Genomic DNA, 127,500 nt, shown 5'->3' with positions numbered 1-127,500 from the left:
TATGGATGTCAAATATAAGGATGGTTAGATGGGTGGATGGATATTAGATGGACTAATGATGGATGGGTGGATGGATGGATGGATGGATGGATGGATGGATGGATGGATGGAAGGATGGATATTAGATAGACTAAGAATGGATGGATGGATGGATGGATGTCAAATGGATAATGATGGTTAGATGAATGGATATTAGGTGGACTAATGATGGATAGATGGATGGATGGATGGATATTAGGTGGACTAATGATGGATGTATGGATGATACATAGACTTATGGTAGATAGATGGATGGATGGATTTTAGGTGGACTAATGTGGATGGATGGATGGATGGATGGATGATAAATTGACTAATGGTGGATAGATGGATGGATGGATTTTCAATGGCCTAATGATGGATGGATGGATGGATGGATGATAAATAGACTAATGGTAGATGGATGGATGGATATTAGATGGACTAATGATGATTAGATGAATGGATGGATGTTAATACACATAAATCAAATAAGTGTTGTTTAAATTCCTGAGTTCATGAAGCCACACAAACATAAAACATTTCACTTCAGTCTGTTAAAATTCCGTTTTCATGTTAGTGAAAGAGCAAAAGTGTCAGCGTGTGACATCATCGAGACATAAAGACCCAAACACAGGCTGGAGGCAGGTGGATAAGAAAGGAGCAATTATAAGTTTAGAAACAAACTCGGAGTGCTGTTGCTTGCAGGGAATCCAGAACTCCGACAGGAACAAGGAGGAGAACTGGTGACAGTTTGGAAGATGAAACACGGAAAAGATCTTGGATCGTAGGTGAGGACATGCCATAAGTGAACAAACTATAAACAAAACTAAAATATATTGAAAATGGGAATTTAAGGACAAGGAAAAACTGAAAACATGGAATAAAACAAATTCCACAGAACTTTTTATAATTAAAGAATAAAAATTGAAAAAAAAGGCAAATCCTAAAATCCTAAAAAAAGAGAAAAATATGGCACCATTTTGAAATAAGGCTCCCCCTGTGAAAGACTAATAAATAATTGATTCATTATCTGTCACTTTATAAATAATCAACAAGTGTTTATTATACATTAAAGGGATATTTTGCAACTTTTTCATATTTTAAAAATCCTTTTCTTGAGCCAGTATGTGCTAAAATTACAGGGTTAATGAAATGCCACCCAGCTCCTATCGCTCCCTGTAGCCAGAATATTCCACTTGCAACTTCAGACTGGCGGGCCGCTTTGCTGAGACTTTGAACTTATATACCTGGAACTAGAGTCTGGTTCTAGCAGGTTTCCTGCATGTTTTAGATCACGAACACTGCTGATTTGTTACATTTAGTGATGAATCATTCCTGTAATGGATGGATGAATATTAGGTGGACTAATGATGGATGGATGGATGGATGGATGGATGAAAGGGATGTCTGATGTGCTCGTTATTTTACTGGATGTTGGGTTCTCAGGGACTTTTGACCCTAATGGCCATCCGTTGGTAAGGTCTTAGCTTAGTGGCCTGGCGGCATGAGTGTCTGCCCAGAGGGCGTAGCACTGCCATTGCCTTCCCATCTCTGGGCTTCTCTGGAATGTAGATGGAATGCAAATGTGGGCAAAGAACTGGTGTAAAGAAACGCGTGATGTCATAAAACAGTGCCAAATGTTGCAGTGTTGATGGTCCGTTGTTACGAGCGAGATATAATGGTGAAAACAATGGAGAACCTCGTGATATTATTTTTGGTATGTGGATAGTGTTGGGGAGCCAACTCCGTGTATGTCAAGCCAGACGGCGTCGACGAGCTCCATGGGATGTACATGGGCTATCAGGAAGCCAAGGATGATTTTTTTTCCCCGTGTCCTGTCTGGCTGTGAAGCAAACAAAACTGATGTCTGAATGCTGTTGACAAGCCTCACAGATTTACTCTCAGGTGGAGCATCAAAGCTTCTGCTTTTAATGTCATGCCTGATACTTAAATCTTCTTCTTCCGGCCCTTGGAGGGTGCAGACGCTTTTTTTCCTCCTCTCCTCCATATCTTAATAATAATAATAATAATACATTTTATTTATAATACGCTTTACATTACAGAAGTAATCACAAAGTGCTACGGAGTATAGGGGACAGGTATAAAGTACACAGCTAGTTAAAAACACAGTTAAAATTTCAGGATACTATCAAGTATGGAAAATAAAAACAGTCCCCAGAAGTAGATAAAACCCATCTGAAAAGTCATTACAGTAGATACAAACAATAAGTAAAAACAACACAATAAAGTAAAACACTCAATAGGTCATTGTGCACTAGAAAGCCTTATTAAACAAAAAGGTCTTGAGGCCTTTTTTGAATAACTCCACAGATTGTGTGGCCCTTAGAAACTCTGGGAGAGAATTCTAAAATTGAGGGGCCACTGCCTTGAAGGACCTGTCTCCCATAGTGGAGAGTTTAGTCAGTGGTTGGTGCAGGCGGTGTGAAGAGCTGGTAGATCGGAGGTTTCTTGTGGCATATCTTATCCTCAAGGTGTCACAATCTGCCCCTGCCCGCCTGTCTGTGTTCCTCTCCTGCCATGATTACCCTTATTGTTCTCACCTGTCCCTCGTTTACCTGCCCATGTTTCCCTAATTAGCCCTCTGTATTTAAACCACCTGTTTTGCCCTGTCCTTTGTCAGTTTGTTGTTGCTGTTTGTTGGTGTCCTGTTCATCCCATCCTGCCATTAAACCATTTTTACTTTTATTGAAGCCTGCATTTTTCCTCCTGCTCAGCTCAACCACACATGGTCCGCCGTCTCCACCTCCTACACCGTGACACAAGGCCTTTGTCTGTCTCTATATGCTGGGTGCACGGCTGCTTCTGCATTTTTTCTGGAAACTGGAAACTGGAATTCACTAAAAGGGATCTCGTCAGTTGGTCTCTCAACAAGACTGGTAAAATTTTTTCAGTGATGAGAACAGGAGAAGGGGCTCCCGGATGCCCCGTCGGGACAGACCCAGTTGGACACATCATGGACTCCTGGAAACAGTGGAATTTGATTTGTCTATCTCAGCTGTCTGTGGAGGACTCTGAAGACGTGTGGATATTCGTGGTGTTGGTGTCAGGTTTCTAGCTCATTGGCCTTGGAGGCTACCTGGCTTACCGGAAAATTAACGAGCTGTCGAGGAATATTGGCCTGATCCCGGAACTCAGAGATGGTTTGCACCGCACTGTGAATTCACAGACTCACATAATTGTCGAGATGAATCGTAAGCTTGGGACTTTGTCCGAGATTCATTCACTGGCACAAAAGATGGATGCCATCAAGGAGAGAGTGGATGAATCAGCATGGATTGGGATAGATTAATGTTCATTATTGGGATTTTGAGAGGTTGAGGACCAACAAACTGTAAGTCAGAGAGGGAATTATCTCTGTCTGGCCCCAAAACAATTTCTAATCGGAATCTGGCGTCCTTGAGCCTGCAAGGCTCCAACGAAAACTCCTCCCTCAGGAGATATGTGGAATGTGCCGTCGCTATGGCAACTCAACTCTGTCTCCTTTCCCAGCCTGGGCGGGACAGTGGGAAGGCCACCGAAGCGTCCAGGGTCACTGCAACCCTCCAACCCTCAGTGCTCTCCCCAGAGCCGGATTAAATAAATGGACTACACTAGGCAGGCTGCATTTTTAGGCCCCCCCCCCCTCCATCGATGTTATGTAATGAATTGAAATCTGAAACTTACAAAATTTACTTATAAAAGTTCATTCACATTTTACATAGCCTAGTTTTTGGTTACAAATTGGTTGTTTGTATGCCAAAATAAGTCATGTGTTGTAGGCTGTTGCTTCTGCTGAATCAGAAATTTTGTGTCAATTTTCTGAGTGTGAACTTATTGTTTTGCTATTTGAACATTAATAAAATTATTTGACAAATAATTAATAAAACCAGCAACACTTACCAAGGAAACCATTTAGCATTATCTACTCCGGGATAATCTTCAGCCTTCCAGCATCACAGGGCCTCAGTCACAGCAGAAACACACCTAAAGAAATGTTCCTTGGTTAAGCTTCAGTCTATGTCTCCAGATTTCCTCTGTGATGCAGAAGAATATCCAATATTTTGAGAGGGATAGTTTAGTGCAAAGTGCTCATCAGTTTGGTACCACTTTGCAGGATCAGATGGGTAGCTAGTTGTTAATACCCTGTCTGGGTCTAGAGGCTCCTATAAGACTATATTGGGCTCACTTCTGGCTGGCTGCTGTTCTTCCAGTTTGTCCTTCTGTGAAGGCGCTGATGTTGACGGCGTTGGCGCTACATCGTCTTCCGCCGCATCTTCCACTGCGTCTTCGGGTTGTGTCTCCTCCGGGTCTTGCTCGGGCCCGGCCTCTGGCTCTGCTGACTCGAGCATGTTCACAGCTGTCGGACGGCTGCCCGAGCAGCCCGACAGAAACTTCTGTAAGGCCCCCCGCTGTCTCTTCTTTAGTTCCTCTTCATTTTTTTTTTGCGTTTTGCCACACCCGAAAGCATCGTGAAAGTTAGCCTACTCAAAAACACCTGCTAGCTTTGTTGTGTCCCGCTCTGACTCTGACCGCTTCTCTGACGTCCTTCATTGGGTGGCGCCTTAACCCTCTGGGGTCCAGGGTGTAATTTGCCGTCAGTTTTCCTTTGTATTTCCAAAATAAAAACCATAACCACTACCTTATGTGGTATCAATCTTTTCAGCACAACCTGGACTTTATGAATCTATGCTTATTTTTTATATTTGGACATAAAGGGGTTGCATATTAGACCTTAAATCACTCAAAAACATAAAATCTGAATAGGAAAAAAAGTTGTTTATTTTACTGTGAAACCAACAAACATTTATGACGAATGTTTTTTTTATCATTTAGACTGGTAATCTAGACTGTACATTTATAAAAAATATGACTAAATATAGCAAATAACTAATTTAAAAAAATTATTAGCTCTCTGGGATCCAGAGTGTAAATCACCGTTTTTGACTCATTTTGGTTTGTCTTTTGTATTTTCTAATAAAAACAATAAATATTGCCTTATGGGGTATCATTAATTTCAGGACAGCCTGGACTATCTGAATTTATACTTATTTATTAATTTGGCAATAATATACATGGATTTTGGAGAGAGAAGAGTGGCTCCGTCTCACGCCGAGATCTGACAGCTGAGCGGCGCCGCCCACTCCTCTTGTTGGATCTCTGAGGAGCTGGATCTCTTCCTTCATCCTCTACCTCATCATGACCCAACTCTTCTATGAGGAAGGATGGATTTGCCACATCGTCATCAACATCCTCGCTATTTGCCTCAGACTCCGGCTGCGAGTCTCCGTCCACTTCCTCTGCTTCCAGTTCTAAAAACAGCCGTACTATCTGAACTGCCTGGTGGACATTTATCCTTCTCATCATCCTTTATATAAGCCTAGTAAAAGCCTACTAAACTGCAGCGACAATATATCTGTCCGGATCGCTCCAAAATACAAAGTTTACCGTCAATATCTGTCTAATTGTTTGTTGTTACTCCGTTCGCGCCACTACTTTCCCTGCGAAGCGGCTCCTTTTTGCGCACATCTCGTTACTCGTGCAGCCTTCCTTTCTCTCTCTCAGCTACATAATGATACTTTTTGTCAGCTGAATATGTGAGACTTCCACCAACAGCAAAAGGATCTCGTGTTTTTGTGGGTTTTTAATGTTCACAAGCACATTCCCGCTCACAGATTACTAAACCGCTGTTTTGACAAGTTATCAGATTGTCTAAAAATAGGTCATTTTTTAGTTTAGTATAACTCCGCTTTTACGTTGCCTATTAACAAAATTTAAAAACTGGGGTGTAGTTTATAATCTCCTTTTTAAAGCCGAATTGAAACCGAAACTCAGGGAGGCGGAGTCTTGCTGCTACAGCGTCCCAAATCAGACCTGTTCAAAAGACGCGTATACTTGTCCGTGGACCCCAGAGGTGTGACGTAGCCAATGAAACGGTCTATGGTTAAGATAAACATTGTCACTATTTTTAGTTAATTGATAAATTATTTAAACAAATTGTAGATTGGAGTCCTAGCTACAAATTCTATCATAGGACATTTGTACATTTAATTTTTAATTTATTTATTTATAATTTTGTTCCTCTGTCTGGGCCCCATCCAGCCAATCAGGCCCTAGGCACGTGCCTACTTTGCCTTTGCGTTAATCCGGCTCTGGCTCTCCCCCCATCCACACTGAGGTGACATGCGCTGCTTCATCGTGGCTGCAGGAACTGAAGTGGGGATAGTCCCAACCCACCACCCCACCTAGTGGACACTTATGTTGTGTGATGTCTGAAGTCTGTTGCATATCTGTCTGAGGAGTTTTTTTGCAGAGCAAAGCTGCCCTCCTGGTGGAGGTGGCCCTGAAGTGCCTTTTTCCCCTCCACCTGAACCAATCCTCATGTAACCCCTCTTATCTCTATTAAGGTAGCGCGACTCAGGGTTGCGAATGACCACAGTCACCAATTCTTGTTATGTGTCTTGCCCATGTATGTCTGATCTCTGAATTGTGTGTACTGGAACTCTAATTTCCCTCTGGGATTAATAAAGTATCTTTGATTTGATTAAAAATTTTATTATTGTTTTTTTGAATTTTGTAATTCCGACCAGACACGGAGACAGAGGTGAAAGAGAAAGGGAGAGACGGGGGGCGGGGGGGTGTCCACAAAAATAAATACTCAATGATGAACAAGAGTCTGCTTCTAGACCTGCAGAAGGAGAAAAAAAAAGAAAAGGGACACACAACAATACAACAGGTTCAAACTATCACTGCATCAACCTACGAGGCAATATAAAATCAACATTGTTCTACTGAACAATCACTATAATAAATCACAGTGCATTTAGTGCCAACCACAGCCTTGAGACATGTGTTGAATGTGCCCAAGCCCATACTTATGAGAGCACCATGTGAGCACCTGCGTGTGTACACGCGCTTGTTTATGTAAGGTTTCTCTAAAGGAGCATCCAATAGAGAGTGTGAGGGGCTACAGATGTGCCCCCCAAAGATGTGTAGGAGATGGAAGGAGCTCCAAGTCCCAGAGATCCAGAAGCTGCCCCAGTGCGCAGGGACCCCAGGGAGACTGCGACCAGAAAAGCCCCCTGCCCCCCTCGAGAGGCACAGAGGATTGCCGCAGGGGGCCACAACCAGCAGCCGGCACCGGCAGAGTCCGGGGGGATATCAGCGGCAAGCCCACAGGCACGCCCGCAGCCTCCCACCCCCAAGCCGGCCGAGCCCGGAACCCAGCGACCTGGGACCCAGGGGCGACCACCCCCGCCGGGGACTCAACAGAGCCCAGGGACTTAGATCCCACCAGGCAGCCACCGGGACTGATCAGGCAGACGCTAAAAATCTTAAACCCCCTGACCCGGGAGCCACGAACATTCAGGCTGATCAAGGCACCACACTCCACACCAAGTGTGATGGGGGAGGGGGGACGAAGATGTGTAGCAGCAAAAGAAGTCCCAGGAGAGGGGAGGAGTCAAAGGCCCCACCTGACATATACAGTCATACACAAACACAGTCACACATTCCCTCCCTCATGCTCACACATACACACCCTATTCACTCTGGTACCGGTACTGCTGCACAAGGGTACAAACATGACCAGTTCCCAGAGTTCGACCCTTTCTGCTGGGGTGCTGATGAGCAGGCCGCCCACGTATATAGAGCTCTGACGCTTCGTGTTTTCGTAATCAATATATTTTTGTTTTAGACCCTTTGCGGGCCATCATGGCATTACATCTCTCCATCTCCTAGCTGATGGATAAACCGGGTTTTATGCTTTTGGGCGTGTGCTTGTGGTTCTGGCGTGTCCTACATTCTTTAGATCAATCGTGTCAACGGCTCAGAAGCGTTTATCAGCTCTTAGAACCCAAATTGGTGACACTCCGGTTTTCCTAACATTAAAACTAAAAATCTAATCTAGTGAATGCAAAGAACACAAATCCTATAATAACCAGAAAGGCCTCTTAAAGGTGTGAAATGCACTGAAAATGGACATAAATTCATGTTTAACCTGAAAGACAAAACAAAGACAGATCCATTCAAAAAGACAGAAGTGGAAAACTTTTATTGAGATTTTCAAACTTCACTTAATTAGAATGATCAATCAAATCAAACCTCTCCATCATTTACTCTCTCATCCCTCTTCTAGCCAGGATACACGCAGCAGGAAACTGGGGACACAATAGACTGGACCAGAGTTTATTTCTGGCAACAATCAAAGTCGGCCAGCTGGTGCCCTACGAAGGGATGTTGATGCTCTCTCTGTCCCACTCATAAAAACACCAATTAGGGTGAAAGCTCTGTGGAGCCTCCCTCTTTCACCTTGCGAATGAACTACTCAGAGCCAGATATGAAGGTGCTGAAAAGGAGCCAGTCGGAATCAATCACCTGTCTGGAGGAGTAGATTAATACACCAAAGGCTGAACCTTCTCAAGTATGGTCGGCAAACCAATGCAAGAGGGTGAGATAAACAATCATGTACTCAGAAAGCAACATGGCATCCCTTGTTTACGTTTAACATTTAAAGGAAAACACACTTTTACACATATTAATACACCTTTTATAAGTCCTTTTTCACAATCCTCATCCTCTTTTCAGTCATTTATTTCTTCAGAATAACCTTCAATGACAAATGGCCACTTGTACTCCAAGCCACACATCACAGAGGAAGGAAGATTTTCCCACCTTGAAAGGACACTTGAGCTCTCGGAGAGGAGATCTATGTTAAAGTTCCGAGCTGTTAAAATTTCCGGTTATCAAACTACTTTTAAATATTCCCAACTTGAAGAAATTTAGGTTAAATCCGAATACAATGTCAAGCAAAAAATAAATGAAATCATGATGTTTCAAACAGCGGTAGTCTGCTTTAATCTTTGTCCTGCTTAGACTAGCCGTTAGCTCATCAGTCATCAAGAAATTAAACTCTATTTCACCAAATTGAGGCCATTCACACAGCTTACTACAACTAGATGATTAAATTTGCTATCCCTTTTAAGGAATTATGATTTTTTAGAAATCCATAAAAGTGATTGTCTTATGGCCGCTGACTGTGATATAACATACGCAACACATCATTTTTAATTGCTAAGCCCGTCCCTGTCCTGTAGAGCTCCATGCAACATGAACTGAGCACCGGTCAGCGCTAACTAATAGCGTTACACTACCGCTTGCGCATAGACGTTAATCACAGAGCGTGCTCAAGCGTTTAAGGACGCACCTCAGTTGATGTAGAGTTGGTGACCTATCTCGTGGAAAAGTAAGTCTTAAAAATATAAATATATAAAAGCAAAACCCATGAGCATAATAATATTAAAACATTGTGCTTTAGCTCTGTTTTGTTGGCTCGAAGAGCACGTTCATGAACGAGAGGCGTTGCTTCTGGCCGTAATAATGGAAATGAAACGTCTTGGTGTGATACGCTTGTCAGCCATCATCAGATAAAATAAATAATCCGAATAGCTTCTGTATTTGCAAAATTTTTCACAGAGTCTCACTTTAAAATATCTGATTTTTTTGACACAAAGCTTTTAGACTATATATATTTTTTATTCCTTGTATTGTTAAAACATTGTGAAAAGTAACATGATTTGGTACATCTGAGAAAGAAAAGACTAGTAACATGTTGAGTTATGCTTCACCAAAGTTTAGAATGAAAACAAATTCATTCTGCATTAAAACATTATTTGTAGCTTTTATTATTAATATTTCTACTTTTGTTTCTTTTTTTCTTTTGAATCAAACGTGTGTGTGCATGTGTGTGTGTGTGTTTGTGTGTGTGTGTGTGTGTGTGTGTGTGTGTGTGTGTGGGCGTGTATGTGTGTGTGTATGCGTTGTCCATGTATTGCCATACAGGTTTCCTATCAGGATGCTGTAACATAAAACATGGAGTCCGTGGCGGTCGTTGCTGCTCAGTTGTGAAGCTTAGCAGGAACAAAACTGTGACGTTTACTGTAAAATAACATAAGATGAACTTTCATGCGGTTGAAAAAAAAACACACACACTGAAAAAATGAATAGAGTGTTTTAACCTGAGAAATTTAAACCTGCATTTTATTTAAATCACACACCCCATTGTTAAATAAATACCTAATTTTATTTATTTTCTAGTCAAAAGACACTCAAAAGACCCGATTTCTATTGCTGGGAAATAAATGCTTTAAAAAGTCAAAAATGTATTATTTCGTAAGAGAGGCTGTCAGTGGTCTGAAATATCAAGTTCCCTTCATTCTTCTGGACCTTTCCGAGCCAAAATCCAACCTGAAATGTAATGATTAGACACAGAATAAATTATAATAATGTAAAACAACCAATATTTAGATTTAAAAACTGTATTAGGTTTGATTTAGCTGTGCAGTAAATGCATCAACAACTACAATTATATCATTTAATTCCTGCAATTCCAGACTTTAATCTAACGAAGTGTTAAATCTGAATAAAACGGACCCAAACATGCAGGTTAGGCAAAAAAATGAGCGCACAGAATCTTTAATTAAGACAAAAATGCTAATGATAAAAAGAGACCTTAATCTAAAAAAGGCATAATGTCACCCTTAAAGGGAAACTAGGCAGTTTTGGCTTGCTATTAGCACCCCCTAGTATCCGTTTGTAGAACTGAAAGCAAAACATATCTCCTTGCTGTGCATTTGTCTTTTTAACACCTTAATCTAACAGGTGAAATGTCTCCCAGCCTTCATTAGTGTCTACAGGAGTTATTTATTACTAAATATTAATAAAATCAGCTGTATTCATGATCTAAAGCATGTAGGAAACGTGCTGGAACCAGACTGCAGCGCCAGGTATGTCAGCTCAATTTTCCCAACAGAGCGGCTTGTCAGTTTGACGTTGCAAGTGGGAATATTCTGGCTACTGGGGGCGATGGGGCTAGGAGGCCTTTCATTAACCCTGTGAAGGGTCATTTTAGTTCATACTGGCTCAAGAAAATGATTTATGGAAAAGTTGCAAAGTATTCCTTTTAAACGAAACCAGTCCTTCGAAGAAAGGAACAAGCAAACAGAATCAGCTCCTGACAGACAGCGTGTGGAATGACAAGCTGTTGCCTGAAGGGAAAATTCAACATGGAAATCTTCTACGTCCAACAAAAGTAGATTTTAGTAATTTTCTTTTAATTTAAAATACCACCCGTGCTTGTATGTTCAGAAGTTCCTAAAACAGAAAGTTAAAAGTCTGAACGTAAATCACCAGTTTGCCAAGAGAAGAGGTGGACAACACATAGTGATCCAGAAATGCTTGCTCTAAATTCAGTGAGTTCAAATCTGCTTGTGTGACCACAATCGAAATGACAGGTAGCTCAGGCAATCATCCTCGGGGGTGAGGGTGCGCGGGAAAGGGGATGAGATGGGCTGATGGTGATGGAGGAAGAGTGGCAGGTGTGTGCTAATTTTAGCATCGAGGTCCATAACGGAATGAAAAATGTTTGTACCTCATGTTTTTTTATCTGAGCATGTCTGCCGGAATCCTTCTGGACAAACTGAATCCTAAAGGCAACATTTTGAGGGCCGATTATGGAGAGATTTTTGACAAAGTTGTGCAACAAATTTCAAGAGTTCTGGTGTTGCTGATAAGGAATATTATCAGACATTTGGTGAGTTTTCATTCTGCTCTTCTCTGGGAAAAACTGACTTAATTTTAGGATTTTCATGCCAAACCGTGCATGGTTTAATTTGTTTGCATGCAGGAAGGTTTTGGATTGACTCGTTCCTTTCTCATTATAATAATAAACAATGCTGTTTATTTAGATAATCATTCTGACAGAAAACTAAAATAGACTCATCCACTCAGGTGCAAAAGCAGGTTCACGCCACCTCAGAGCTGCTGTGCTCCTCTATCTGCTTTCCACCAATCAAAGGAGGCTGTGCTAAAGGAGCGCTGAAAGGTAATTCCATTTTATTTAGTTTAAACCTCACAGGTTTGAACTAGTCTCAAGCAAAGTTCACTGTCAGTTCAGAGAATATAAGATTAAATGTGTTCACTGAGTCAGTGACCTGCACCAGCTGTCTGTGGTCAACATCCCTGCAGCCAAATCTGTTTGTTTCTACACATTCTACACACAAACAGCCTATAATGGTCTCTTTACCCCATAAACACAGTGTTTCCTTTCAGTTTGCATCAGAAAAAAGAACTCTGGACTTAAATTATGCAACAACACCCACTTATTCTGCACATGGTCCAGCAGGAGCTCATCTGGTTGGACGAAGAGGAGTCTTGTGTTTCCCATTCATACTCCATGACAGCTTTATTAGAATATGTAGCATGTCTCTCTATTGATCTGATGTGCTGAATCCACATTTTTTTGGAAATTGATGTGTTTTTAAATTGAATTTTAGTCTTTCCCATACATTCACCCCCAGAGACCGGAGACCACACCCTCTTCTCTAATCAGCTCACCTGAGCCTCGAGTCTCCCTGTCTCCCCTGTGCGTGAGCAAGTCACCCTCAGATCAACTTTTTATTTTTTTGCTGATAAACTGTAAGAACGAGTGTCTAATAGTGCTGCAGATACATGTAATTATTTTAGCATTTAAGTGCATCTTATTTAAAATAAAGAAATAAGCCTAAAATTATCATTGTTACTTATTATTACTCTTTTGGTTAAAACTCTGCACTACATTGAATTTTAAGCAGCCATGGTTAATGTTTTGTGGCACACAATGAAGTTTCCATTACCATATTGCTCATAGATGCCCCATAGGGTCCTGGAGAGTGATCCAGCATCGCTGCCATATTGGGTGGGTTTCCTCAATCTCCAAACCCGACCGAAGTGAACGCAGGCTGAGCAGCCATTGCAACAACTGGTGCATTATTGAAAGCAGATCATTGGGACTTACTATTGACTGCACTGATTAAGATAATTAAACAATATTAGTCTAAATACAGATTTAGGCAAAACATCTGTCCTGATGATGCCAGGGGCTCCTACAGGAAATGTTGATAGGGGTGGACAGATGGGGCCAAATACAGTTTTGGAGTGGTACACCAAATTGGTCCTTGTGGTAACTCTGGGAGAGTTTAGCCTGTGGCGATGTACTGCATTGCTCCTTTATTCATTTTTATTACAAAAAAAAAAAAACAGTACGTATCCAAAACATTTAACTTAAATTTTATGAACACAAACATTTCAGAAAAATACATTTCAGTTATTTAAAATGTTATCCCAAATTTAATTTAAAATTGTATTTTTTAGGTTAATTCACCTGTTGCTGTGCTCACAAAAAACTATGGAGATAAAAGCAGTTTTTAAATGGTGAGCAGCAGAAACATGTTTTTTTTTTTCAAAAATTCTGATTATTTCTTTACTCATTAATTGTATTATTTTATTTTGTTTTACAATTATGTGTTAAATAAACAAGATCAATACATGGTTTGACTGAACATTAATATGATTTATTAACACTGGCTTTTCCTGGGGGGCCAGCAATTTTCCCTTGGGGGCGCCCTTGGATGATGCTCGATCTCAGCGCAGCTTTAGACACTGTGGACCACAACATCCTTCTTGATTGGCTCATAAACTGGGTGGGACTCTCAGGCACAGTCCATAGTTGCTTCCAGTTGTATTTCAATGACATATCTCTACAGTATTTTTGGTATCTGGACTCCGCCCCCTTCCTGGATTCCTTACAACAGATTCTTGCCGCAACCTTCAAATGAACATTTAAACTTCTGCGTTGCTGTACAGCACCCTTGCTTGTGGACTGATCATTATAATATGGATTTTCTGCTTCTTGATCACGTGACGTGTGACGTACGCCGATGAAGATCGGCTTTAGAGCTGGGATGTTTGTTCTCACGGTGCGGGGGCTCGTTCCGACGCCCACACAGTAAAACCATGCAAATGATGACAGTTAATGAGATAAGTGTTCTGATTCTCTTCAGCATAAACATTTGAGCCATTTCTCAAGTTATCATCATTCTTTACCACCTGTCAAATCCTTATGGCTCAAACTATTTTACTCTCCAAAAATATTATTTCTGTGGGATCAAAGGTCACGCCTTGATGTGAAATATAATGTTCTCCTGAACTCGGTTCTTCTCTGCGACACAGATCCGGAACCTGAAGGTTCTGATGATGAGTTTTGAGTAAAAGAAGCTAACGTGACACTGCGTTTCGGTAAAGTCACATCACTCCTCTGTGTGGGCATCATTTAGAAGCCCTTCAAACAGTGACAGATGCTGTCATCTTCTCAGAATGAAGCATTTAGAACATCTTGTTCTGCTCCTAGCTCAGATTTATGCTGTTGTTTTATTGTTGCACCCAATGGAGTCGCGGAGATCAAGCTTTAAGTGTTTTTGCCCCAAAGTTTTGGAATGGCCTTCCACTGGAATTAAGACTCACAACCACACTTGGGGCTTTTAAAGCAAAATTAAAATGCACTACATACTCACAGCACCCTGTTATGCCTCTGATCTGATTGTGTTAACTGATTGTGTCAGGCTTTTAGTCTTTGTTTGCATGTAGTTTTCAGCTAAATGAAGATTTTATCTATGATTTTGTTGGTTTGGTACTTAACATGAATTAATGTATAGTACTTTTTACTTGTTATGATGTATCCTTTATTATTTTAATGCTTGTTAATTTTACACTGCTGTGTTCAGCACTTTGGGCTGCCTTGGTTGGCAGCAGGAAGGCACTCTATAAATAAATAAATGAATGAATGAAATTGATTAATGAATGAAAGAAAAATGGGTTTCTCCACAGAAAGAACCACCTGCTTTATGGTATGATTTGTTTATTGCTTCATGTAAAATCATGGTTTCTCATCACACGTTCAAAAAGTGAACAAGCAGCTCTGTGGTTGTCCTTCAGCTGGACTCAGACCTCCTCAGCGTTAGATTGCTCATCAAGCTGATTGTGTTTTGGCACTTTGTCAGTCACATAAAGCATTTTTGTTTACAGCTGATGAGACTTTTATTAAAATAAGATATGAATGTTTTTTCAACCTTTTTTTGGCATTTTATTTCTTTTATTAAGAGCTTGAGTTTACAATGACATAATCCATGTCTAGTGTTTGATTCTCTGCCTCATTTGCTCTAAGGGCAAATTTTCTTTAATGATTAAACTGTGATTAATCAAGATTAATTAGTTAGAATGTCTCTTATTAGTTAAATTAATTTATGATTTGAGTCACACCCCTAGAATAATTAATAGATCTCCAGATATTAAACAGTTGTCTGGAAGCTAAATTGAAGCAGTATTACAAACTAGTTAACTTTATACATTTTTGGTACTTTTTGGGTTTTATTGTTATTTTCCTGGCTATTTTATTGGAATGTTTTTATTTATTGTAATTGTTTTTAGGCATTACGCACATTTGAATTTGATAGTTTTTAGTGTGTTTTTCTGTCTTTTGACATCTATTTTTAGTATGGTCTTATTGTTGTCTCTAATTTTAATATATATGATCTATGGTTTGATCATGTACTGCACTTTGGGGAGCCTTGGCTGGTGGCATTAAGGTGCTTTATGAATAAATAAATGAAAATGAACTCTGTAAATTTGCAGATCCTCACAGTCTGATCAACTGAAATATAGTTTCAGCTCTTTGTTTTGGTGAATTTTTGGCACAGATTCATGCAAATCAACGGCGAGTTCCATTTCTACAAAAGACGAGGGGTAGCTTTTTAAAAACGCCATGTGGGGCCTTTAAGATGTTGGTGCTTTAAGCGCAATGGAATTCTAATTAGATACACTAGAGATGTGTGTGTCATGCTCTAACGGGCCGTTTCCAAGCACTTACCCCAATACAAATACTTAGTTGGTCCCTGGAATAAATTAAGTGGCCTGGAAAGCGATCCTTCTGGGCCGGCATCATGAAGTGAATACACACGAATGTCATTAAGGTTGGTTAAAATTACTCTGAAGTTCCGACACTGAAAACGGGCCTATTGATTATCTTTAGTGGTCATCCTGATTGGAGTTGACTCCAAAAGCCGACCAGTTGCAGATGAATGACATGTCAGTACGAACTGAGAGTTTCGTTAAAACCTGTTCATGAGATGTTTTGCAAACAGACGGGCTTGATTCAACAGTTTGTGCAGATATCTTGTGCAAAGTGGAAAAAGTGTTGGGCTGATTGGCAAAAAAAGACACGCTCCCTACATTACATCACAGTTCAGGGTAAAAAAATCACTTTCACACATTTCCTTAAGAATCATACATAATTCCTGAAAAGGGGAAAACTGGATTCCAACTTTAATTTGTACTAAACATGCATCCAATAAAGATTTTCTGATTACAGCTTGGCTTTAGCACAATCAATGCTGAACTTTGTACCATCTGTTTCCTAATTTTTAATTTTGAGGAGCTAAACAAACAATTAGACAACCGTTACTAATAAAAACAGAGCCAATCTGGACACACACTGGCTTATTATGAGCAAGCTTCACTAATGTTGGCATCGGTTTCTTGGCTGCAGCCCGATTGTGCTCTGCAGCATCCCTGTGCACATTATCACCTACAGCCATGTCACACAATACTTAAGCCACAAACAAAAACCTCTTTGTTATTAGAAAAATGTGCTGTTAATAGCACAAATTCTCCAAATGGTGTTTAATATTTACATTTATGCACAATTTAACAGTATACTAATGACATAAAAGTACATTTTGTCTGATTTATCATGAGTAATTAGGATTAAGAATGATAATTGCTTGCCTGACATATTTTAATGCTGTAGTTAATGAAGATGGAGGGTTTTAAAGCGGTTTAACAAATTGCATCAGAGGGAGAGACGTGGACAGACAGACAAAGCTGGCTGCAGAGTTTGAAAGATGACAGCGGAGTATTTGCGTGACAGCAGGGCACGCTGTACCTCCAGACCTCAAAGACAGAAAACCGGGCTGGCTGTCAATATGATTGCTGTCACAGCGATGTACCTCCATCATGATGCTCCATGGGGATCATGTTCTACCTTTTCACTTCTGCCAGCAGCCTGCAGCATCGTTTATCGCGCCTCTGCTGCTCACTGAATTCTAAGTACCCTTTAGGACACGTTTAAAGGCGTTTATCGAAAAGAATAAAACTGCCCGTGGAATGCTGGAAACTGAGATTTGGAAATCAAATGTCAACAAATAAGATGAGTTGAGAAACACATTAGAAGAGCTCAAGAATGCAAATCAGCGTGCGGTTAAAACAAAGCTAGTAACATTTTTTTGTTTTTTGTTCTGTAGTATTTGGGGCAGCCTGCCCACACTGGACCATAATTACACTAATCGTCACTACTGTCTCCCTCTGTGAGAAGCAGTATTTGGAAAATTGCTTTAATTGTATAAAGTGCAGGAGGAGACCCTTTAGTTGCATCACTGACTGCAGCAGAAAATGTACCAGAAATGTGTGAAATGTATCCCCGTTCTTTCAGGGTAAAAGTGCTAAAGAGACCACAGAACTACTTTTTTTTAACAGTTCCTTGAGCCCCCAGCATATGAAACTTTGTTGAAGCTCAAAGTAACCCAGGAGCTCTGATGAATGGCTGAATTAGACTGATTTTCCCCTCCCACTAAGTCAGGCCATGATTATGAAATGAGATGCATGCTGATTGGCTGATTTACTTTGATTGTTCTACAATGTTGCCTGACGCAAAAAACTTCTGGAACGCGAGTGCAGAAACAAAATATTTTTTTGTTTTTTTTCCTCGTCCAACAAAGACGTTAGCAGTAATTTAGGCTAGCAGTAGCAGTAGCTCAGGCTAGCATTATTCTGTGGTTAGCATCACTAACATTTACATATTGCCGACCCACCTACCCTTCCATCATGTGAGGTGTGGGACAGGACACCGACTCGTGTAACGAGATTCTGTTAATGTAATTATTTTACAACTTAAAGCTAGGGTTAGGGCTAACGTTCTTAGGTTCTAAGGGTTAGGTCCCATGGGAAGAAATAAAGCCTTTTTAATGTGAGATGAAAAATCTTAAATTACCTTTTTCCACCAGTATCAACTCAGCACAGCTCGAGGAGGTTCCAAGGCTTTTCTATTAGTAACAGGCACCAGGTTGCTGCTCCTATTGCAGTACCTGATTCCTAGTGGTTCCAAGTGTACCGAGCCGGGCCAAAAATGCAACATCAGAAGACCGCACTGAACTGATTGGCTAGGCAGCGAAGTCACTGTTTCTCCGGAGTTTTCCAACGTACTGCTGGCAGCGTCTTCTGGTTTTCTCCTTTTCACAGCCTCACAAAACGCCACCGACTAAGCAGAATGTATGTCGCTACCATGTCCTCCATTGTTGCATTTGTGTCACGTACACATCACCTCGCATTACTTTCTGACGGCCACCCACAACTCCACCCAAACTGTGTAGAGTCTGTCATGGTGAAGAGAGAGCTGAGCCAGGAGGCAAAGTTCTCACTTTACTGGTCGATCTACATCCCTACCCTCACCTATGGCCACGAGCTTTGAGTAGTGACTGAAAGAACGATATTGCAGATGTAAGCAGCCAAAATGAGTTTTCTCTACACAGTGTCTGGGCTTTCCCTTAGCGACAGGGTAAGATCGGTCATTCGAGAGGGACTCACAGAAGACCCTCTGCTCCTCCACATCAAGAGGAGCCAGTTGAGGTGGCTCGGGCATCTGATTAGGATGCCTCCTGGATGCCTCCCTGGTCAGGTTTTCTTGGCACTTTCAACTGGGAGGAGACCAAAAGGATGTCCCAGGACACACTGGGGTGAGAGAAGTGTGGGCCTCTCTGCTTAGGCTGCTGACCCCGAAACCTGACCCTGGATATGCAAAGGAAAATGGATGGATGGATACCCGTGGGTAGGGTTAAGACTGGTACAGTGCTCATATGAATGGAAAGTAAAAAAGAATCAGATCATTAACATTGCTATTGTATTTCTTATTATATTTTATTTGAGGCCTTAGTAAATCCCTATTATTTCACATGCAGTTCCATTTGAGGTTTAGAATTTTCTAAAGAACATCCTGGACCCTAATTACAGTCATTTTAGATTGTCGCGATAAAAAACATACATCTGTGTTCTAAAATAAAATGTTTTATTTTATTTTAATTACCTTAAAAGACTCAAAGTCTCTTTTTACACTTTATATTTATTTAATCAGGATCGTTGTCAAGTCGACGCCAGAAACAATGAAACACAACTTGAATATTAGAGGAACAACAAGGCTTTATTCAACCAGCATTCATACAAGTTATCAATCATGAACAAAACATTTCTCTTACCGTTGCTTATGGGTGGAGAGCTGAACACCCCAGTTAGAAAACGTAATCCATGAACCTCGTCAAATAGAATCCTTCAAACAGCTCTAACAGCTCTGAGCTCTGCTCTGCTCCTTATACATTCCCTGATGTGCGTGCAAAGCTGCACACCTCCACCAGGATTACCTTGATTACATCCTCATGATCACATTATGTTCGGCTCTCCTTGATTACATCCTCATGATAAGTGTGATTGACAAACAGTAGTGATCAATAACTTGTATAAAGCAATTATACAACAGATGACAAGTTCATTTTTATTACATTCCACTCTTGAACTTTTCATCTAATTTATGTAACATATCCATCACCATTTCCCCATCAAAACCAACGTCATTTATAACATACCTTGTAGTTCCACTTTAATTTTCATCGTAGTCTTTGCATTATTACCCAATTTATTTCTCTTCTTAATCGAATAACATACCAACAAATAATAAGATTACACAATGTTAGAATGCTGATTATAATTAATGCTGCAATCATAGGTGGAATTAGCACTTTATTAGCGGTACTCGACATGCCTGTAAATATATCCCACCAATGATGAGCGGAAGCCTGTTCAATCAATGTAGCAACATGTTTTATTTCCCCTTGTGCCACAAGAGTAGACACCATAAGCCTGGAAAGGTTGGACCTATGAGAGTCAATCAATTTTGCCACTTCAGTGGAACCATCCAATGCGCATTTGAATCGTTCCAGTGAGAGTGTCCAAGGGGAGTGTAAAACCTCCCATTGTATCTTAGTCAGCCGACTAGATACAGTGTAATTACTCAACCAATAGGTCACGTTATTCCATTCCCACATATGTATACCCTTGAGACAACCTGAAAAGGGAACTGAAGGTACCTGTGGGGAATTGGTCATTGTAGCCACGCATAAGGTGTTAGGACCCACCTGCCAAAACTGTTCCTCTGGGGGTGTGACCGTCCAATCACAGAGTACGACCCTTGAATCAGTGAAACATGGATTGCTATGTCCTTTTACCAATGGGCAGGCTAAACCCTTATCAGTCTCATCACAGTGTTTTACTTCATATGTTCGATTTGTTTTAACATCCCACCACTCTCCACTAACATGGAGATACCAAAACCCTTTAGTGGTTATCACCGGCAGTATCTGATATCTACACACAGTCATTACTGATGTCATATTATACTGATCCCAGTATCCAGTACACATAGATTTATTACAAATCGTCATTTCTGCATGTAGCTGTAGCCATAATGAACTACTGATGTTCCATAATGTTCGCCATGCATGATAGTTATTACTCATTACCTGTATTTGAAACCTATTTCTCTGTGTCTCAGCATGAATAGTCTGCAAGGAACAGACTGTCCAATTACCTATGTGTGACAAATTATGCAATGCATCATAAGTTTCATTCCAAAGCTTTAGATTCCATTTAAATACACTTTTCCACACATCACTTCCTTCTAGCTGACTAGATACAGTCGAAGGCATCCATCTTGCAGTCTTGGTGACAGCTTGTGCGGTGTATTCTCCAGTGTTGGACAGCATAGTTCGTGTTACCTCATTGTTTGCTGTGTTAGCCAGACCATACAAAGTTCCAGTTCCTCCTAGCACGGTGTCATACCATGCTCGCCTCCTCCTGTTGCAAGGCGGAATAGGAGGGAATTTCACAGTCCATCGCACATATTCGGCTACCCTTATTTGTCCCATTTGTTGACAAGTGTGAACCAGGGGAGCTACAGCTGTCTGCGTAGCTCTAGCTGTGTCGGGCAGCACCCAGAATATGTACAAATAGGCGCGTCCTCCTGTGATTACAGTTCCATTCCTGATCCGGAAATCGCGATCAACCTTCATACTCCAATTTGTGCCATTTTGTATGCAAGTACCATTCCCCTGATGGTATGCACAGATGCACGTTGCAGAATTAAAGGTTACTGTTGATCCTTGAACCAACACCCCTGGGCTGATCACCCTTCCTCGGATTTTAAGACATCCTCTGCACCGGTACATCTTACCGGTAGATGTTAGGTTTCCCAAGTAGCAAGCGTCATTTGCTCTGCATGTGAATGTGCCTTGAGTGCGGTTGGACATACTGCTAACCAATTCCAGATGGCCCATGACCCCTTCTTCCAACACTTGTCCTTCCGTGAGCCCCCAACAGAAATGTGCCCTCAGTGCGATGACAGCGAGGACATGGAGGACGATGACCAAACATCCGACACCACCAGGTCCGCGGAGCCCATCCATCGCCTCGACAAAGGTTCAATCCTTTTGTAGGGGAAGGGGACCCAGTCAACCACCGTCACTCAGACACCCGCCGTTGCTTATGGGTGGAGAGCTGAACACCCCAGTTAGAAAATGTAATCCATGAACCTCGTCAGGTAGAATCCAACAAGCAGCTCTAACAGCTCTGAGCTCTGCTCTGCTCCTTATACATTCCCTGATGTGCGTGCAAAGCTGCACACCTCCACCAGGATTACCTTGATTACATCCTCATGATCACATTATGTTCGGCTCTCCTTGATTACATCCTCATGATAAGTGTGATTGACAAACAGTAGTGATCAATAACTTGTATAAAGCAATTATACAACAGATGACAAGTTCATTTTTATTACAATCTGCATAAAGGAAGCATTTTTTTCTGTTTCTATTCCCATAAATGCATTAGAAACACGAAGAATATCATGTTAAGGTACATTAATAGTCAGAAATGAATCACAAATGAATAACTTTATTCATTGACAAACCTAAAGAAAACATAAATCTCTTGATTTCCCACCTACATGTTTTTCCCTAAGTCAAAAGGAGAAGCATCACATTGGATACATTTGGAAAGACAACCCAGCTGAGGTGTATTGACATCGAACCTAGTTTGTAATGCACAATAATAAAAACGGTGCAAACTTCTCATTGGATTTTCATTCATTCATACCTATTAGTTTTGAAATCAGTTTTTTACTTCCTGTCTGAAACAAGGCCACAATCACATTGTTCACAAACAACAAAGAGAAGCTTTCAGTGAAAATTTATCCCAGATTTAGAAGCTTATTCCCCAATTTCCTCCTGCTTTGTTTGCTGCGACCAGCCTCTGCTGTCTGCACATATCTGAATCACAAGCTAACAGCAGCACTCGTACAGTTACGCTCCTACCTTCACCTTTAGGTGCAGCTCTTTTTTTAAATGGCGAGAGGAACAATACTCAGCTTGGTGGACGGATGAACAGCAGATGCAGCAGTGGGAGGATTAATGGAGACGCATTGTGTGGTCACATCAGGGTGGATTATAATGACGATGGTCATGTTGCATACTTCTAATTGTGGCCAGTGATAAAGGAAAATCTAACGAGGGTAAAAACATGGAATGTATTTTTTTATTTCTATTATAAAACACAACTGTGTCTTTTATTCTAGACGTCATGAATAGTTGGACATTAAAGTAAGTTTAAAGATAAAAACAGGAATTATTAACAATCACCAAAACTCAACGCAGTTGATCTGACCAAACTAACATTAGGCTTTTCAAAAGTGCTGAGTCATCCCTCATTTCTACATATATTTCTTTCAAGCATTGGTTCTTTGGGCATTGTGAAGGTTTTTACTTAGACTTCTCTTTCTTTCTTTGGTGAGGGAGTATTTTTGCTTTAAGTTTGACCAATTTCAGAGGAATGCTTTGATCTGTGAGTCACTGAAGGTGTGGAACACTGAAAAACATGCTTTAATGAGTATTTCTGAATATAATCTGGCTGAACATGATGATAGTCTCCTACACATATCTCCTGCTTTAGCTTCTGATTGAAAATAGACGTTGAAACAGAATCACCATTGAACGTCTTAGCTAGCAGAAGCTAACTGTTAGCATTTACAACTCAACCACATGACAGAAGCTCCTCCAGGCTTGTGTTACTTGTGGAGATAAAACATCCATGCCTCAGAGCAAACAAAGTTGGTGGTAAAGTCGTGTTGCTGTTAGCCAATCCGAGGCAAGATGTCCAAATATCAGCAAATAAGACCCTAAATCCTGCCATCTGCTGACACTCTCTGCTGCAGCAAACTTGTTTGTGCTGATCCAGGTGCTTCTGGGCGTTTTTACCCCTGGAGTACGACTTACAAGTCATTGATTCCTACCAGAGACCACTGCAAACGAATTTATTGATGTGTTCAACACATTTAAGGCACAAATTACAATTCCTTGGAGAGATTAGAGCCGACAGAGCATGCTAACGCTAATATTTCCTCATTTGGATTTTATTGTGATTTTCAGCCTCCTGCTCATGTGTGACACGTGTTTAACTCGTTACATGATCTAAAGGTCAGAAAATGGTTTTATATTCAAGATTGATATGTTTAAATGCTAATGTCAAAGACACAATTATAAAGCATTACATCAGCTAAACTTACAATAATACAACAATAGCAACAAAATGTAATTGGCACTTACCTCCTCCAGAACTTAGATCTTCCACAAGGAGGCAGAAGACTTGAACAGAATCGTGTTAAGAGACAGAGGTCTACATAATTTAAGAAACTGTTGCTTTGTGCAGAAATATCTCATTACTTATTTAGGTTGATAATTCAGGTTTAGAAAGCGAAAAATTTGCAATGCAGGTGCTGTAAGACAATACATTCAAACATAGTGGATTAAAACAAATTAAGATTAAGTATAACTGGTTAGTTTTAAGAGAACATGTCATGATAAGAACATATTCCCCCCCCCCCCCCAATGTTTTTTCTATTGCCTCAGATTCAGTGAAATGATTTATTTGACAGTTTATTTACTTTGACTGATTTTATTTTTTAAAGGTCATGGAATTGTTTAGATTTTAAATCTCCTATGAACTGCATGTCCTCAATCTACTGTCTGTTAAATGAAAAGGGAGTTAAAGGTCAGACTTTTTGATCAATAGAAACAAAAAAGAAATAGATGGAAGTATTTTTCCCATTTTTGCATTCACACTAAGTCAGTAGTTAACATGTGTTGTTTACATTAATAATAATTTAAATTTAATTTATATTTTAATCATGAAAAAGCTTCATTTCAGCACCATTAAAAGACATTATTTAGTAACTGTGAATCATTCTCTTTGCTGCCTTATTTTTTTATGTTTTTAATCAAGAAAATTTTGTTTGACTCTTCAGAGAAAGATAAAAAAAGGTTTTGGCTTTCAAGCTGAAGCTTAAGTTGTAACCACAAACAAAGATAACCTTTGACCCTCACAAAGAGCAGATAAAACTGGAGCACATCTCTGCTCTTTGTGAAGACTCACTTTTTTGTAGTGGCTCTCCGTCTCCCCCATCCATATTTATGAGTGAGCTCATGCAAACAGGAGTCAGGCAGAGAGTGAAGAGGAAGCTGTGAGGTCCAGTCGGCTGCGAGTGGCAGTCAATCGGCAAAGACACAGACACGATCTGCAGCTCAAGAAGACGAACGACCGATGTGACAGTCAGGATGGATGAAGGCTGCTTTTATGTGACTGTAGGGGGTTTTACAGACGACAGGTAGATTTAACGGGTGCTGCTGGAGCCTACAGACATATCAGTTTGACACATCTCTGCAGAAATCATCTTTCTATGACTTTCTTTGGGCTATAATATAAGAAAAAGGTTGGAAGTTCTTTCTTCTTTTGTCACATTTTGGGCTTTTGTTGATAAGGACAGACAGAAGATTATACAAAAAGTTTTATATGAGAGCAGAACAAGTCTGGTCCATTAACGGCTCTCAGTCGTGGGGTGGGATCTGCGATTGTCTTTCAAACTGTCCCCACATGCTATTGGATAACTCAAAAATACTTTATTAATCCCAGAGGGAAATTGAACAAACAACATAACGTACTCACCACTATAGGTGTCAGTCAACGAGGCAGTTCGCCATGCTCCGTCAAAGAAGATGCCAATACATCCTTTTCCTAAATAAACTTAAGTGCCTCTATCTGCTCTTGACTCAAAGAAAAGCCCCAATCAAACGAGAAGTCGCCATCTTTGTTTTCAGTAACATTCCACCTACTGAGTGCTATGATTGGCCCACCTGGCTGATAGAGCGCTGTGATTGGACCGCCACAGATGTCAGTCAATGGGGTAGTCTGCCATTACATCATGGAAGAACTACATAAAACATAGAAAAATGTAACACAATACATAATTTCTTAAAATAAACGTGCTGTGATTGGCCCACCTGGCTGATAGAGCGCTGTGATTGGTCGGCAGCAATCCTGACTGGGCTTTCGAAGGTTTCACTGGAGCGTTTCTAGACCGACATGCAACGCAAATTGATTTTGCTTCGGCAAACGACGGTCTAGATCCTAGGCTAGGACAAAAACACTTTACAGCAGAGAATGTGAGATTTGTTTTATTTCTTTTTTGGATTTATCTCTGCACACATTTTATTACGTTAGCAATGAACTGGTGCAATCTGGGTAATGGACTTTCTGGGAGCAGCTGTGAGGTGCATGTCTCTTTATAAATGTAGAAACCTTAAGTGACACAACAGGCTGACTCCTTCCCACATTACGGCCATGAAAAGCCAGACCTTCTCTCTGATCTGCAGTTCCAAATTCAAACCCAAACGTTGCTCTTTTGAGTTTTCAAACGCTTCATCACTGAAAACCTCAGAAGAGAGAATTCAGAGCTTTTCTCTGCTGTAGATGGCTCATGAACAACCTCAGTTTGGAAAAGTAGAGATAAATTCTGACCAGATTGATGAGCAAACGGCTAGTCTATAAAGGGCCCAGCCCGCTCTACCTCCTGAGCTGCTACTGCAGCAATACTTTTGCCTCTGGCTTTTCCTGTACACCCATCATATTTCTGTCATAATTATGTAAAATTAACAGCTTTTTCACGTACTGCTGGTCTGAGCCGATTTTACTGCAGGTAAGACACTGATTACTAAGAGCAAGTCCACAGAACACCAATTAAAATCCAAACTGTCCTTTTAAATCAGCAGCTGCATTGTTCCACCTGTGCAGGAACATGAAAGGGTGACATTAAAATAATTTTCTGCAGATTTTCCTATAAAAAGGGTGATTGTCAGGGACCGAGCAGTAAAACTCCAGGACAATGGTATAAAAAGAATATTTTCTCCATTTATTTCATAAAGAATTAAACAAAATCAAAACAAAACCGGGCCCAAAGGAAAAAATGGCCACAAAAATTAACCTTAACTAAAAGTAACAAGCAAGACTCTCCAAAAACTGAGACACACAGGGGAATTTATACACAAAGGCTAGCCTACAGACAACGAGGAGGGGAGAGACAGGGGAAACACTAAGACAAACAGTAAATAAACTTAGGAAACTAAGTCAACAAAGTATAACTACCACAAAAAAAGTTTAACTAATACATCCTACCAAAATCTGGTAAACTCAATAGAGCTTCAGAACATCTGGTTTCTGGTTTCTTCATTATCATGCTCCCTGCTTCCAGAAGCCAGATGGAATGTTCCACTTCCTGCATGGAGTTACACTGGGCGTGTCCCCTCTCTCTGCCAGTTCATCCAATCTCAGAATACAAATGAAAATAGTTAATGATCAAAAACTATGTGTAAGATAAATTACTGAATGTGTGCACCCATTAGTAATCTTACAATATTGCAACAAAATGAAATAATAAACCAGCGTGTGGAAAAAGATATTTAAATAATACTAACACTGAGAAATGGCTGGAGGAACCTCCACAGTGATGTTTTTAAACGTAAACACCAAAACTTTTGTAAAGTATTTTAATGTCAATGTGAAAATCCACATGAATGATTCCTGCAGCTTTATTCCATCTGTCAACTTATCACTAAAACCAGCATGGATGTTTATTCAAAATTAGACGCTGCTTGTTTAGACAGTTTGATTTGAGCCTTAATAGAGGAGGATTACATGAGATTTAATTACCAGCTGTCTGACTGACAGCTTGTTAGAGCTCCTCTGGGATGGGGAGGTGTGGAGCTGTGAATGGCTGAGGGGAGGAGAGAGGGACAGGCAGCTGAAGCTCTGCTGCTGGAGGAGAACACAGACCGGAGCGCAGCCCGATGGAGCAGCAGCAGCTCTTCGCCTCGCACGGCTCCTCTTTCATCATGTTCAAATACTTTTAGAAAGAATTTTCCAAATCAACGAGGAATTAAAGACTTCAAGGAGATGATGGATTCTTTACAGCTGATTTATCTTCTGCTGCTTTATGGATCTCTCCCAAAAGTAAGTCCATACCCTATGAATGCTGTTGGGGGTTGAAATCTATACACCTTCAATGCATCTGCTCCTATAAGAGAACGTTTTTCTATTTTTCTTTTGTCTGGTTCAAGGATGTTTCTGCTCATGTGTCTCCTCCAAACATCTTGACTTCTGAAGCATTTTTCATCCCTTTTGTCCGCAGATGAGTCAGAACAAGGTGACGTTCTTTTAGCAGCTGTTTTAGACAGAAATCAACTTTCACTTTAAGTTTAAGGACCTTAATCCAAGGTCATTCTGGCAAATAAGAGACTTTTATATAAACAGCCTCAGCTATGGTTTATTATCCCCCCCCCCCCCCCCCCCCCACACACACACACACACACATTCTTAAAAGGTGGGAGATGATGTTTTCCGTGCAAGCTAAATAACTTATTGGATGGATTTGAATGAAACTGATGGTTTGACTGGATTTCTGTTTTCTTTTGACATTAATTTAATTAAAGATGGCCGTAACAGCCAAAAAGACTAAGGACAACAAAAAAAATTCTGTTAGTTTTATAGATATTGAGCTGAAATGTGGGCTCTGGTGTTGCTCAGAATCATTTCAAACGGATTCTTTGAGCACCAAATCAACTTTTGAGGATTTCTTTCAAAATTATATGGCTAACCGTTTGGGTCAACCCAATTTTTTCTGTTAGCAAACTCAGAAAGCATTTCTGCAAGAGATTTATTTTTAGAGTAAATAAAATTTGGGTTGTTCCCTACAGCCAATTAACCTAGGGCAACATAAAAAGTAAAAAAACAAAAAAACAAACAAACAAGGTTTTGCAGATGTTGAGCAACAATGTGATGTGGTAGTAACTAAAAAAATGACTATAACTACAACATTCACAATAAACTCATCTTGAGTCTTGCATGCTGGAGATGGGATGATATTTATTTACTCAGTTTGTCTTTAAATAAACCTCAAGCTTTATTCTGCTAAGACAATTAAACCAAAATAAGACTTTAAAGGCTCGGAACACATAAAAAACATTGTTTATTGATTATTTCTGATTATTATCAGTCACCAGAGGTGTGGACTCGAGTCACATGACTTGGACTCGAGTCAGATTCGAGTTATTATTTTAATGACTTCTGACTTGACTTGATAAAATCTATAAAGACTTACGACTTGACTCGTACTTGAACGCCAATGACTTGCGACTTGAATCGACTTGCATCTGTTGACTTGATGATGACTTGAGCATATTTGATAGTTTAACACAAAAGTCACACGACATGGACAAAAACCGTGAATCATTCTTCGTTCTGGGTTTGATCTTGTGCTGCTACATAAAGCAACACTTTGTTTATAATTAAGTTACACTTTCTGTTTGTTTGAGCAAATAAATGAAGCTTTAAGAAGCTTTATTTCTGGAATTTATTTATTATCATTGTCATTAAATTGAAGTTGGACAGATTACTTGATTATGACTTGAAAATTCAAATTTGAGGACTTGGACTTGACTTGGACTTCCAGATCATTGACTTTGGACTTGACTTGGACTTGGTTGTCTTTGACTTGGACTTGACTCGAGACTTAACTGGAAAGACTTGTGACTTACTTGTGACTTGCAAAGCAGTGACTTGGTCACACCTCTGTCAGTCACTCTGAGCTTTTCATGCGGGCTGAACATGAAAATAGTCTCCTACACCTATTTCCTGCATTAGCTTCTGACAGAAAATAAACCGTGAAACTCTAGGATTCGAAAACCTTCACAGATCTATGCAGGGACGAAATTTTGATTTCAGAAGTGGGGGGGACACAGCAGGCTTGTGCGGATTTGGGGTGGGGGGTGTTATGTAAAGACCCCTTGACACGTCACGTGCCCATCTCAATAATTTTTCCATCCTCTATATATATATATATATCAAAGTTAAAAAATGTACAACTCTATTATTATTTTTATTTATTATCATTATTGAAGTGCAGTTTTGGCTGTTGACAATGGATAGGCCATTGTATTTATTGTTTTGGGTCTTTTTTATTGTTTTTGGTGCAACATTTTCTAACAGGGAGTGAGGTTCTTTTTTTATTCAATTTTTGTTTGTTATTTTTATTCATTTAGAAGTTCTGGTTCTGGACATTTCAATGTTAAATGAAGGTTTATTTGTTGCATTTTAAAGGGTGTACTTGCATTATTATGATATATTAACATCATATTAGTGGTTATTTTGGTCTAGATAATGTTGACAATGATATCGCTTATCATCAACAATTTGTTGGACAAAATATCGTCCAGCAAAATTTGTTACATTCCCAGGCCTAGTCAAAAGTATAAAAATTATTTATACATAAACGGTCCCTCCTGAGATCTGGCCGTTTGTTCATTTGCTGTGTTAGAGGACATGCTGAACTAATGTTTTACACATGATCATCACCCTAACATTTGAGTGTATAAAAACATATTAAATATGTTTTTCCCTTAAAAGTGTTTAAACAGTTGTTGCATTTCTACACACGAAAAATAAATGGAAAAAATAAGATAAATCTAATGAAAAGTGTACATCTTTGACATTAAGCTTAAAAAAATCTGTTGACGATGATGATACTGTTCATTTTTCAGAGCTTTTTAATGTGAAAATATACATTGCAATAGATAAGTTTACAATAAAGTTAAATGATAAAAGTTTTGAAGTTACACTTCTACTACTACTACTACTAGTAATAATAATTATGATGATAATAGTAATAATAAAAAAAATAATAATTATAATAATACGAATAAATTGTGTCTGAGGAGTCAGTTATGTGGAGGAGATGAGTTTGTAAAAGTTAGTTTTGAGTATGTTTGTGAAGGAGGAGGTGAGTCTGAGCTTAATGCAGGGGTGTCACATGTTCCAACTTACGTTTTGACTTAGAAAGAAGTCTCTTCTATCCACTTTTCGTTTTCTTGACATGCTGCCTCCTGGCTGTGCCTAACTACCAAAGACTCACAAATGAACACTTATTCAAATGTTATGTAATGGAAGCTGAGCTGAGCTCTGATATTACACAGCGTCTAGTTGACGATGTGACTCAGTACCGGTGTTCCCTAGCGGCTCCAAACTAGCAAAACAACGTGAGCACGTTCTGACTGTTTACAACTTGAGTGACAGCAGCAACAGCCAATAATACGTTAGCAAGTATCAGCAGAGCCAATAGATTAGCTTTTGGGCGGGTCTAATAGTAAAGCGGTTTCCGTTTCGGTCCTAGTGCTCAACCAAATCCATTTAATGGAGCGTAACATTGTTTTTGGACGGAAAAAAGTGCAGGGGACCAAAACTGCCTTTTGAAAAAGTGGGGGGGACATGTCCCACCCGTCCCCCCCCAAAATTACGTCCCAGGATCTATGTCACACTGTCACTTAACATTCATAGACTCACCCATTTTGATGAACAACGACAAAGACTGTTGTTGGTTTAGCGTCCAGGAAACAGCCGAGACCGTTCTGTACAGTTGAAGCTGACTGTTAGCATTAGCGACTACACCACAGAAAAACTCCTCCAGGCTTGGTTATTTGTGAAGATAAAACATCCACATTGCAAGTCGGTGGTAGAGTCATGTTACTGTTATCCAATCCAAGGCAAGATGTACAGGAAATAACACTTTCTGCTGCAGCTGACTTATCCATGCTGATCCAAGAGTTTCTGGGCATGGTTTGCCCCGGGTACGGCTTGCAAGGCATTCATTCCTACCAGAGACAACTGCAAACGCACCAACTAAACAAGTTTTCACACTTTTAACCCTCTTATTACCAACATGTCGCTGCCGACAGGATTTTAACATGCGTAATTCTCATTACCACAATTCCTGAACTGTTCAATATATCTGTAAAATTCCAAAAGTGCTGAAAAGATTACAAATGGGGCTTTTCGGGCATATACAATACATTACAGTAGCCACCGGGATTCCCTGTCTTGAGGCAACGAATCACAACACAGATTCAGAGACGTTCTGAGTTTGTCATCCAAAATGCTCCGTTTTATAACTTTTGAATGGCTGATCAGATTCACAAAATTCCAACGGTTCCTAAAAGTACATAAAAGCAGCTTTCCAACGATCTATAGCATGAAGCAATCAGAGTTATGGAAAATATCGCTACGAGGGGAAATCCTGCTGTACAGCGCCGCACCGCGGTGAAAGCGGATAAAGGAATGGGGAAGCTAATTAGCATAAAAGCCGGCATGAAATTATAGAAATGCCTCAAAGAAAATCAACAAGACCTATTAGGTGTCCCAGAAGGCTTATATCTGAAGACAGTGACCACGAAGAAGGAGATCTCCAGTGAACCAGGGTATGAATGTTTGTTCGGTCTTTATTTTTTATTTTTTTATTTGAACAACCCTCAACTATTTGCTAAAATAAAATAAAAATAAAAAACGTCTGAAAGTTTACAAAAAGAAATGGTCTTAAAAACTGCTAAAAAAGATACCAAGATTAAAACTTTTTTAAGAATAGATGCGTTACAGTTCAAAGTTTAAATTGTTCATTCCAAATTGTTTGCCCAAGTCATTTAGAAGTTCCTGTTCAGTAATAAATATGAAAAATTCTAACCCGTTTTTTGCTTTTTTCACTTTTAAGCTGATTTTTAAAGGCTTTAATAGAAATAAATTCTAAATACAAACCATACACTGAAAGCTGAGGTTGTTCTGAAAAAAGGAGAAGAGTTACACACACTTTCCACTTTTTATTACAATTTTACAGCCATAAGATTTAAAAAAAATACCATGCGGCCCTGTTATAATTATGGTCATAAGAGGGTTAAAGAGACAATGTGTAGTTTTTACCATTCATTTCTGAAAATTTCCATCAAAAATTTGATAATGCATGAAATAATGCCCAGTTGTTGAAAAATATTGGCAGCTTCTGAACATATGACCAAAAAATCAGGTCTAAAATACATGGGAGCGGGTGTAAGTCTCTGGGCGTCGCCATATTAGATCCCATGTTTCCTTCTACGGGAGCCCATGAGGACAAAATGCATTAATTGATTTGTTACAAACGGTTCCAAAACTTTCGCCATTTTTAAATGTTAAATGTCTTAAATGTTGTTTTACACATTTACCTCTTCACTTGTTGCCAGTGATGAAAGGGAGTCTAATGTGCTTGTCATTTAGATGAAGTTTGCACTCCTCAGGGCTTTTTGATCCTAATGGGCATCCGTTGGTAAGGTCTTACTCCAACACAAAAATACTGCTTGCTTGCAACCTTTTTGGTATCTACTGCCCCCGTCACCATGGAAAAGTACACACAGTCACTTTAAACAACTTGAAATAATCCAACTGTTTTTTTTTGATGATAAATATTTTTATTTCTAAATTCTAAGTGTTTTTAAACTCGTGTTTGTATGAAACCTCACTTTTGAAGATTTAGTAATCTCACAAATTACTTCAACTTATGCTCTCTGTTGGCCTGCTTCATACATTTCACTGCACTGCAGGTGGTTGCAACATCCTTCTTGTGACATTTAAAACGTTCCTCGCTCAGCTTCCACATGATTCCAGTGATGCCTCTTATCCTGTTTTTGTAAAAGCCATGGGAGAAAATGAAAAATAATTCTGGGGCAAAGAGAAAATCATCCTTGTGTATTAAAGCAGTGATTTTTACGTTGCCTGTTGTTCAGCACATCCACGAAGTGGTGTGAGAAAATTCCCCCTCTTCACCTCTGAACATTCTCACGTGTCCGGCCCACCCCGACGCCTTAGATTAACACAATCGTCATCCGTTGACATACTTTAGTGGCTCCCTTAATGTGCCGTCGCCGAGCTGCCTTACAATAACACAGCCTGACAGGTTTCATCAATATGTCAAGTGAGGAAACGTGAGGGTGAGAACTGCACAAAAAAATCCCACAAGTGGTTAAAAAGTGTGTGTTAGTGGCTGAATGTCACTGTTATCAACTTAACACTAAGCAGCGGTGGAGGGAAAGGACAGCAAGGGTGGGCGATGATATCTCCTCCTCTCTGCTGCTTCTGAGAAACAAACTGGGCTGATTGACACCAGAAAGGAACTATCTGAATAAATAAACCTCGCCTTTATCTAAACAGCTTGTGTTCAAGCACTGCTGTGTGATTTCCTGTTGTGGCTGTACAGTAAAGGATAAGGTCAAACCGAAGCATAAACATGAGCTGCAGCTCATAATAACTCCAAATAACATGTTAGTCCAAAACAAACTACAAAAAGGTTTCCTATCAGTTCATGTAGCAATGGATTCATAAAAGTCCTGCATTAATTCAGACTTTATGTTGTTGCGTCTGTCTTCCAGTGCACCTAAGGCATTTATCACAGCAGCAATAACATCTCTGCTATAAGAGATGGCTGTTAATTTCAAAGGAGACGGTGGAGACATGCAACATGCTCACCGATCTGAAACTATGTTTAACAAAAGGCTGCACAGCTATTTCTTAATCAGCGTGTAAATATATTTCTATGTCGATGGTAAATCCTCATGTTGCACATTTGATCCGCTTAGTGTCACAGTAAATATCCTCCAGTAGGTTTACAGAAAGGTGATTTTAGTGACAGAAAACATCTGTTATAACTACATTTTTGGCTGTGCAGAGACTTGAACATCTGTTTTCTGTCAGCTTTTAGATCAAAATCAGTTAATTTATACCCACGGCAACTTGTTTTTATGTTGATGGACTGTGCATGTATGGGTTGCAGAATGCGTTTACATTTATAAATTCAAGGTGCAGTTCAGAAAAACACATTCTTATGCACAAATATTTAATCTAATCTGTTTTCATGTCATTTTAGGCTAAATAAATAGACTTGTTATCCTTGATGCCAGTACAAATGTGCACTTTATGTTTTATATATGTATTTTGTTGTGCCTGAAATGAACAAATAAAAAAAAATAATAAAAAATTATGATTCTCAGTCCATTTCTTCTATTATGTATCTACTTTTTGTAGCAGGATAGACTTACAGAATATAGCCCAAAAACTCAACAGTTATTTAAATGTGAGTATCTGTAAATGATCACAGTGTGGGGAGACAGTTTATCAACACAGATCACATAGTTTGTCTCATTCCTCCTGACTGTTCTCCTAAAGTAACACAGAACATTTTCCTGCCCCTCTGCCCTACTGGTTGAAAGTGGAATTACAACTTTCATAAATAACCCTGCTGCAGCCTTGTGTAGCTAGCGCTAACAACAAGCTAACTCTAACATGAGCCAACAAATACTGAAATAAACCACAAAGTAAAAAGGTCCACACTGTAGGACAAAAAATTTATAACTTACAAGTTCAGTAGCAACAAAGCTAGGTCACCACTGGTCCGAGATTTATAGCCTCCTTTAGCTCCATCAAATTAGTGTAGGCTGCATCGATGTTCATCTGGTTTTAGCTCTTTGCTTCACCTTCAGAGATTTTACTCTCTTACTTTTACTTCCAGCCTCCACCATGATGCCAACAGAAAAAATCTAATTTCTTCTTTTTCTTGTGCTTCTTATTGTCGATCGGAGAACAGAAAATGCTAACTGCTGGCATTACAGCTGACAACTTTTAAGCAGGTAAAGAGCCCTTCCTAGAACACCTTCCTGCTCCACAAAACTATTAAGTGTAGTTTTTGCAGCAGAGGGCTGCAGAATGGTGTCAAATATGAAACTGATTACGTTTCTAACTCAAAAATCACTGATATTAATGTTAAAGCTCTAGCTGAAAGTTTGACAAACTATCCAGTGTTACTTTAATATCACCACTGATACTGTCAGTGTTCGTGAATGCTCATTACTGATAACTGGTTGTTACTTGATACAACACCATTACTAACAGGGGTTATACTGGAAGGTTGACTACGATCTATAAACAGCAGTTTTTTAAAGAGGGGACAATGTTTAGAAACAGTGTTTCAAGCAATGTTTATGAATTCCTCTGAAAGCTGCTTTATGAAAAACTCAAACCTGCTCGACATGTGTGACTGGTGACTAAGTTTATGTGAATTTAAAAACTGCTGTGAATGTTGCATCAGCTAGCTAACTTGGGATTTTTGTCTGATAAAACAACAGAATTGTTCCAGATGCTAATCCTAATTATGTTAAATCCTCCCAAATTTAACCAAACATCACGTCTTCATCATAAATGCTGTAATCAACTTTATTAATTCAGAGGTTTGTCAAAAACTGGATCATTTGTGTTTAACTTTGTTTGTTGCATTTTGTCCATTAGCATGTTAGCATAACAAAGTTGACATTATTTTTTCAGTTCTTAACAGCTTTCAACCCAGGTGCGTAAGCAGTGCATGACGTAATTGAAGCGTTTTACCTGTGCGTACCTTTCTACAATGAGCAAAAGCCTCCCATACAGCTGGTATCAACACCTCACAAAATCATCGGAGAATTGCAAGATCATGCGTGATTATGCCAGTTCACATGATATAAAGCAAGGAGAAAGACAGCAGCATGGACGCATAAGGTCTTTGGTTTATTTTCTGTTCGGTTTATCTCGACCACCAAGGCGCCACAGGTAATGACGTACTTTTTAACTAGTTAAGCAACGGGAAATCTTCATGTGCATTTTGAAAGTTACCAGATGTTTTACACTGCTTTTGTGTTTGACTGTCTGGCTCAATCTGAACTGCTAAGACTGATCCAATCTAACATAGCACATAAGAAGACTCAAAGCGTAAATTAAGCGAAGCTACGTGTCACTACGCAAAAATGCAACACCTCACAACAGGTGGAAACACACCAACTGACTAATAATTTGCAGCTAATGGCTGCGCACTACGCTTTGCAGGTCTTACTCCAGCTTTCCATCAGACATGAAAGCATTGCAAAACGGTCACAAAACGGCAAATAGTGAACGGGTTCCTGTCTGATAGCAAAGTGTAATGTTCTGGATGCGTCCCAGAAGAGAAGATTACATTTCGAGTCTATTTTTTACGCTCTATGCTTCGAAAACACGTCAAACTCCACAGTTCAGACCAGGCCAGACAGGAAATCAAACAGGAAAGCAATATAAAATATCTGGAAACTTTCAAAATAAAAGTCATGTGCAGATTAACGTACTTCGTTTCCTGTGAAACCACCGTACCGGATGTAAACAGAACACAAAATAAACCACAGACCTTTTTGGATACATGCAACTGTCCTTGCTTGTTATTGTGTGGACGTCTGAAATCACGCATGGCGTTGCAATTCTCCCGTGATTTAGTGAATTTGCGGGACAGGAGTAAGTGGTGTTGGTAGCACTGTTGCCTTTTTGAGTGTAGTTAGCATGCTCTCCTCATGCATGTGTGGGTTTTCTCCAGGTTTCTTTTCTTCCAACAGACTGAAAACACACACGTTAGGTGAGTCGACTGCATTTTTCTACTACAAGTTTCTGTGAATAAAAGCATCCACAAAACAAATAAGCACAATAGTTCATTGTAAACAAGCTCAAGCTGGACACTGGACATTCTTGTTTTTAGCCTGTAATCAATAACAATGAAGCTCATTTTCCCTTGACAGTTTATTCCATCATGTTCTGACACATTTACATTATAGAACCACTCTTTATGTTTTAATGTGACATTATTATAGAAGCCTTGCATTGACTTTGTGCCGCATGCAGAAATAAATAACCAGTTGACCTTAGAGTTATGGCCTGTCACCCTCCGAGTTTATATCAAACTTCCTGGATTAGTACTTCATTTGCATAAATAAACAATGCATTGATTTTCCGAGTCTCTTTCTTCACGGCATTTGGAAAAAGAACTCGTATACAGCTCTTTGTAATATTCAGCATCTTAGATGAGCTGTCAGTGTTAGGAAGCAGCAAATATTTATTGTGTTTATGTTGTTTGTCTGGTGAAGATTAGTTTGAGTCTCCCGCTAACAATTCCTCTACTGGCCGATAAATCCCACGTTTAACAGCTGATGTAGATTTTGCCCCACAGTGAGATATGGGATAGATGTAAACGCCTTGAAATGATTGTCCACACACTGACACAAGCCTCTCCTGTCATTTACCTCTCAGCTCTTCCCATTTGTTTTATTTGATTGTTTTCTCATCCTCAAACAAGACAAAGATGGCAGCTATTTTAAATGATAGTTAAACGTGGGGCGCTCTGCACTAACAAACCATCACAGCTGACAGGTATTTATGGCTTGTTTTGCCATCTGGGAAGCTGTGTGTGTAAATGTGTGAGTCTCCAAGGTTTTTGCAGAAGTCCACTCATCAGCTGCACAGTTTGGAGGTGGCAGCTTGATGCATCACCCTCTTTACAATGCTCTATGGATGATCTGTTATATTGGAGGTTTTATATGTTTGCAGTGCCGAGGGGGCAGGAACGATCTCGTTGTCTTCTGCATTTTAAAACTGGTGGCTTGGATCTTTTTGGGTTAGGACGCTCAGCCGCTGGCGTGAATGCAATCCTCTGAACTCTGGTGTGATTTTTCCTCTAATTCACAGACTTGTATGAAAAATAAACCAACATGCTGCACCAAAGGAGGCTTGATCCCTGCAGGCTGCAGGCTAAAGCCATGCACACATTCCACTATCTGCTTGTCTGCCTGATGAAAGCAAAACTTTCTGGTTGTTTCTGTCTTCTTGGAAAATCTAAAAGTTGGGTTGAATTTCTAAAATAAAATACATACAACAAAGGGGACATATCCTGCAAAACTCACCTTTTTCATCCTTTAGTGATGCTATATGTGGATGTCTAAAGCCTCCTCTCTATCAGACATGATAGCATCGCAAAACGGCTGTGAAACGTGCTTTGCTGCAATTAGCAGCCGTTATGTTCTTTTTGTAGATTTTACTCTGCAAACATAAAACGGGATTCCCATTATAAGCTTTATAAATAATCTAACTAGTCTGGTCAAATTACCCACAGCTTCATGTCAGGTGTAACTCTAAACAGTGCGTGATCTTTTCTTGTTTGTTAAATAACTTGTTTCATGTAATTGTGATTCTAGAATTTCATTTAATCTGCTGAAATTTTTTGTTGCCAGAAAATGAAACGTCTACAAATGATTGATCAGAAGTTATCCTGCCTTAAAAAAACCTAAAAATATCAGTTTTGAAAACCTTTACATCGGTGGACTTGATGTTTTTATTTGTGAGTCAGTTTTCTTGGCTGAGAAAGTAAAAAATGGTCTGTATTTAGCACATTCTTAGGGTTCTCCAACCCCCCAAGGCACTTCACAACACAATCAGTCATCCGTCCATTAACACACACACTTTCACACGCTGGTGGGGATGAGCTACAATGTAGCCACAGCTGCCCTGGGGCGCGCTGACAGAGGCGAGGCCTGCTGAACGCTGGTCCATCTGACCACCACCAGCAGGCAAGGTAGGTTAAGTGTCTTGCCCAAGGACACAACAGCAGCATTCTCTGGTGGGAGCCGGGATCAAACCTGCAACCTTCCTTTTACTGGACAACCCACTCTACCTCCTGAGCTACTGCTGCCCCTTGAAAGTAATCCAAACTGTCCCTTTAATATCAAGCGTTTATTTTCAGTACTTCGTGTCCTTTTTTTTGTTTTCGTGGCATGTATTTTCACCACAGCAGGGACCGTTACGAGCTTGTGTGCCACGGAGCAACAGCTCTGACCGGACATGTCTCCATCTCTGAGAGACAACGGATTCTTTAAATAAAATGTTTCATCTGTACAACAACAAAAAAAATAAAAATCACATTCTGTGATTTGATTTGGTTTCATGACTCATAATGATGCTGATCCTTTAATAAGAGCTCTATTGTTACTGACCCGTGGTCTATTTCCAGATAATCAAAAGTAAGGTTACCACAGAGTCTGATCAAAAGGGGATTTCCTCCAGCGTGCATGTTGCTTTGCTCAGACGTAGTTTGCAGATTAAACTGCTGCCTCCCAGCTGATCCGCTGCTATTGCTTCAGGTAAGTTGGCTTTTCTGCTGTAATAAGTTGCAGACGAGGACTTCTGTGTACAAGGCTGTGTGTCAGGGTGACCTCATGCACGTGAGGAGAGAGTGAGCGAAGCACAGGGCAGCAGAGACCGGGGACGCAAATCCTCACATAGATCAGGGTTTGTGCACTGGGTTTGGGAAGCTGTCGTAACTCAGAGCTGAATCAATTTGGGAGTTTTAATGGTCAACATTCCCATTTTTTACTATTTGTCCTGTAGGGTTAGGTTGGTTTTTTTTAGTTTATTATTGAAATACTTTCAAGTGCGCTTCATTTTGAAACATTATTCATCTTAAAACTACAAAAAAAAAACTACACAGGCCATGGGTGATGATGTCATCGCGGCAGAGACATCAGTCAAAGCACACAGATAGTTAAAGACATTTTTTCGAGTACTTCACTGTCAATTTACTTGTGTCGCAAGAGGAATCCGAGTTCTGGTATCAGACATCCCCAGACCTCCTTCTCCTCAACTGACTTCTTCATATAATCTGGAATTACTCTACGGGATTTCTCGGATATAATCTCACCAGCAAACCCATGTTTTCTCCTCCCGAGATGACATATCGAAAATGCCTCCCTTAAAGTGAGCAGTTTCCTGCTCCTCCGCCCTACTGGTTGAAAGTGGAATTACAAATGTTGTAAACAACCCTGCTGCAGCCTGCTGTAGCTAGTGCTAACAATGAGCTAGCTCTAACATGAAGTAAAAAGATTCACACTGTTGGACAAAAAATATTATTTCTTACAAGTCCAGTAGCAACAAAGCTAGGCCACCATCAGTCTGTGATTTTGTAGCCTCCTTCAGCTCCCCCAAACTAGTGTGTGCCAATGTTTACTCTGGTGTTAGCTCTTTGCTTCACCTCCAAAGATGTTACTCTCTTACTTTTACTTCCAGACTCCACCATGATAACAAAAGAAAAAGCAAACTTGTTCATTTTCTTCTTCTTGTGCTTTTTATTGACAAACATATACATGCTAACTGCTAGTATGACAGCTAACAGCTGTAAAGCAAGTAAAGAGTGCCTTCAAGGACACCTACCTGAAAGCAGGTTTTGGTCAGTAGAGGACAAACTATCTATTGTTACTGTAAACCACCTCATCTGGCTCCTGTCGATGAGAAGCAGCAGAGACCCCAATCTTCCCATGACTAAGAAGGTTTTAAAGCCAGCTGGCCAATCAGTCAGGGTGATTTTACACACATATGAACACAAATTGTCCTCTTTTTATCCTATAAGGACTAAATAGAGGTTTTAATGGTGTGATTCCTGCTGCAGAGCTCCTTTACTTTAACCTTTTGCTTCTCTGAGTAGTTTAAGTATTTTCGTTAGGTTTTCAGGGTGAAACTCTTCTCGGGGAGTTCATGAATACGCCCCGCTTCATCTCACTCATCTCCCCTGACCTTCTCAAGCTTCTGCTGCTCATCTTACACGTTTTCCTTGGCCCGCCGTCTCTCGACCTGTGGCTGTCAGCCCGCATTTTTCAGCCTCTGTTGACACAGATGAACAGTCGCGGCGGGCTACTCTGTGGCTCCCCTCTCCACTTCCTAATCCATTTGCATGATAGCATCTATTTTCCTTTTGCTAGAAAGAGCTTTGTTATGATTTCAGACATAGAGAACATTTCTGCATATTTACTAAATTAGGAGCCAGAGGTCCCTCCTCACTGAAAAAGCAAAGCATAAAAGGCCGGGGTTATAAGAATATGATAAATATGCGACCAGATTTTTCCCCATAACCTAATCATAGAGATGTAATAGAGCCATATTGCATTCTTGACAGTAAATTGTGCTTTCTTTCTCCTTTACAGGTGCTTTCAGTGCAGATGTGTGATGTGGTGAATGAAATAGAGCAGGAGAAGGAGCGCTGTGAAAATAGCACCTCTGGGAACGTCACTTCAGGTCCTTTTTTAAAATTATATTCTAATTTTTCTGCTTGTTTGGAGGCAGCAGGAGGCTATTTAGTGGAAGTAAAAGGCAATAAAAGTAAGTAAATAAATAAATAGGGAGGATCCTTTTTAGCAGGTGGTACTTTGGCGATAAAACACTACAAGCCATAACAGGGCGCATATTTGCTTAGAGGAGGAATTTACTCAGGACCAGGTCTTATTATAACATTTCAGTTCAATTTAAAACAGAAATTAAGCCACACACTCAAACATAATTAGCAAGTCCTAAATATTTAGCATAGGCTTTGTTTTCTTGGAGGGGACACAAATGTAGCAGCATAGAAGTTTTATAATAGAACAATGTTAAAGAGTAAATTCAAAGATTACAATCTTTTTTATTGGTTTCATTTCTGTTGTTGACATATGCAACACATCCTTTCACCGAGAAAACTGTATTTTTTCACTAGGTTTTCACCATTAAACTAGAGTGCTAAGCAATCCTATATATGTAAATACTATATAGGCTGGCCACGGCCCTTTGATAGGGGCTGGTTCCAGAAAGGTGCACGTTCTCACTGACTGAAGAAATAAGCATGCTTACAGCCTGGTTACGATGAAATATATATGTTTTAGGTTTAATAGAACTAGTTCACTGTCATGACGAGTCTGAGGGGGTGAATTTTTTATAACTCATCCGTTTAGATGTAATGAAAGCTTGAAATGATGATTATTTAGCGGCGTGTCCTTTTGATTGACAGGTAGCGGATGAGCCGCCAGCGCTAGTGCCAGCGACTTGCCCACTGCTTGTTCCAGGAAATGTGTCAGCCTCACGTTAAAAGTCTTACAGCTTAGAAGGCAGAAGGTAGCAGAGTTGCTCAACTGGTATTTTATGGCTAAAAGCGCCAGCCGACCTCCGTTAGCTTGTGTTAGCGGAGTTAGCTCGTAGTTACATCATCTCAGAGTTTGTTGGGTGTCAATCATCTGCCCCACCCTCACAGCCCGGCTTGCAGCTCCGTTTTTGTATTTTCTGGGATGAAGAGAACTTCCCACAGGACTTCAGTTCCCTTCAGAAACCCACGTGTGATGGTGCCATTATTTCTACAGTCACTTAGTAGTGGGGCACAATCAACAGTTGTCTCTAAACGCAACTGGACAGCGCTAGGACCAGTCAGAGCAACGGACAATGTAAGGCTTTTGCTAAATAAAGGACTTAAGTACCTCTATCTGCTCATGTCTCCAGGAAAAGTCCAAATAGTCCAAGGTTGATGCCAAAGCCATTTCAAATGAGCATCATTCCTGAGCTACTGCCATCTTTGTAGTTTTTCTTTGTTGTATCTCGCCCAACAACATCACTCTACAAACATAAAGCGATGTGATTGGCCAGAGCTCAAATTGTTTGGTCCAATGGTAGACTTGCCGAGGCTACAATGGAGCATGGCTAGACCGACCTGCAAACCAAAGTCTTCCGTTACTGCTATGGTTGGTCTAGATTTCTAGGCTAGCATTAAACAGTTTTTGCACAAATTTAAAATTATGGTTTTGAGATTTTTGAAGCAGGATTTCTGTTGGGTTTCCAGTTTATGCAGGTGAACATGCCTCTGACTGACCTCTGACCTTTCAGATTCCAGTCTAACTGACACCTGCTCATAGATTATCTAAACTGAGATTGCCCTGGCTGCGTTCTACTGAAGGTACCTACAAGTGAGAACACTGTTCCTCAAAATTAAAACTATTTCTTTAAATAAGCAGTCAAAGAGATTTTTATTCAGGAGTAAGTTCTCCCACTGGACTAATGTTCGAGTGTTCTCTTTTTGCAACGCTGCCTTGCAAACTAGTATGATGTGTAGGAACAGCACATTGTTTTCTCTCAATCCCATAATTAAAGAAAAAAACATGAATGGCCTTTTGATCGGTGCTGTGTCCATTTACTCTCATTCTAATAGAGTTCCTGCACATCCAGAACACGCAGTGCATTTTGCATCAAATGAATACATGAACGGATTGCATGAAAACACTTCGCTTATCTCTGCAACGGCCCTCATTTTTCTCCCGTCCTATCTGCTTCCTCAACAGGAAGGTTAGCTGAAGTTGCGATCTGAAGCCACATCCTGAACAAGTGAATTAGCTGAAAGCGCATCTATGATGAAACGCACGTTCACAACGTATGGTTTTGCAACATGTTTCAGCCGGCCTTTGGGTTGAGACAGAACAGGCAGTCAGTGTGAAGTGTTTATGTATGCTGACTTTAAATAAATCTGTCTCTCACACACACACACACACACACACACACACACACACACACACACACACACACACACACACACACACACACACACACACACACACACACACACACACACACACACACACACACACACAAACACCATTTGAAGTTATTGCACCGACTCAAAAACATCCTGAAGATTTTTCTTGTGCTCGGCTGAAAACTGTTAAATCTCCTGCCTTGGGCTTTTCAGAGATAGCTTAGTCACAGAGATCCTTTTATTTTTATTCCACACTTCTTTATCTTTACTGGGGTGTAAACAGTTGATATGCACTACTGTTTGCTGTCACAAGATTGTGACTTTCGTTTCATAATCGGATGAGATTTTAAAAAAATTACATTTCAGAAAGGTTTCAATGGAAAAACAATTTAATTTCTCTAAACCGAATCTCTCTTCAGTCACCTTAAAAAGCAACGGTTCAGGCGCACACGAGAACGTTTTTATACCTGAATATAAAAAATAATAACATTTCAAAAACTGGAACTTCTCAGAAATAATTTGCGACATGAAAAATGTCTGACCAAATGTTAAAGCTGCTGCAAGTGGCACATTATGGTCACCATGGTAACCACAGATCTGTAAAGCAAAGGCACAGCTAATTAAATACAGAGTTAGGAAACAGCTGTCATGCAAAATCGTAAAGAGAGTGTTTTACATAGGAGGAAAAACTATTTCAAAGACACTATTTTGCAGTTTTGAAGAGAGAAAATTCAAAAAATGCAGAAATTTAAGGCTTCCCACTCGAGTGCAGAGGGACTTAACAAGAAATAATAATATTGTTAGTACAAGGAGAAATATGTTTAGTCTTATGAATTAATTTGCTTTTATAAAGTTAATATAAAGACTTGTTTGTAAAGCTGTGAAAGCAACATATCCAGGACACTGTGGTGCAGTGAGTCATGTTAAACTCATCTTCATCATGTCATGGTCCTTAGTGTGTGTGTGTGTGTGTGTGTGTGTACGTCACAATGCAAGTGATGCCTCGTTTGTGTTGTTGACCTCTTTTTGGCAGGTTGCCAGGGGATGTGGGACATCATCGCCTGTTGGCCGTCAGCCAGAGTTGGAGAAGTGGTGACGATAACCTGCCCCACATATTTCAGTTACTTCAGCGACCAGCAGAGAGGTGAATATATAAATATGAGCATCTCATATCTGTGGATTGAGCTCATGGAGCACGGGGGCCTCATTTATGAAGTTTGGTTACACACAAAACATGGATCTGAAGTATATTTTGTCTTTTGTAAAATGTGTAAATAGAAGAAAAAGATCATTAAATGTGATTTTGAGGAAAGAAAAGATGATATAAAAGGCCGTACTAAAAAGTCACAGGTCATCCTGAAGATCATTTAACTCTTCAACCTCTATAATTAAAAAAAAAACGTATCTTTTTGCATTTTTCACCAATAATAATCCACTTGGGCTATTTATGTCTTTTAATCGAATGTAAATAATAATATTAATTTATCAAGAGTGTTCAGCATTTGAATGAACCGTCTCCACATTTTTTAGATTTTGTGTTGTAGTTGTTTCCTTTTTGCTATTTCAGGGACCAATCGAGTACTTGAGCTGGGGTGAGTACATTGAAATGGCCCTGTAGAGTTGATGGGCGGGACTTGTGGTTAACTCATGCTCACTGGTTGTAACTCAGTGGGAAATGGTTTCGGCAGACGTTGGATGCTGGTGAAGCTGAACAGAAAGCAGCGTTGCTTCTGCTTTAATATAGCAGCTTCCAAATTCCCAACGCTGAAACACACACACACACACACACACACACACACACACACACACAATGTATTTAGGCTATATTGTTGTCTCCTGTAAAAAGCATAATTTCTTCTTATCATTAATCGCCACTTTTACATCACACAGCCACTTTCTCGTCCACCAGCTGGATACGATAACGGCGTACTTTGACAGAATAAAAATGCCTTTTGGCGTTTTTCTGTGACCTCACTCACTGCCAAGATGGTGGCGTTATGCTGACTTCTTAGCAAAGTCCTTAAAGGGCCAACTTTATATGGAGACATAACAGCTGAGAGGACTAAGCCATCTTATTTTCCCTTTCACCTTCCCCCGTCCAGAAATTTCCCCACACTACTGTAGTGGAAATGCGGCTATAGGGGTTAAATCGTACTGACCTGCCAATTACGGCCTAAAACATTTGTAAAGGAGCATTACCTATTAAAAGGGCGTCACATGTTTTTGTAGGTAAATGTAACTTAGTCTTCATATAAATAAATCTAATTAAACCTCCTCAGAGTGTAAATGATAATACCGTGTTTTGACCTTTGACATGGAATAAAGTTAGGCCAAGTGACCGATTCTTCGCCATCTAAAGGCGTTTTTAGACTTGATGGCGTTTCTTGTGATCCTCACAGTGAGAAATGTGATGAAACGTAGCTATCAATGGCACAAAGGATACAAGATAGTGCATTTGCTGTTGGGTTTACGTTAAAAGAACAAAATCATAGAAATTAAATAAACAACTTTCAACAAGAGGACATTTTAAACTAATTCTTTTTAACAGAAAAAGTTATTTTGCGTTTACTAAACATGGCGTCTTTGGCTTTTCCAACATTATTCTGCACATTTCTGACTTATCATCTAAAAGTTAACTTTAGTATATAAATATTTAATCTCTTAATGTCGATTCTCATTAACCTTTATCCAAAAATTTTCCCTTTTTTGGTGCATTTTCCTTGTATTTGAATTGAAGAGCCTTGACTAGGCGTGGGTGTGCTCTTTCACCTTTGGTCGGTGTGAAAAGCCTCTTGAACAGCCTGTAAAATCTCCCTGGAGCTATTTGCTCATTGTGCATTAGCACCTCCAAGGGTCAAACTGTGAATTAGAAAACCATGAAACGTGACACTGTGAAAAAGCAGGGTGCCCTTATATGGGCGTCAACAGGGGTTGTCTGGTGGTTTCCAACGATGGTCCAACATGGGTTTGCCCAGATGTGGAGTTGTTTGTCAGGACCCAAATGCAGGGGAGAGCTTTATTTGAAAAATGTATCTAAATAACGGCAGGTAAGGTGACACGAAGGGAAGCCAAGACAAGGATCTGACACAGACTGGGGTTTAAATACATGAGGGTAATCAGGGAAACAGGTGGGTGAGGTAGCGATGGCCAGGTGAGTTCGATCAACTCTAACGAGGGACACGAGACACCAGGAGCAGATCCTGACAAGTAGATGTTTGCCCACATAGATTTAAACTGGCCCTACATGGGTTATCAGAGGAACCCATGGTATGACTCATACATGGGCCTGTTAAAGTCTATGTGGAAAACCCTGTTGGCACCCATACGGTTTGCCCATATATATCCATAGGAGGACCACCTGCATGCTGGCTGTGGTGTATTCGATGACAGGGAAGAAAAGGGTGACTTTACAGCTAAAGGAACGTAAACTACGTCCCGTTTCAGCCATGGGGTCAAAATGTGAGCGTTAAATCTATAAACCTCACATCTGTTCAGAAATTCAACTTTCATTTATTTTTTTATTTTTTGTAATGTTTTTATAGTTTATCTCTTACGTTTTTCTACTAGACTTTTTCTTTGTTAAGTGTTAGCTATGGATGGTATGGTAAGTATGGTAATATTTCAGACTTAGAGTAAAGGTAATATAAAAGAAGAGATCTGATCAACAAAGTCAAATAGGTTAACTTTTTAAAAAATTACGTTAGAGCTGTGTAGCTTCAATTAATGAATCCTAATTAAAGACTTAATTTATAATCATCTATCAAATACATAATTTCCGGATATTTCAAATAAAAAAGTCATTCTAATATCAATTGCTCAGATCTTACTGAAATGTAAAGCTACTTTTGCTGGACATTTGAATTCAATCTCAATTTTCCTCTAGTTCAAAGAGACTCTCTGCAATTTTTTCATATTTTTAAATAGTTTTCTTGAGCCAGTATGTGCTAAAATGACCCTTACAGGATTGATGAAAGGCCTCCCAACCCCTATCGCCCCCTGTGCCCAAAATATTCCACTTGCAGCTTCAGAGTTGCCAGTCTGGTCTGTTGGATTGAAGAAAAAATGGAGCTGGCATACCTGGCGCTGCAGTCTGCTTCCAGCACATTTCATGAACACAACTGATTTGTTTAATTTAGTGATGAATCACTCCCGTAGACACTAATGAAGGCTGGGGAGACATTTCAGCTGTTAGACAAAGATGTTAAAAAGACAAACCCACAACGAGGAGATATGTTTTGCTTTCTGTTCTACAAATGGGCACTAGGGGGTGCTAAAAGCAAGCCAAAACTGCCTAGTTCCCTTTAAACTAATATTTTTTATGAACATTTCCTACTCAGGAATATATTTACCATTTTACCACTGACTAATTGAGAAATCAAATATCAGTCAGAATGTTTGTAATAAACTGTTGATCTTATTAAGCAATAATCATCATTTATGTGACGTGTTTTATTCCTAAAAAATGTAAAACCTGCAGTGTTTTTATGAAGCATAACATTTCCCAAGACTATGAAAGTACATTTGTGACGTGATTCTTGTTTCAACTCTATTGTAATAATAACTGTAATGACAATAATTGGATGAGAGGCCCTTAAAAAGTATTGGATTAGTCATTTTTAAGTGCTTAAAACTGTCATTATTAGACTAACCTTACTAAAAGCTTTGCTGTATAACTTTAGAGCTTTCTCAACCTCAATGAAGCTATTTTTTTTTTTTGCCATGAGTGTGTCAGATCAGACAACGACTCATGTTATTGTAGATAACTACTTTACTTAAGGAAATTAGATGAATTATACCTCATAATGAGTAAGAACAGGGATAGTGCGGATGAGAGGTTACCGAGCCACTTGGAAGTAGGAGAAATGTTTTTGATTAAATGTTTTTTTTAACCATTAAACTAGTTTTATTCTTAAAGTAAAATACTATCAAAAGTAGGCAAAAACTCAGTTAACTTGGTTTTTTGTAAAATTCCATTTTTTATTGTTTAGTTCATGAGATATCAGTAAAAAATGGGCATTTTTTATAACAATATCAAACTATTGACATAAGCTATCTCTCAATTTCCAATCAGTGACTGTAGAAATAGAAGAGATGCTGATATGAACCAATACCAATATATGCAGGGCTACCCCCACCCATTAAAAATTGAACAAATAAATCAACTTGGGTAACTAACATCACATATCTCCTATTGTGCATAATAAAACTTTAGATGTGCTAACTATATACTGCTCCTCCCTGAATGAGATGATGAAGTGGACTTTTCCTGACATGCTTGACCTCTAAAACATGCAGCTAGCGTGCTTGAAGCAGACTGCAGCTAGCCTGGCCTGCCAAACTCGCCCTCTCTCTATTCTACACAGAGAATGAGTCTGGATACTCAGAGGCAGAGAACTCCAGGAAGGATGGGACTAGCCAGCTCAAAAATAACCAATCAGAAAGAGGCGGAAATGATGACTGTATCGTGCGACGTTGTAGATTTTTAGCTGTAGTCAAAGATGGCATCTATTGACGGCGCAAACTAGCGCTTCTTCTTGTTGAAGTTTTAAAAACATGTCCAAGTAATTTAGAACAGAGGAAAGAACCGCAGCTAAAGCTTGGTTTATGCTTCTCCGTCAGCTCTGCAAGGGACAGACACGCACGGATTGACGGAAGTGTTTTGCTCTCATACTTCTCCGTCTCCTGGAGAGTGTTGCAAAGCAATTGCCCGGCAGGACAACAGAGGGCGTAGCGCTGTTCTGTGGTATCCTGCCATGTATCGGTCCAAGATCGTGTGTTTATATTTTGTTTTTTGTGTATATAAGAGACTTTTAACACGGACATATTTGTCTCTCATTCTCCCACCGCTTCATGCTCTCCCCACCTATAAACCCACGTTTCCTGTAATTTCAGTCCACAAATAAAACGCTTGCTGCACATTTTTTCACTCCTCCAGTCACGGGAGGATGAAACGTTCATATTTTTAGAGTTTTTTCGCGAGGTATTCTTCAAGCTTCTCCGTGTCTGCCGCTAGTTATCCTCGGCTCTCTTTGCAATGGCGGCGCTGTAAACAACAGCGGCATCCTGTCCAATCACAAGCTTGCGTAATCCGTCTTGTTCGACGGATGTTTAAAAAATTGGGCTCGACTCCGTACGTACTTGCGTGCCCTACGCAAGGACGGATAATGGCGTTGCGTGTCTCCGCACTGACGCAGACGGAGAAGCATAAATCAGGCTTAACTCTGCTTCAGACGCCATTGTTGTTGTTCATTAGAAACTGAGCGGCGTGATGTGTGATGCACACTGCTCAGCGCTGATTGGCTCGGTTAGAGTTCTCAGGGGGTGGGGTTATTTGAATGGGAGGCCCTTTGCTTCCCATAAGGAAGCATTGGCATGGCTGGCCAGGCTAGACCGCAGCTCCACCATGACAGCTTCACTCCACTACACAGCTCCCTCCACCAGCAGGGAGCGGCCCGGCAACCTTGAAGTTGCAAATGCGGTATTCTGCCCACAGAGGGCGGTTTGGGCTGAGTGACATTTCATTAACACGTACTGGCTTAAAAAATTATTTAAATAATACAAATTTGGATTATATCCCTTTAAGCTATGAACATTCCATAAATGTCACAAAAGTAATTTGCACATAAAACAGATGTGCAATCTCTTTGTGGATTCAAGTTTTCCTAAACATCTGTTTGAAAAAATAAATCAGACTTCCAATTAGCTCCATAAATTCTGACATTTACTCTTACTGCAATATTAATTAAATTAGTTTAAATGTCACTACTCAAATTTATCAATGTCTTGTAATATTAATAATTCAATTTTTTCCTCCTTAAATGTCTCATTAATTAATCTCAACGAACTTTGTCTGTTCAGATGTCCCGCCATCTTGTTTTTTAGTGTTACTGCATGCTTCCCATCTTTTTGTCTATTTAGGGAAAGCGTCTGTTTCTTTGTGTGATTGTCTTCGAGGTCCTCGAATTCAAGAACATTTAGTTCAATATCACTTCCATTCAGGGGAATTGTGCACAAAAATAGTCAGTTTGTCAAGAGCCGTCCTGCAGACATGAGCAGAAACAGAATTAGATTGCTTTCATGAACTAAATGTTGCAGAAATGTAATATTCTTTTTCCTTGAACCCACAACAGGAAGGATCGTGTTTTTGATGTGATGTGGAAGGTTATAATCTCGCAGCTCTGTGGGATTTGAAGGCAGCACAACCTGAAACCCTTCAGTAGGTAGATTCAAAGCAAACCAGGTGAACGTGGTGCTGCTTTTATGCACTCAAAACAACTCGGGAAGGAAGTGGATCAAAGCGTAGGACTGTGACAGAAGCACTAGGTTTAGCATCTTTTTGATGCAATTCAGAATACCATTAAAGTCTACTGTCCTGTAAAATCCTCTCCTAAACCTTCCCATGGGCATTTACTGCTCTGCAAAAAAAACATTCTGCTGTACTTGTAGTTGTGATGTTAAACTACCGACTGATTGTTATTTTGAAATTTGCACTTATTTTCTTCCACATTGAGTGTTATTTTTTTCTTTTGGTTGCATGTAGTCAATGCATGCAACAAACATATAAAGTGCTCTTTGCCTCTAATTTACAAAGTATTCATGAGTTGGGCTCTGATTAGATCACTGCATGGTGGCGCAGTGGTTAGCACTGTTGCCTCGCAGCACGAAGGTCGCAGGTTCAAAACTCGCCTTTCTGCGTGGAGTTGCGTGTTCTCCCCATGCATGCGTGGGTTTCCTCCGGGTACTCCGGTTTCCCCCACAGATCACAACATGCCCTATAGGTTATAAAAATTGTACGTCGCTTTGGATAAAAGCGTCTGCGAAATGAATAAACATAAACATAACATAATTATTGAAAAACAATATTTATATTCTTCATTGAGGCTTAATTGACAGGTAGCTGAAAACCTATTAAAACTAACACAGTTCTGCCATTTCTCTTTATTCCCTTGGGCTAAAACAGCTCAGTCAGTGCTTGATACAGATTTTAGAGAGCAGAGCATGACTTGGTGTTCAGAGAAGAAGAAATCCACTCGTCGTGTTTATCTCCTCACAACTCCAACTTTAAATCCGGCTGCATTAGCTGTTCCTTGAAGGTGAAAACTTTTTGCTTCTGGCAACACATTCTGATCAGAAGTCCCTGTGTTCTCTGCAAGAGAAGAGACTGGTTTTATGAAAAAGTTACCCTTTTCTTTGATTTTTCTTAGAATTTTGTCATTATTCATTAACTTAAGAGGAATTAAATTTGATTTAAAAACAGTGATTGTGTCTTGTTTCGACCCTGGTTACCTATCTGACTGATGAAAGCAGTGAGGCTTCCTATTTTTATTGAAATCCTTTTCAATTAAATAAAAAGTGAAACTAACAGAGAGATTTTAAAGAGCAAGTCACCCCCAACCAGAGTATTACTCCACTCCCACTTCCTGTTCGAAAAATGCAATAACTGTTGTTGCCCAGCAGATCGAGAGGGCAGAGCTGCTAACAAATACACACACACACACACACAGGCTCACAACGACATTGTGACATCATATGGTACCAGCTAACGTTCTAGGGTACCACTTAGCTAATAGCGATGGCAGATTTAAATTCAAATGCAGTGCAGAGTTTTTACCTGACAACGGCACATCACTGACAGTTTTAGGCAGAAAATTAAAATTTTAACTAAAATGCACTAGAGTGCTAAACTATTGACTACACGTGCCTGCAGCACAATTAGACATGCATTTATATAGTTTATCAGAAAAAAACTGTTGATTTGGGGGTGACTTGCTCTTTAAATGACATCACATCAGTTCTCGGTAGCCTGCAAATATTTTTTTCTTATTTTCTCAAAAGAAAGTGCTGTATTAGCCTGGCAAGCTATCCAATATGTGTAAATATATTACCAGACTCAGTGGTAGGGGCAAAATCTATAAACTGTCCTTGCACGCATGGGGACAGCACTAGGAGTAAGACCAATCAAAGCAATGAACAAGAAGAAGAAGAAGAAAATATCATTTCTATAGCGCTTTTCAAGATAAAAATCACGAGGCGCTTCACAAAAACAAAAATTGTAAAAATTTAAAAAAGCATTTAGAAAATGTTTAAAAATATATTAAAATGAGCAAAAATAGGCAATTGTGATTAAAACATGCTAAGAAAGAGAGAGAGTGAACAGGAAAGAGGGACATTCATATTGGAATGCCTCACTGACTGATGGAAATCAGTCAAAGAGGAAGTCCGCCAAACAAAGTCAAAGAAGTACAAGAAGTACCTCAGTGCTCATGTTTTTTTTAAAGCCTCATTATTCCGTCACGTCTCTGTCGGTGTTTTGTCTAACCACCATTTATTGTCAAATGGGCGTTTTACGGCGTATGTCTATCTGACAGCACACATATACTGTCAGATCATCATGTATTTTTTAAGCTGTATGACACTTTAATAGGCCAACATGCCCGTCAGATCATCATACACATTTTTTAACAACCGTATGACGCGCTGACTTGTCAGTTTGACATTTTTTAAAGCTTTATTTTGCCAAAATATTTTTAGAATTAGAAGGTGGTAAAATAAAAATCAGTTAATTTTTTTGGATGGTAAAATTAACTGTGAATAAATTGTAAAACATATCAATGAATGTGTAGCCACTCAGTAAGGCATGTAAAAATACAAATACATTTTCCTTTCTCATACTTTGCTGTCTGTATGCGGAACTACGGCTCCTCTGAACATAGAGGTTCAGATGAATGTGCATGTGTGTGCATGCACATAAACTGCATGTATGCTGCTCTGATATGTATGTTGTATGGTCAGAACACCGATGCTAAGCCCCGTGATTGGATTGGCATAAACTTAGCCAAGCCAATGGTAGACCTGCTGAGGCTACAATGCAGGGCAAAACCTTTTTCTGCTGCTTCAGTTTGTCTAGATATCTAGGCTAGTATTACAGCATAGATGACGCAAAACCATAGAAAGTAGGTCAACAATAGAGATCAGGAGCGAAGTGCAAAGCTGCAAGTGGTAGTAACATAAAGTTCCTTGTTTGGGGCTGTAATCAAATAACTGAAATCAGATCAGGATATCTTTGGTAAAATACTAATGGGTTACTTCACCGATTATGATTTAACATTCTTCCTCACATTATTTTACATTTCTTATCCATTTTTCCTCTACTGATATCACTCAAGTGATTCTTAGACTTACAAATCAATAGTGACGAGTCAAACTGTGAGTTTGATATTTTCCTGAGCTTCGCTGTGATCACACAGATGGTGCCGAAGTGATTTTGAACTTGTGCTATTAAAAGAAAAATCTGTTGAATGGGAGTCTTTGACCTTTCCATTTCTACTCGCTCTCCAGGTAACCTCTCTAAAACCTGCACAGCAGACGGCTGGACTGAGATGCATCCTATTGACATCGCTGTGAACTGTGGATACAATCTGAACAGCACCAGCGATGATGTGAGTGTAAACTGTGACTAAAACTTAAGTAGCTGCACTCCAGGTCCTGTGGTGAATCAAAGCAGCAGGAGAGCATGTCGAAAACCAGTGAGCAGGAAGAGCTTAATGGGAGTATCTGCTTTTTTTCCTTTCTGGGTTGGTGTTTTGTGGAAGATGACTATTGATTTGCTGTATTTTAATCCTTATTGTGGTGTTGCTAGAAGTAAACGATTTACATTCTAAGTTAGTTTCACTTGGCTGCACATTGGTGATGAATTGAGAACAGCTTTCATGTGAGGGAGTTTCTAAGTTGTCATGAAATGTTTGAAAAGGTTTCTCAGTGTTTTTGTGTGAGCATATTCAAAACGTGCATGCACAATTTTGTCTCACAGTGGTCACAGTCTTTGCATAACACAAGAAAGAATTGTGCACAACTGTAGCACAAATCTTCCTAGTTAGTTTGCAATTTCTTACTGAGCAGCGAATGACCAAGCCAGCAAAAACTATTCACAGAAGCATCATAAATACCAGTTGCAAATCTAATTGAGAATTTTCACATTTTCTCACCACTATTATGTGTGTCTCATGAGTCACGAATACAGAGAGACACCGATTGCAATGAGGCATACAAGGATTTGTTTAAGTTTTACTATAGATTTTTTTAAAACATGCTTATGAAGTTCTTTGCACTAAATCCCTCTCACATAAAGCAATCTTAATGGCTTTATTCTTGACATTTTCAGTACCTTCCAGATTGAGCTGTTTCATGAGTCTCTGCCACTTTAAGAAAACAAGCTAGAGCTGGCCACACCCACCCAACCAATGATAGACTAAAGCACATGTGTCAGACACAAGGCCCGCGGAGCATTTTTATGTGGCCCGCGAGATAAATATCAAAAATATATTACAACTGACTCGCTGGCCAATTTTACCACAAAGACTACAACTCCCATGATGCTTTGCGGCATTAGCGCGGAGCCAAACCGCCCCCTCCTTTGTGTTTTTTTCAATTACCTACAGTCGCCATTTTGCTGCAGCCAAGTACCTCTCGTTTTTTCCAGAATCTGCTGCCGGTGTGCAGCTCACTGTCTCGGACAAACTAAACACTCCTCTCACTCAGTGCCGAGTGAAAGAGAATTTTTTCCAACTAACTTCCAAACAGAGCTGATATAACTCCAGCAAGCAGTGACACGCTCAAATCAGCATGACTCTGTGGCTGCTGTCGTGTTTCCTCCCCGACACACAACAACGTGGTCAAGCTGCTCAGACATGTTCAGCAGCACAAACCTATGTGAGCACCTGTTGTCATCCAATGTTGTCATTATTATGATGAAGATGAACAAAACAACAGGAGTCTCCTCCTCAGCTCAGATCAACTCCATGATGCAGGTATTTGGCTGGAACAGGTGAGCATCACAGTAAATCAGTGGAGCAAACTGAGCTTTAAATATTTTGGTTTTATGCTCTTTTTCTGCTCCAAAACATGAACGTTAACAGGTGAGATGCTGCATTTTCATTTAAGATAAAATTATATTTTTATTTTGTTGTTGGTCCGTGAGAAAATATTTAACCTACAGTAAAACAGGAAGTGGAAAGGCTGCAGATAGATGAATAGAATAGAAAATCCCTTTATTGTTCCTCAGTGGGGAAATCTAGATGTCACAGCAGCGATGACACTTATTACAGGAGAAAAAAGGAGAATAAAAAAAGAGAAAAATGAATAAACAACAAGAAAACAGAAATCCTGAATAGATTTTAAAAATGTTGAATATACCACAAGTAATGAATACCACTGATGCGTTGTATTTAAAATTAACTTGCTCGTGTGTAATTTGGTTATTCCACATTCAGTGTTAATGCAAAAAAAAGTTTGTTTCCAAATTAAAAGGTTCAAAACTGCATTTATGTTGATAAAGAAAATGTGTAAATTTGCCGTCACTTTTTCAAAAAATATTAAGTTTGGCCCGCGACTTCGTCCCAGATTTAAATTTCGGCCCAGTGTGAATTTGAGTTTGACACCCCTGGGCTAAATGCTGATTTATACTTCTCCATCAGCTCTAGTGTGGGATATCTGGGGTATCCTGCCATCGTTACAGTCGTGCATCCGGTCCAAGATAGTGTATTTACTATTATGTTTATATTGTGTTTACATATTTCAGAGACTTTTTAAAATAGGCAAATTTGTCCCTCATTCTCCTTTAATTCTTCATGCAGTCGCCACCTCTAAACCCACATTTCCCGGCTTTTCCGTTCATGAATAAAATGCTTGCTGCATATCTTTGTACGCATTCAATCATGGGTGAATACATTTTCGAGCTATTTTCGTGAGACGTTCTTCAATCTGTTCCGTGTCTGCCACTAAATATCTTTTGCTATCAACTTTTTGAGAGTTGACAGTACTGACGATGAATTTAAAGGAAGCGGCGTCCTGACCAATCACAAGCTTACGGTCTCCGTCACTTTTGGCGAATAGTTAAAAAATGAGGCATGTCTCACCCTCTGCGAGCCCTTTCGTCGATGCATTATATCACTGAGTGTCTCCGTACCGACGCAGGTGGAGAAGTATAAATTAGGCTTAAGAAGGACAGATATCCAGGAGAGGCTCAGAGTAGAGCCACGCCTCCTCCAGCCTGCAGAGTTGAGAGGTGGTTCTATGCTAACTTCCCAGTTTGTGACATCACAAAAAGGGTCTTTTTGAAACGGCTCATTTTAGGCTCATAACCAAACACTGACAGAAAGCAGATGGGCAGGTTTTTTCACATTTGGACTGTATGTAGAGGCTTATAAAGGCATCATAGGACATTTTATTGTTGGAGAAACCTGCTACCGGAATATTTGTAAGTTTGTTGCTCTTATCACTAAGGCTTCTGGCTCCATATTTTTTTTAATATGAAAAAGATTTCTTAATGGATAAACCAGATGCCGTTGTTGGATTTAGTAAATCATTCCCATGATTCCACTGCAGCAAATCAGATCGTTTTTGGGAATTGGATTTAAAAAAACAATGATGCATCAAAATCCCCCTTTTTTTTGTAACATTTCAACTAGTTTTTCCAGTCAGTATAAAATCTACTACAGATATAATGGTACCGTGTTTTTAGAAAACCTTTTAATCTAATTGTAAAAATTAAAGTTATGCACCTTCTTTTCGGCATTTGTGGCAAAATATGAAAAAAAAAAAAAAGAATTTAAAAAGCATGAAATGCCTTTCCTTATTGGACAGTCCACTGAGTTTGCACTTATTTCCCTATTTTTATTAATTGCAACATGCAGAATTTATTTATTATCTCTCAAATGAAAAAAAATTAGATTTTTTTTAACTTTCATTTAAAATTATTTTACAAAAAAAATCATGGTAAAACCAACAAATAGATTAAATAAGTGTACACAAACCTTCTTTATCAATAAAAAAAATCTGTTCAATTAAACTGATCCAGTCACATCTAAATCTGAGCATTTTACTTATTTTGCCCAGAGGTTGTTTACTCATTTCTTTTGTAATTCTGAAGATATTTATTATTTTGAACAAATGAAAATACCCATAAGTCAACATTCATCATGATTTGCTGAAACAACCTTGAAGCGCAACACTCCTGCTTTATGAGAGGCTATTTATGATGCCTCCAGGAGCATAGGCGTCATTTTAACCGGGGACGCCGGGGACATGTCCCCGGCAAAATTTGTGATTGGCAGCTGTGTCCCCCCCACTTTCAAAAAAGCCTGTCTTTATTGTCCCCAGCAAATTTTAAACCCCACTCAAGTGTATGGTTATTGTCCCCAGCAATTCTGAAAACAAACTGACGCCCTTGTCCAGGAGTGGGAATGAAATAAATACATAAAATGTTGCCTAACTTATGCCGGTTTTACTGCAGAGAGCTAATCTTGTCTCTGTTGATGAAGGTGGAGCAGGGTGAAGAGTGGATGAGCACTACACAGCAGTAAAAGCTTTCTTCGTGGGCAGTTGGCACTCTGAGTCACAGAGGCAGCCTCATTAGTATGCCACATAGGAATTCAATAAGACATCGAGAGAGTCAGGGACTCTAAAAGGAATTTGATGTCCCCTCCCTTGCATATGAGATGTCTTTGTGTACAACAAGATGTAGAACTTCGACTCTCATTTTCATCTAAAAAGTACAGAACCATGACATTGAGGCAGGAGCTGAATCCAGCCTTTTCTACAATCCACTGATGTCGTAGCTGGATCCATTTGGAAGTAATTGCAGCAATTCAGGAATCCCCAAAATTCCCCATAAGGTTAAAGTGGTAGTTCTTAGCTTTTGAATCATGGTTCTGTAGCTAAATTATTCTGCATGTTCTCACGACCTCGGACTGGGGAAAGAGAGTTTAGTTCTGACCAGATTGATGAGCTAACAGCTAGTCGGGGGAGATTCCATTCAAAAACAGACAGTTCCCATCTCAAAAATCTATTTCTAGCTGTTTTTACACCTTCACTTTGCGTTGATTAGATGTTTATTCTGGCAGAAATGTTATTTTAGATGGGGAATGCTAAAGCTAGCTGTTGCCCTATCTCTAAAGGGGAGCCCAGGCACCCTGCGGAGAAAACTCATTTCGGTCGCTTGTATCCACAATCTCGTTCTTTCAATCAAAAGCTCATGACAACAGGTGAGGGTAGGAACGTAGATCGACCGGTAAATTGAGAGCTTAGCCTTCTGACTCGGCACCATGACAGATCAGTACAACGCCCGCATCACTGCAGATGCAGCACCAATCCACCCATCAATCTCACGCTCCAATTTTCCCTCACTCGTGAACAAGACCCCGAGATACTTAAACACCTCCACTTGGGGCAGGACCTCACCCCTGACCTGCAGGGCATTGCTTTTCCAATTTAAGACCATCGTCTCAGATTTAGAGGAGCTGATTCTCATCCCAGCTGCAGATCATTGTCTGATGAAGCTAACAGGACCACATCATCTGCAAAAAGCAGAGACCTGATCGTTAGGCCACCAAAACAGTTCCTTTCAACAACTTGGCTGCGCCTAAAAGTCCTGTCCATAAAAGTTATGAGCAGAATCGGTGACAAAGAGCAGCCTTGGCGAAGTCCAACTCTCACCGGAAACGTGCTTGACTTACTACCGGCAATGCGAACCAAGCTCTGACACCGGTCATACAGGGACCTAACAGCCCATATCAAAGGGCCTGGTACCCCATACTCCCGGAGTACCCCCAGAGGGCCCCCCGGGGGACGCAGTCGAACGCTTTCTCCAAATCCACAAAACACATCTAGATTGGTTGGTTGAACTCCCACGCACCCTCCAAGATCCCCCTATGGGTACAGAGCTGGTCCAGTGTTCCACGGCCAGGATGAAAAACCACATTGCTCCTTCTGAATCTGAGGTTTGACAATCCGACGGACCCTCCTCTCCGAACCCCTGAATAGGTCTTTCAAGGGAAGCTCAGGAGTGTGATCCCCCGTAGTTGGAACAAACTCTGCAGTCCCCGTTTTTAAATAAGTAGACCACCACCCCAGTCCGCCAGTCCACTGGAACTGCCCCAGATGTCAACCAACACAACCCAACAACATCCAGAGCCTTAAGGAACTCCAAGCGGATCTCATCCACCCCCACTGAGGAGTTTTTTGACCACCTCACTTACTAAACTACTTATACCTTTATGGTTAATTTCAGCACAGCAGTGTTAAAATTCAACAAATTCAATGTTTTGTGGTTTCTTTTTTTCTTTTTTAGGGAAAGTTTTTCTGGCAGGTGAAGATTGGCTACACCATCGGTCACAGTGTTTCACTCATCTCTCTCATCTCTGCTATTGTGATTCTTTGCATCTTCAGGTAAGAAAAAAACTATTTTCCCATCAAACACGTGCAATTCTCAACAATTTCTCTCTTGCGGAAAACAATCATGAATCAGTCTAGCCGGGACTTTAAAGACCAACGTATAAAAAGATGTTGATCCTATGCAGCTAAACTGGTCTCCATGCATCCCAATGCACGGAAATCTCTGCCAAACGATTGGTATGAAACAATTTAAAGATTTTTTTTACTTTTGAATTAATTATATTTTTCATTCAAATTGTCCTACACATAGACAGGGATTATGATTTTCTTACAGATCAGACTTTAAATGTTCTCTCCATGATGCCAATTGTTGAGGAAAAGGATTGAAGAACAGACTGAAATAAATCCTTTAGCACCGCAGAGCCTCAGAGAATAAGTTTGATATTAATCCTGCTGGGTGTGATGTGCCATGGGTGACGAGACAAATTATACACATCAAGATTGAACACTTTTCAGAGTATCTAAGATCAGTTTACACTTGGACACAAAAAGCAGGCTAAAAGACGAGATGAGAGATAGAAACTCTTAAAGCTGTTGCTCAAGCTGGGCAAATACGGTTCTGGTGGACATGTGCATTTCAGGGTTTTGGTAGAATCAAGTTAGATGTTTGGGACGAGCAGGAAATTGTTTTTAAATCACAAATGTGTGTGTTTCTTCAGTCTGTTTCCTTTAAGGTTTATTTTACTAGTTACTTTCCATGTAAGCAAGCACAACTGGCCTTAGGATGAAAAACCTAACGGAAGTTCCAAAAATATTAAGTAAGTCTGAGAGCAGAAAATCGAAACAAGTCACAAATCTGAGCCATGAAAGAGTGATGGGGCACCCTTGGTGGTAAGGAAAAATAAAAGTCAGGAATGTGATGACTTGTTTAAAAAACACATTAATGGTCCTTAGAATATGTTAATTCTAAAAGGGATTTATGGGAATCAAAAGTTAAGCTTTGAAGGCCACAAATCTGACCTTTTGGCATGGTTATGCACAACTAATATCTGACCTGTTGTTAAAAGCTCTTTCAACACCCTTTGTTCGGAGAAACAGGCTTTAGCTCTCGCCAGATTGATGAGCTAATGGCTAGGCTGGCATTGGATTAATACTCTCTTAAAAGTAGCCCAGCCTAAAAAAAAATTTAGTGATTCATGAGAACATTTTTCAGATGGTTACTTACATTTATTTCTAAAGTTTTTTGCAAGCACACGGGAAAGTAGCATTAGCTAGCTGTAGCGTTTCCTGTAGTCTTGGGCATTTCTGCAGGAATACAAAAATGTTCCTGCAGAATTTAAATTTCATCCAGAATTTGAAAGATCATTCTAAGACTTGGGTTTGGTTTAAAATGAGAGAAGTCTACTTTGAGCTTAGCCTCTTTGGACTAGCTGTTAACTTGTCAATCATGTCAGATACTGACATTCAAAGACCTTATGTGAAACATTGATTCTTCATTATATATATATATATATATATATATATATATATATATATATATATATATATATATATATATATATATATGCATGTTATATATATTTATATGAAATATGTATACGCGTGTGTAAGCGTGCGTGTGTGTGTGTGTGTGTGTGTGTGTGTGTGTGTTTGTGTGTGAGTGTGTGTGTGTGCGCGTGTGTGTGTGTGTGTGTGTGTGTGTTGGGGGAAATTAAAAGTTAAATTAAAGTCATCGATTCAAGCATCTGATGTATATCTTGTGAAAAAGCAGCAGCTTTTATTAATCGGGAACAAACATTCCTGGAATAACCTCTGAACATCAATCACACACCTTCTGAATTATACATTTAATGCAAAACTCAATAAAAGCCTGTAAGAGGACAGGTCTTTTTAAGCAGCTACAACAGGATGGGAACAATCTGTCCTGGGTTTGATGCAGCCATGTCTCCAGTGGATGCTTTAAATTACTTCAAATTCATTTTATTTTCCAAAATGAATGGTTTTCTACTTTGAAAATGTCCTTGGGAAAAAGGGGGAATAAAATCGAATGAGTCTGAGTCATTGTAAGGCTTCACACCTCCTCTACTAATCAGTTAATCTCTGAGAAAGATAATCACGAGGTGAAGAAGTGTTCAGTAATGGATAATGGAGAGTTTCATAAATGTTTACTCAGTTGGAAATTTACCTCACTTGTCAGATTTGTTGAGATGTGTAAAGGACCATAAAAAGCATTTAATGTTCTCTGAAGTGGATCCACCCACTTAGCAGCCAAATGGATTGAGAGGCTTGGTTAGGAGTACATTAGGTCTATAATTTCCTGTTATTTTAGACTATTAACTCCAAAGATTTCAGATAATTAGCACATGGACATTGTTTATAGAACGGCTTGTATGTTTCCTTGCCTTGATCTGGATTTTTGAAGAGTTATTATTAGTTACTTAATTATTTTTTTCAGAAAACTCCACTGCACAAGGAACTACATCCACATGCACCTGTTTGTGTCGTTCATCCTGAAGGCAATCGCGGTGTTCATCAAGGATGTGGTTCTGTATGAGGTCGGGGAGGTAGACAACTGCTCTCCAGGATCTGTGAGTTCAGTGTTTGAGATGCTGCAGTTAGATTTGGGAAATTTTGTCTCAAATGGCTCCAGAGCATTTGACTTTGTTGAACTTGGAGTAAACTGATCAAAGCTCAGCAGAAATTACGGTTTTATTGTTTAGAATATTTCTTAATAGTGGTTTTGGATAAGGCTTCAGTGTCTTTTGGTTTCCGGAAAAAAAAAAATTAAGCCAAACTATATTCAACAATTGAGATGAGTTTATTTATTCAGAGGGGCGGTGCTTCAAACTCATACTGCATCCAGCCACTAGAGGGTGCTCCAGCTTCTACTTTAGCATAAAATATCCTACTATTAACTTTAATACATGTTGATATTTAAAATCAAGTAAGTGGTTTCCTGTTTAAGGAATTTGGGTGTTATTTTTGACCAATCAATTTCTCTTGAAGGTCACTCAAAAACAATGGTCCGAAACTGTTTTAATCATTTAAGAAATATATCCAAACTACGAAGGTTGGTGTCAAAACATGAACTTGAAATGGTTATCCATGCCTTTATCTCCTCCCGTCTAGATTACTGTCACACACTTTTCACATGTTTTAACAAAAAAGCCCTTGACCGCCTTCAGTTGGTCCAAACCTCGGCTGTGAGGCTCCTAACTGGAGAAAACAGAGGAGCACACATCACTCCTATTCTAATGTCTCTGCACTGGTTACCCATTAACTTCAGAGTTAATTTTAGAATCCTGATTATAACTTTCAATGCTCTACATGGTCAGGCTCCTCCCTATATTACTGAACTGTTAAAGCCTTATGCTCCAACCCCAGCCCTCAGGTCCACACACCAGAACCTTCTAGAAGTTCCAAACACCAGATACAAAAGTCGAGGGATCGCTCCTTCCAGACTGTTGCACCCTGACTTTGGAACATTCCGGAACTGTGCTGCTCTGGGTGGTTGAATGTTGGAGTAGCTCTGTTGACAATATGTAAGTTTTGCCTTTTTTTTTTTTTTTTTTTTTTTACAGTTTTTCTTCTAGTTTCTCAAGAAAAACTGTATTTTTTGGGACATTTTACTTTTCTGTTTCTGGTGCTGTGAAGCTTAGAGGATTTTTACTGCTATTTTTTCACTTTTTTCATTTTTTGAGCATTTGTTACGATGCATAACCATGGCAACTAGCTGGTTTACAATCGGGAGCAGCGGATTAACATTGAAAAGGCTGAAATAATACCTCAACTGAAGCCACAAATCCCAAATGAGCTAAAACGCAAGAAGCGTGGGTGCAGAGTGGGAGCAAAATGGAGACAGAGAAAGAGGAAATTCAAACCATCTCTTCCATCGATCATAATGGGCAATTTGAGATCACTGGCCAACAAGATGGATGAACTCCAAGCCCTTTCAAGGACTCAGCCAGGGTATCGGCAGTGCAGTGTTATGTGTTTCACTGAGACGTGGCTGCAAGACCATATCCCCAATTACAGCATCTCTCTGCCAGTGTTCCTGACTGTACAAGCTGACAGAGATCTGAAGATGAGCAGGAAAAGAAAAGGAGGTGGAGTGGCAGTGCTTGTCAACAACAGATGGTGCCATCCAGGTCATGTTTCAGTGAAATGTCGTCCCTGCAGCCCAGATGTTGAACTCTTGGCAGTAAGTTGTCGCCCATATTACTTGCCAAGCGAGTTCACCAGTGTTGTCTTGGCAACCATTTATATTCCACCTTCAGCCATTGCTGAAAGTGCTGTGATGCCATCAGTTCCATTGTCGCTAAGCTACAAACCCAGCACCCCAATGCATTTGTGGCTATTTCTGGTGATTTTAATCATGCCTCGCTCTCTGCTACACTTCCAACATTTCAACGGTTTGTCAGTTGCTCCACCAGAGAAAACAAAACATTGGATTTGTGTTATGCAAATGTAAAGAATGCATACATGTCCAAAACAAGATCTCCTCTAGAACAATCAGATCACAATCTTGTTTTTCTCTGCTCAGAATACAAACCACTTGTTCAGAGGCAACCTGTGACAAGAAGAACTGTGAGAAAATGGTCACAGGATGCTGGAGAAGCCCTGCAGGGTTGTTTTGAGACCACAGATTGGATGGATATGAAGAGGACATCAATGCCATGACTGGATGTGTCACTGATTATATAAACTTCTGTATGGACAACATCATACCCACCACAACAGTGAGATGCTTCGCTAATAACAAACCCTGGATCACCAGTGAACTGAAGAATCTGCTAAATGAGAAAAAAGAGCCTTCAAGGAGGGAGACAGGGAATTATTGAGGAGTATACAGAAGCAACTGAAGATCAAGATCAGAGACAACAAGGAGGCATACAGGAAGAAGCTGGAGAACAAACTACAGACGGACAATATCAGAGATGTCTGTTCAGGGATGAAGAAGATCACAGGCTTCAAGCAGAGGAGGGATTTCACAGATGGCAGCCTGGACACAGCCAATGAACTGAACAAGTTCTTCAATAGGTTTAGTTCAGGAACAAACCCAGCATCTTCCTCGCCTGTCCCCAGCCAATCAGACATCCCATCCTCCTCTGATCCAACATTTTCCTGTCACACGCCAGCTCTTTTGTCCTCTAACACTGTCATGGACTCTTCTGGTTCTATAAATCTGTCTTCAACCAAGCCAGGAGATGCTGCTGCCCCGTTTACCTCCCCCTCCCACCTATCTGTCTCTATAAGTCAGGTGAAGAGGCAGCTGGAGAGACTGAACAGGAACAAGGCTGCAGGTCCAGATGGTGTCAGCCCCAGAGTACTGAAGGCCTGTGCAGAGCAGCTCTGTGGGATTCTGCAACACCTCTTCAACCTCAGCCTGGCCCAGGAGAAGGTTCCAGACCTGCCTTGTTCCAGTTCCAAAGAAAACTTGCCCATCAGTCAGTGACGACTACAGACCGGTTGCCCTGACATCCCACATCATGAAGGTCCTGGAGAGACTCCTGTTGGTCCACCTGAATAAGCAAACTAGGACATATCAGGACCCATGGATGTAATTTTCATTTTAGAAGTGGGGGGGACATGGGGGGGGGGTGTCTTTACAGTATGCTCTAATGGGAAACAGGCTTCAACACAAACGTTTGGTTTCCGCATGGTCCTTGAGCTCAACCAGCGTCAATTTAATATAGCGTAATATTGTTTTTGGATGGTAAAACATGCAGGGGTCAAAATTTTACTTTGGAAAATGTGTGTGTGTGTGTGTGTGGGGGGGGGGGGGACATGTCCCCCCCTGTACCCCCCCCCCCCCCCCCCCCCAAAAAAAAATTACGTCCATGTCAGGACCCACTGCAGTTTGCTTATTGCCATGGAGTTGGAGTTGAAGATGCCATCATCCAGCTGCTTCAACTAATCCACTGTCATCTGGACAAAGCAGGCAGCACTGTCAGGGTCATGTTCTTTGATTTCTCCAGTGCATTTAACACAATTCAGCCTGATGTACTTTGCCAGAAACTCCAGAAGACACAGGTGGGGGCCTCAACTATCGCCTGGATTAAAGACTACCTAACAAACAGACCACAGTTTGTGAGGCTGAAGATCTGCACATCAAACCAGGCGATCAGTAACACTGGAGCACCACAGGGGACTGTACTCTCACCATTCCTTTTCATCATGTACACAGACTTTCAGTACAAATCAGAGACCTGTCATCTACAGGAATACTCAGATGACTCTGCAGTTGTCGGGTGTATCAGAGATGGACAGGAAGGTGAGTACAGAGAGCTGGTGGAGCGCTTTGTGGCATGGTGTGGAAACAATCATCTGAACTTGAACGTGAACAAAACAAAGGAGATGATTTTAGACTTCAGAAGAAACAGGGTGGAGTCAAACACTGTTTCCTTCATGGGAGAAGAAGTGGAGGTGGTTGAGGAATACAAATACCTTGGAGTTCACTTGAACAACAGACTGGACTGGAGAAAGAACAGTGAAGCCGTTTACAAGAAGGGACACGGCAGACTGCACTTCTTGAGGACGCTTAGGTCCTTCAATGTCTGTAGCAAGATGCTGCACATCTTCTACAAGTCTGTTGTTGAGAGTGTAATCTTCAGCCATCGTCTGATGGGGTAGTAGCATCAGAAGCAGGGACCTGAAAAGGCTCAACAGCCTAATAAAAAAGGCTGGTTCTGTTCTGGGGACGACTGTGGAACCACTGGAGGAGATAATGCAAAGAAGGATTCTCCAGAGAATCAAGAAAATTATGGACAACCCTGAGTATTCTCTTCACAAGACTGTCCGACAACGGAAGAGTGTCTTCAGTCAGAGGCCTCTTCAGTTTCACTGCAAAACTGACCGCTACTGGAGATCCTTCCTGCCAACAGCCATTGTAATATACAATAACTCTTTGATGACTTGATTATTATTATTATTCTGAGCTACTACAGCAATCAAGTTCCCTCTGGGATTAATAAAGTATTTTTAAATTTAATTGAATTGAATGATCTTCCTCCTTACGCAGCATTTACAGTCTGGACACTTTTAAAAAACAGCTAAAGACCCTTTTATTTAAAGCTGCTTTTACCTAAATTATTTATTTTTTTATTTTTAACTCAAAATTTTAATCTTTCATCTGTTTATGAAATGTTATAATTTTATGACTTTTTTTCTGATGTTAATCTGATTCTGTTTTGAGAGCATTTTGAATTCATGACTTTGTTTTATTTTGTTTTGATCTAAGTGCTATATAAATAAAATTTACTTACTTACTTATTTGTCAGCTGCTCCCAGTGTTCAAGATGTAAACAGCAAAATGGGAATTTTAATGCCATCATTGTTAATTATCATATCTTTATTTTAACACCTCAAAACAAAAATATTTGAACAAAAAGTCACTGGATACAAAAATTTGAGCTTCCTGCAACAAAGTATCTGATCCTCTATGGTTGCATTTTGAATGAATTCATCAATTTTGATTAAAGTTTTCTTCCATTATGTCGTCAGCCAGCCGGAAGATTGGGTTATCCTGCTTGGCTGTGTCAGTCTCAGACTTTTATTTTACCCCGCTGGAACATTTCTGCACTCTGACTTTTCGTTCTTTCGTTACGGGGAGAGACGGAGCTCTTAGTGTAAAGTCCTGCTTCACAGTCGACTAAAATTACTTTCACTTATGTGTAAATTATTAAGTCAGTCTACTTTTACTGTCAACATTTATAAAAGTCACTGCATTATTGGTGCATTATTCTAAGTTGCAAATTACCTATTTACAGTGGAAACAAGCCATTTTGCAGAAGTAGTCATAAACATCAGATTATTTAGTTTGAAATGTGATAAATGTGCAATTTCTTGTGTTGCAGGTTGGCTGCAAAGCAGTGATTGTGTTCTTTCAGTACTGTATTATGGCCAATTTCTTCTGGCTGCTGGTGGAAGGTCTTTATCTTCACGCACTGCTGGCCGTCTCTTTCTTCTCCGAGAGGAGATACTTCTGGGCTTACATTCTCATCGGCTGGGGTGAGAACAGTTCTTTTTTTTTTTTTTTTTTACATTTATGGAGCAACAAAAAATAAATGTAAGAATCTTTCCCACAGGAATTCAGTGGTAGGTTTGATTTTGGTTTAATATCCCAGAATATAGATTTGTATTTTTGATGTCTTGTCCTTAGGTGGTCCAGCAGTTTTCATCACAGCGTGGAGCATTGCTAAAGCCTACTATAATGATGTGGGGTGAGGGAAACAGCAGGGAACTGCTAAATCTTTTTCCTTTGATTTTCCACACTTTGCACATTTGTTCTTGTTTCATGTCTCACCAGGTGCTGGGACATAATCGAAAATACTGACATGTTCTGGTGGATCATTAAAACCCCCATTTTAGCTTCTATCATGGTGAGTGCATGAAAGTTAAATACATTATTTTAGAATTGAGAATATATGGAAGAGGATTAGGGCCACTGGAAAAATAATAATAAAGAAGAAGAAAAGAAAGAGAATTCTGACTAATAATTCTGAGAAGAAGTCAGAATTCTGACATAAAAGTCAGAATTTTGAGATTAATTCAGAATTTTGAGATTAAAGTTAGAATTTTGAGGGAGAAGTCAGAATTCTAACATTAAAATCAGAATCTTGAGATTAATGCAGAATTTTGAGATTAAAGTCGGAATTTTGAGATTAAAGTTAGAATTTTGAGGGAAAAGTCAAAATTCTAAAATTAAAATCAGAATCTTGACATTAAAGTCAGAATTTTGAGGGAAAAGTCAAAATTCTAACATTAAAATCAGAATCTTGAGATTAAAGTCGGAATTTTGAGATTAATTCAGAATTTTGAGATTAAAATCAGAATTTTGAGATTAATTCAGAATTTTGAGATTAAAGTCAGAATTTTGAGAAAAAAGTCAGAATTCTGAGATCAAACCCACTTTGCAAAGATCTAGTTTGTACGTCTTAAAGACGTAGTCTGGACCAACAGACTCAATATAGACATGATCCGCACGTCCATGCGACGTTTACTGTTTGCAGGGAAGTTTGACTTTTGAGGAAGAAAAGACAGAATTCTGAGATTAAAGTCATAATTCTCTTTCTTTTTTTCTTTTCAATTGCCCTAATCCTCTTCCGTAAGATTAAAAGCATCCCGTGAATATGCTTGACAAGTCTTAATCAGGAATAATCTCTGTTTCTCTAATCTAAAGTAATCCAAAGATCTTTTAGGAACAAATAACATATTAATTGTTTAAAACTCATCCTTTAAAACATCTTCAATAACTTACCTTCATCTTTGTCTCCTGTTATTTACGTTCCCCCAGATGAACTTTGTTCTTTTCATCTGCATCATCCGAATCCTTCGCCAGAAGATCAACTGCCCGGACATTGGACGAAATGAGTCCAACCAATATTTGTGTGTATAATATTGTCCTCTCATATTTATCTATTCATAATGTTTATATAAAGTGGCTGCAGCCTTTGAGGAGCAAAATGTCCCACATAGGGGCTCCCTTTAAAAAGGATAAACAAAAAATCATCTGGAATAAATTTCCTGTGCAACGCTCAGATCAGACACACTTTTGTGTGTAGCAGCCTCTTTTAATGTACGCTGATAACTAATCACTTTAAACTTTGGGAGTGAAGCTTCCCTTTTTGTGTGACGCCCACATCACCGTGGCCTCCCACTGGCAGCTAAAGAGATGTCGCGCTTGGTGTGTTTGAGTGAATTTCCTGTGATGGAGAGCATCGCAAACAGAAGCCATAATGCATGAGCTACTGTCCCACTGACATTGTTAATGGTGTTTTCTTCCATCTCTGGTCCACTCAGATGAAATGTAAAATGAAAAGTACTCGAGTCGCATTTCATTGTCGATGTATACTGACGCAAAATTGGTTTTAGTGCAGAGAGAGAGAGAGAGAGAGAGAGAGAGAGAGAGAGAGAGAGAGAGAGAGAGAGAGAGAGAGAGAGAGAGAGAGAGAGAGAGAGAGAGAGAGAGAGAGAGAGAGAGAGAGAGAGAGAGAGAGAGAGAGAGAGAGAGAGAGAGAGAGAGAGAGAGAGAGAGAGAGAGAGAGAGATGTGTGAATTTGTGTTGTTTTTTTTTCCTTTCAGGAGACTCGCAAAATCAACGCTACTCCTGATTCCTCTGTTTGGCGTCAATTTTATCGTGTTTGCTTTCATCCCAGAGCAAGTGAAGACTGAGCTACGACTGATTTTTGACTTGATCCTGGGATCATTTCAGGTGTGGAAACCTTTATGGAAAGTTTTGTTGTACACATAAAACTATGTTGTAGCAATTATTCCATTGTTGACTTGCTATAAAGTTCTTGCTGCTGTAAGTGGGTCATCTTCCAGTCTTGTCATTGGTTAGAAAGGAAACGTGCTACATCATGTAGTATATTGTTTATATTTTGTACATATTTGCAGTTTTCCGATATTTTAAAGGGACATAAAAACTCACCTTTAGGAACAATTTGTGCTGCTATGGGAGTCTATATAAATAATTCAAACATAAATAAAATGTCCATCCATTTTTTTGTCAGTGTGGTTTTAGGAAATATGTGCCTAAAACAAGCTGTTTCAAAAAGACCCTGTTTGTGACATCACAAACAGGGAAATCAAAATAGGAACACCTCTCAGGTGCAACAAAAAGGTGTTGCTGCAGCAGAAGTCACCTCTCAGGTATCAGGGTGTGTCCGAATCCACTGGCAGGATGCTTACGAGTACGGGTCCTCGCCGGTCTAACAAGGCCGGGTCCTTGCTAGACCGCTAAGACGGGAACCCAGCGGCTCTGAATTCAGACAGTCTAGACTTCATTTCTACGGTGGCCCGTAGGTCCCGTCACAGCCGTGGCGGCAGCTACATGCAAAGGAAAAATGCTAAAGCTAGCGAAAATCGAGCAGGAATATTTAGGAGCTACAGCAGCTTTACCTCCTTCAGCAGCGTTTGTTCACAACCGTTTTCAGGTAAAGTAACTTTGTTTATTCTAGAAGCTTTCAGGACTTACATGTTAACTTTAGATCGTTTTATGTATGTTTTAAGCTACAGAATGAACTTGTTAAACATACACAACACATTTCTACAGAGTATTATCATGTAGTTAATTAATATAAACCAAATGCATTATAAATGTTGAATGCAGTAGGATGTTTTCTAATGTAAATTGGACCTTAGAACTTCTTATTTTGCATCAAATGGGGGTAAAATGCTTTAAAAAACAGGCTTTTTAATAAAATAGCATTGAAGTGTTTTCAATGTGCATTTGTTTATTCAACTTAAGCCTAATAATGATTAGATCTGTCTTAAAAATGTAAATTCTCTGTAGTTTTTATTTAACTATTCCCTGCTGCTTTTCTTTAAACTGAACAGAACCAGTGTACTGCAGGTTATAGGTTTGTTTTACATTTTTCAATTTAAAAAATCCTCTTTTTTAATCTATTACAGGTCAGCATGCACTGTGCTGCACATCTGCCTCTGTGCTGGTGAAGTTGTGGTTCTGGAGGATGAGCCTGAGGAAGATGTGTGTGGAGGAGGTCAGTGGTGCTCTGTCCTGGAGGAGGTACCAGCAAACCACCACTACTGTTAACAGGCAAGTCATTTATGTAGGAACCTCTATTAAAAACAACACTGTGGTTTTATTTGCTGAAGAGTCACAATTGTTATACCAGTGGATCCATAAACCATCTCCTCATTTCATATTTCTGAATACATCTTAGAGATGTAACAGCCGTCATCTGAGCCAGCCCAGCAGTCCCTGTAGATGGACGATGGAGTGGACAGTGAGAGGAAGCATCCCAAAGCTCTCTGCAGACCGTCCTGTATGATGTTCCTCTGACCAGAAACGTCCAGCCACAGGTCTGCTCCAGCCCTCCATCCACGTCTGGATCCTCCTGCAGCAGATCCAGCTGCACTGTTAAAGACTTCCTGCTCACTCAGTTTAAATAAATTATCCAGGAAGAGTCACTCAGGTTAATCCTGCTTTAACCGTACATAACTGGTCCATACTGGTTTTGATCTGTAAATAAGTTTAACCTATTATAAATAATCTTGTCTCCTTACCATCTTTTCATTTTCTGTTCATGTAACATGTTCAAAAACATCTGTAATAATAAAACTGGTGATAAAATCAATGACCAGAAACAGTTATCAGTTAGTATTTGTTTTAATAAATGTGTTCAAATATCAAACAGCTAAATAACATTAACATGATGACAGTAGAAGGCCTCTCTCCCAGGAGGACCACCAGGTAAAGCCTCTCCTGACCCTGGGCTGGACACTTGCAGTCCTACAGAGAAAATCAGAGACCACAGGTGACAAAAAGGCAATAAACACATTTTTACATTTATCCACATGAGAAGATAAAAATTATATTCTTCACACAAACAATTTTTACTTCATTAAAACGTGTCAGCTGTGTAAATCCCTGAATGTAAAACTACTTTTCACAGCAGAACACAGGATGAACTACTGTACTCATGTGTAAACAGCTTCACTCTTCACCTCTAAGCTTAATAAAAACGCTCTGTTGTCCCTAAAACAAATGACAAGTTTAATTTGCTTACACACACACACACACACACACACACACAAACACACACACACACACACCACACACAAACGGGAATAACTACGGTGTTGGGGTTATTAGGAGCAAACAATTAGTAAGCTTCAACTTACTTTTGGATTCTTCAATAAATTCTGTAAATATGGGAATATTTACTGATTTATTAATTAATTAAGATATTCTTAGATATACGGGGCACCATTCCCCTTCAACCGGGGAAAAATTGAATCCAAAACTCTTATCAGTCTTTCTTGAAGTTCGTAGAATCCTTGGAGCAGAGACTTCTCTTCGACACAACAAAGCTACTGGAGACGAAAATCTGAATTTTATAACGTTTAATTAACAATTTGTCAAATGAATAAACAGTGGCATAAATGAATAATAACCATGTGATATGATTGAAGATGGATGTGTTTGCATGTGATGGAGGATGTATGAATGGGGTCCTTTGTTCTCACAAAGGAGTAGTGTGTGTGTGTGTGTGTGTGTGTGTGTGTATGGATTCAAAATGGAGTCTTGAATACAAGATGGCTGACCCCTTTGTCTGGCTAAAGTGTGGGTGGCAACTTGCACTTTAACTTCCAAAGCACTTAGAATCAGTAGTAACTTAACCTTAAATCACTCAAAACATTTCAAAAGATCATGAAACAACACAAAAGATTAATCACGAATAATATCTTTTAGTTTAACCACGTGGCCAAGCAGAAAACATTTAAAGATACCAAACAATGATCAATAAGCAGTTTATTCTTTCAAAATGACCCGACTGACGTGTTTGGGACGAAAGAGGAAAGCACGAAGCTACTTTTTAAGCAATAGACGCGGTTTATTGCTTATTCGAGACTATAGAGGAAACGGGAGAAGAAAAGGAGAGAAAAAAATGAGTTTTCTGATCACCAAAGCAGCAAGGCGTCCCCCGCTGTTATGACTTGACGGTTCTCCGTTTTTCTCCGCAGTTTCCAGCGTCATCCGTCGGTTTGATGCTTTCTCCGTTGTTTGGCGTTCACGAGTGTTTCTCCACGGGAGCGTCTCAGAGAGCTGGATGGAGTTGTTGCTTTCCTCCGCCGTTCTGTGTCCTCAACTTGGGCACTTAGAGCTTCCGCGTGCTCAAGGGAATCGGAGCGTTCGATAAGCGTGTCCTTACCGCCAGGTATCCTGGGCAAAAGAACGAGGTTTCTTTGTCTCTGCTGAAGATTTATGGTCTTAGTTCGCGGGAAAAGCTCCACGGCTTCCCGCACATGCGCAGAACGTGTTTCTGGTACTAGGCGGTAACATCACCCAATGCTTCCGTGTGCAAAGCATCATGGGAAATGAAGTTTCTTGGCGCTGATGTGATTATTTGCTTTTCAGAGCAATTTAAGCACAGTCATTTTGGAGAAAATCACTGCATAGTAATTTCCTCATGAGGTCAGACCCTCAACATTCCCCCTTTTGGTTTCGGGGATCGCGCCCAAAGCTCGATCGTCGGAAGCACATATGGGTTTGTTCCTCATGAACGTAGGTCGACTTGATTGTCGGAAGCACAGGTGGGTTTGTCCCTTAGGACGTTGGTCTCCTTGGACGCCTTTGTCTTTGGTCTTTGTCTTGGATCCTGGCGCCTTTGGTCTTTGTCTTTGTCAGGCACAAAGAGGATAGGAAACGGGATAGTCCCCAACGCGCATAACGAGAAGAAGCCACTCACGCAGGTGGTACGCAATGATGATGTCGTCCATGCGAGAGGTAGTAGTGTAGAAGGAGGAAGGTCGGTGGGCGGTTAACTCCACGAGTGGACACAAAGGCATCTCACCGCCGGCCATACAGTTCAGTTTATGGAGCACGCGGTGATGTACGAGGTCCATAGTTCGCAAACGCGCATTGACCTATGTGGTCCCAAGATTCCCCCCTTTTTGGTCCAAAGGGTGGATCAGGACAGTCTTTGGGCTAAAACAAGGACCATAAAACTAAGAGGTACTACAATGTGCTGGTGCGTCAGACAGAGTCATTGACAGACTGAGCTGGGCCGGCACATAACCACTAGTTAATATGTGACCAAGTAAGAAACAAAAATACAGAAAACCCCAAAAAAAAAAACATGTAACATATAACATCCAAGAAAATTCATAGCAACCTTGAGGTCTCATAAAATACATTCTTAGGTCATACATTCAGTGTGTAGCTTATAAAGAATGTGACATAATGCAACACTCAGATAAAAATGTGAGGTAGACTAAATTGAGAACTACTCTTAGGTTTACAGAATAACAAAGAAAATGTTGCTCACCCCCTTTAGACAGGTGTGGTACATTCACGCTTGGAGTCTCCCCGAACGCGGTTACGAGGCACACCGTAGGTGAGCAAGTGCATCTTATCTTGGAGTTTATTAACACGCCTGTAGGCGGAATAAGCTATCACGGCCGTGATGAGCCATTCCATCCCCAGGGCGACCAATGTGCAGATTAAAGTCGTATAATCTGTGTCAATGTAGCGTCTTGGGCGTCAAAGTAAGTTCACGCGGGTTTTGTGTGAACTTAGCAAATTTGGTTCCTTCAATCAGTAATTGTTGGTCAATTTCTAAATCGAAGGCAAAGTTACAACCCCGGAAAGCGTCCATGATCTCAATCTCTGAGTCATGCTGTTCGAGGTTGAGGTGATGGAGTGTCAGGTTTCTAGTTCAAAGTGGAAATGCCTACCGTCCTTTCAAATACCAATGTTCAGCATCGACTTAAACCTATAGATGTGAGGTGTCACAATTATGGGAACATGTAACAGGAAACCGAGTTCTAATTTTCTGCATCAACGTGAATGGGAATTGCACTACCTAGGCTGTACGCTAGGTGGATTTGTGAAAGGTGCACAGTAGAGGGGTAGCAGCTGTCAAGCTAACTTTGAGCAGGTCCAGTGGTACCAAGTACGGGGAAATACGACTTTCAACCAAGCTGTCCAGCGTGGAACTTACTTCCCTGAGCAGGTCCTGCATCAAATCTCTCACCACTCGTGTGTACACAATATCCTGATGTATGGTTTCAGACAAAGTCTTGATTGCACGTAGAGATTCATTAATCAGAGCCTAGTATAAGTACCAGAGTACTCTGTAAGGTTTTAGTAGGTACATCCTGTTAGCGGTCTAGGAAGGAGTTTCTCTTGGTTAGTGAAAGTGACGGCGGGGGGGGGCCTGGTTCTTTGTCGGTTAGTACATGTTAGTGGGTTAAACGTGCACTTTCCCCCCCTTTCCATTTCCATGCATAGAACTATGTCGAGACTACGTCTACCTCCTGCGGGGAGTCTGGTCTCTGTACCCGCGGGGATGGTTTGACGTAGGGTTTGATTTGGTTTGCATGCACCCATTTGTAGACAGGCTCCTGTCTCGCTTTGGTGATGCGTAACCTGTATGCAACTGGAGAGAGTTTTGCCACGATCTCAAATGGTCCTGACCAGCAGGGCAGGAACTTCTTAGCTTTGCGTGCCGGTTGGGCGAACCGAAAGTAGAATACTTTGTCACCCACCTCGTATTCGCGGCTGGTTGTCTTTTGGTCGTAGTAGGCCTTAGCGCCTTCTACGTTGGTCTCCAGTTTCTTCTGAGCGTGCGCGAACGTAGCTCTGAGGTGTGTTTTCAAGTCTGCCACATACTGATGAGCGGTATAGGCAGTGGCAACACTGACATCCTCTGGGTGATACAGGAGGTGCAGTGGTAGAGTCATCAGTCTGCCGGTCATCATCTCAAAGGGCGTAACCCCTGTGGATCGCTGGGGAGTGGACCGTATGGCCATCAGGACCAGAGGGAGCTTGACGTCCCAGTCCTTCCCCGTGGAGCAGACGCACTTTTTGAGCATGGAGACGACCGTGCGGTTCATCCGTTCGACCTGTCCGGATGACTGTGGGTGATAGGGGAGGTGGAATCTCACTTCCACTCCCAGAAGTTCAAACAGGGACGTCATTACACTGGATGTGAAATGAGTTCCCCGGTCAGAGTCAATGCAGAGTGGAAGTCCCCATCGACTGAAAACGTGGTTAATCAGCAGTACAGCGGTTGTGACGGCTGTATCGTTTGGCGCTGGAAGGCATTCCACCCACTTTGTGAAACTGCAAGTTACAGTTAGCATATATTTGTTTCCTCTTGCCGATTTGGGAACCGGTCCAACCCAGTCGATCTGCAGGTGGGACCAAGGGAAGGTTATTCCCCTGCGTTGCAGTGGTGCTCTAGCAAGCGGCTGGGAGGGTTGAAACTGGGCACAGACGAGGCAGCCTTGGACATAGCTGTGTACGTCCTTGGACATCGACGGCCAATATGCTACTTCTGTCAGTGACGCGAGGGTAGCTTTTGCTCCGCGGTGACCTCCAACCGGAGTGTCGTGGGCGTAGGCAAGCATGACTCCTCTGTGGTCAAGTGGAACAACCCAGCGCGGCGGGCTGTGATCGTCACGCATGTAAACTAACAAATCGTTTTGTAGTTTCAGGTGCGCGAGTTGACGATGCAGGGTTACCAAATCTCGGCTTGCGCCAGTAGATGGTGACGGTTGTTCAGGCATCGGGCCCTTTTGGAGAAGCTCGCGGATGAGCTTCAGGTCAGGATCTTGTTCCTGCATGGTGACTAGGTCCGCGTCCTGTGGTTTTCTGCCTAGAAACACGGGTACCTCAACGGTCCGAGGTTCGTCTGCCTGGCTAGCATGGCGACGAGTAATCGCGCAGACCTCGTGAACGGCCTTGGGTGGAAGCCACTCGTCTTTGAATTCCCAACAGGTTCCCTGGTCAGCACCGAGCTTAGCAAGGCGGTCAGCTTCGTCATTACCATCTTTCTCCGGACCTAGGGTCCTGGAGTGACCTTTGACCTTTTTCCAGTAGACCATTATGCCTTTCTCAGTGGTGAGCAGATCACACGCTAGGAATAACTCCGAGTGTTTCACGTCTCTGTTCCTGGCGTTTTTCATGTTGTTCTCCTTCCACATGGGGAAGTGAGAGATGAAGCTGTGTCTAGCGTAGTTTGAATCAGAGCAAAGGACGATTTGAGTGATGTCCAAGGCTGCCGCCTGCTGGAGGGTTATCAACACTGCAGCAATTTCGGCGTACTGACTAGACTTTTGGCCCAACCGGTAGTGATTTGGTTGCTTGGTGTCACAGTCAACCCAAACGACTCCAACCCCAGCACGGAGCTGGCCTTCGTGAAGGTAGGAGCATCCATCAGTGTAAACTTTCGGAAGCCCTTGGCAAACATTCTCATCAAAGTAGCGATGATTGGATGCGGTTGGGTAGACTGCGGCAGGTGTGTCCAGGGGGCCCATGACGGAGTCAGAGTCACAGTGCTGGCAGCCAGCTAGCCCTTGTCCTAGCGCTAGCTTGGTGTTCTGACCATACTTGACCTCAATGTTGTATCCTTGGAGCACCATCATCCACGTCGCAATGCGGCTGTTTGACACTCTTCCTTCGCGCAGACGCTGGCTGTTTAGGAAGGTGACAGGCTGATGACACGTTTCAATGATCACTTTCTGTCCACCGATGTAACTACGAAAGTGTTCGACAGCCCAGACTGTAGAGAGGAGGGCTCTCTCACATTCTGAGAACTGGAGTTCCACCTTGCTCAGAGGCTTGCTGGCGTATGCCACAACTCTCATGTCCTGGTCGTGTTTCTGCTTCAAAGCAGCGCTCAGGCAGTGAGAGGAGAAAGTCGCCTCTATGTAGAACTCTTTATCCTTGTCTGGGTAAGCCAGACAGGGTGCGGACGCCAACTTCTGTTTTAGGAACTGGAAGGAGAGTTCTTGGGGTCTGTCCCACACGAAAGGTGTGTCGTTCCGAAGTAGCTCGGTGAGGGGCCTCGCTATTTCAGCGTACTCCTCAATGAACTGCCTGGAGTAGTTGCAGACTCCGAGGAAGCTCCTGAGTTCAGTCAGATTAGGTGGGGCTTTGATGTCCTGAATGGCTCTAATGCGTCCCGCTTGGGGCTCGACTCCATTAGGGCCAACCAGCAGTCCAACATACTCCACTTTGGTTCGACACCACTGTCCCTTGAGAATCGCCAATTTAGCTCCGGCATCAGCGAGCTGTTGCAGCACGTGACGGAGTTCGGCCAGGTGCTCCTCGAAGGTTCGACTCCTCATCAAGATGTCATCGACATATATGAGGTTCCCTCTGGAAGCAGCATCTGACATGGCTTTGTGGAGGAAGATGTTGAACTCTGCAGGTGAGTTAGAGTAGCCAAAGGGGCAGCAGTTCCAAGTATATTGGCGATTTCCAAAGGAGAAAGCTAGTTTATACTGGTCCGCCGGCTCAACCTTCATGGTCCAGAAGCCGTTGGCTACGTCAACCGTAGAGAAGAAACGAGCATCTCTGACTCTGGCTAGCTCTTGATCTAAATGGATCATAGGCCATCTGGAGAGAGGTACTTGTTTGTTCAGTGCACGATAGTCTATGGTGAGACGCCATTTCCCAGTCGGTTTCAGAACCGGCCAGATGGGAGAGTTGTAAGTGGAGTTACACTCTCTGATGATGTTTTTCTCCTTCAGCTGATCGAGGATCTCCTGGATCGACTCATAAGCAGCGAGGGGAATCTTGTACTGACGTACAAAAGTAGGAGGGGCATTCGGGTTCGTTGGAATGCGAACCGTGTGCAGGTTTGTGAGTCCACAGTCCAGGGAGTCCCTGGATAAGATGGACTGAAACTCATAGAACAGGCTTCTAAGCGCTGCTCTCTGCTCCTCTGACTCCAGCGCATCCGCTTTGTCAAGCTGCTGGCTGACTTCGGCCTCGAAGCCGTCATAAGGTTCAGAGGAGGAGGGTCTCTGATGTTCCGGGCTTTCAACCGGTGACTCAGAGGGTTGAGTATTTATTGCAAAAACCGTTAGACACTGACCGCAGTCAGTATCTAAGGTTGCACTGCAAATAGGTTCCTCAGGAAGGGCTTCATGCCGCTTGATGGTAATCATTTGTGAAGGGAAAGTACTGAATGTGTCTACACCAACCTGTCTGTCGTTCAAGAACAACGGAAGTTGTCCGATCACGGGGACTGAAAGTTCGAAGTCATGGAATGAGCTATCTATCAGCATGCCCAAGGGCTTTCCTGCCGGCATGTGGATAGGACTCCGGGTCGGATTTTCGACCAACAAGTAGGCAGAACGATTGTTCAGCTCCAAGAGTGGCGTGCCACAGACGGCTAAGTTGAGCTCCAAGAAGTGTGGTGATGGCTGGAAGAAGGCCTGTGTGCCTGGCAGCTTCTGATGCTTCATCAGAGTCAGACGAACAGGCACTCCTTTGACCAGTGGGGGCAGAACCGTGCTGGCCTCAACCACTGCACGGCAGGCCTGTGGAATGGTCTGTCCGGACAGCAAGTGTTCACGGCCTTCTGAGCGAGGCTCAGAGGAAGGTGTGGCCCGGGCCCAAAGGACTTGATTGCAAGTGTCCAGCTGGGCACCTAGTCGAACCAGCAGATCTGCTCCAATGAGTGCAGGTGGATCAAGCTGTGGTATGATGCTGAATGTATGTGTGAGCTGTCTTGCTCCAAGTTGGATAGTCAGAGAGCAGACCTCTGGCGCTTTCAGGAGCCTCTGCGGCCAAGTAGGTGACAAGAGCCGATGGCTACGTGTCACACTGACCAGAAGGGGGTCCTTCTGACACAGGTGTTCAAACGTCTGCTGGCTGATGGCTGACTTTTCAGACCAAAGAGCAAGGCGAGCATCTGAGATGTGGGTGCAGTTGATGGTAAGACCACCAACTATGTGTGGTGCATATGGCTGCAGGCTGACGTTCTTCAGCGAGCAGAGAAAAGATGAATGTGTGCGGAACGGAGTTCCAGGAGCGGTTTCATGCCTTTGCAGGCGGACATCGTCTGTGGGAGCTGTAGGGAGGGGCATGACCTTGGAACAAGGGTTTTGCGGCTCACTTAGGCTGACTTCAAGAATGGAGGATGGTCGGCTGCTATCCGGGTTCCAGGGCTTAGGTGTTTCCACCTGGGCCCACAGTTGACCCTTCTGGCAGTCGATGAGGGGAGCTAGACGTTCAAGCAGGTCCTGACCAATGAGAAGTGGTTCAGTGTCTAGCTGGCAGACATAAAACGGGTGAACCAGAGTCATGTCTTGGAAGGTGATATCCAGCCACGCCCGGTGAGTGATACACTCCCGGGTCTGGGTGTAGCTGGTGATTTTCAGGTCACAGGGCTCTACCTGGACTGGTTTCCCGAGTGACCGCATGGTGTCAGACACGCGATGGAACAGCGTGGAGCACATCAGGGTGATTTCTGAGCCGGTATCCAGCAGAGCATCAACCTGTATGCATCCACCTACGTTGGTGCTACAGTACAAACGGCGAGCATGATCATGGTTTGTTAAGTCACCAAGGAACTTCAGAAATTTAGTATCAGGTTTCTCTGGGGGGTAGATTTCAGGAGACTCCTGTGATCTATCAGTAGTGTTCCCCCAGCTGATCAGGTAGGTCCTGGCCACGCTGGGAGGTTGAGCCACGCCTAGTCATGCGGACGTTGGCTCTGGGTCTGGCTTCTTAGAAGAAGACTTTGGTGCAGGGGTCTCTTCTGCAGATCTCAGCTGTTCCTTCTGTTTAGCTAGGAACTGCTGAAACATCTCCTGGAGGTCGGCTTTGGTCAAGTACTCACCTGCGGACTTGTGTTCGGGACCTACCTGTGGGCGGCGCTCCTTAAACCTTCCACTGTTCCGACCTGCCTGCCGTTGGTTTTGGTTGGGCCACTTCCTGTCTGATTGTCCAGACCTAGGCGGCCAATCAGCACCCCCCTTCCCCTGTTGAGGAGATTGGGACTGCTCTCGCGGTTTAACAGGTCTAGGTTTAGCAGATTTTGGCTTAGTGGGTGGAGCTTCTGTGCCTTCGAGCTCCAAACGCGGCTCGGCGTCGGGAGCTAGGTGCATGACGCGGTGACGTGCGTCAGGCTTTTGGGGCTTTCCGCCGGCTTCCCAAGCCTGTTGAGCGTATCTCCTAATCTCCTGAGTTGTCAGTTTTTTCATCCGACAATACATTGAGACTTCGGAGCGAACACACTCGTGCAGGTTGTGAATGAACAGGGATCTGAAGGCAGGGTCTTCCTCGAGCCCAGGGCCGTTTCGACCTTGGAAATAAGCACTTTTGAGTCGGCGATAATACTCTCTGGGGGGTTCGTTCCTCCCGTGTTTGATGGAGAAGGCCCCCATTGTAGCTGACGCAGAGTCTGCATACGTGGCGTATTCATCTCTCAACGCTCGGCAGAGCGAGGAGTACCGATCTCGAATGTCAGATGGTAGAGTTTCCATGAAACCGTGCACCGTTCTAGATGTGGTTTTCCAAATTAGCTTGAGCTTTTCCCTTGAAGAGGGTGCTGGAAGATCAAGCAGACAACGTTCTATCTCCCTGAGATAATCGTCGACATTGGATTCATTGGTGTTAGGATCAAAACGTTCTACGTCTTTAGCTAGCGATTCAATTTGACGTACACGGAGCCCTGACTCACGGTACGGCGCGTCATCCTCTGACTCTGACCCACGGTCTGTCTCAGAGAGTGCTGGATATCGCTGGTGTGCTCTGGGCTCCCAATGTTGACTCCTGGGGCCCAAATCGGGGTCCGGCATGTTGTGGCGGGCTGCTGGCACGTCACGTGGGTGTCTTGGGAGGTCCTCCTCCCGGAGCACGTCTGCGAAGTGCAGCCTGCGTCTTTCAACTGGGGCTTCTGCGTAATACGCTCTGTCCGGGTACGGACTGGCGTATGATGCTTGGTCATGCAGCTGGTTATCGGCATGCCGAATACCGGAGTAGCTAGGATGGGTGGATGGTTGAGGTGCAGCTTGGGGTGCATAACCCCAATCGGCACCTTGCACCCTTCGTGGACTGGGGGAGCGGTCTAAATAGAGGTGCCGCTCAGCTGGTCGACTTCTCACTGATTGAGAAGGCCGTGAAGATGAGGGTCCAACCTGGGATTCGAGGGTGAACTGCTCTCGGCCCCTAGGTGGTCCTGAATGCCCTATAGTGTGTGTAGGGAACGGGGCCGAAGGTTGGAACAGATGAGCTTCATCTCTCCCCTGCGGCGTGCGTCCGTCCAGAGAGTCCTGGTGTTTCCCCCCTTCCCACTGTCTGTTGTCATCAGCAGAGGGGGGCGGGGTCTCCTCCCCATCTTCCCCAGAATCGGTGCGGGTGTCGTCTTCCTCGATCAGCCTTCCATTTCGCTGTTTTTCAGCTAGCATACTCTGGAGGTTCATGATCTTCTGACCACGTTGGAGTCCTCTCTGATAGAGGATCAGGGCTAACTTAGCTAAGTGAACCTGGATTGGTTTTGTACCATCCGGGTTTTCTATTTGATCGATTACAGCTTCTAGCTCGACGCTACGCTGTTCTTCAGTGAAATCCCTAGAAGGGTAGTCGGGTTCTCGAGCAACCGCGACCAGTTTGGACAATATTTGTCCAGAAAGTAGGCCAGGTTCATAGTCGTGGGCCGCAGCGCCACCTGGTTGCTGGGAGTTGGTCAGTTCACTACTCTGTCCCTCCATTTTAACAACCGAACCAAAAATAGCCTAGTAGAGCTTCTGCAGATAGCTCAAGCTGCACCTTTTGGGCAGCAACTGCTAGCTTTGTAGCAGAAAAACACTAAATTAACCTTTGTGCGCACAGGTTTTAGCGTTTTAAGATTGCACGGAATGCCGTGACTGATGCTTAAAATACTATTCCTTTCAGTATTTTAGCAAAAGCTGGTGCGTTGCCGTAGCAACGTCTTACAACACTTGCAGTGTTAAATATGCTAGTTATTCCTTCAGAATATTAGCAAACAAGGTGTTATCAGTCTTTGAGTGAAGGTTTCAGTTAGTTACAATAGCCACTGTGAGTTAAAGTCGCTAAATTAGCAGTTAATTTTAGCCTAAAAGGGTTAGTCAGAATTACTTACACGCTGCACCTTTAATGAGGAACTGAATTTTAACCTAAAAGGTTAGCCAGAATTAATTACACGTTGCACCTTTAAGGAAAAACTGAATTTTAACCTAAAAGGTTAGCCAGAATTAATTACACGTTGCACCTTTAAGGAAAAGCTGAATTTTAACCTAAAAGGTTAACCAGAATTAATTTACACGTTGCACCTTTAAAGAAGCACTGAGTTACTGGTGAGAGTTCGATGCAGCTTCCTGCTCAGCGAAATCAGCACCACTCTGTTGCTGGTTCAAGGCTGAACAACGGATTATTTTTAATTCAAGCTCTTTGGATTTATTTGTTTGTTTGTGCCGGATAGAAATCTCTGTGTATCCAAGCCTCACACGGCCGCACCAATAAAATGTTGGGGTTATTAGGAGCAAACAATTAGTAAGCTTCAACTTACTTTTGGATTCTTCAATAAATTCTGTAAATATGGGAATATTTACTGATTTATTAATTAATTAAGATATTCTTAGATATACGGGGCACCATTCCCCTTCAACCGGGGAAAAATTGAATCCAAAACTCTTATCAGTCTTTCTTGAAGTTCGTAGAATCCTTGGAGCAGAGACTTCTCTTCGACACAACAAAGCTACTGGAGACGAAAATCTGAATTTTATAACGTTTAATTAACAATTTGTCAAATGAATAAACAGTGGCATAAATGAATAATAACCATGTGATATGATTGAAGATGGATGTGTTTGCATGTGATGGAGGATGTATGAATGGGGTCCTTTGTTCTCACAAAGGAGTAGTGTGTGTGTGTGTGTGTGTGTGTGTGTATGGATTCAAAATGGAGTCTTGAATACAAGATGGCTGACCCCTTTGTCTGGCTAAAGTGTGGGTGGCAACTTGCACTTTAACTTCCAAAGCACTTAGAATCAGTAGTAACTTAACCTTAAATCACTCAAAACATTTCAAAAGATCATGAAACAACACAAAAGATTAATCACGAATAATATCTTTTAGTTTAACCACGTGGCCAAGCAGAAAACATTTAAAGATACCAAACAATGATCAATAAGCAGTTTATTCTTTCAAAATGACCCGACTGACGTGTTTGGGACGAAAGAGGAAAGCACGAAGCTACTTTTTAAGCAATAGACGCGGTTTATTGCTTATTCGAGACTATAGAGGAAACGGGAGAAGAAAAGGAGAGAAAAAAAATGAGTTTTCTGATCACCAAAGCAGCAAGGCGTCCCCCGCTGTTATGACTTGACGGTTCTCCGTTTTTCTCCGCAGTTTCCAGCGTCATCCGTCGGTTTGATGCTTTCTCCGTTGTTTGGCGTTCACGAGTGTTTCTCCACGGGAGCGTCTCAGAGAGCTGGATGGAGTTGTTGCTTTCCTCCGCCGTTCTGTGTCCTCAACTTGGGCACTTAGAGCTTCCGCGTGCTCAAGGGAATCGGAGCGTTCGATAAGCGTGTCCTTACCGCCAGGTATCCTGGGCAAAAGAACGAGGTTTCTTTGTCTCTGCTGAAGATTTATGGTCTTAGTTCGCGGGAAAAGCTCCACGGCTTCCCGCACATGCGCAGAACGTGTTTCTGGTACTAGGCGGTAACATCACCCAATGCTTCCGTGTGCAAAGCATCATGGGAAATGAAGTTTCTTGGCGCTGATGTGATTATTTGCTTTTCAGAGCAATTTAAGCACAGTCATTTTGGAGAAAATCACTGCATAGTAATTTCCTCATGAGGTCAGACCCTCAACAACGGGACCCGCAATACAAACTCGTTGTGGCTGATTTCTGCCTAAAATGTAATTTAAAAAACAAATATACAAACGAAAAATGTCTATAAGCAGAACCACTTTATGCTTTTTAATTTCTACGGCTAGTTTTTAACAAACTTACGTTTAAAGCTTTGTTGCGCTTCCCATTTTCTTTTCCTGTTGAAGATCCACAGCCGGCGCGCAAAGCATGCTGGGATAGCCTTGTTCTGTGAGGATACAACAGACCCGTCCTCGAAATGTGGGCGGAGCGAGGACACATTTGAGGACGCGAGAATGAGTATTCTTGGAATTCGGAAAGTACTCGTCGCTGCGCTGTGACGTCATCGACCTCACACCCTCAGAGCTTCTCAGCTTATAGCAGTCTGAGCAGGGGAGGGATGGGCGTGGCCAGCTCCAGCTTGTTTTCTTAAAGGGACAGAGCCCTGAAATGGCTCATTCTGGAAGATACTGAAAATGTCAAGAATACAACTGCTAAAATCGCTTTTTGTGAGAGGGTTTTCGTGCAAAAAAACTTCATGAACATGTTTCGTATCAACCATAAAACTATTGTAACTCAAGGACAATAGTCATAAGGTGTCCCTTTAACCGCCTGAGACCAGAATTTTTATTTGGTGTGAATTTTTTATTAGTGATTTCAGAGTAGTAGGACCTTGTGAACGTGACAAATCTTAAACAAAGCACATTTCCTAAAATAAATAACTGAAAATAAAAATATCTATATCTGAATCAAGTGTCTCTAAATACTAAAAACATGTCTTTGTTGCAGAGATTAAAATATCATAGCGCAGGATAGCATGTGCTCTTAAGAGGATGCAAGGTCTCAGGTATTATCCACATGGAAATGTTGCCTTTCAACAGCATTATTCTTATTTGTCATAATTGCAGAGATTTTAATCAAAGGAAAACATTGAAAACAACCAAAACTGCTGTAGTAAATGTGCCAGGCCTGTATGTGGTGCTGAAAGGCTGCTGCAAAAACACACAAAAGCATGATAAAAGCATTAAAACCGAGTAAAAACAAGATGATGACGATGATGTTACCTATGATGTGCATGAGGTTATAGTCATAAATAGACACAGATGAAGCATCTCTACATATCTTTTTTAGAAGCAATGCCATGAATTCATATAATTCACCTTTGATGATGAAGCCTTGGAAGGATTTTTATCCAACATCTGATGCCGAACGACCAGCTGCCCTCCTGTAACTTAAAGAACACACATGTAATCCAAGATAAACACATTTAACGTGTTTCATCTGTTTTCCTCTCCACTCAGGGCTTCGTGGTTGCTGTCCTGTACTGCTTCCTCAACGCTGAGGTGGGTGATGTAAACATTTCTTTGGATCATATAAACAGATTTGCCATGCAGCTGCAGTCTGCAGCCGTAGAGCTCACCATTAATATTCACAGCCTGTCCTGTAAGGTGGCTGGAACTTAAAGCACTCGCCGTCTTTCCTCCCCTGGTCGTGTTCTCTGCAGGCCGTCTGCCAGGCTGTGATGTGAAAGGAAACAGCTTTTTTGGCAGCAATGTCTGCAGACGCTCACTGTGGAGAGATTAGTTATGTCCCCAGTGCTCGGCCCGATTGAATCATTTGACTATACGCTGCCTGAATTGTAATCTGGTGAAATTTTCAGACAGCTTCTGTAAAATGTGAAGCCTTTTCTAAGAGTTTTCTAACGAAGAACAACCTTGCATTCCTTGATAAAATACATGTAAATGTAACTACCACCTTTTACGCATCTTAAGCTTCCTCCACAATATCAAATTTGAAACAAAAGAAAGAGGAAAGCTTGTAATAAGCTTCGATTATGGTTGTAATTTAAGGAAATGTTTAGAAAACCTTCATTATTATTAATCACAAGTTGACCAACCTATCACCTCAAGATAAAGAACACATGGTTATCTGGAATGGCTGGTAAAAAATGCACCAAAATCAATAAAACCCAATTTTAGCTTATCTCTTGAAACAAAGCTTGTTTTCTTAAAATAATTAGATTTTAAAGACCAAATTCATCAAGAAACATTTATTTGTGTGTTATTTTCTTATTTGATCAGTCACGCTGAGTTTAACATGCAGTCTGAATGTGAAAATAGTCTTCTACCCCTGTTTCCTGTCACACCCTGTCCTGTCCCCCCATTCTGTTCAGCCTTGCGTCTCTGTTGATTGCTCCCACCTGCCTCTCGTTTTCCAATCACCCAAGCTCCCAGCCCTCTTGTATTTAAACCCCTTCAGCTCTGTGCCTCTTGTTGGCTCATTGTTCCCATGTCCTGCGTGCGTTTGTTATTAAAACCTTTTACGTTACCCAGTTTGTCTACCTGCCTGATTCCTCCCCAGCGTGTGGATCCTCACCTCCGTTCCACTCACCGGCACGTCGTGACATTTCCTGCATTAGCTACGATAGAAAAAAGACAGGGAAACGCTTGGATTGGAAAAAGTCTACGTCACATCTAGCATTCATGGACTCACTCATGTTGGCACGCAACTTGGAAGGTAGTTGTTGATTTGGCGTCCTGGAAAAAGTAAAGCTCTTCTCGGCTAGTAGAAGCTAACAGTTAGCATTAGCAACTCCACCGCACAGCAGAACACCTTCAGACTTGTGTTATTTGTGGAGATGAAACATCAACGTTGCTAAGCAAACAGAGTCAGTGGTAGAGTCGTGTTGCTGTTAGCAGAGTTGAGATGTCCATATATCAGGAAATAAGACTGCAAACCTGCCGTCTTCTGCTCACCACTCCTCTGGTTAAATCTTATTTCCTTTAACAGGAGCACCAGAGCTTTTTCTCCATAGACTCACAAAGCATTCGTTTATACTAGACTACTGAAGTTCTGAGAAAACAAATTAACTCGGTTATTAAATAGTGGAAAAAGAGCTTTTCTTACTTTTCATAAAGAGATTTTTTTTCTCAGATACGGTACTTTGAGATGATCGTGAGGGTTTTCTCTTCCATCTCGAAGGTGATTGGTGGCACTGCACTGCACATAAATGTTGGATATCCTACAAAATGTTTCACATTTTTACTCCCTCTCCTCCTACTTTTACATTTTACTACCTGAAGGAAAACATGGAGTTCAGTCAGTGCTCTGATCCACCATTTCCTGAACTGTGTGTTGCTGTTACCAATCGTAGGTGCAAGGTGAGATCAAGAGGAAGTGGAGGAGGTGGCACCTGCAGAGGTACATGGGCTCAGACACCAAATACCAACACCCGTCCATCGGCAGCAGCAACAACTTCAGCACCCAAATCACGATGTTGACGCGATGCAGCCCCAAAATGCGGCGTGGTTCATCCTCCTGCCACGATGACCTGTCCTGCATATGACTCGCCACAACGACGACACACAAAAACATCTATTCCACGAGTGCATCATAGAGGAACACCCACCTGTTCCTAAGTGTTGTAAGCACCTCACAAGCAACACGTTGACCAATCTGAAAAAATCACTGTTGGAATATAATTTCTTATCACTTGCTAAATTGTTAATGGGTTGCCTGTTTGCTCACATGCAGGACGAAGCGACATGATGCCCATTAGCGCGGTTAAACGAATGAACCGAACGTGAACCGCACCAGCAAACACATGATTAGATGTAATTATGAGCTGATTAAAAAGTGGATTCCAAACGAGCCGCAGCCATTAGTGCAAACCTATTTTGCATGTGTTTGATTATTGATTATCTGCAGTGAGGGGAAAAAACATTTTAAAATCTCACCTCTTCAAAATAAAGAGACCAAAGCTTCCGACGGGACGACCATGTGACGGGTCTGGAGCACAGATGCCTTTCTCTGCACTAATCATCCACTCCCTAATCAAATCCACACTCGTGTTTACGTCAGGCACTTCGGTGTATTTTGTTTATCACTGATCAGTGCCTGGTTTCAGTTTAAGCCTGGGCTGCACCGTGACACACCTTTACCCAGCTCAGCCTTTGAATGTTTACATTTACTTGGGAAGAGTAACAAACTGATGTACAGTGTATATAAAACGAGTTAATATAGACGTTTGTGCCATTTGGATGACATTGTTACTGCAATAACAGAAACCAGTCTCTGATTGCTGTTTAGGGAGGTGTGAATGTAGAAAAGAGGTGTGTTTCCACTACAAAAACTTCAGGGTAGATTTACAGGAACCTCCCGACATGCATGTCTCCACCTGACCGGTCGTTTTCTGGAACCTTCTGAGCACCTGCTCTGAAGTAGGTACTCCGAACGGCCCGGTGGAGTAGCTAAGCGGAACCTCCGCTTAATTTACACTGATTGGTTGTAAGTCAGTAGGAAATGACATCAGCAGATGTCCAAAACAACCGGAAGCAGTGAAACTAGAAAAGTAGGAGGTGAAGCAGAATGGAAGAGAAAAAAAAAAAGCATCAATCATGTTTAAAATCGAACTCCTGACACCAGAAACCTCAGTGGGACTCCCCCACAGCTGTTGGAAAAAATGGGGCTTGTCTCACAAAACTCAGAGCTGTTCTTGTCCTGTGAACAGATTACATTATGATATATTTCTATAAAATAAATGCTTTTAATATTATTAATGTTACTCTGGGCACTTTTTGGGGCTGATCAGTGACATCACTCACTGCCAAAGCAGTCGTGATGCTGACGTCTGTGCTGGTTCTGAAAGGGTTTAATTTGAATGGTGGCACAGCAGCTGAGAGGACTGGGACATCCTATCTCCTGATCAAAATCCTCATCCCAGGAACTACCCTGGAGTTCAGGTAATGGAAACATGCCTAAGCTCTCTTAAAAAACTAGTGTAGTGTTCAAAAATAAACCTCAAGGAGATTTTCCCAGAAGACGATAAAAAGAAGGGACACCCTTTTTCAATGTTGAGGTTTTAAATTGAAATTATCTTGTCTTTTCCAGCCTCTACGAATAATTAATCTAATCTCACTTGGAAATAATCATGTAGAAGTTTGGACTGACTGGGCCATTGCATCATCTGTTCTGCTGTAGATTTCCTGTTAGATTGGCGATCATCTTCTTGTTTAAAAGTCAGAATTCTGAGAAAAAAGTAAGAATTCTCTTTCTTTTCTTTTTGTTTCTTGTCAGTGGCTGTAATCCTCTTCCGTACAGAGTAGAAATAAATAAATTAAATGTAGAGCACAAAAGTCTCAATACTAATAAACCCCCCACTCCAAACGGTCGGCGAATTATCCGCTCCCAACCCCATGACCCCGTCTCACTCTTTGAAATGTTCAAAAGTTGGCAGCCCCGTTATTGTTCTGAACCCCACATAAAAAGACTCTGCAAGTTACTTTTCCTTACTTACACTAAATTAAAAATGGCCACATTAGTTATTCATAAAGAGCTGAAATCCTGTTATTCTAAATCAATGTTTGTTTATCAGTGCTGTGAAGATTTACCGGTTTCATCTTTGTCTCTTGGTGTTAGAAATATTAATTGTATCAAATGCTAAAATATCTTCACACCTTTCATATGGATACATGTAAATAACTGTAACTTTAAAATGTTTGTATAAACTGATGGTGTACATACTAATAGATGTTGGGACTTACTGTTACAGTATTTTGATACTGATGTAACATTAAACAGGGATAAAAAATCAACAAACATTGTGCACTTAAATGAAATGTGTGTATCGATTTATTGATTTGCTAAGTGGATGTTGTCCTTTGTGTGTGTCTAAAATAAGATATGTAACACTTGCCTGATGTGTTCTTTTGTCAATTGTTTGTTGTCTCCTGAAGCCTATCTGAAATGTGTGTTGTACAAATATTTCTATTTAAAAATTCATATTTGAAATCTATTGCGTCTTTTGTTTGAGACACAGGTGATAACCCGATCAAATGTGTCTTCCCCAGTGTTTCGGCCGATAAGAGTGTGTAACGCCAGCAGAAAAAGGCAGGAAAAGCTGTTTGTGACAGGGAGATAAGAGGGCTGGGAGCACTCAGCAACGAGTCTCACAAAAGGAATTTATCTCAGTGATGACTGTACTTTTTCACTTGAATTGTGCGAAAGGTCGCCTTGCCCTTAAAAGACAAAATCATCGCAAAATAGCGTTAAATCCATTTTTGAAGGGCTTTGGATTTTCTGTGAGAGAAAATAACTATACTTTTTTTTTGTAATTTTAAATAACTACAAGAAAAACTACATTTTTTAGCTTCATATGAGTTTGATTTTTTTCTTAATGCTAAGAGAAATTAGGTCTATTTCACAATTTAAATGTTTACATGCAAATAAAGTCAAGTCAAGTAATAGTGATTTTTAATTTGACTTGTTTGGAAAGCGGTGATTAAAATAATAGAGAGCCTAAGTCACGTCCATCTACTTCTGGAACGTGGGTCCCTGAAAGAATGAAAAAAATGAATGCAAGTCAATGGGACTAAAAACGCAACTTTCTATTTTCGTTTGTTATGTGCCATGGATTTTACATATGATGTCCGTGAATGTTAAAAAGGCATTTTGATGCCAATCTGATTTGTAATTATGCTAATTACAAACTTTTACAAGCTGATAAATCTCAAAGTACGTGACTGGCGTGATCGAAATACACATAAATACTTTTCATTTAAATTGACGTACAACATATGTGCGATCCAGGGCAAAGCAGATTAGAAAATAGCTCTGTTAGCCCCGTTGACTTGCATTCGTTTGTTTGTTTCATCCGGAGCCCATGAGCCAACCTGAAAGGGAGGAGATTTAGGCTACTTATAGTTGTGATTGGAACTCAAACAGTGAATCTCAAACTAAACACTAAAGTGATTTTGGACATTAGCTGTATTTCCACAATCAGAGTTCCGTAAAATTTCTGGGAGGGAGAAAAGTGACCAGGAAATATGATGGCTTGGTTCTCCGCGGCCATTGTGTCCATACAAAATCAGCTATTTCAAGACTTTGCTAAGACGTCAGCATATCGCCACTGCTTCAGCAGTTTGATGAGCACCAAAGGCGTCAACCAACATAATCAATAACATTAAAAGTTTTATACTGTCAAGTGCGCCGTAATTTAATTCATTTGGGGCAAGGAGAGCTGCTGTGTAAAGTAAAAAGCAGCATTCGATGACCAGAAGAAGCATTGTTTTGGTTTTCTTTACAGTGCTCTGTACCTAGCCAACATGCATAGGTGGGCCTCACATATATACATGAGTTTTCAGAGGGACCCAGATGGTTTGACTCATATGAGGGCCCATTAAAATCGATGTGGACAAATCCCTGTATGGTTTGCCCATGTGTGTCTACATGGGGCCCACCTATGCAAGCTGCGTGGGATAGGAGACAACAGAACAACATGAATTACAACATTATGGAGGGATTTACGCCACATTTTTCTGCGTTGGAAGTTTAGAAACAGCCATTTTAAAGCAGTGTCAACGCCACTTATTTTCTTTTCTTACCATTTCGTTTCACCAGCAGCTCTTCTAACGTAACAAATGCCGGTCATTTGGTTGTGTCTGCCAATATAATTTCCTACTGAGTTAAAACCAATCAGCATGAGTTAAACACAAGTTCCTCTCTGATCCTTTCGGATACCCTGTCAAAGGTACTCCGTCGGTCAAGAAAATGGTCTTTTCGGTTAAATGGAGACACACGCATGCTGCAAAGGTCCAGCAAAATTACCCAGAAGTTCTGATAGTGAAAACCGGCCTATCGGGGCCAGGTTCCAAGTGAAAACGTGACGAAGTCCACGACCACCGCACCAGCCACAGGTATTCATCAAATTCTGACTAATATATTCCCGACCCACTAGATGTGTAGGAAAAGCCTTACATCCAGCCAACAGAGCCAAAAATAGACCCAAAAAAATCTTAGTTTTTCTTACCAGAATCTCCTTTTTGTCTTTACAGGAGGTGCAAATGCAGAAAAACTATAAATGTCTCCCTAAATCCAAAAAAAGACAAGATAACTTTATCTTTCTATCACTTTTTCCCTAATGTTCCACCACAGTCCAGCTCCTTGTCTGAGAGAATTAAACTTTGGTACTTTGAGTTAATCCGTCTGTTTTCCCAGAGGTTTATTGGTTTTCATGCTGCCTTTGAGCAGAATAGATCTGCTATTTGTGTGCATGAAGAAACACAAACCCAGCCGAAGATTGCTTGTGGGTTCAGGGTTTTATTAGTGCTGTCTGTAAAATGAAAATGTGTTTACACGTGAAACAATTAACTATTCATGCATTTGTTAAAAACATCGACCCCCAAGCCCAGGCTGATCACCAAGTCGACTTTTTGGTGCGTTTTTCAATAAACCAACTCAGAAACTTCACGTTTGATTTTGCCGAGTGCATTCGCTGTCACATTTGTCAGGTGGCCGAAGTTATTCTCAGACTTTCTGAGAAATTGCTGGACAGGTGTCTTGGCCTCCAGCGCTGATCAATATTCATGTTGCTGGTTAAAAATTTATCTCACACACACACGAGGGGGAGGTTTGGAAAGTTGAGTGATTGAGTAAAGCTCTGTCTAAACCCAAAAGAGGGTGCTTTGATCAACACTGCTGTCCTCAGATCAATTAGGATAATCCTGATTAAAAAGGGGATTTATTATCAGCCAAATTCAAACTGATCTGATAGGAATGTGTTGGACACATTTCAGAATCACAGCTGCGGGTCATTGCATTTTAGTGGTTTAATGGTTGGGTTTGGCTATTGCAGCTGGTGTACTTTGCACAGTTAGAAAGTTAAACCTAAATCATTTTAGAGTTTATGAATAATTTACACAAATGTGCTTTTCAGCTCTTTCTAATCATTGGCAGCTGTAATTTAAAAAGTTCTTCAACTTTCTTCAGGAGTCCAAAAACAAGTGTTACCAAGTTAGATACTGGAGACTCTTGACTCTGAGCATCTCTGTCTTGGCCTTGTGATTGACCATGGACCTGTCCTGGATGTCCTCTAGCAGGTGGTTGCACCCTTTTCCCATACAGGATGGAGATTTTTATATGAAGAAAAACACAGCTGGTTTGGGAATCTCAGGGTTTTATTACTGCTTTATGCAGATGGTGTAACGTTGTGGGCATTTGGACCTCTACCTCTTGCCCCATCAAAGTTTGCTCAAAATTTGGGTGCTGCGATCGAAAACCAGTTAACCTTTATATATATATAACCAAATGACCCAAAATGAACAGTTTCAGTGTAGGGAGCGCTGTCAACTGCCCAAGGCACATCCACAGGCCCTAGAGCACAAACCGTTCTGGGACTGTCCAAGTTTAGGTGCTCGCTGATCATTGTCTTTCTGGATTTTTTTTCCGGCCACGTTTCTTCCTTGAAGCCAATGGGTTCCCACTATCATTCCAGTTATTATGCGTGGAACAGTTTTTAAAGGTGTTGAATGTTTTTTTTCTGATTACAATCAGTCACTAAGTTTTTCATGCAGGCTGAACATAAAAATAGTCTCTTACACCTATCTCTTGCCATTTGAAAATCCTCACATATCTACGTCACACTGTGAATTAACATTCATGGACTCACGACAAGGAGGGCTGTTCTTGGTTTAACGTCCAGGTCAGCAGCGGACGTCTTGGCTAGCTTAAGCTAACTGTTAGCATTAGCAACATCACCTCACAGCTGAATTCCTCCATGCTTGTGTTATTTGTGGAGATAAAACGTTCATGTTGTAGAGTTGCGTTGCTGTGATATAATCCAGGGCAAGATGCTCAAATTTCAGAAAATAAGACTCCAAATTCTGTCATCTGAAGTTCAGCTGTGATGTCACCTGCTGAGACAGTGGTTTGTGGGCTTTTTTATGTCCTGAGTTCTGCCTGCAAGGCCTTCATTCCATCTAAAGACCATTGCAAATGTATTGATTAAATGAATCCACACCTTCAATCCAATTTACAATACATCCCACAATGCATTGCAACGTTACATCACAATCAACTTTTAGCAACTGTAGAATAATAATATCTGTTGAGAGAAGATCAAAATTGCTTTGCAGAGAAAATCATTCCTGTAGAAAATTAATATGCTGTTAATACAGTTTCGATTAGATAATTTTTTTATTTATTCAATCCTGCTACTTGACACATTTTCATATAATTTCTGATAATTATTTAACAACCAGGGCTGGAGGACCTGTGAAAGCACCAGACACAGTAAGACGCTTTAAAGTTTTTATTTGAGAACACACAGGGGAGTGTTACCAGTCTGTAGGAAGGGCAGAAACAGAAGGCTTGGTCAGGAGGGGAAATCCAGAGGCAGAGTCCATGTAACAGATCCAAGGTCAGGAGTCCAGAAGATCAGAAACTATGAGATAATCCAGTCAAGGAGCAGGCAGGTGGCAAGGTCAGGAACTTGAGGTTTAGGCAGGGTTTTAGAATGCTGGAGAATCTACTAGCAAATGCTTTCAAAAATCTGGCACTGGCTTGGTGTTTTTCCTGATGTTATATAGAGGTGGTTGCAGGTGGAGCTGATGAGTTAATGTGAGACAGGTGGTTTGAATCAGGTAGATGAGCTGGTTGTGGTTGCTGGGGAAACCGGGCCTGGCTGGAGCGGTGGCATGACAAATTATTATTAAAATAGAATAAAAAATATAAAAAAAAAACATAACTAATGTTTATGTTTAAACATATTATCATTATGTACATAACCACTTTTAAAGTAGTAATACTTGGTGTTTAAATTATTATTTCAAATCCCAAAATATTTGTGTACAGCAAGTTCTTGTTAAACAAGCTACAGATACCTAAATCTTTTGGAATAGTTTTTAAAAGTAATAGTCATACGTGAATCATTGGGTTGATTTTAAAGAAGACTAGAGATAGTCCTAATAATGCAAGGTTAGTCATCAGATGCCAAGTTCAGGAAGATGATTTTGTTCAGTTTATTTTTTCAAAACACCTGATGTTTTTACTCAAATTCAGCTTGTAAATCTAAAAACTGAAATATTATACAACAGTTGTTTCAAAGCCTCAGCGGCTGATTTATGTTCAAGCTCTGTACATTTACACAATGACAGGAAGCTGGATCTCAGCTGTGATTTGAATGCATGTTTATTTTTGTGGAACAAAATGACTCATGGGGTCTCAGCAGGATCCTGTGATTGCATTTCAGAATCAAAATGTTTTTGTTATTAAGGTTTTGTGCCTGAAGTGATCATTGTAAATAATAGATGTCTATAAAACCAATCATATGATAGAAATCATAACAGGAATTGGTGGGTATTTTGTTAGAAAACTAATAGAACCAGCATCCACACCATTTCTAGATTAAAGAATACTTCTCAAATTACTATCGCATTCAACAGGAAAGGATGTTCTATAATGCCACGATTTAAAATTTAGCTTCTCAGTGCTTGATCTCATACATTTTGGTAGAAAGATTTTTTTCCCCAAAACGAATTTGAACTTATCTCTCAGCAGTTATTTAAACTGGTAAATTCTCAGCAAAAATCATTCCAGGGTGCTTTCTCTTCAGCGGCGCCTGAACTGTCAGCCTACAGCTTGATCTCATCATTTCTCAGTTCCAGTAGGTTAAAAGCTGTCAGCAGTTGGACTGACATGGCAGCAGTTTACACCTGTCAGCGAGAAACATCAGGTCAAACTGAGAAATAAAATGGAGTCAAGATAACTGCCAATAAATTTACACACATTTATTACCTTGAATGTCTTTTTCAATGAAGTTATTATGGAAATTACAATAAAGACGAAAACACGAAGCTATTTTCTTTAAAAATTCAAAGAGAGGTGAGCTTTATGGGATTTTATTTTGCATTTCGTTTTAAGGTTCAGAGCAGATGTGATACGGCATCTGATTAAAGTAAAAATATATGTAAAAGTTAAATTCTGTAACTTTTTCAAGGAATGCCTTTCTGTGTGCGTGTACTTTGCACAGCTCTCTTAAACAGAATTTAAAGGGGACTTATTACACAAAACTCACCTTTTTGTGTTGCTATGTAGGTCTGTACTGCATCTATTAACACCAAATGTATAATTTCATTTAGTATCATTTTCTATCAGTGTTTGTTTTAGGGAATGTGTCCCCAAAACAAGCCATTTCAAAAAGTCCCTGATTGTGACATCACAAATGGGGAAATTAGAGCACAACCAATTCTTACATGCATGAAAGAGCTGCTGCCGGAGGAGCAGCTGCTCTACTCTGAGCCCCTCCCAGATGCTGGAGCTTCTCAGCTTATAGCAGCCTGAGCAGGAAGTGTAGCCGACTCCAGCTTGTTTTCATGAGGTGACAGAAACCTGAAACAACTCCTGGAAGGAACTGAAACTGTAGAGAATAAAACTGCTGAAATCGCTTCATGTGAGATAAATTTTATGCAGAGAGCTTAATTTACACGTTATTTACTGATTAGAACAATTATAAATTAAGGGGAAAAAAGTCATAATATGTTTTAAACACAAGTCTGAGGGCGTGGTTCCTGAAAAGGTCAGATGCTCCCTTTTAATCGACAGTATTTGTCTCAAGGTGGGAAGTTTCAGTCAGCTGAGGCTTGAGCTTCTGATAAGGATGGTCGGCTTCTTCTGGAGGTTTCCAGACACGTCTCACTCAGAAGAAACCCTAGGAAGATCCAGAATTCCCTGGAGGGATTATTTATCCTTTCTGGTCAGGAAACGCCTTGTGATCCCAGAGGTCGATGGGGATCTGTGGACCTGTGACCCCTGGGACCAAAACTTGGATAAACCAAGAAAAATGGACAGAAAAACTAAGCAAAAAAGGTTCTAATTCTGTTATAATCTATATATTTGTTCCTGGCTCAAAGGCCTCATTAGTGGTCTTATTAAAAGGTGGAAACTTAGCATTTCTGGAATGGTACAAACTGGGAAAAGGCTCCATCTGGTGTAAATCTAAAAAATTACCGTAAAACTCCCACTTTATAAACACACATTAAAGCGTTTGTTCAGTTTCATGCAGTGTGTAAATCTATATAGGTAAAAGCATTGATGAAATATTAATGTTTGCATTGCAGGTAAATGTTAAACAAAAAGGACTAAATTTATTCAGGAAACACCAACCAGTGCTTTTGGTATTTACATTCTGCAATCACAAAAACCAGTGAGTCAATTTAAAACTTGAGTTACAAGGTCATCAGAACCAGTCTTCATATGTTTCACATTATCAGAACTCTACATTTCTTTATTTTTACAAATGATTTGGTCAGAAATCTAATAAAACTCCTCCTTTGTATCAAAAATACACCCTTAATAACCCACACGCCCCGATATGTAACCAGTTAAACACCGTGTTTACAGTATTTCAACATTTCTGAGTCAGCAGTGGTAAAAATCTACAGAAATCCTGCCAGAAAGAACAAAAAAGCAGCCGTGATTTTTATTTTGGACTAAAACTGAGCAAAAAACTTGATTAAGAGGAAGAAAAATCTGTAGCAACACAGTTAAATTATTATCCTCCTATATGAGATAGTCCATGAGAGTAACGCCAAAAAACAGGAATAATCCAATTTCCTTAAAAAGAAATGTAAATTTCTAAGTTTTAAATATTATTAAGGACGGTTTAAAAACTGGAATTTTGTGAGAAATCCAGACAGAAGTATAAAATTATATATTTAAACAGCTTTTGTTAAAACAAATTTACAAACACGAGAGCATATCTTTTCAAACTAAATATTACACAGTTACCATTAAAATCCTTCAGATCACGGTTTGTCTTCACAACCATTAAATAAATGCAGATTTCTGCATTAGCTTGATAGAAAACAACATGTTTAACGGAGATTATGTGACGTTGATCATACTCATGATTCTCAAACCTCACACAAAACTCTAATTTTACTTAATTAAATAAAGAGAACTTCAGCTAAAAGTTAATGCGGGACTCAGTAAACTCGACGTTGTCCTTCCAGTTTTAAATAATCTTAAATAAGGTGTTGTATACAGATAATATTACGATCATGTCACCTCATGTATGAAGACATTCTGCCTTTATGTAGAAACTTTGGTGTGAAAAACTCAAAAAAAAATTCTTTTTTCTTGTTATATTTACTGAACGCATGAAAATAATCATCTTCATGAAGCCTCTCACGCCCCCACGCTCCTCAGACTCCACAATCGTCGGTTCTATGCTGGAGTTTACGAGTGAGGATGAGGAAAGTGGAGAGGGAGGCGACGACAACGTGGAAGACGAGCTGCCACGCGTTCCTCAGGCCGAGCAGGTACAGGTTGCATAGCACGATGATGATTAACAGACTGAAGGATTTGAGTTTCTTCTGAGATGAGTGGAACAAGTAGAGGTGACACTAGAGAGACAACAGCATGTTAAGAGTCTGGTTTCAGATTTGTCTCTCTTTTATAATGAGCTGCTGTTGTTTACCTGGAAAACACAGCAGATGAATGCCAGGAAGAAGGCCCCGACGTTCCAAATGCCCTCATAATCATCCTGTAAAAGAAGCCAAACATGACTGTATTAAACACCTGTGGCCTTGTTTCCATATGCGTCTGAATAATTTCCATCCAGCATGAATTTTTCACCAAGATCTTGAAAGGCTGATGGGAGAGTCCGACCACTGAGCATGAAATTTTGCCGTAACGGCTTTAGGGTCTGAATCAGAAGTTGTTGTTGCCTTATGTGTGAGGAATCATAACATTAGGAAATTGCTGCGGTACTTGGTGCAGAAAGAAAGATAAAAGTAAGAGATAAGCAAACATCAGAAGTAAGAATATAATAATAATATAAAGTGGCAATGCTTAGAGAAACGGTGTAGGTTCTGATCAGAGCGGATCTGTTTACGTACAAAAGCAACACCGGGTCATGTGACTGGAACCAAGCAACTGCAGTAGGCAGTCCTAGGATTGTCATTTATGAGTCCAACTGCAGAGAGGAAGAAGCTGTTCTTGTGGTGAGAGGTTCTGGTCCGAATGGATCTGAGCCTCCTCCCAGATGGGAGCGAGTCAAAACGACTGTGTCCAGGATGGCACGAGTCAGCTGTTATCCAACCTGCACACCTCAATGTTCTGGAGGTGTGCAGGTCCTGTATGGAGGGGAGTTTGGGTGTAGAACTGCCTCATCGACTGTGCTGGCAGGTTGAATTTCTCTGCTCTTATGACGGAGGTGATGGTGGGCTGCCACTTGAGTTCTTGGGTGATGGTGGTGCCCAGGATGCAACATGAGTCCAACATCATGATGGGAGGGTCAGACAGGGTTAGGGGAGGGGGGGGGCTGTGGTCTTCCTAAAGTTCACAACAATTCCATCTCTTTGGGGGGGTGGAAATTATGCCTCGTGTTCCCCGAACCACTCTTACACAGTTTCAGCCTAATTAATCCATAATGGAATAAAACATACACTAATAGAATAACCCAGTGGTTTTAGTACATTCAGCTATTTGGCTGACTTCATTCTTTGGGCAGTAATTAACCAGTAAAGGTAGTTTTCCAGGAGCACTACTCAGAGTAACTCGGACCGGTGCAGCTCGTCCCGACCACTGTTCCCAAGAGCACAGTTTAGTATTTTCCCTCTACTTCCCCCCTATTTTTAGTCCCTGCTCCATTGAGGTACCTAGCAAGGCTGAATCGGGCCAGCATCGTGATTCTGACTGCAGATTGGCTAGGAGACTGAGTCACCTGTTGCTATGCAGTTTTTTCCCCTTCTGTTTCACTGCCAGCTACCATTTCCTGGTTTAGAGTGTGACAAAAAGCCATAAAACTGAGCAAAATGTCCATCAACACCAACATTTTTCGGCTGAGATGTGTTTCTGTGGAGCATACAAGTTACCTTACACTGTTTACTGATCCCCTCATGCTATGTAGTCATGAGTAAACATCTGGTATATATATGTTGTGTGTGCGTGCCTGCATGCGCAGTGCGACAGTAACAATTGTCCCAGTGAAACATATGATCATTGGATCAAACAAAGCATTGAATCTAATTTTACAGTTTCAGCTGCACAAATAATCTTAAAATTTAGATATCAGCAATCCCTTCGGTGTTGGTCCTGTTCAGACTAGTCGTAAGCTTGTCAACATTGCTCAGAATTAAACCCTATTTCCCCAAACTGAGGCTGCTGAATCTACAACTGGTGATATTTTTACTGTCCATAACCTTCTAACAAATCCAGACCTAAAAAATTAAATAAATCTTAACTACTGCTTTAAATTAACACAGTAACCCTTCAGTTGTGAACTAATAATAATTTATTTTAAGTATCATGAGTCAGATCCTAGTGCTGATCATACCTGGAAGGTGTTTTCTATGAGGTGCACCCCACGGATCACATTCAAAGAAGCACACATGATATTTAGGACAAGGGACAGGATGCCTGGTGGTGTCACTGGTTCAAGCCTCTGGTTTTTACCTGCTAGGCCAAAGAAGATGAGTGGGAAATGTTTACAGCCTATGATAATATCTACACATCACCATTTTATCTCAGCTTGGGACTGTAATGCTTGTAAACCTTCTCACCAGCAGCAGGACTTTGCTCTGCGTGACCATTTGTAATGCCGTTTGTGAGTTCCACTTCATCCAAGTTGATTACTTGAGGTGGACGGATTTTCAGATCCTCCTGTACTTCTGCCAGCGTCACCTCCAGAGCTGGACCGCCGCTCTGGTTGTACTGCTGCTTTAGCTTTTGAATAGTGCTGTCTGTTAGGTGGAAGCAAGAATCCGACTTGAATAAATACTGTTGTCGAAAATGTTTATAATCCAAAGCACGAAAATGTCAAATAGATGAAAATGTTTCTCTTCCCTCACCAAATTCCAAAAATGGATACGGCCTGGCTGCCAGGGCAACAACGGTGCTGTCGAAGCGTGCTGTGAACTCCCAGCGCAGATCTTCCAGGAAGCAGAAGGCTTTAGCAACAGGGAGGCTTCTGTGGCATACACTCAAGTAGGAAACACCCTCTGAAGAGGTGAAGCTGAACGGATGAGAGGAAAAATGGTGTTTAGTAGCCAAACAGCCAGCACAGTGTGACACGAGCGTCACAGCTTCTGTTTCCCCTGTCACAAAATTAAATCCACAGATTTTAGACTGTTTTTCTTCACAAAGACAGACAAAACAATGAACCAGCTGAATCCTTACTGTATGTGGAGCTGCTGGCCTTTAACAGTGCCCCAGTCAGGAAAATGAGCCAAAGACTTGCTGATGGTCCTGAGTTGATGCTTCCTCTCCTGCAGCTCTCGGTTGTGTTCAAAGTCGGTGGAGGCTGACAGGGGGAGTCCATCCCTCACCCGCACCACGAAGGCAAACAGGATCAGAGACATGATACGCAGGCTCCATGGAGAACACACAGCCTTCACAAAGCAGACGGTAAACAAAATTAGGGTTTTAAAAACGTGTCTTATTTTAATGTAACACATACCTTCCAGGGTTAGTGATTGCTGTTTGTAGGGCTGTTAAAATAGATACTGACGAATGTTTTTATGCTTCCTATTCTATTTAATTTTGTCTAATATTCTTGGGACAAAAACTGCTTTTTATGTAATAAAATAATGTTTTAACGTAATAGTTTTAACAAATCTGGTAGATATTTAAACCCAACCAATATAGTATCGTAATAAATAGATAAATAACCTGAAATTGATATAAACAAATGTAATCATCGGTTATCTTACTAAAAATATTAATTCCGCGTAAAAAACGTAAAACTACACAATTTTCTTAGGCAGCTCGGAATCAGGCTGTATTAACAATATTTAACAAGCTACCCAACATCTTGTTGCACCTTACCTCTTTATTATGAAGTTCATTCTGCAGCTTATCACAAGCGAGTGTTGTTAGTAGCTGTGTGTGGCATTATATCAAAGAAAAATAATATTGGCAGGAAAAAAGCAGCAAATACACGAGTTATTGGATCAACTCGTGGTTAATGTTGAGTAAAAAACTCCAAAACATAAAAGTAGAACGAGAAATCTGAATGGTGGAGCGTATTAAATTGAATTGTGCTACTAGCTTAGAGAACAACAAATCTCCTACGGCAAAACAGAGGGGACAATTTTAATTGTGTACCAGTATTAGCAGGAAGTTAGCCCGAGCTAGAGCTAATAGTCGACCGTTCGTCAGAGTAGCACTTTCTCTAGCTAGCTCATGCAAGTTGGTAAGATATGTATATGTCTCTATATATATATTCTAGAATTGTTATCACATTAAATAAGACAGTTAAGTTTAAATGTTCATAATCGTCTCGTCTATAAAGAACATAACGTAAGATGTGCTAATTTTAGCTCATCGTTAGCTTATTGGAAACGTTTGTTGTTTGCTAAGTAGATGGGTATCTCTCGTTTTGCTTACTTTTGCTACAACTATTTGAATTTATTATGGCTTGTGAGGGTTTCTTAGTCATTTAACTCATAAATGATACACATTGGGATCATAAATCTTTAAAGTTTATTTCAATTCACGACATTAATGTATTTGTACTACACATATTTGCATTTAACTGCACTACTTCAATCTTTTCTTTCCACTTTTTAATAAATTGTTACATAAATGAGCTCACGAATTTTTACTCTTAATAGAAAAAACAAGTGAGCTGTGTCTTATTTAAAAGGGAAGAGTTGGAATCCGACAGTTCTGCTGTTTCTGATGAACCAGGTCATTGTGGGAGACGGTGCTTGTTATTCAAATAAACAGTTTTAGATTAGTATGTTATTGGGCTCACGCTTCTAAATTATTACAATCTATTTTAGCTTTTAGTCAAGAATTGAGAATAATATAAATTTACCACTTTATTTTAACAATAATAACATTCCAGCTTTTGTTTTTACATCTTAAAATGAAGGAACTATTTATTTTTTGCATTTAACAGCAAATTGAATCAATTTACTCTCCATATCTGATCATTTGAACTTTACTCAGACTCCAACTGAACAATATATTGCGTTTACATGAACTAAATAAAATATGCTATATTAATAAAGCTGACGAAGGATTTTGCAGAAACAGTGTCAGTTTATTCAGATCAGAGCCGTGCTGTATGCCTTAAATAATGTTCTGCTATTACTTTAAACTATTCTTAATTTCCTGCATTATTATTGTTCTTTTGAGTAAGTGGAGGAAGAGGCCTATTTTCCCTTGAGGCTTTTGGCAATATAAAGAAATGTTTGGGAAATTAAAATGATCTGAGGATTATAGTATAATTTAAAAAATAAAGGTCAATCATCATAAGAGATTTGTAGTTAGTCCATCATGAAAGCCAAGGTCCTATCTGTCCATTAAAAACTATCAGCCAATGTCTGTATGGATTGCCACCTTCACATTTAAATACAGCTCCTTTTCTTTTATTACACATCATTCTTAATGCCACCTATTTTTTCATCAAATAATGTTTACTTTTTATTGCAAAGCGGTGTGCTTTGTTGAAATAAAGGTTTGCAAGCAAGGTTTGTTTATATGCACCATCTCAAGCTGAGCCTAAAACACAGTTGATCCATCACTAATGTTGCTCTATCACTAATGTTGCTCTGGGCTACTATCCTGCATGCTTTAGACATTTCTCTGCTTCAAAACCCCAGTTTCTAATGATCAGGATGAACAGACGTGCTAAACAGGTCATTCAACCATTAAATCTGGTTTGTCGGAGCAGCATGGTGGCCTGAGGACTGGGATTGGACAACACCGTTGTAATGACACTTAGTTACACCACATACAAACAGCTGAAAAATGCACCTGTATTGCAGGTTTACTTGTTGACACAAATGCATGTAATAAATTCTGTATCATAAGCAAGCCCCACACCTGTTTGCAAGACAAAGAAGTGATGTTTAATATGAAGACGGAAATCAAGGAGGATGTGTTCTACTTCTTTTGGCGTAAAGTAAATGTTCCAGTCTTTCTCCACCCATCAATCTTCTGTCCTCCCTTTTTTTGTTACCTCATTTGTTTTTTAGTCTCTACAGCCTCGTTACAACTGGCTGAAGCATTTAGCTTTTACACTGAAATGCTCAAAAATTTTAAAAGAAGATTGCTGCTTAATTCTTTTTTTTTCTCAGCTCTCTTTTTACACTCTGTCCACATTTAGGTCACCTGGCCTTTGATCACAATGAGGGTAAAAGATCGCCCTCAGTGTTACTTTGATGTGGAGCTCAACCGTGAGCCAGGTGAGGACATTCTTTGTCAAACGTAAATATGGGGGATTAGGAAAGCTACATGAACAGCACATTTGTACTTAATCTTTACAAAGATGTTTTAACCTTTATGTTTTGTTTTTGAGTCTTTGGAGCTTTTGTTCTGCAAAATGAAAGTGGAACACCTGTTAGTACATTGGCTTGATAGAGTTGCTTGGTATGAGGAGTGTCTGTACTAAAAAGCTGCATTAGAATGAATTGTTGTGATTTATTTTCAGTATTTATCAAAATAATCAATTTTTTCCGGTTCTTCACTATTGCTGGGTTTCATATGATGTTGCACCCACGTCACCAAATGCAGATGGGGTACGGAAGTAGCCGGTGCTGCACAGAACCATATTTACTCGGTTGACTAGGCGTTAAAATGCCGAAATTGACTAATCTGGACAAAGACAAAATTTATTTTATTTATTTATTTTTTCCGTAGATGGCAGAAGAGGATCAGTAATCTTCGGCTTAAAATAGGACGTGAATTGGACAATGGTAGAGTTTAAAGAAGTGATGCACCGATATGAAACTTTTGGGCCGATACTAGGGATGTCCCGATCAGATCACATGACTGGAAATCTGCCCCGATCACGTGGTTTCAGACTGATCGGGACTCGGGCTTTACTTCCTGATCCAAGCCCCGATCCGGAGTTGGGTACTGGGTTCAAATTTCAGGAGAGCAACTTGGTTCTCCTTAAAGGTTGTCAGGCTCCCCTGATACCCTTAACTTACACACCCAGATGGAGTACAAAAAAGATCCAGTTTCTACCTATATTATATTATATGGACTCAGAGTAGCGGGGATTCTTATGGGCAGAGATGCAGAGCGGCAGGCAGACGGCTGATTATTCATGAACTCCAGCTGCGTTCTGCACACGGCCACAGTAACATTTTATAAGTTTCTAAGTGGCGTCACCAAAAAATATATAATTAACACACAGTCGTTCGTGTCCGTTCATTTTCTCTCTGGTAAGTTCTGTCTGTATTTGAGCATGACGCTCGCGCTGCCCCCGCTGCATCGCTCGTCACTGGCTCAGCCAGGCAGCACAGCGCACACTCCGCTTTTTTTGCGGTCAATAGATCAATTTGATCTGCTAGTTAAAAAGTTACTTGTGAGGTGAAAAAGAAGGAAGCAGGAGTTTTTCTGGAGGACTGGGAGATGCAGGCAGATCAGAGACAGGACAGGAAGATGGGAAAATACAAACCAAGAAAACAAAGTTCTTAAAAAAATAAAATGTAGGTAGATTTATCCCACTACACTTTTGTACCTGTGTAAAGCAATAATTTACCAGCATGTAGTATTTATATAGTTGATACAATTCAGATCATCTTCAAAACTCCGTCCCATGCCCAGGGACGAATCTAAGCATTTTGGGGGCTGAGGCAAAATAGCCCCTGCAGGTATTTGAAGTTGAAGTGCTATCTGTTTTTATATTAGACTTTTTATATTTGTAATAAAGTCCAAAAGTGAAGAATTTATGTTATTTATTACTTGATTGTTCAAGCTACCTCACAGAAGTGATCTGTTGTTAAAAATTAGAATAAAAAGGTAATTAAATAAAAATAAGGAACATTCTGGAACTGTTTCTTCCTTTTCTTTCTTTGTTTTAATGTATCGAAAGTATCGGATCGGGACTCGGTATCGGCAGATTCTCAAAATCAAATGACTCGGACTCGAGGGCAAAAAAACCCTGATCGGGACATCCCTAGCCAATACCGATATCCAATATTAGGATCGCTGTTGTGGCCGATAACCGATATTTGCCTATACCGATATACTGACATTAATGCGTCTAAAATCAGCAGATTTTGTATAGAATGAAAATTATTTACGCTGAATTTACGTTGTTATGTACACACACCACACACATTTACGCTTCAGAGATGATTACAATCACTGTCAAGTGACTAAACAAAAACACATCACCCCCCCACCCTCTGAAACAGATAAACAAATGGAAACAAGTTGGAAAAAATATCGGTTGTTAATATCGGCCCAGTTTTACTATCGTACCGATACTGATATGTTAAAAAATGACCAACATCTGTCGATGCCGATATTGATGCCGATATATCGTGCATCCCTAGTTCACAGCGATCGCTTTCTAACAGGAAAGAGATTACAGAGTGCGTTATTAAACAGTTGCTTAGAAACATAAAAACGACAGGTTAACAGTTTGATACACGTGTCCTCACTGTAAATAGCTTACAGAGTGCTAATGTTTTTAGCAGTTAGATTAGTGTTGTAACATGGTGTTTATACCTAATTAAAATCAGACCAATGTTTCAGAAATTAGGATTTAAAAGGCATAAAAAGTTAGTTACAAGTAGATCCTATCACATACTCATATGTTTTATAGTAGAGCAAAACACTTCCTGTCCCCCATTTGAGTTTTGCGCGACTGCAGAGTCACGTGAGTGAAACCCAGCAATACACAGTAAATAGAGCTTGTTTTTACCTTCTTTTTTTTTTTTTTGCGGACATGTTTTCACTTTAGCCTTCATCAGAGCACCGCCGATGTTGGTGTCGTCACTTTCGTCTCCGTTTATCTCCAGAACATAATAACAGAAGAACGAGACCGCGGACAAGAAGACCAACACATACAGACTCAGGCAATAAATAAACGAAAACAACAAGTGACAATGAAAAGAAAAGATGAACCAAAAACCTGAGGAAATGAGCCAAACCCTGTAATAACCCTTCCATACATCAAAGGCATAACAGAAAAGATAAAATCAGCGATGAAACAACACAACATAAACACGCCAATTATAAGATCGTTAGACAAAGACAAAGGTAAAAACAAGCTCTAGATAGATGGCAAGCTCTAGATGCCAGGTTCCTGACTGGGACCAGGAAACGGGACCACATCAGTCCGGTTCTGGCCTCTCTGCACTGGCTTCCGATTTGCTATCGCTCACAATTCAAAATCCTCGTCTTTGTTTATCATTTCTTCCAGGGTGGTGCTCCCCCCTATCTAGCCTCACTCCTGAACAAACATTCCCCATCACGCGCTCTGCGCTCCTCTGACCAAGGCCTGCTCGCTGTCCCTCGGTCTAGGTGTCGTACCCGTGGGGACCGGGCTTTCTCAGTCCTAGCACCGTCACTCTGGAACCAGTTGCCACCCTCAGTTAGGCTGTCCCCTTCTCTGCCAGTCTTTAAGAATCACCTAAAAACACACCTCCTCCGCTTGGCGTTTCCAGAACATGTTTGATTTTGGCCCTCTATTATGTTGAATCCATTCCACAGTTTTCATTGGTACACTCAATCCATCCACTCAATCCAAATGTGTTTCACACATTTGTCCTTTACCAGAATGTTTCATCTAGCTTGTAATTTCCATTTTGTATTTTGTAATTTGTATTTTGTAATTTGAATTTCTTTTATTGTTGATTTATTCAATATAATTACATACAACTGTACAATGTTCAGCGCTTTGGGCTTCCTGACAGGGTTGCGGAAGGCGCTTTATAAATAAAGCTTTGATTGATTGATTGATTGATTGAGCTCTATTTGCTCTGTGTTCAGTAAATAACTGGAAAAGAAACACAGAAGAAAGATTATCAAAAAATGTTTTTATTCACGAGAGGCTGAAGTTTGTGAGTTTTGTTTACTTCTCTTCTGTTTTTTCTAGTGGGGCGCATCGTTTTTCAGCTTTTCTCAGATGTTTGTCCCCGGACAAGCAAAAACTTTCTCTCTCTGTGCACTGGTGAGTAGTATTCAGTCAAGTGAATGCTCCCATCTATTACGGATCCTTTACATTTGGCAAATTGTATTTTCATAGAATCCGAAAATCAGAGGCTTTGACAACAATCGTGTACTGGGTATCAGTAGGGATACGTTTAATCCAGAGGGTCATGATGCAATTTTATCTTAGTACATTGAACCCTCCCACTATCCTAGGGGCAGGGGTGAGATGGTGCTCACTCCTCACCCCTGCCACGTGAACCTCAAGGGATAAACCATCAACCCTGCTCAATGGTCACCTTTCCTGGAGGGGTCACCCGATAGGATAAGTGGGAGGGTTAAACCAAAATAACAACTTTACCTCCAATAGCTAGGTTACCGTTTGGTTCCATATGGAGGCAAAGCTAGTGTCTACAGCAGGGTATCTGCAGGTCCTTAAAAAGTCTTAAATTTGCTTTTCCAAATTTAAGGCCTTAAAAATCATTAAAAATGACAAATAATCCTTAAATGCAATTTCTAAAGGTCTTAAATTACCAAAGACCCAATAAACAAGATTCTTTATTTCTATAAAATTTTCATGAATTTCTAGTTGGTGTTAAGCATTTTTGGTGTATGATATTAACAAAAGCGGAACCGTACACATTCAGTTGGTTGTGAAAGGGCCTACTTTTAGATGAGCACATTAGCTGGTTAAGCTAGCGGGAGCTTGCGCCATGGGGAAGTGCAAGTTTAATGGTAACTGGATGGCTAAACCTACAATCGCGACGTGTTTAGCACCGGTTCCAGGCAATAGCTGGAAATTATAGCTTAAATTTAATGTATAAAAAATTGCTTAAATTTGGTCAAAGTGGCCTTAAGAAGTCTTAAATTTGGCTCCCTTAAACCTGCAGATACCCTGTACGGGCAGGCAGAACATTGTTCTGGTTCATTTTAAAATTGATCCAGAGTTGTTTGTGTCTCAGTGCATTGTTATGTTCAGTAATTAAATAAGATGGAGGGAATAAAGATTTGAATTTCATTCATTCCAGAAATCAGCAAATATAATCAAACCATTGATCAGTGTTCCTGCCACTACAGCAAAGAAAGCTCAACTTCCTTTTGGAACAAGTAGAAATCAGCCTAATGAAAATGGGACGTTTAAGGATAGAACGGGCATTTATAGTTCTTCAGTCCAGCTGGGGACTGTAGTCTTTGTTCCCCCAGAACCTTGAGTTTGGTTTGTTATTGTTCCCGTAATTCCAGGTGAAAGGGGAACTGGGAAAGTCACAGGGAAAAAACTGTGCTACAAAGGCTCCACCTTTCACAGAGTCGTGAAGAACTTCATGATCCAGGGAGGCGACTTCACTGAAGGTTAAAAACACTCTGAACTTATTCACTTGAATGGGAATCTGACTGAATTTGACATTTGAATCTAAAATATGTTTGTAGATACCTTCAAATGTTTCACCAAATCAATATATCTTCCAGAGATATAAAATGAGGTTTAAAAATTAACCTTTTAAAAATTGTTCGTCATCAGCATTTATTTTTCTAAATGATGTTTTTTAAGCCTCATTTAGTCAGAATTAATGCAGATTCATATTTTGTATTTGTTATAATTTGTCACTGATTGCAGGAACTGGAAGGGGAGGAGAATCCATATATGGTGGCTACTTTAAAGGTATTTAATACTTTTATCAAATAAGTAGAATAAATAAATCTCTAATAAACATGTTTCTTTTCTATGGTACTGTCCAAACGTAATGCTGCATGAGCTTCTACTTTATCCTTTTTTCTTGTGTCTTTGTTTTTTTTTATAGCTGAAATAATTTTGTATGGAGGGCTGATCTTGCCAAAAATGACAAGAAATAAATGAGGAAATTAATAAAGGCAGGAAAACTGTTAAATTGACATAGTTATAAATAATTTAAAAAACAGCTTCAGTGTTTCCCCTAGCCTTTTGGATTATGTGTGTTGTCTGTGAAAGAATTTTTTTTGGGGGGGGGGGGTCTCGTGAAAAGGATCTGCGCAGAGTCAGGAAGTTCGTGTTAATTTCTTGACACTGATTCTCATGACCAATCATGTTTTGGCTAGTGATAGAAACGTCCACCTCATGACTACACACACACACACACACACACACACACACACACATGTAAAAAAAAACATGAGGAAAAGGACGAAATGTAAATGAACATGTGGACCAAAATTATTACATTCATTCATTTATGTATTTAGTTTCTCTCATAAATCCAATTTTCTGTTTTGTTTTCTCATTTATTTGTTTAGTTTTATTTTCTAATTTATTTATTCTTCAAAATAATTCATGTATTTAGTTTTATTTCCTTTTTTCCTCATTTTTTTAATTTATTTTCAATTATTTGAAACTTTAATCAAGTATTTATTTATATTTTTATTCAGCCATTCATTTAATTACTTTCAGTTTTATTTCCTCGTTTATTTAGTTCCTCATAACTGATAGTCTATTTTGGCAGCATCGGTCCTCCGTATCTGTGTACCTTTAGAGGTGTTTAGTTGTGAACTTTTATCAGATCAGCATGGGAAGAAGCGATTCTCTACTGAAAGCTAAAACTTTCAACATATTCTCTTATTTATAGAGTGGTCTTTTGCAAAATGAGAAGGTAAGAGATGTGCACAGTTCAGTAACACCATGGCAACATAGTCCCCACCACCTTCCCCAGTCCATACCAGTGCTGAAAGGGTTCCCTCCCAGTCAGACGTTTGAGCTGCTGAAGTCTTGGTTAACATGACTCTGTTTGTCTTTGTAACAAAGAAACTGGATGTTTTAATGCTTTTATTTGAGAAACAGGATTTTTTTATTCACAGATGAATGCAGATTGGGTGAGGATAAATATACAGACCTAAATTTATATAATGAATAAATACGAACCGGATATTCTGAAGCAAAAAATTATGTAAAAAAAAATTTAGATATAAATTATAATTTTCACCTGGATGATTTATTAGTGGCTTATCACCTTTTAATATGCTAACTAATTATAGTTGTTTTATTACATTCTGCTGAAATGACCCTGGTGCTTCATTATAAGCAACAAAATAATATTTAAGCCACTCCTACTTTTAGATTAATAAACTTCTGGAAGAAAATGAAAAAGTGGCGTTACAGAAGAGTTTGAAGGATGGACATATGAACTAATACGCAGTAGAAGAACACACTTCTTCTTCTGTATCTGACAGATGAGAATTTTACTCTCAAACACGACCGACCCTTCCTGTTATCGATGGCCAATCGAGGGAAGGACACCAACGGGTCACAGTTCTTCATGTGAGTCATCATCACTGTAAACAGCCACACTATTCCTCTCTCTCTCTCTCTCTCTCTCTCTGTCTCCCACCCTTCCTCTCTTTCTTTCCATCTCTCTCTTCCTCACTCTCACCCCCTCTTTCCCCCCCTCTCTCCCTCACTCCCTTTCCCTTTTTCTTCCCCTCTATCTTTTTCTCTTTCTCTTTTTGTTCCTCTCTCCCTCTCTTTGACTCCCCTTCTTCCTCTCTTTCCATCTCTCTTCCTCACTTCTTTTCCCTCTCCTTCTCTTTCCCCTCTTTCTCTCTTTCTTCCTATCTCTATCTCTTTCTCTCTGACTCCCCCTCTCTTCCTCTTTCCATCTTTCTCTCTCGTCCTCATTCCCCCTCTCTCTCTCTTCCTCACTCCTTTTCCCTCTCTCTCTTTCTTCCCCTTTCTCTCTCTCTCTTTCTCTCTCTGTTCCTCTCTCCCTCTCTTTGACTCCCTCCTCTTCCTCTCTTTCCATCTCTCTTCCTCACTCTTTTTCCCTCTCTCTCTGTCTCTCTCTCTCTGTCTCTCTCTCTCTCTCTCTTTCTCTCTCTCTCTCTCTCTTTCTCTCTCTGTTCCTCTCTCCCTCTCTTTGACTCCCTCCTCTTCCTCTCTTTCCATCTCTCTTCCTCACTCTTTTTCCCTCTCTCTCTGTCTCTCTCTCTCTCTGTTCACCCCCCTCTCTAGTTAGCTTTCAGTGCAGAGAAACATTGGATTCTTTCTTTTTTACCTACAAATGTGTTACATCTGTTTTCTTGCCGTTTTTGTGTAAAATTTGCAGAAACTCTAGCATCCTGCTCCTCCAAGGTAATGTGTCTCACAGGCTGTGTTTCTCTCTCTCTCTCTCTCCTGATAGTTTTTTTTTAGATTTCAAACATGCAGCACAGTACAATGTTTATTGCTGATACAGTTTCACTGCACTTGGCTGTATAGACCTACATTTTACCCACAAAAAATATTTATTTTGAGTTTGGATTTTCAATAAATCAAAACTGAAATTGTTTTCAAATCTGAAATAGATCAATCAGTCACACTTTTGACTTTTATTCTGGGAGATTTTCTGTCTGGTGTAGCTGCTTTACGTTATTTTCTTATTCTTCCTTCTTTTGTTTCTCCCGACTCCACCTTTGCCACGTGTCGACCGATCCACAAGCAGCACCACCAAGAAGGCGCCTCACCTTGATGGGTAACAAACCGACATTACCTTTCAAAAACAAAGCAAAAGCACAAGTTGTGAAAAAGTTAAGCTTTTTTTCTCTTCTTTTTGCTTCTTTGCAGAGTCCACGTTGTCTTTGGTCTCATCATCTCTGGCTTCGAGGTGATCACCAAGATCGAAGGGCTGAAGACGGATTCAGCCAGCAGACCGTACGCTGATGTGAGAGTGGTGGACTGTGGACAGCTGATCACAAAGTCTGCAAATGATGGTTCGTCCCGTCGCATCATCATTGTTTCATCTGCAGCCAGTTTTACTTTTAGCGTCTTCCTCTTCTCACAATGATTACAAATCTGCCTTCATCGGCTGTATTATGTATTTTATTTAAACTAATCTGTTGCAAATGTTTTATAAGGGGACTTGATGCTAAACTCATTTACATCTATTAAAAATATTAAATGTCAGTTTTTAGTGATAAACATGCAAAGTTACACCCTCTGCCTTGTTTCCTTTTGTTAGAGTTTTCCCTCGCAGACTTTAACTGAGGACCAGGACACCCAACTTAACTTCAAATCAAATTTTATTCATGTAGTACTTCCTACAGACCTCCACGGTAGCCAGAATAATGACGTAATAAGACAGAAATCCTAAAACGACTTAAGAAAACGTTTAGAAGTTTAAAAAATTCTCAGATGAAGGTAAAAAGTGTTTTAAAAAGTATAAACATTAATAAAATCGGGTCAAAATCATGATCCACGTTAAGGTAAAGCTAAGGAGTAAAATGAGTCCCTACGGCAACCCAAATAAAAGAAAACAAAACTTTCATTTGGAAAGACCAAATAAACCCCAAATTTAAACTGACCCTTCTTTTCCAATTTTTACCAAAAATCAGACACGTACTCTTCAAAACGAGCTTATTTTAAATGATTCCATCATCTTTTACTCCCAGTGCTTGAAGGGAAGCGGAAAAGATCCTCCCTTCACTCCGACGACTTTTCCCCCCGTTCCTCCCCTCTGGGAGAGCATGAGTCGGACGAAACGCTGAAACAGCCAAAGAAAAAGAAGAGCGCAAAGATTAAACCGCCTAAAAAGAAAAGGAAGGTGGTGAAGAAGAAGATCGTGGATGTTCAGGCGTCCAAGCAAAGGTTCTGACATTCATTTCACGTTTTCTACGATTAACGTTCTCTGTGATCTAAAGGCGTTTGTACGACTCTCCCAGAGCTGCCGGTAATGAGACGGAGGAGGATGAAGCTGAAGAGAAGGAGCAGGGTGGAAAGAGGGAGAAGCCTGTCGTTCGGCCAGAGGAAATCCCCCCCGTGCCAGAGAACCGCTTCCTACTGAGGCGGGACATGCCATCCCAGGAGATCACAACAGAAGTGTCAGTAATCAAAGATGTTCTCACAACGGACACATATTATGGTTAATGAACGGCAGCATTTGGTGAAATGTGACCTGATTGTTTTTGTTTTCAGTCTGGAGAGCGAAGAAGCTGCTCCTTCAGCGGATCAGAAACCAGCTGTGTCGAAGTCTGGCCGAAAGATCAGAGGCAGAGGAACTGTTGTATGATCAGATTTATCGTTTTTAAACACGAATCGTGGTTAAACTGATTTTTAGTCATGAGTCGTTCGTTTATTTTGATTCTTTCCAGCGGTATCACACTCCCACCAGGTCCAAGTCGCGCTCCGTGTCTGTGGAGGAGCGTGGAAGCAGTGAAACGCCACCGCATTGGAAAGAGGAAATGAAGAGAACAAAGAATTATCGACCACCAAGCACGGAGAGATGGAGCAAAGGAGACAAGTAGGACCTTTATTTACCGCCTGAGTTTTAATTATCGGTTTCTCTTTTTGGTTTCTTTCATGCTTCTTTTGACCTAACAGACTGAATGACCGTTCCTCGAGCCGATGGGACGACCGAAGCGACTCTACGTGGTCCCAGTCAGGAGAACGCTCGTCAGACCGCAGCTCCAAGAGGTCCAGTCCGCACAGGCAGCCAAAAAAAGAGAAGAAGAAAGTCAAACAAAAGAAGAAAGCCAAAAAACACAAGCATGGCAAAAAGAATAACTCCAAGAAATCTCAAGAGCTTCACAAGTCGGAAGGTGAAAGGTCTGGGTCTTCAGAGAGGAAGTCAAGAAGATCCTGTTCAGAGACTCGATCTCCTTCATGTCCGCATAACTCGCCGCCCAGGAAAAGGCAGAGGTCCTCCATGTCTTTCTCAAGGTCCTATTCCAGGTCCTGCACGAGCAGCCGATCCAGATCTGGAGGGAGACACAGGTCCTACTCCAGATCTAGAAGCCGTTCAAGGTCAAGAAGTCCATCTGATTCCAGATCCAGATCTCTGTCCTTTTCTCCATCCCAGTCAAGATCAAGATCTAGATCCAGGTACAAATCCAGATCTGGGTCTTTTTCTCACTCCAGATCAAGGTCCCGGTCACAGCACAGATCCAGATTGAAGTCTAGGTCTTCATCTAGAGAAAGGAGTTTGTCCAGATCTCCAAGAAAGAGAAAAACAAGCAAGCCTAAACCAGACGTCTTGAAGAATGTGCCAGAGAAGCGTCCAGAAACTAAGATCGCCCTCGTTCCAAAAGTACCAGCAGCCCCGGTTCCTGAAAGAGTTCCTGTTATCCCGCTGAGTGACAGTCCTCCTCCTTCCCGCTGGAAGCCCGGCCAGAAACCCTGGAAGCCCTCCTACATTCACATCTCAGAAATCAAAGCTAAGGTTGCACCCAGTGGCTCTTCTGCTGCGGCACCGGCAGTGGAGGTGGCCTCAGAAAAACCTGTAGTTACACCAAAGTCCGTAACAGAAGACTCTCGAGGTGACAAGGAGCACATGTCCTCCCACCGTTCACACAGCAGGTCCTCCAGAAGCAAGTCCTACAGCCGCTCCAGGAGCAGGAGCTCCAGTAGGTCCAGGTCGAGATCATCTCATCGGTACGAGAGTAGGTCATCGTCCCACAATAGGTCAGACTCTGAAAATGACCAGAAGACAAGCAGCAGCGTAAAGACTTTATTAGACAAGGAGTGGAAAGACTACTACAGCTCTCTGAAGAGAATCCAGAACATGGACAAGTTTATTTCCCTCAGCAATGCAGAAGATGGACTTTCAGGGGTGGAGAAAGGAACGGGCAGTGAGAAGGGTCCGGACATCAGCAGCCCTTCGGAGAAAATCAAAAAGCGAAGCAGCTCACAGGAACCAGAGAACAAACGTTTGGGTTCTCACTCAGTGGAGAACTTAAACAGCTGGTCTGAGTGGGACAGTGACAGCGAACAGGTGGGACAAGGCCCCAGCGCCACTTCAGAGTCACAGAAGCAGGAGGCGCTGTCCGGTCAAGTCCTGGATAAAAGGTCGTCTGGATGGAACTCGGACAGCGAGTCTGAGAAAGTAACCAGCCGGACGGTCGCTGCGTCCGAAAAAGAGGAGGGGGAGGCAAGTTCTGAGTCCGAACCCGAGAATCTGACAAAGACTCCGGACAAATACGTATCATATACGACCACTGCAGCTGTCTCCTCGTCTTCTGTCTCCCTATCTGGAAGTCCGGAGAAGGAGCCTGACAAGCACAAGAGTAAGAAGAAGGTCAAACGGAAGAAGAAGCACAAAAGGAGGAGTGAAGGCAAGAGCAGTTCTCGTCACAATAAAGACAAGGCCAAGAAAGCTAAGAGGAAACACCAGAAGCTGAGGGAGACGTTCCACTGGCAGCCGCCTTTAGAGGAGGAGGAGGAGGAGGACGCGGCCAAAAGGGAGAGGCGCAGTCCTGTTGGGGAAAATCCCTCCAGAGAGGAAGAAAGGAGTCAGCTGAGATCGAAGGAAACCAAATACACCAAACACTCCGACCCTCACCAGCAGGCTCTTCCATTCAGCGTCCCAGAGCAGGAGTCACTAGAAGATATGGACATTTGTACTCCGGAGCACAATGTGGATATTTTGGAAGCTCCAATCACACAGGAGTTTTCCAACAATGCTTCAGATTTAATCCTAAATCCTACCTCAAGGTCATCAGAAACTGCAACCGATCACAGAGTTTTACTTCAAAGCAGAGAAGCGTCTGCCCTGACCTCCTCATCCTCCGCTGAGCCACAAGGAGAAGCAGCCAAAGCTGCCATAAGCTTCAAATGGAGGCCTCTGAAAGGAACTCCGTATTCTCGGAATGTGAATGTGCCACCTGTCGCCATTAAGAATGCACAAGCCCAAGAGAGCCAGACCCTCAACACGCACGTAGTCAGGATGGAGATCAAGAGCAAAAGCCGGGTTCGACCGGGCTCCCTGTTCGACGAGGTTCGGAAAACCGCACGGCTCAACCAGAGGCCGAGAAACCAGGAGAGTTCCAGCGAGGAGGAGTCGCCATCTGTGGGAAAAACGGGGAACGCATCTCATCCGCGCTCCCCGAAACAGTCCAGGTCTCAGACCAGAAAGTCTCACTCTGTCTCCAGTCAGGGGTCGCGCTCCAGAGGGTGGTCCCGCTCCTCCAGCAGGTCCAGGAGCAGATCTCGGAGCTACACCTACTCTTCCAGGTGAGAAGAGAAATCCACATTGTGTTTGAAAAAAACAACAACAATAGCATATGTTAAATGTTTATTACGTGTTTCTGTCAGGAGCCGCAGCAGGAGTCGGAGGAGACACAGGAGGAGGCGCTCTCGCAGCAGCACGTATCGGAGTTACAGGTGCAAACACCTGGTCCAGTAGAACCAAATACCAGAGAAACTACTCGTCCTAAATACTTCCTCTCTTCTTTTCCCTCAGCCGGACGTACAGCAGAAGTCCGTCAAGAAGCCGCTCGTATGGTCGCCACAGGAGGTCACGGTCCGTGGAGCTCTAGACTCGGATTTGAATGTTCCCTTGTTTGAAGCTCCATTAGCACAAAATATAACGCTACATTTTAAAAATCGGAGCACCAGATGCAAAAATCATGTAAAACCAGATTTGTTTTCAGTATAATAAATAATAAAATGTGTTTAATGTGTGGAACTGTGCAGGTCGGATTCCTACGATAGCTATTCCAGTCGGAGTGTGAGCAGGAGGCGTGGGCGAAGCGACAGCTATAGGAGCTCGGAGCGCCGATCCCGGTAAGACAGTCGCGACCCACTCAGGTTCCACGCCAACTGATGGGGATTGTTTACATCCATCATGTTTTTACATCCTGGTGTCTGTCTGGAACAGGTCGTATCGCTCGTCCAGCCGCAGCTCCTCAAGGCGCAGGAGTCACAGTCGCAGCAGCCGGTACTCCTAAACCAGCGTGAAAAACCTCCCAGATCAGCAGCTGCAGGTCAGACGGGAGTCCTCGATACTCCTGTGTCACATGACGGAAAGAACATTAGGGGATGAAGATTTATGAATGTACACAAAGTGAATAAATTCTAAATAAAATGCTAGTTTAGTAAAAGATAAGCATCTTTCCTTGTTTTCCTTGTTTAGGAAACGTTGATTTGAAAGAAACATGTTTTGTTCTGTTGGTTTATTTTTAAGCCTCTGAATGTTGACGCAGTACTCAAAAGTAGAAAATCTCAAGATTTTATATTATGCTGTTCTGAACGTTTTCCTTTACGTAATAAAAAGCACATCTGCAGCTGTTTCTTTTGTCGCGTTTATCCCTGATTCTCTACGTTAAATCTGATGTTAAAACCAAAGTGACACTTTACAGAACAAAGTTTCTGATGTTTGCATGAATTTGAATCTGTCACAGGTAGAAGGTTGTTGTAGGACCCAAGTGCAGGAAATCCAGGAGCCAGGTAGCTTATAAAATTTAATGTTTATTATAAACGGGGTGTGGAGCAGGAGCCGCAAAAACACAAGGAACCGGCAGGAAACGCCAAACGGCTGGGTTTAAATACACCGAGGGTGTGAGTGGAGACAAAGGGAGCAGGTGCACTGATTACTGATGGGAATGACCAACAGGTGTGACTGGTTAAGCTGACCGGCGAGACCAGGGACACAGGATGTGACATCTGTGCGGATTTGTTTTAAAAATGATTAAATGCTATAAAAACAATGACTGCAGGGGACAGGCTTCAACTAACATTTGCCTCTTGCACTATGAAATTTAATTTTCTTCAACTCTGTTTTCATTATTTAGAGACTGATGATGATTTGTGATTTCTTTTTATTTCTTTCCATTTATTAAAGGAAAATTGTCAAAGTTTTTTAAACTACAATTTTTTTCATAGCCATCCATCCATTTTCTTCCGCTTATCCGGAGTCGGGTCGCAGGGGCAGTAGCCTAAGTCGAGAGGCCCAGACTTCCCTTTCCCCAGCCACTTGCGCCAGCTCTTCCGGGGGAATCCCAAGGCGTTCCCTGGCCAGGTGAGAGACATAGTCCCTCCATCGTGTCCTGGGTCTACCTTTATGTCTCCTCCCAGTTGGACATGCCCGGAAAACCTCACCAGGGAGGCGTCGCATCCTGACCAGATGCCCGAGCCACCTCCACTGGCTCCTCTCGATGTGGAGGAGCAGTGAATCTACTCCGAGCCCCTCCCGGATGACTGAGCTCACCCTATCTCTAAAGGAGAGCCCAGCCACTCTGTGGAGAAAACTCTTTTTGGCCGCTTGTGTCTGCGATCTTGTTCTTTCGGTCACTACCCATTCATATTAATATGAAATACCTATAAAAATCATAGAAATGTGCATCTCTGACCTGTAAGCCAAGTATCTTGTTTATACTAAAATACTGTTGTGGAGTTTTAGTTTGCTCTAATATGAAACCGCTGGAGACTAGTTCAGCTTATGGCTCAACAGCCAGCAAATGATGGTCTACTTTTTCTCGTTTGAGAAGAACTTCAAGTTCATGACTTTTAATGTTTCTGTAGTCATTTTCTCTGATGAAGCCCCATCTGATAGTCTGGAGAAGAAAAGGTGAGAACGCTACCATCAGACCGGTCTCATATCAGCTATAAACCATGGTAGCAAAACGCCAGCAGAAAGCAACCTCTTCCAACTATCTAAACCTGATATTGGGGGTTTTATTGGTGAAAACCTGTGCCATAAGGCTAAAGTGATTACTAAGTGGCTTAGGAAGGAAAATGGAGTGGTCAAGAGGTGGGTGGACAACTAAAAATCCAAATGACAAACTCCAAGTGTTGATTATGAAACAATTAGTTGCCATCAGTCAGGATTTGGAAATTAAGCAACAGCATGCCAGGGCGAATTGTAGAAGTCTTGAAAAAGAAAGACCAGCACTGTAAATATTGATCCTTTGCATAAATGTATTTTAATTGTCCACAAAAGCCTTTGAAATGTATAAAATGCTCATTATTTTACTTCAATAAATCTCAGAACTATCTGATGACCCAAAAACAATGAAGTAGCAAACTAAAATTTGTAAAAACACTTGGCCATGACTGTACCTCTCTGGCATGGGAACACCTTAGGATTCATCGTGGAGCAGGAGCGTGCCACTCAAGAGGTGTGTCTGCATTTGCCTTTTGGACCTGAATCCTCCACTATCTGAAGAATTGGTGGATGAATTAACTTAATTGGCTAATTTAAGTCATTCTGGCTTTAAAGTAAAAATAACCCTGACCCTTATCCATCTTTTTAAAATTATCTTTAAATCATTTACATATATTTGACAGCATGTTTTTTTATTGTGTAGCTAATCCTTTATTGAATATGGTAAATGGCCTGTATTTGATATAGCGCCTTCTAGAGTCCTGGAACCCCCCAAGGCGCTTTACAACACAATCAGTCATTCACCCATTCACACACACATTCACACACTGGTGGGGATGAGCTACAATGTAGCCACAGCTGCCCTGGGGCGCACTGACAGAGGCGAGGCTGCCGAACACTGGCGCCACCGGTCCCTCCGACCACCACCAGCAGGCAATGTGGGTTAAGTGTCTTGCCCAAGGACACAACGACAGTGACAGACTGAGCGGGTCTCGAACCTGCGACCTTCCGATTGCAGGGCGAGCACTTAACTCCTGTGCCACCGTCGCCCCATATGTGTCTGCCGCTCCTTTAAAGAGGACATATTATGCAAAACTCAACGTTTGCATCCTTTGTTGTGGTGATGTTGGTCTCTACTGCTTCTATAAACACTCCAAACACAAAAAAATCTGAAAAAAAGACAACATTTTAAAAGTTCCCATTTGTGATGTCACAAACAGGGGAAGTTGAATAGAATTACATCTCACTTGCAAGAAAGAGCTGATGCTAGAGAAGAGTGGCTCTACTCTGAGCCCCTCCAGGACATCAGCTTCTCATAGCAGCCTGAGCCGTGGATGGGTGGGCGTATCCAGCTCCAGCTCATTTCCTTAAAGTGACAGAACCCTGGAACAGTTTATTCTGGAAGGTACTGAAAATTTCTACAGTAGAATGACATTGCACTAAATCACTTTCTGTGAAAGTGATTTAGTGCAAAGAACTTCATTAACATGTTTTGTATCAACCTTAGAACTATCGTAACTTCAGAAATTCAAATAAAAAAATTCTAAACAGCAAAATTAGCTGTACTTTCTTCTTGTATTTGAAGGATGCGGACCATATGCATATACATACATACATACATACATACATACATACATACATATACACACACACACACACACACATATATATATATATATATATATATATATATATATATATATATATATATATATATATATATATATATATATATATATATATATGAATGTATGTATGTATTACGATTTGTAAGTGGTTACTTTGATGTCTGGGTTTATTAAATGAATTTGGCTGTTTGTTGGATGTAATTTAACAAGTCATCAAATTCATGTCAACCACTCCGATATTTTCAGCAAAATTGAAAGTAGCTTACCAAAATAAAAGCAGGTTAAGAAATTCTCGATCTAACATACCAAGGTCTTTTTGATTGTGATTTTGTGTGAGTCTCTTTGGTCATGTGTTTTTTATTTATTTATGTGCAGATTACTGAATTGTGACACTCTTTTAATCTAACTTCAAAGGTACATCACTGTTCTTTTATTTTGGAACGTTACTTCCATTTCATAACAGGCACCACATTTATTTGATTTTCACATTAACATTACATATTTTTAGATTTGATTCCCACACATTCACATCGACACGCTTTACTTGCCAAATGCGGTCATATGTGGTGCAAATTTGCGTTAAACTGGGTTTGTGGCGCACATAATGTGGGGTGCTGTTACGTAGGGAAAAAAAAACAGGTGAACTCTTTGACCTCCGCACGTGTCTGCCCGCCGTCTCCGTCTGACGTCACGCTGTTCTAGGAGCTCACTGAGCGCCCGCAGACTTTGCGCCACATGTCATCGCGTCATCGCTGGGTGCTTTATTCCCAAATTATTCCTAAACATTTCCTTCATACAGAAGGAGATAAAAGCTCCTGAACGTGAACTGCACGTTTGTTTGTTTTCAAACAGAGCCGTGTCCCTTTAAACCCGTCTGACAAAAAAGCCCATGTGATCCCAGAGCTCCAATCACCAATTCCTTCTGCAAAAGCAGCCTCTGCATTTTTCTGACTGAACGCTACAGCAACACTGGAGGGGCAAAGACAGATGAGAGGGCAGGAGAAATGTGAAAAAGGCTGAGGAGATGTGACAATCTAACGATCATTTTCATGGCGAGGGGGAAACTGGAGCGAAAGGAGTTATTCTGGGACTCCTTTGAGCCTCGAAACGCTGGATCAAAATGGTAGGCTGCAGGGCAGAGCTGCATTTTTTACTGTTTATCTTTTTATGTCCCTTTCTTGATCTTTTGCGAATTTGAACGACTTCGCAGACCGACCAAACTTGTGCTCCATCCTCCCGAATCCTCTCCGCCGCCTGCCAGATGTGCATTTTGCGTCATTTATTTGCAGGGAAGTTTGTAACTTATCTACATGGAGCACAAGTTGGAAATCGAAGCTTGCCCCCAGAAGAATGCAGAGGCTACTGTTGCAGCTCTGGTGCACCGAAGGAGTTAAATTCTTTCATGTCAGGAGGAGTCAGGACGTTTCTGTACAAACCTCCAGGTCGTGACTGGTGCAAAATATGACAGGATGAGTGAAAGTGTTGCAGGTCAAGTTTGTTAGGAGGAGACATGCATGCACGAGGCATTTAGAGAGATGTCACACCTCTTGTTGGGGGAACTTTGATAGCACTTTGCATAAACAAGGAGCTTAAACTGTCCCATGCAAGAAAACATGGAAAGATTTCTGTTTTTATTTCAAAATATATCAGATTTTGTCTCATTAACTCAAGTGGATAAGTAGAAGCCAGAATCCAAGATTATATTTAGCCTCCACATCACTGGGTAGAGAAGTCAGCTGTCTTTGGGTCATTTTGGGATGCCTCATTAGGAAAAGCATGTGGAGCTGGATGTAGCAGTGGAGCAGTAATCCCAGCGCTCACATCTGGAGGCTTGGGTTAATATCTGGGTCAGGTCAGCAGGGTTAGTCCTGGTGCTCGCTGGGTGGCTCCTGCTGGGAGCTAAGAGGAAACAGGGAGGTTTGGTGTTTTTGTTGGAGAAGCATGAGAGCAAACTGCTGCAAAGGTGGTGATCTTCTGATTGTTTCAGGTTCAGGAGCCCAGATAAAGAGAGATCAGTCCCAGATAATTCAGCAGTTAGAATCTATATCTGTAGAATTAACAAACTGTGGACATTTATGTGTTTTCTCAGGTTGATCAGCTGTCACGGCCATCTTTAATTAAATTTTGTGGCCGACCGATATGGTGTTTTTAAGGCCGATGCTGATTTTTAAAGAATTTTGTTGCCGATGTTGCCGATATATATACACGTTTTAGCAACACATTGATTGTGTGAGACAACAGAACACTCACTGTGTGCAACAGAAATTAAATAAGTCAATAAATCTATTAATATTTATTGAATTTCAAATATAAAGCAAACTCAAAACATCAAAAAACGGTGTGTTGGGGTCCTTTCTTCAGTCTAATAGTGGCGGCAGTTGGCCATACAGATGCCTGATTTTTAAAATAATTTTTACATTTTTTATTTATTTATTTATTTAAATGGCCATTATAGATAAAAAATGAATAAATCGGCCTCTAATTCAGTTGGCTCCAAAAGTTGTAGATGAGAACGGAGACTTAAAATAATTTTTACATTTTTTATTTATTTATTTATTTAAATGGCCATTATAGATAAAAAATGAATAAATCGGCCTCTAATTCAGTTGGCTCCAAAAGTTGTAGATGAGAACGGAGACGTGCAGAATCGCGGGTAAAATGCTGGTTGCAAACTACAGCACCAGGCGGGAGCTGAATCTTTTCCAGACACGCAACCACTGGCGCCTAATTTCGTCCAGCGGAAAGGAGTGCAACCCGACAGAGCTCCGCAACCATACTACACTACACCATCTCACCATGCTAACACGATATGGAGCACTAAACCCGAACTACTTTCCTAATTACACTAACAGCCAAACAGTAACTAAACTACAATATCCAACAGCCAAGCTAACACTAAATAAGTATGTATAACACTAAAAGCTATGCTAAAGACTAGGATATGCTAATGCTATATGCTAATGCTGAACTACGGCTAGCCTCCTACACTCTCATGCAAATCCAACTCCCAACTCGCCACAAGGCGTGGCCGAGACTCCCGATGCTTTTATAACGTTGACACAGAGCTGCTACGTAGTACTCTACTGGATTACGTAGTATCTTACTCTTTAGCCATTGGCTAAAATTTATTCAAAATGAGTCAAATTCTATGTTTTAAGCTGAAGGTAGAGCTATACTGTGGTATTTAGGCAGAATTTTAAATTTTTTAAGAAAATGCACCAAAATGCTAAAATAATGAATACACACATTTAAAACACTATTAGACACTCATTTATACAGTTCATCAGCAAAAAAAAGTTAATTTAGACGTTACTTGCTCTTTAAATGATTGCTTCCTAAAAGTTTTATTAAAATCCATCCAGTGGTGGACCTGAATAGGCACCTGCCGTTTCAGAAAAATAAACACAAAAAGACTCAAAACAGACACAAAGTACATTCAAAAAAGCTACAGTGAGATACTAAATACATAGAAAAAAGTACATGTTTTATTATAGATGAGGAGATAAAGGCGTGAAATTAATTATTTGAGATAAACTTCCCAGAACACACTAAAATATCTTGAAAGAAATACCAAATTAGTCCAAATAAAAATACGCTTAAATGCATAGCTAATAAAATCTAATAAATATTCTCTAATAAAGTGAATGTTAGACATATCTCAAGCACAGACAGGTCAACAACATAAAACCATCCGATTGTCTAAAATGAGAGCAACCACAGAAAATAGCAAAAAAGAGCTCAAAATGAGGGTTAAAACATCACAAAAATACCCCAGAAAGAAACAAAATTTGCCCCAAAGAGCAACTAAGTAAATAGATGCCAAGTTTCCACGATCTGATGATGTAAAAAGATCCAAAGGTTGAACACAAAAACCTAAAAAGGAAATGAAACTAAGAGAAGCATTTGTTCAGCGGCTGTTTTAGGGAGTCTGATCGTGAAACTTGAATTTCTTCGGTCCTGTTCGGGAACACCTGCCTAGGTCCGTGTCGATCCTTTTCCGTAACCGCCCGTTCATTCCTCTTGACTTTGAGGCTTCGCTGTCTCTGGGAGCTGAGTGATGAAACCGACCCTAGTCTTTGTAAAACACTGCTGCCACTCCGGCGCCCCAGCAGAGACCTCTGGCTCATGATGGGAGCCAGCTCTGTTCTGAAACTCTGAAACTGGAGGTGCTGCTAATTTATGCCCCTGAGATTAAGAGCGGCGGACGAGGCCGTGCAGACGGCAAGGTCAAACTCACTGGGCTTTTGTAAGGGCCTTTTTGTTTGTGTTGCAGCAGATGACAAGGAAGTGTAGGTAGTTTGTACACCATGGATAAACACACTTTGTTGTCTTTGTTCAGGAAGAAAAACACCTTTTAGGACTGTTGCTAATGAAAAAAAAATACATTTTTTAAGCCTTAATCAGAGATCTTGGACATGAAATAACATGGTTCAATTAAACAATCACGATTACTTAACACAGTTGCACTTTTAAGTTGGAAAACTATTCAGTTCACATTTTAAGGAGACTGCAGGGCCAGTTTTATGTCAGCAGGTGGCAGAGTTGTGCTGATTTGACAGAAATGTGGTATAAAATACCTTTCATGGACGTAATTTTTTTTTTGGGGGGGGGGGGGGGGACATGTCTCCCCCACTTTTTCCAAAGTCAAGTTTTTACCATCCAAAAGCAAAATTACGCTATATTAAATAGACACTGGTTGAGCTCTAGGACCATGCGGAATCATTTGTGTTGAAGCCCATTTCCCACTAGAACATACTGTAAAGATACAACCCCCCACACACACCTCTGGTCCTCATACTGGTTGTGCCCCCCCCCCCCCCCCCACACACACACACTTCTAAAGTTAAAATTACGTCCATGCTTTAGATGACAACTGTCATCCATCTATCCAATATCTGAACCAAGTCATCCTCGCTAAGATCGCAGAGAGTTGGTGTCTAACCCAAGCAATCGTTGGGCTAGTCAGTGGACATGTCTCTCCAGTCCATCTCAGGGACACGCAGAGACAACCACATACACAACTTATGTCAAACCAATATACATGTAGGAAAAATACGTCACCTCGTTTTCAGCAAAAACATGCTTACTCCATGCAGAAAGGCTTTTCGGACAGGAGTCAAACTGGCAACCTTGTTGCTGCTTGGCTGTCATAATAAACATAATTATGATTATTTAACATGGTTGCTTGTTAATTCAGAGTTCACATTTTTAGGAGACTACAGGCACAGACAGATTTATTACAAAAGGTAGCAGAGGTTTGCTGATTTGACGGCGGCGTGACTGATCGGTAAGACACTGCTGTTATAAAAGCAGAGAAGAGCAGCGATGCAAACCAGGATGTTTGTGTAGTGACTGAGTTAAAAAAAAGTAAATTCACAAAAGATTGTGCTTAGAAAAAGAACCGAGGAGAGATTCTGCTGGATGTGTGGCTGTCATAATGGAAAGAAGCGTTATTGTATTTTTTGACACATTTTTCAACACTGCTGTGTTTTGCTGTCATTCTGCCATCTCCACTTGCATGTATGAGTCACAAGACCGATGTGAGTTTAGCCTTTGCAAATGGAGGAAGTCATTAGGAAGGTCATCTAGAAGGAGCATTTGACAAAATATTCTTTGCATAGTTTTTGTTTTATTTAGGAGCAAATTTTAATTTCAGAAACACTTTAACTTAAAAGCCCTGGCAAAAAGACTATTTTGCTTTGCTCTTACACTATTCTTGCCTTCCACCTATTGCAGGGGTCGGCAACCTGTTCCCATCAAAGAGCCATTATTACCCGTTTCCCACAGTAAAGAAAACACTGGGAGCCACAGCAGTCACAGCGTTGTGGGCGGGGCTTACCCTCAGACAGCAGAGAGCTGCATTAACCAATCACAACAGGTGACAGCAGCCAGCACCGGTCGCTCGTGTACGTCAAAGTTATCTTTCATAAGACGATAATCAATAAAACGATTTATATAAAGTGGATCCAGAAGTTGTAGCCCGTCTCAGCCTACAATATTTTGATATTTTTCACCCTGTTGGTGGTTTTACTGAGCAGGTGCCACTTTTGTCATACGTTTCTTTTTAAAACATGTTTAGACTGTTCAGAATACAAATCCAGGCTCTGTCACGTTTGATTGTTGTAATTAAACTTTGTAGGTGGGGAAGGTCAGAAAAGGATCCGATCATTTTGTTTTTCCCTCATATACAATGACGGAGA

General features: G+C 40.9%; 5 protein-coding genes across 11 annotated transcripts in view; 3 read left to right on the top strand and 2 right to left on the bottom strand.

Moving 5' to 3' along the window:
• Positions 1-27,168: 27,168 nt before the first annotated feature.
• Positions 27,169-90,466, top strand: vipr1b (vasoactive intestinal peptide receptor 1b). 3 transcript variants are annotated; one of them, XR_008565945.2, is made up of 14 exons: positions 27,169-27,381; positions 41,064-41,154; positions 44,439-44,549; positions 53,744-53,844; positions 59,532-59,629; positions 62,031-62,163; positions 67,432-67,585; positions 67,737-67,797; positions 67,884-67,956; positions 68,871-68,962; positions 69,659-69,788; positions 85,980-86,021; positions 87,833-88,102; positions 88,213-90,466. XR_008565945.2 is itself a non-coding variant. In XM_015955164.3 (13 exons), the coding sequence occupies exons 1-13, from the start codon at positions 27,325-27,327 to the stop codon at positions 88,022-88,024; spliced, it is 1,335 nt and encodes a 444-aa protein (XP_015810650.3). In that variant the 5' UTR covers positions 27,169-27,324; the 3' UTR covers positions 88,025-90,466. The 3 variants fall into 3 exon arrangements, 2 of the variants coding, with proteins under 2 accessions (XP_015810650.3, XP_070409283.1); XM_015955164.3 differs by having other exon boundaries at positions 87,833-90,466; XM_070553182.1 differs by lacking the exon at positions 41,064-41,154 and having other exon boundaries at positions 27,175-27,381; positions 87,833-90,466.
• LOC139070606 (uncharacterized) lies at positions 80,539-83,311 on the bottom strand. 2 transcript variants are annotated; one of them, XM_070553181.1, is made up of 2 exons: positions 83,017-83,311; positions 80,539-82,956 (listed from the first exon to the last, which is right to left on the bottom strand). In XM_070553181.1, exon 2 carries the CDS (start codon positions 82,553-82,555, stop codon positions 80,540-80,542), a length of 2,016 nt encoding a protein of 671 aa, XP_070409282.1. In that variant the 5' UTR covers positions 82,556-82,956; positions 83,017-83,311; the 3' UTR covers position 80,539. The 2 variants fall into 2 exon arrangements, with proteins under 2 accessions (XP_070409282.1, XP_070409281.1); XM_070553180.1 differs by having other exon boundaries at positions 80,539-83,041; positions 83,102-83,266.
• Positions 90,467-98,506: 8,040 nt separating the features above from the next.
• sec22c (SEC22 homolog C, vesicle trafficking protein) lies at positions 98,507-101,816 on the bottom strand. 2 transcript variants are annotated; one of them, XM_015955161.3, is made up of 6 exons: positions 101,635-101,816; positions 101,307-101,470; positions 101,019-101,198; positions 100,793-100,914; positions 98,933-98,998; positions 98,507-98,858 (listed from the first exon to the last, which is right to left on the bottom strand). In XM_015955161.3, exons 1-6 carry the CDS (start codon positions 101,814-101,816, stop codon positions 98,658-98,660), a joined length of 915 nt encoding a protein of 304 aa, XP_015810647.1. In that variant the 3' UTR covers positions 98,507-98,657. The 2 variants fall into 2 exon arrangements, with proteins under 2 accessions (XP_015810647.1, XP_015810649.1); XM_015955163.3 differs by having other exon boundaries at positions 100,793-100,911.
• Positions 101,735-118,353, top strand: nktr (natural killer cell triggering receptor). 3 transcript variants are annotated; one of them, XM_015955156.3, is made up of 17 exons: positions 101,735-101,862; positions 104,573-104,651; positions 108,302-108,376; positions 109,597-109,704; positions 109,970-110,014; positions 111,553-111,640; positions 112,800-112,829; positions 112,922-113,067; positions 113,746-113,941; positions 114,016-114,174; positions 114,269-114,356; positions 114,445-114,593; positions 114,674-117,301; positions 117,383-117,451; positions 117,531-117,590; positions 117,764-117,853; positions 117,948-118,353. In XM_015955156.3, exons 1-17 carry the CDS (start codon positions 101,815-101,817, stop codon positions 118,015-118,017), a joined length of 4,128 nt encoding a protein of 1,375 aa, XP_015810642.3. In that variant the 5' UTR covers positions 101,735-101,814; the 3' UTR covers positions 118,018-118,353. The 3 variants fall into 3 exon arrangements, with proteins under 3 accessions (XP_015810642.3, XP_015810643.3, XP_015810645.3); XM_015955157.3 differs by lacking the exon at positions 101,735-101,862 and adding an exon at positions 102,535-102,649; XM_015955159.3 differs by lacking the exons at positions 101,735-101,862; positions 104,573-104,651; positions 108,302-108,376 and adding an exon at positions 110,952-110,975 and having other exon boundaries at positions 109,659-109,704.
• A 3,923-nt stretch (positions 118,354-122,276) lies between these two features.
• zbtb47b (zinc finger and BTB domain containing 47b) overlaps positions 122,277-127,500 on the top strand; it is a 26,767-nt gene continuing 21,543 nt past the window's right edge. The window contains exon 1 of the mRNA XM_015955150.3: positions 122,277-122,423. Within this exon, the coding sequence (XP_015810636.3) occupies positions 122,421-122,423 (3 nt within the window). The 5' untranslated portion in view covers positions 122,277-122,420. The remainder of the gene's footprint in view (positions 122,424-127,500) is intronic.

Source organism: Nothobranchius furzeri, chromosome 7 (genome assembly GCF_043380555.1).
Source record: "Nothobranchius furzeri strain GRZ-AD chromosome 7, NfurGRZ-RIMD1, whole genome shotgun sequence".
Classification (NCBI taxonomy): Eukaryota; Metazoa; Chordata; class Actinopteri; order Cyprinodontiformes; family Nothobranchiidae; genus Nothobranchius; species Nothobranchius furzeri.
The sequence above is the reverse complement of the archived record's forward strand: the minus strand, read 5'-3'. Positions and strand labels throughout refer to the sequence as shown.

What these genes read in the sequence shown, in the direction of transcription:
- sec22c (XM_015955161.3), bottom strand. Translation starts at nt 101,816, where the DNA reads ATGTCTCTGATCCTGTTTGCCTTCGTGGTGCGGGTGAGGGATGGACTC. An exon ending in GTATCCATTTTTGGAATTTG is followed by an intron (nt 101,199 to 101,306) that starts GTGAGGGAAGAG and finishes TCCACCTAACAG; the next exon opens with ACAGCACTATTCAAAAGCTA. An exon ending in TCATCTGCTGTGTTTTCCAG is followed by an intron (nt 98,859 to 98,932) that starts GTAAACAACAGC and finishes TTGTCTCTCTAG; the next exon opens with TGTCACCTCTACTTGTTCCA.
- nktr (XM_015955156.3), top strand. Translation starts at nt 101,815, where the DNA reads ATGATACGCAGGCTCCATGGAGAACACACAGCCTTCACAAAGCAGACG. An exon ending in ATATGGTGGCTACTTTAAAG is followed by an intron (nt 110,015 to 111,552) that starts GTATTTAATACT and finishes TGTATCTGACAG; the next exon opens with ATGAGAATTTTACTCTCAAA. An exon ending in AGATGGAGCAAAGGAGACAA is followed by an intron (nt 114,594 to 114,673) that starts GTAGGACCTTTA and finishes TTGACCTAACAG; the next exon opens with ACTGAATGACCGTTCCTCGA.
- LOC139070606 (XM_070553181.1), bottom strand. Translation starts at nt 82,555, where the DNA reads ATGGAGGGACAGAGTAGTGAACTGACCAACTCCCAGCAACCAGGTGGC.
- vipr1b (XM_015955164.3), top strand. Translation starts at nt 27,325, where the DNA reads ATGATGGATTCTTTACAGCTGATTTATCTTCTGCTGCTTTATGGATCT. An exon ending in GCCTACTATAATGATGTGGG is followed by an intron (nt 67,798 to 67,883) that starts GTGAGGGAAACA and finishes ATGTCTCACCAG; the next exon opens with GTGCTGGGACATAATCGAAA. An exon ending in CCATTTTAGCTTCTATCATG is followed by an intron (nt 67,957 to 68,870) that starts GTGAGTGCATGA and finishes ACGTTCCCCCAG; the next exon opens with ATGAACTTTGTTCTTTTCAT.